This window comes from Molothrus ater, chromosome 3 (assembly GCF_012460135.2).
Source record: "Molothrus ater isolate BHLD 08-10-18 breed brown headed cowbird chromosome 3, BPBGC_Mater_1.1, whole genome shotgun sequence".
Taxonomy (NCBI): domain Eukaryota; kingdom Metazoa; phylum Chordata; class Aves; order Passeriformes; family Icteridae; genus Molothrus; species Molothrus ater.
Genome location: NC_050480.2, coordinates 50,085,810 through 50,192,518, shown reverse-complemented (window position 1 = coordinate 50,192,518; position 106,709 = coordinate 50,085,810). Strand labels below are relative to the sequence as shown.

At 40.2% G+C, this 106,709-nt stretch overlaps 1 protein-coding gene across 2 annotated transcripts; it reads right to left on the bottom strand.

Moving 5' to 3' along the window:
- Positions 1-924: 924 nt before the first annotated feature.
- Positions 925-97,612, bottom strand: ARFGEF3 (ARFGEF family member 3). 2 transcript variants are annotated; one of them, XM_036379416.2, is made up of 35 exons: positions 97,199-97,612; positions 96,071-96,122; positions 83,898-83,979; positions 80,750-80,881; positions 66,339-66,407; positions 61,741-61,863; positions 60,194-60,236; positions 59,140-59,218; positions 57,155-57,259; positions 54,135-54,459; positions 52,687-52,799; positions 51,034-51,944; positions 47,719-47,802; positions 46,386-46,552; positions 44,265-44,430; positions 42,754-42,861; positions 42,293-42,508; positions 41,925-42,035; positions 40,437-40,587; positions 39,633-39,947; positions 37,913-38,046; positions 36,410-36,555; positions 35,524-35,703; positions 34,991-35,135; positions 33,779-33,901; positions 31,537-31,640; positions 29,994-30,138; positions 17,935-18,063; positions 17,228-17,404; positions 16,570-16,684; positions 15,701-15,803; positions 15,028-15,159; positions 12,737-12,867; positions 8,716-9,946; positions 925-8,020 (listed from the first exon to the last, which is right to left on the bottom strand). In XM_036379416.2, exons 1-35 carry the CDS (start codon positions 97,281-97,283, stop codon positions 7,829-7,831), a joined length of 6,624 nt encoding a protein of 2,207 aa, XP_036235309.1. In that variant the 5' UTR covers positions 97,284-97,612; the 3' UTR covers positions 925-7,828. The 2 variants fall into 2 exon arrangements, with proteins under 2 accessions (XP_036235309.1, XP_036235312.1); XM_036379419.2 differs by lacking the exon at positions 47,719-47,802.
- Between the last annotated feature and the right edge of the window lie 9,097 nt (positions 97,613-106,709).

Sequence of the window (106,709 nt, the reverse complement as noted above, 5' to 3'; positions counted from 1 at the left end):
CAGAGACCCCAGTGGGGCCAGGTGGAAAGCTGGCTGCATTTTCCCCTCTTGAGATTATGTGGAAAGCTTGCTTTTGGGCTGTGGGTAGCATCCTTGACCACAGAGAGGTGTATCCTAAGGTTTGCTGTGTGATGCTATGTCTTGTCACTGAAACACTCCTGCTTTCAGGAAGCCCATGGCAGTTCTGTTGAAAGGGACACTGGCAAACCCTTTCTCCTTCAGTACCTAAATTTTGGCTGCATACAGAAGCAGGGGTGACTGCTGTAAAGAAGGTGTTTATTATTTTCATTAAATTAAAGGTTTTTCTTCAACAGGAGCAATCTTTGGTTTGACTAATCAAAAGAGGGATGTAGGTGACAGGGACAACCCTTGCTGAGCTCTCATTTTAGCAGAATGAAACATTGCAGCGTCCATGCACCTGTTTACTGGGAACACCTGAGGAGTGTTATCTAAACTGTCTGTGGTCAGGGAATGCCCAGCTTAAAAACCCAACAAAAGTCTGGATGTGAATGAGAGCTCTGAGCAATCCATCTCTAATGAAATCAGAGCCAACAGTATTCTCCTCATTTAAGAGAGAATACTGAGGACAATACTGAAGAGGGAGAAATGTTTCACCTGTCTAGATGCATCAAAATTCTGCACAGCATCTACTTGCACCTTTAACTATCTCAGTAGCTTCATCCTTCTCCACCCCACAAACTCAGACTTTTGCTAGAAGTGCTGTAGGAGTCATTTGTCAGTGTTTAGATCTCAGTTTCCATCAAAAACACAAAGCAGTTCAGAGTAACTAAATTCCCAAGGTCATGCATGAAAACTGCAGTTCCTGCTAGTACACAACAAGTATTTCAGGTCCTTTCTCTGCTCTGTTCCTTTGCTTCATCAGGAATTGTACAATAACTTCCATTAGAAAAAACCAAAGCATAATTTAGTTTGCATTTGCATCTTTATTCTACAACACAAGCAACATAAATAGTTTATACTTTTTGTTTTAAAATATTTCCATTTCAGAATTCAGTCAGAATAAAATATACACAAAATACAATTTGCAAGCCAGCTGACAGTGACTGCCCAACCACTGGACACCCAAGGACCATACAAAGCTAGCGGCACAACAGGACACGGTGGACATGGGGAAGTGTTCTTCTGAAGAAGAGCAGAAAGGTAGAGGGAGGAAACATGGATGAGACCAAGGAATTGCAGATAGGTATGAACTCAGCAGAAGGTAAACCCAATGTAAGCACTTGTTTGACAAGGTAATTTATAGTCTCTCTAAAGAAGTACTATTGGCTCCTCCTGAATATACAGCTAGAGAGATTAAGTCCTGGGAATCGTGTTTTGTGGTAAAATGCTTCCTCTGGCAGCCATCATCATGGAAATAGAATTTGATTTTTTTTTTAAATTTTCAAACAGAAAATACTTAGATCTTTGGTGAAACGGAGTGTCCACTCCCTTTGGCTTGCTTTCAGTTCTGGTTGAAGGGCCATAGAAGTATGTTTGCAGTCTCACAAAAATGACAAAAGTGGGGGGAGGGGAAAGAGGCAGAGAAGAGGAGGTGGGGGGAACTGAAAGAAGGTCCTTGCTGTTGTCATTGCACACCTTCAATCCCTTGCTCCCATCTGCTATAGCAAACAGCATATGCTACAGGCTCTGTCACCACCGTGCTCTGCCCTTCCTGCTGTTCTCCCTTTGGTATCAAGTCCTGTCTTCCTCTGCAGAGTGGGGGGCGCAGGGGTCACATCCTGATTGTGGAGGAGATATTTGTCCCTTGCTTGAACCTGTGTACCTGTGCCTGTCTGCCAGCTCAGCTCTCTCACTGCAGCGTGCTGCTTGTGGAAGTGTGGCGCTTCACCACAGCCCAGATAGACCAAATGCATGGACAGGAAACAGGGCCCTGATCTCCATGGGAGTCAGACAAAATTTACCAAAGTACATAAACTACCTTTTGAAAAGTGGGATGTTGGGGTAAAAGGATTGAATAGATCCTGTTGCCATGTTTCTTAACCAAAAATGCTTTCCATAAACTCAGCTCCCTGATTCAATGTGGCAGTGTAGACTATGCAAACCTCAACTTGTGATTTTGCCAAAAATTGGAATTTGAGGGATCTGGTTCCACAGGCAAGCTCATTATTGCATTAATCCAGGATCATACAGAATAGCTCCACTAATATCCACAGAATTAGGGCATTTCTTCTTCCCTCTGCTTTTAGTTTTCAGCTTGGAGACCTCTGAGCACTAAGTGAAAAGACTGATGCACACTTAGGCCATGTGTGTTTTCATTTTTTCTTTTTAAAAAGGCAGCACTGCTGGCTTTTTAAATGTTTGGCCAAAACTGTTTGTTTAGTATCATATTAGTGTCACATTAAAGTATGTGTTCTGAGGGGAATTAGTGGAAATGACTTCTTCCTTGCAGTTGTACAACTTCTGGAGTCCCAGGCATGTTGCTGGTGAGGGCTGCTGAGACCCTTTGGTGACATCCCAAAGAAGCTCCGCTCAAATTAGGGAGGCTCAGTGAAGAGGGATCACTAGCTGCCACATGCTTTTATCTACATTGCATAAAATCCAACATTTGTGCTTCTGTGCATGGTAAATTGGTCCTTTACACTAAAAGAAGAGAAACTTCTTTTGGTAAATTGATGGTATCATCTTACTTCTTTAACAACTGTGGACTGATCAGCAACTGAAAAAAACCTATTTAATGTCATATACCTGCACAAAGGTCTTCCCATAAATTACTGTGACTGGAGTAATGAATAAATAGTCTGCTTAGACACCTTAGACATACGTTAGTATAAAGGTGGGGGGGGGGGGAGAAGGAAGCACTTCACTTCTTTTGTAAATTAAAAACAATTTAGCACTGAGAAATGGCATTTATTTCTAGAATGGATTGCTGAAGGTGGCAATAGCCAAACCACATGCACAATTTCTCAACAGGCTTCTATACAGATGAGCTAGGTGAAAAATAAATCACTTTGGCTTGCTGGATCTGTACAAAAGTGAGGGTTCTAGTTTTGCAGTACGGGGTTGTGTAGGACTGTGTGCTGGTTCCTGTAGATTTTTCAAGCAGGAGGTGTATGGAGGACAGCAGCAGAGAGGGTGACACAAAAAACTTTACAGGACTTCCCCTTTCCGAGAACTTGTGAATCCGTGTGTAGGGACTGAAGAATTCAAGGACTGAGTCCTAAGTATTTAAGATCCCTAGCTACTTAACCTCCATAGATTTTGACAGCTTTGGCACTTTGAGTGTGGGCCCAAACCGTGAAGAAAGGTACAAAGTGGAGGCAGAACATGGAGCTGGACTCTACTTTCTAACTTGTTTGCCACTGGGTTTCATGCCAGTGCTGTGCTGGGCTCTGCAGTGTTGATACCAACACTGAGATGCTGCTATATAAAGTACAGGTGAAGACTGCACATGGTACTTAGAGGTGGGGGTTTTATCTTTGGTGAGTGAGGATTTGTCAGTGAATTTTACATAAAGGTTTAAATTTTAAACAAAACTTGAAGCTCAAATTGAAAGGGAAAGCACCTTACAAGTCACAGGTGTAAACTGTGCTTGGCTTTGACACGAGCAAGCCACAGTGCAGATGACATAAATTTTTCATCTGTGATGAGGCAAAAGCTGTGTTGCCTGTGCTGGGAGTTGTACAAGGAAAGTATTGCCCAGATCTGTCTAAATCTTTTTCTAATAATTATTTCTATATAGTAAATTAAGTCAGTTGTTCTCAAATGAGTGTTTATCCCTAGGAAAGTATTACAACTCTATTTTAACATAGTGGTGGTAATTCAATGGCTGCTGAATGCTCAGAAAAGGTACCAGAATAACCATGTTAACCATTGCTGGTGTGACACAAATACATAAAACAGCAGATAAGCATGTTACTAATGTGGATAGCTCTCTGAAAATATGCTGGATACCCAGAATATGGCAGTGATTGGAGCCACAGGTATCTGTACATATACATGTCAATCATCTCATATGACTGCATATGTTCACAGTGCAGAATGAAGTGCAAACATATGCAATGACCTGAGACCGTGTAAGTTGGGGTCAAACCCTGCCCCTGTTCTGTAGGAAAAGGATTGCTCTCCTGATGAGTGCTCTGCTTTTCTCAGCTTTAAATATTTGCACAGTGATGAGCTATTTCATGTGCTTAAAGGTAGTTGATGCTGGGCAGCAGCAACTTTCTCTGTTAGCAATTGCCTACGAGATTTTAAAATGAGATGTCCTTGCCTCTGCTGGCTGCGGTGGCCCTGAGGAGGGCAACGTGAATTAGGCAAAGGCAGCAAAGGTGCAGCTCTGGTACCTGAGAAGGATGTCAAGCTACCACATCTTCTTTTTTAAAGCATTTCAGTTGAGCAAAATTTACTGGGTAATCATTTTTAAAAACAACTGGCCAGTTAAAAAAAAAAAAACAAAACAACCCAAACTCAGCTCCTATAGAAATTTATGTGACCAAAAAAAGTAAGGGCAAGAAAAGAGAAGAATGTGGTCATTTACCAAGGCAAAGAGCAAGCTCAGGCTGTAGTGCAGAGAGAGTGGTTTGCTCAATGTTCAAGTGTTTGGTTCAACAGTAAAGCTGCCAATACTCTGCCACTCATGAGGTTATAGAGCTAACAGCAAGGATTTGAATGGGATACACACATGGATACCAGGACTACTACTGCTACTGACTGAGTGGCTTCCCCACTCACAAGCAGAAAGCAGAAAAGCCACTGTAGCATGGACATGATTGGGGTGTGCAGTGTAGGAATTCCCCTTCTAGAAGCTTAGGACAGGCTGATGCAAGCCCCCCTTTCCTGGGACTGCTCTGGCAGACTTCTCCTTTGGGCTAAAAGCTTGCTTTATGAGGTCTGAAGGCATCATGCTGGCAGTCAAGAGCCATGAAACAGGCCACAAAGGACCTATGAAATGGTGACATCACACATTTATTATTCTACTTCTTTGGGGATTACTGATGTCTACAGCTAAACTAGCAGAAAAAATGCTGAGAATCTGATGAACCAACTAATATTTTTTATTTGTTTATGTCTTGAAGGTGCATCAGAAAGCTTTAACTTCTACATCTCATGGTTGTGGTTACTGAAGTGGCCATGGGCTGCTCCCCTCACCTGGAGCTAGCATTTTATACACACAAGGAAAAGGAAGAGCAGCACATGCTGAACCTTGCTCTCTAAATTGCTCTGTAAATAATTGCTGCATCAAATATTCCTTCTCCCCTCCTTCTAAATTACATTTCTGGAATTATTCAAAGTTACTTATGACCTTTTAGGGAGGGGTCTTAATGAGCAGAGGCACTGAGGGTGACAATGGGCACTTAATGCATAATTTGAAGGACAAAGCTCAAAACAGGCCAACAGCAACACAGCAAATTTACTTGTCCTCATTTTCCAATGTGGTATTTGTAATGTAAATAGTTAAAAGGAAATTACATTTTAGGCCAAGATGGTGGCTAATCAGGTAACACTAGGTTATACTGTGTTCATGAGCTTGAGGGAAGTGGTGGTAATGGTACTGGCACCCCTAAAGTTTTTTTTACTGATTTACAGAAGGATTTTGTATTGCAACCACAATGCAACCATGGTGTTTCCTAGATTCTGGGACCTCTTCTGTAGTCCTGAATGATTTCACTGGTACTGCTATCAATTTTATTTCCCCTACATAATTTAGGAATTTGCTTTAGTTTTAGATCAGTACAGCAAGGACTTGCATCCATTCAATGCATTTTTAATTAAAACCATCAGAGTTGGCTGCTTTGAATATGGTTTATTATTCTGATTTCTGCTGTTGCCTAATTAATGTACTGCTTTAAAAGCAGCTCTGTATAGATGCCAAATAAAAACTTTAACAAAGAATGTAACCAACTTTCACTCTACCTAAAGATGCATAAGAAAGACATGGCAACAGAAATCAAACTGTGCTACTGCTCTCCCAGATACCAAAGCATAATCTAACCTGTCCCTGAGGAAGTATTAAAACTGTTGGGGGAAAATTGACAATTGAAAACGTTGTTAAATTAGTAATTAATAAAGTCAGTTTACGTGGTAGAAAAGAGGTGTTTTTACAGAATTTTAATGTCCTTTAAACAATTTAGCAAAAGGAACTTTTTAAAGCAAGAGAAACAGCGTGACTGGCACTACAGAAAGTAATGGGACAAATACTCCCTGCACAAGACTAGCAGGTGACAAATGGGAAGAAGGCAGCGGAGGGAAAGGCAGGAGGATAGTGTCAGACTCTTTGTAAACAAAGCAGCTTGGGAGATGGCTGTTCAGTGGAGCTTCTTGGCTCCCTCTGTTTTTCCAGGTTTAAGATGCTAAAAGCAGTTCGTTTTGCAAAATCCAGGCCTTACACAAAGAGATGACATTGTAAGGATGCTTTGGAGCAGGGACTGAAGCTGTATATTTAGTTGGCATGCACATTTTAAAAGCCTTGGAGAACAGCATTAAGGGGTCACCCAAAATTAAAATTAACTCATTTTCAACAAGTTATCAACAAATGATAAGAGTATGAGATGATAGGAGTATGAGATGAAATGTCCCAAGGGCTGTGACATAACTTGTGCAGCAAGGTAACCCTTGCTCTGTATAGTGTGAAAAGCATCACATATGCATTTGACAACACAATAGTCAATCCTCCCCCTTCTCTTCCCTCTTACTAATAACAGCAAATTGTAATAGTCCCAATAGGAGTGCTGCATGGAGGGGGGATGTACCTCCATGAGGCTATGTCCTTTTCTATTTACAGCAGCAGACAAGAAATGAGAGAGAAACAGGAAATATACCTCCCTTTCATACCATTTTCCATCTTGCTTCAGCTCCAAGTAGAGTGACCTTTAACCAAGGTGATAAGGGTGTTCCTGGCTACAGCAGCTCGACATAAGCAAACATAAATTTCCAGCAGAATAACAGCTGCAGTGGTGTTTAAACTGGAGCACTTTACTCTGCTTAGTTGAATGCTGGATACTGGCACATGCTGGTATTTGCTGTGGTGTGTCTTCCCCACAGCTTCACAGGAAAGAGCAAAACAAACTTTCCTTTTGCCCTTAGAGGGAATTAGACATGTGGCAAAATGCTCAGCTGTAGGCATAGGTGAAGAGGCAGCCAGTGTGGTGCTGCAAAGAGGGCAGTTTGACAGTGCCATTTCTCTTTGAGCAATACTCCATAAGAGCAATGAAAGGATCAATAGTCTGTGCTTGGTTCACCCATTTTAGACCTGGGATTCTTTAGCTACTCCAAATGTGACTACAAAGGCTCCTCTTGGAGCAAAATAAATTTCCACTTTCTCTAGTGAGCAACACATTTAGTTACTTCAATAATCTTTATCCTTTCTCATGCCAATTTTTGAAGGGAAGATGTTACCCTAAAAAATGTCACCTTCTTACTTGTCCTATAGCCCTCACCTTTTCACTGACTTGGATTTGTTTATTTATTTTCTAAGTTAAATAGCTCTACTGACCTGGTTTGACACCCCCATGACAGTTGCACTCACAGCTAACTTCAAGTGCGGAAGTTCTGCTGCAGTTTCTGGTGGCTCCCACTGCTGCAAATTTGAATTAAAATGAAGGCAATGAAATGCACCTCTTCTGGTAGGAGCCTGATTAACAGACAGGTTCTGGGTTCTGGGGCCATGCCAGATCCTCTAAACAGACTCATGCTTTGCTTCCTTTGCTAGTGTGAGTGAGGGACACACAATCTCAGGTGGACAGACAATATAAATTGACAAGCTCGTTGTTTCTTAATTTCTCACCAACAAATAGGCAATTAATGAACCCCAAGTATTTCTTTGCTGTATACCTTGCATGTCTTCTGCCCTTTGCAATGAGCACAGCTTGGTTTAAATGATGATATCGTAAACTCGGCCCACTCTTCCCAGCCATTCCCGTACTGCCTGGCGGACACGGATGTCTGTCACGTGGCAAGTCAGCTGGCTGATACAGGGAAACACTGCTGGCTGCAGGGCTGTGAAAGTTTGGTCTGGCAGAGCCTGAATCTGGTTGAGAACTGTCAGCACCATGTTGGTCCATGCCTACGAAGAAATTTGATTTAAGAAAACCTCTTTAGAAGACCTTTCTAAAAAGGTGAGCCCAGTGGTTGAGGCAGAAAATAAGGTATCTGGTGGCTGCAGCCTCATGGAGCAGACTGAGTAATGCCAGCATATTCATTTAATGTTCCAAAATCACTTGACTTTGTATTGCAGGTATCATGCTCACCCTTTCCTTTTTTTTGTCCCACAGTGAACAAAACCTGTCAAGTTTGATGCTTTAACTGATTTGTTCACTTGGACATGCTAAAAACAAGCTTTTGTTTAGCAAAAGAAACCATTATTTTTCTCTGGAATTAACAAAAAATCCCATTCTTAAGTACAAAAGCAATGTGTCAAGCAGCATAGCATTTTCAAAAGCCTTCAGAGGGCTACAGCCCATAGCAGTAAGCAATGAGTTTGCTGTAGGTTGTGAGTTCTCAGGATTAAGGGCAGCTTCGGCCCCAGCCACAGAAGCACTCTTGACAGCTGAGTTAGTATATATGCCTGATGACACTTCGCTGAAAACTGACTTTCTTTTAATAGGGCAGAATCAGGTTTTTATTAATTCCAGCTCCTAAAGATTCAGTCCTCGTCATAAGGACTTCATTATATAATACAATATTGAACAAAAATATTATAATAATGTAAATGTTTTTATATATTGCTATTATTATTAGCCTTCTACAAGAATGTCCTACCTGTATCTGGGCCTCTGCATCCCTAATAGATATATTCAGGGAGCTGACTGTGGACCCTGAACGGGGTCTCTTCTCTTGTCTCAGGATCTCTGGACCAGCACTGAATGAATGCCTCATTTGACCTTGATCTAGAAGATGTTGAGGCCGCTGGAGTACAGGTGAGTCTGGTCCTCTTGAACCCAGGAGTTCCCCTTTCTTTTCCACTTTGACCTCTTTGGTGAAGGATGTCATGGCCTGTTGCTGCTTTCTCTTCTTGTATTCTGTCATAAACTTGGAGATGGTTTTGTCAGTGGCTATGGTGTAGATCTTGTTACCAGCACTCTCCCACCATTCTTTTTTCTTGATTTGCTCTTTTTTTTCTGGTTTAGGACTCAGGGGTGGGGGTAGCAGCAATATTTCTCCACTCCCTCCTCGAGGCGTCAAGCTGTCTCCCAGCTGGTCCCTGATTTGACTTCGGTCATCTTCTGATGGTGTGTCCTTTCCAGACAGCCCTCCAGTTGATGGGGTGGAGGTTTCTGAGTGAAAAGATGGCAAAATGAAGAAAGAGTCACCTTTGAACACTGGAGGCTCCTCTACATTGTTCTCCAGGTCCAGATGCATTTGGATGTAGTTGTTGCACAGTTCCATGCAGAGCTTGTGAAGCCTCTTGATCAGCCAGCCCCAGTCTGCATTGCTGACCGGTTGGACGCTCAGAGATGGGATTCGAGCCCTCCACTGCCTCTTCTCCTTCCCTCGTGGGGGACTGACCTGGGCAGTTTCTTCAAAAATGTCTTCATCTTCTGAAGAACACTGCTGTGAGGAGTCTGTGCTTCTGTCATCATCTTCAAAGAGGATCTTTTTCACTTGCTCTGCAGTGATGTTCTCCTGGTTTGTCAGGATTGCACAAACCAAGGCGTGGAAGTAGATGTTGAAGCTCATTGCTGACTGGCGATACAAGTTGGCAGCTCCACCAATGCCAGACACTTTTTTCAACAAACACTTCAGCCCAGGTCTGGTGTCAAACTCTCTGGCTGTTCTATAGGAGTCCAGGAGTAAGTCAAAGATCACAGCCAGGTTTTGCATGGAGATGTACCTGAGAAAACCAGCCAACTTGTTTTCTGGTACTTGTATTGCCATTTTCTCCTCCAAGTTAGAAGGGCCTTTCACAAATTCTTCCAGTAAGATGTCATATAAATTCTGGAGCAGTACTTGGTGGGACAGCAAGCTCACTACTATTGTCCTGAAAGGAATACTTGGTAAACCAAGCATGGAAGGAAAAAAAAAAAATCACAGAATATTAAAATGGTGCATTGTGCTTGTACTAAGAATAAAAGCACACTAAGATATTTCGGCCAGCTATATCTGAGGAATTAATTAACACACAAATTATTCTTCTACCAACATGTCAGATAATCTTTATTTTGCCATGAAAAATTGGGGCCAAAACTAGATTACTACTCAGGTTCCATTTCCGCTAATGCCCAGGAGTACTTCTTAAAAATAAACCATGAAGAGGTATCCAACCAATAAAGAAACATGTACAGAAACATCAGCAGTGCAATGCGGCATGCAAAGAAGCTGAAGTCTGGCTGAAGGCACATTTCACTGCTTGCTCTTAAGACTTCAACTTGAACACTGAGAACCTAGCATGGACATACCTATCCCTAACCCTGTTCCTCACTTACGATACTGGGTGATTCTTAGCTGTGCTCCTGTTAGAAGGATGCTGGGAGTTGTTTTAGCCCTCACTGATGTTTGATTTGCACAGGGGACACAACAATGGTAAATGCCTCTGACCAAAGTTTTCAGGTCTTTCACCAGTAAATAACACTGAGAGGCTTACAGGCAAGCAAGGCTTGGAAAAAAAGACAGGATTGTTGTTTGGTATCTCATGGATTTCAAATTATAAACCTATCTTAAGATCTATTATTAAACCTATCTTAAAGTATTTTAAAAAGGTGTAAGATTACAGGACAATGTTCTAAATGAAGCTGATGCACACAATAATACTTTGATGTGATGGGTCAAGTTTTAATTAGCACAGCTATCAAGTAAGGAAGAGATTTTTCAGTTTGCTTGCAATACTGAAGTTTTAGGTCAATTCAAAGCAAATCTTCATGTAACATGAGAAGTTCAGTTGTAGACCTTTGACATTTTTGTTGCAAAAATTATACTGCTTTCATTAAACAACTTTCAAAAGTGTTTTGGAACACCAAGACAAAAAGCCTTTTTTTTTTGAGAAATCCTATTAAAACCCAATTTTCAGAATACAACATTTTTTAAAAAAGTTCAGGAAAAACTGTTATCCAGTTACATTCCCTGTGTCACTTTGCCTACCATGACACAGCTGATACATCATTAAGATTTAGTTGTCTTATTATTAGTCAGTGATAAAATGTTAATGATTAGCACATACAGTTGAGCTCTTTATGGGGAAGTAGTTTTCTGCTGTAAAAATCATTAGAAGCTCTGACTCAAAAAAGCTCTTAAGAGCATGTATAAAGTTAAATGAGAGCTTGCAGTGATTTCAAGCAACTAATCCTGTTCCAAAAGCAGGGTCAGGAATGAAGGAGATCTGCTTTCCTTGTAATAGCCAAAAAAGCAATTTACAAGGACAGTATAAAGTACTGCTCAAACCCAAAAGAAAAAGAAACTGGTAGAGAACTACATGTGAAAACACAATGGCAAAGCTGGTTAAGGATAGTATTTTCTTACTCTGTCCAAAGTCTCAAACTGAAATATATTATTATTTTTCAGGAAGAAGAAAAGCTCCCTTACCCCAGCTTCCTGTGAAACGATGCAGCATTAAGGAAACAAAACCAAAAGGGAGAAGTGAAACCCTGCTAAGGTTAAAGTAAAACTTTTGGAAAGGCCACATTTACTATCATGCATGATTGCCATATTACTGCACTGCTGTAGCAAATAATATGAAAATAGTGGCACAGTCAACTTGTGAGCTGTGTTTTGGTGATGAGCATTGCTGGGACAACACTTGGCTATGGGCATATACACCTTTAGCAGTTGGCTGGACAAAGCGCAGTGTGAGAGCATTCGGAGTTTGCATTAATTGCAAGCTTTATTTATTTGTTTTAAGACAAGCAAGACCCTTGCTGCCCTTACAAACACAGCCTGTTAGATTGCATGGCCTTAGGTGCTATGAGACGGTGAATATTCCAGTCTTGCTTTGCATTCATGGTAACAAGAAGAATGACCTGCTAGCCTTTGGATAAAGTAGATATTTCCCCCTGTAAAGGAATGGTTTAACCTGTGACCTTTAAGCTTTCTTTGTCTCTGTGCAGGGGCCTGTTCTCTGATGGTGAGGCAACAGAGCACCTGCTCTCAGGGGAAAACTTCTGTACAGCAGTGTAAGAGACATCTTGCATGGTCTTTCTTCCTGTCCCTCCAAAGAAGGACCATCACATTCTGGCTCCTTGTTGCAAGCAGTAGTTTAGATTTGAATGGTATAAAACCATGTTTGGTATCTTGTAAAAGACAATGCCATGCCATTATATGCCTTGCAATACAAACACAAACCCTGAATGCAGAATTCTGATTCTTGGCCCAAATGATGGTACAGCAGTTGTTTAAACAACCACGTGCAAGCAAAAGGAAATATTCTTTTACAGGATCAGACTGTAGTGCAAACAGAGGAATTTTTCAGGTGGTAACACAACAGAAAGACTTCCACAAAAATAATGTGCCAAGCAAAAACAACGCTCCCTAGCTCAGTGTTGACAGCCTTGCAGTTTTGGATGTGGTCTCTTCAGTTTATAATGCCCCAGATCATCCATTACCTTTTTCTACCTTCTTAACCAAGTAATACTGAATTTAAAAGACCCTTAGTGAAGCAGACATTGCATTTGCTAGCTGTCACTAAAACCACAACAGTGTCACAAAACCTAATTTGATCAGTGTATTTGTTTTTGTTGATGAGCCCTATGGGGAGGTATGATTTACCAGGCTCAGTTCACATCTCTTCCTGTTCAGCAATACTTTTATCTTGCTTTAAGTGACACAGTGTCTTCCGTGGAAGATATTTTACCTTCTCTGGTTATGCCCATTTGGTTTCTTATCTGGTGGCAGGTCAATGATGAGCACACATGACTGGGCATGTTCAAACCCTTCCTTGTTGCTCGGGGTTTTTGGGGAGCACTGAGTCTCCAGCATAAAGACCTAGAAAGCAACAAGTTACATAAAACAATCAGTTTAGCACTTGCAGTGGGTCTGGGGTGGGGGAGGGGCTGGGAATAGGATTTCCTGCAGTGTGAAATATCTGTCATTCTGAATTATTTTACCCTGATAAAGAGAATGCAAGGTATCCCCCCAGGCAGACCTTTCCTGGAGTATGCTACTTTGGTAAAACAGCAATGGGCTGCCTCCAGACATCTAGCGGGGTGCAGGGCAAAGGACAGACATATTTTTCTTTGAATTTGTTTAAGGCACAGCACCAAATGCCAAACCAAGCTTTCTGCTGTCTGTATGCTTCTATCTGAAAGCACCACGTACAGTGGAGACAAGGATCTGTTTGCACAGTTAGCCAGCTGCACCTAGAAAGGTTGGTTGTTGGAAGGATTATTTTCAGCCATGAAGATACAACAGACACCTAATATGCAATCCTTTGGGGGTGTGCTGTGATTTAACCACAGACAGCAACTAAATGCCAAGCAGCCATGAACTTACCACACCCCACACCCCATCTCTCTCAAGGATGGGGAGGGGAATCAGGGAAAAAAAAGATAAACCCCATGGGTTGATATAAGAGTGGTTTAACAATTTAAATAAAATACAGTAGAATCAACCACCACCACTACAAAAAGAGCAACCAAAAAAGAAAAAAAGAGGGAAATAAAACTTGTACAGTACAGTACAGTTGCTCATCACCCAATGACTGATGCCCAGCCTGTCCCTGAGCAGCCCCTGCCAGACAACTCTCCTCATTTACATACTGAGCATGACACTCTTTGGTATGGGATATCCCTCTGGCCAGTCTCCAGTCTCCACAGCTGTCCTGGCCATGCTCCCCCTCAGGCTTCTCGTGTCCCTCCTTCCTGGCAGAGGATGGAAAACTGAATGGTCCTTGACCTAGTGCAAGCACTATTCAGCGACAACTAGAACACCAGTGTGTTATCAACATTATTCTCATACTAAATTCAAACCACAGCACTGTACCAACTACTAGGAAGAATATTAACTCCATCCCAACCAAACTCAGTTCAGTGGGAAACAGGGCAACAACTCTCAATTGCTGTGGCTTTGTTTTGTAGCTTCATAGTTGTAGTAAATCCTCACTGCAGAGGACTCAGGGAGTGCCACTGATAGTGTCTACAAGAAAAGTATTAATGTTACATTGCCTGCTTTCTTAAGTTCTGCATCTTTAAAACTTAATTTAAAACACATTTTCTATTCAAACAATGTCTGCCACTACCACATTATTTGTGATCACCAGTCCTGGTCTGTGTGTCTCAGATTCTCAAGCAGCATCAGAGTATGATTTATCAAGTCAGAAATTGACACCAACATCTGCTGGCTGTTTTAATCTATCTGCTTTCCCAGGCTGAAACTGTCATATGGTATTTACAGTTTTATGGTACCCTGCAGGTTATTAGGTTCAGTCTGCTGTATTTCAAAGAACTTGTTTCATATAACCACTTTCACAGAATGAATAACCTTCATTGTAGTCAAAAGAACCCTAAGAAGGTTCCAAGTTTGCTCTGCTGATTCTGATTAGGAGTTAGTGAATAATTTGTTAAATGTCAGCATTATCCTCTAGTTCCCAGTAACCCTTTTTCTTCTTTGCCTATAAATACCTAGGTATTTATAGAGAAAAATGCTTGGATAAGTTAATCAAATCTTGTTTTCCTATTTTCATATCACCATCTCTGTTCTAGTGCAATTTTTGTCCTTTGAATTTATCATTCCTTAACAGAGTATTCATAAATCTATGTGACATTCTTGATGAGGATTCACAGTGACACTACTATTTCCCTTTCTCTATCAGAAACACCTCCACTAATGTATCCTGGCAATTTTTAAAATTACATTACACAGTAGGATCATTGTCAGTCTTCTCTAGATACCCATGCATTTTTTTCCCATCCTAGGCATTTCAAATTCCTGTCTACAGGGTGACAGTTCTTATGTTTTCTGTGGTTTTTTTTCCTAGTTTTTGTTAATTTTTCTGAATCCTACTATTAGACAATTGATGTTAGCCTGGTGATGAGAAAGTCCTTGCCTGTACAGTTGGTGAGGAAGATGGTGTAAAAAACACACCTTCATAAAGAAAACTCCAAGTTTAAAAGGTTTTCTGACTTCCCCTGAAAGATCTGTCAGTACCTGCTGTGCCATGGCTCTGATCCTCCAGTACTCAGCCTCGGCACTTGGTGAGAGGGAGGGGGCTGCCACCTTCACTTCACAGGCATCTCCACTGAAGCTTTCAGTACCACTGTGGAAATAGCCCAACAGGTTCTACAGGGAGACACAACATCAGAATTTCACTGTGCAGTAAACAAATGACTGTTGCCATTTCCAGCCTGTTTGTGTGAAATACAAGATTCAGTGATCTTTGCCATCCCACCAGCTGGTCACCTGCCATCTAGAATTAATAGATCCAATGTAAAGGCAGCTTTTTATGGATGCTGGTCTGCAAAGACTTCACAGGATTTTTTGTTTACAAAACAGACAGTGAATTTAAAATTAGTCTATATGGAGCATGCAGCAGCAAAGCAACATTGTCTTCTACCTAGTTTTGTAAATCCAGAGGAAGAAATTGATCAAAAGGGAAATTTTCACCTATTGAACTCTTCTGATTTCATACTGGCAAGGCAATTTAAAATAAGTCTGAACTGAAAGCTACTAGTGTGGTCTGTATACATTTAGAAAAACTGATTTCAACCTCCACTATTGATCCAACATGTTTAATTGGGAGTTGACAAATTATCAACTTGTCAAAAGTTAGTGCATCCATTGTATGATTACATTTTGACTGATAGCAAAATGGCAGTTTTACCTTTACTGGCTCCAGAGTGGCAGAGAATGCATCCTGCAAGGCACAACATGCAAGCCTCCACATCTCTTCAGTAAAAACAGGCCCTGCTGTCACCAACACATACCTGCAAGGACACAGGAAAATGCTACCACATTCAAGAAGGAACTAGACAATTCTTACTCCTAAAAGGAGAAGGTTGAAAATACCCTTTGGAAGTGTCCAAAGCTAAGCTGGATGGGGCTTTGAGCAACTTGGTCTAGTGGAAAGTTCTCTGCCCATGGCAGGAGAGTTGAAACTAAGTGATCTTTAAGGTCCCTTCCAACCCAAACCATTCTATGAATCTATGAAAACAGAACAAAAGGCTTACTCAGTAGCTAGCTAATGTTATCCAATCTCCTCAGTTGTTATCCTGACCAATTTTTGTAATTACACTATAGTTTTAACTTTTTTTTCTCCTTTGTTTTTCCTCTTTAAGTAGACATCTTGCCACAAGAACCACACACTATGTAACTGTATAAATGCACGGCTTATTTTGATTATGACTGTAATAACTTGAAGACTGATAAAGGTGCTAATTGCCTCTAAAGACCTGTGAATGCCAAGAGAAGACCCTTTTCCTTAAGGATCGATTATTGACTAACTATATATAAGTACTATGCAAATGCTTTTTTTGAGAATCATGCATGTAGTATTGCCTAACATCACAGGTTCTGAAGCACACTGAAAACAGCCAGAAAAGGTTAATGACTGTAAAATCTTTTATTCCCCTAAAAAGACCGAAGAGGTATTGTAGACTTCTTTTGAGATGTTAACCGACTTATCAGCCCACAAGTTCTTCAAAGACATAGACATCTTTTTTGAATGTGCTAAGAGTGAACAGGTTGGGTTACCTGATACAGGAGCAGCCAACTCTGGAAATAATTTCTGTTGGTTCTGCTACACAGGCTACCAGTAACTTGAAAACATCTTTCAACATAGTATTGATCATATTTTCGTAACCAATATCTATAAGGAAAAAAACACAGACTGGTTTTAACATCATTGCCTTTTCATTATAATTAGAGATAAACAGTCTTGCTACACTTACTGCTATTCAGAGAATTTGCAAAACCAAATGCTTTTTATGCAGCTATTGAAAAATGCACTGCATCAAGCTGAAAGAAGAACATCCTTTTTAGGTTAACAATACAAAATGACTGGACTGAAGTGGTACAGGAGAAATTATCTTAGATCCTGTTTCTGATATTCTAGTTCCTTATGATCAAAGTCTTTGTATCTTCTTTTGGAAATATACTAAAGATTATGATTTTTTAATTTTGAAGATAGCCCTGCTCTGAGAAGGAGCCTGGTCTAAATAACTTCCATAAGTATCTTACAATTTTTTCCCCAAAATTCTAAACTCTAAAGAAAAAAAATCCCAGTCAGAATTTTTTAACTCTCCTCCTATTTTATGCCTGAGCAACCAAAAAAGCAATGAAACCACCTCCTCAAGTAGCTATTCAGCAACATGTCACTGATGACAGTAAAAATAACACTACAATGACATACCTGAGTGTATGAAATTCTGAATGTGCTCCACTACAAGTTCACTGGAAAGGCCAATGGCATGCTTGAAATTAGAAGATGCCACATCCCAGTAAGAGTGGTCACCATGGCTGCGATGGAGCCAAAGAGACATCGTGGGAAGAAGAAGATGTACAACTGCATAAATGCCAAATCCTGGTCCTTAAAATAAACACAATAATGGTTGTATGTACTTGCTTACAAAGCCTACATACTCAGTAAATTTGCTAACTTCTTCCAAGCTGAAGCCTGAGGCAATGCTGAAGGAAAGAGGTTCTGAAACTTTTTTGTGGGGTGAGAATGGCAAAATTTGGATGTAGTTATGAGGTACATTAAGCCAACTGTTTACCTGCGGTCTTTCCCAGCAGATCTGCAGGATTATGTAATTTTGTCTTCCATTTGCTAGACATGAAGCAAACATTTTCTGTGGCTAGCACATTGATAGAGTACCACACCTCTTTATTGTGCAATGAATTTAAGCATATGTTCAATATACTCTTACAAGATGCCTTTTGTCAACAGAATGATGGACTAAGTGGAACAACTTATCAGCTCTGAGGAAATCCCTTTCTAGCAGAGAATGCCTCTGTGCAGCTTTAACACAAATAACATACTTTACAGAAATGGCTTAGGAGTCTAAAAGGTTTGGTTAGGACTCCACTAGCTCACATTTTATCAGGCCCTTTCATTACCAGGTGTCTTGGCAACGTCCCTTAGCAATTCAAAGAGCAGATCCAAAGTAGGAGGCTGGTGCTGACGGGGACAGTTGGATATGGCAGTTGTTAATTCTTCCAGTAGAATAATCCAGACATTGATAAGGCCTACAAGTAGAGAAAGATTAAAAACCATGAATAAGATACTGCTTGACACAGGTGAAATTTGCCCTCAGAAATTATGGAAATTAATAAATTAATTAACTTAAAGATCATGGTTCTTGCATGTTTACTGTTGCCAGGTAATGGTTGTGGTCAATAGCCATTTTTGAAATGATGGTTTCCTTTTCCCTCCCTTTTTGTCAAGTTTGTGTTTTGTCCCATCCTTCCACATCAATACACACCTTATTCTGGTCATACTTTACTATTCCTATTAGCTCAGTGTCTTTAACCTTGTGTAAAACATCCCAAAAAAATACATAAATAAAACCTCATCTCATTACCATTGCAAATGCTGCTCAGAATAGATTGTACTTTCTTAGGTTATGCTTGAAAGTAAGATTCCTGAGGAGACTAGCCATAATTTAACTGGCTCTATTTGGTACTCAGGACTGAAGAGTAAAAATGCCTCATGAGGTATGATTAGGCTGCTTCACATGTCATCTTTAGATGTTGAAGAGGTCACAGAGCTGGACAACTGCTAGAAGAGCAGATAGGATACAGGTGAGCTCTCATCTACACTGGCAAGCAGATATCCCCTAAAATATTACAGGATACAACTAATATTCAATAAAATTTTGAAGATGGTTAGGAATTGCTGCCCTTTAATTTTTCACAGATCCCTTAAGTATCAGCTAGTTCCTCATGATAACATGAACAACTAGAAGGATCTTACACATTACACTCTTAAGTCTCCTTAAAAGGCTAAGGGTTTATTAGGCTAAAATGGATTTTACCTTGGTTCACTAATAAGTTCCTGTTCTCTGTCAGTGGTAGCTATGCTGATGTAGTCTGTATCTTAATGATGCTTGCTAGCTAATTATGTTCTAAAATCAATACAAGAAGGAACTTTTTTTAAGATTCACTGAGCTTGCTGACTGCAAGAATCTTCCTGAGAAACAAGGAAAAAACAGCGGAATCATTACTTCGTAACTAGATTGAGGATTTATTTATTCACACCACTTTCAGAGGGCAGTGTTGTGCCCTGTTTTGAGTCAGTTAGCCTTTAATGATCCTTCTGAATAAGGAAACAGCATAAATGACTCAGAGTGAAATATGGACATTTTCCAGTCTGGGAGAACTGAGTATCTCTAAAACACCCTCTTGAAGAGTCCAGCATGAAATCAAGTACAGTATGAAAATACACTGCAAATATGCCAAAGTAGGTTAAAACATTTTGCCTTATCCTGCTACTGACTTTGAGCACTGGAGTGTCAGGTGAAGACTGCCTTGTGTCTTTGTAAAGTCAGTTTGCCTAGCAACATTCTGACACCATTGCCATGTAAATAACAAATCGGGTCACAGTCTCAGGGCATAGCTCTGACAAGAACCAAAAGGTTTATTTGCTGCAGGGTGGTATTTTTATTGACAGCAAGAGACTGACTGGCAGCGTCACTTCAGAACAGTAGGCAGCTGAGGTGAGGAGACCCCAGGTCAAGTTCCAAGTCTGATTCAAAGCAGAGGCTTCAATGACTTGGATCTCCTACATCCCAGGTGAATATCCTAAAATCCCCTGAGAGAGAAAAACCAAACCAAACCCAGCACAGGAAGAAGTAAAAGGCTGTTTTGTGAAAAACTAGTACTTGTGACTTTCTGGTTTCAGAGAGCAACTTTTCTCTCCTTTATCCAGGGTAGCAGGAACAGGACAATCCATGTGGAGGAAGAGTCTAGATAAAGGTGGTACCAAGGGCCAGTCTGGTGAGGCACATGAATGAAATGCCCCGGAGTCAGCCTGCTTTCTGCCAGATTTCAGCTGACTCTTTACAAAGGCAGCCTGGTTGGAACAGCCCAATAGTCCACATATTCAGAAGTGACTGTGAAGCAAGGGGTTAAGTTAGAAATGTAGCTAGTAAGATGAAGGCCATATATTTTGATTAGGGGTTTAACAAGGAGATTAAGAAAAGAGTAATTATTACCAGATGGGGATAACTGAAGCGAAGACAATATATCATGTATTTGACTTAGCTGTATTCTTAGAAATGACAGAGAACATATGAAGTATTGTAAAAGGGTAGGAACAACAAATACACCTGGCTTCTAACAATGATTGGGCCCAGGAGAGGGAGTTTGGACCGTGACCAAGGAGTCACAAAGTCCTGGCAACCAGATAAAGGTGAAGAATTTACCATGAGGAAGACTTCTTACTTCATCTTCTGAAGTCCACTGACCCATTTCAAAGCCCACTGACCCAATTCAAGAAGATGACTGCGCAGCCGTAATGAACATTCAGCTCATTGTAATAGCAAGTGGGGGCAGGTGATGCATATGTATAGGTGTCTGTATGTCTTTATGACTATGTAGAGCTTTTGTAGATATATGGAGAAGCTACAGTTTTGGAAATTCACACACATCTTTGGAGGGCTACCTCCCAGTGTGCCCAGCGTGCTGAATAAACATGTCACTTTTCAACTTGAATTAGTTGAAGAGTCTTCTGTCCGTGCATCATTTTGGCAACTGCGGCAGGACTCTCCCCTGTTTACTGCGAGACCAGGCTGTGGATGCCTCTAGGTGCCACTGGGATATTCCTGGAGCCACTGGGATATTCCTGGAGAGACCTCCGCTCCCTGTCTGCTCATTGTGGGGACAGACAAAACCGCTGGCATTACGGACAAAGGGTATGTTTATAATTGTAGAAATTAGTCTCTAAGTTGTATGTACGCATGGCTGAGGGGGCAGTTGGTAAGTCACAGGGGAGGCCTTGTGTGCATTGAAGGATTTGGTTGCTGGCTCAAGGGTAATTTGCCATGTCAAGGGGACCCACTAGCAGTTCTGGGGGTGAAGTGGGCAAATTCCTTTGTATTGCTGCTATTCTTTTATTTACTGCTATTTTTGACTCTATATCTGTGTGTGCGTTTGATGAAATATGTGGGTTTTGATTCTTATTATTGGAAATCATAGTTGTCACTGTTTTTGAGGGATATTGTGCATTTCTGAGGTAATACTACTATCTTGTGTCAAAAGGTATAGTTGCAATGAGCTGGTAACTGGCTCATTTCTAAGACAACACTGCTATCTTGTGTCAAAAATTATACTTGCAACTAGTTGTTTTTTTTAGTTGGTGTTTTGGTTTTTGTATTTACTGTGATGTACGTTTATTTTTAATAAATTGTTAGAGGTGGCTGGCGAAGCTTGGGCTTGAGGTGCAAGGGCTCGACTGTCCAGAGAGGCACTCTCTAAGTGGCTTGGGCTTGTACCAGACGAGTTCTTGGCTATAGGAGGAGACTGGGCTGTTATAAATCAACAGGATAGAAAGAGAAAGGGTGTTTTTAGAGGGAAGATATTCAAGCTGAACGAACTGTTATTTAGCTTTTGATTGGGAGTTACCCCAGCTGAGGATTATATCAGAAATCTGTGGAGGTAGAGAAGACCAGGAATAACTCCTTGCTTTTTGTGTAATCTGACAATTTCCTATTGGGTACCTGGGTAGGACTAGGCTTGTGTCCTTCTTCATTGCAAGAGGTGGCATAGAAGGTGGTATTGTATATCTTACAGGTGGAGACCTGTGTGCCCAAGATATTTCCTGGAATCAGAATTCCCACAGTACTATTACTGGGAGAGAGCATGTACTGAATTTGAGATAGTGAATTTAGTCTGTGGAAAAGGTCGTCCCGATAATTTAGATATTTTTGAAGAAGATTGGGAACAGTGCAAAATGAGTTGGAAGGACAACCCCAGGTTGTTTAGTTCTGTGGTCAATTCAATGGTTTAGTTCTGATATCTGATACGGGGTTTTGTTTGTGGAATTCCTGACTGTAGTGAGAGCAATATTTTGTGTAAGATTAATTACAGTGTGGAATTTGTGGAGAAGGCTGCTATTATTTCTGCCGAGGGGCAGACAAGGACAATTTATGGGCAAAAGGTCAACTGAGACCTAGGGCTAGAGAAGCCTGTGTAGAGTGCTGGTGTGGTTTTGAGATTTGTGTGCAGTTTTGGTACATTTTCCCCCTGAGAAGGGAAATGGGGAGGTGTGGTGAGTGTGCACAGTGAAGCGTGTATACATGTGGGCTGCACTTCAACCATGGCTAAGAGAATTAAAGGAATCTCTCTCATACAGTGGTTCGGACTTGATCCATGGGAATTTGTTACTCCAGTAAATCATGGAATAGATAGAAGAAACAAATGGGTTTACCTAGAAGGATTATATAAGACTTCTGGTGGCCATTTAGTGTCTTTAGATTGGGAATTTCCTACAGTAGAGAGTTTAGAATTTCATGAAGGGATACATAGAATAGCTTGCCTCTGTGGACGTTTCTCTGGAGCCCCTGGTTCATTTAGAGGTCGGCATTGTGCATAGGTGTTATTGTAATATAATATTTGTGTACGATGATATTACTGATATTCTGCAAGGCAGCAAAGTGAATGTGTCCTGGGCCAGTGGAAACAACACCTTAATTGAGCTGATTTTGAACCAGAGATTTTAAAGTTGGTATGTCCGAAGTCACACTTAGTACCCGAAGATTGGGTTGTGTGGGAAGAAAAATGGGAAAAGACTGTGAGATTTTGTGAAGCAAAGTTTAGGTAGAGAGAGTGAGAAATAAGAAGCTGAGATGTCCTATGAATAGAAATAGAAATTGGAGGAGAGCGAGTTTTGTAGAGGTTGCTTGTCCAAAGGGCTGCCCTTGTGAACTCTGTGTTTGTTTCTGCTGCATTCAGTGTAAAGAGCTGTGGTACAGATAGACATTTAGGTGGAGGAGATCAAGAGAGTCACTTTGTCATTCATGTTATTTTAAGGAGACAAAGGCCACACAGAGATCTATAAAGATTTTATTGGCAACCGGTCGTGAGGGCCACAGAAGTAACAGGTTGTTTGAATCATTGGAGAAGGGGGTTTCAGGTAATTTAGGGAAGTCAGCAGAAGTAATTAGAGCTGAGTGTGCTCAGCCTATTTTTATACCCTGAGACTTTCAAATCTAGGCAAAGAGAGTTGGGATAAAGTGCTGGGAAAAGAAAAATGGGAACTAACCAGAGTAAAGAAATTTCTAAGGCTAGTCCCTTGGGTTGTATTTGGCACACTGGAAAGAATTGGTGGGCTACAGAGGAACTGAAAATAAAAGGAATTTAATTCCATTTTGTAAACAATGGTGGCCACTTTATAGGCCAGAAGGAGTTGTTAGATGGCCACTGGTTGGAACCTTAGACTATGACACTTTATTGCAGCTGATGTGGAACAGAAATGGTAGGAAGTAACATATGCTGATATGTTCTTTACTCTCCAGAATCATCCTGAGCAGCAGAGAGATTGTAGAATTAAACCTCCCTCTAATCTCCTGGTATTGGCCTTTGAGAAGAAATAGAGAAAATAGAGGAAAACCCAAACGATGTTGCAGTACTTGTTCAACAAATCAACGCTGAACCCATCCTCACCAGGAGGCACAAGAACAGGAATTAGCCAATCTGTTTAGGCCTCCCCCTAAAAACTCCCCCAAAAGACAAGAGAGATCAGGAGGGGATGCAGACTCGGAAGGATTGGAGACCCTAGTTCCAACTCCAGTTCCTTCTTCCCCACATAGCCCCATAGCATCTTGGACTAGGAAGCAAGTAAAGGAAGCATTAAAGAAATAAGCTGAGCTGTCTGCTCCTCCATTTATTATTGAATCACATAAACCATCACTAGTGTTATATCCTCCATTACCTATTAGTGACAGTGAAGATGAGGAGCCCTCCCCAAATGGCCTCACAGTATCCTGGACCAGAAAACAAACAAAAGAAATAATACAAGCACCTTTATGGGCGGTAGGACCTGAAGGAAGGAGGATGTTAGTTAAAATCCCATTTTCTACTATTGATTTACAGACATGGGAAAGGCTTGCCAAGAACTACCAGAGTGATCCGATAGGCACGGCTAAATGATTAAAATATATGATGAAACAACACAACCCAGATTGGGCTGACATTCAATTACTGTTAGATGCTTTGACTGAGACAGAGAAGCAGTTAATTTTGAAAACAGCAGGGAATTTAGTAGAGGATGCTTGTAGAACATCACAACTTGGTGTTAAGGAATTTTTTCCCCTCCAGGATCCATGATGGGATCCAAATATACCAGAAGATTTGGCAAAATTGGAACATTATCGGGACCTTGTAATAAAAGGAATGGAGAGGGCGATCTCTAAAACCATAAACTGGCCAGCCCTATATAAAGTGAGACAAGGTCCTTCTGAAAGTCCTTCTGAATTTTTAGATCACTTGCATGAGGCAATACGTCATTATACATCTTTAGATCCTGATTCTCAGGACGGGATGCAACAGTTAGCAAATTTGTTTTTGACTCAGTCCACAGGGGACATTAGGCATGAGCTTCAGAAGATCCAGGGGCCAATGGGGTGAAATTTAGAAAACTTATTAGAAGAGACATGGAGGATTTTTAGCAATGGAGAGGAAGGATACAAACAAGGAATGAGAAAACTAGTAGAAGTAGTGAGAGAAGGAGGAAAAGGGAGACGTGGGCAAGGACCACCAAAACAAGGTCTGCCTCGGCTTGGGAAAGATCAATGTGCAGGAAAATTGGCCACTGGAAAAACCAATGTCCGGAACGGAGAGAAGGAGATGAATAAAGAAGAGGAAACCCCAAAGGGAAGGGGTGGTTGCGCAGGTCAAAGCAGACTGAGGGTGACCGGAGGGTCTCACCCTAGTGGACCCTCTGGTTAAAATCAAGCTAGGGAACAAAGGAAAGAAAATGGAGTTTTTGGTAGACATGGGAGCAACATATTCAATGTTAAATAAAGCTTTAATGCCTATAATAGACAATTGTGTTATGGTAAAGGGGGCAACTGGCCAATCTGAAAAAGCATATTTTTGCAAACCATTAAAATATAAACTTGGAAAGCAAGAGGGAATTCACAGATTTTTGTATATGCCCAACACTCCAAAGGCACTGTTGGGTAGGGATTTGTTGGAGCAGCTAGAAATAAAAATCATATTTAAATATGGGGAGGTTATTTTGGAGGTTAAAGACCAACAGTATGTAGAAATGTTGAGTTTAATGTTACAATTAATGAAACAATTAATAAGACCAGTACTGAAGATGAAGAAAAGTTTAACAAGAAAATAATGGATCAGGTATTTCCTGGGGTATGGGCTTCTAGTGTATCAGGAAGGGCAAGGAACACACCCCCTGTGGAGGACAGGCTTAAAAAAAGGAAAGCTACCTGTGAAGGTAGCTATCATGCATATAAAGGCACACCAGAAAGTGAGCTCTGAGTGTATTTGAGTGAAACTGGAGTGTATCCCATTCAGCTTTAATTCCAGATGGACAAATTTCTCTAGAAGGTGAGCCAAACTATAACAAGGACAAGAGACTTATTGAGACTGAAAATGGGAAATACAAGCAGGAAAGATGGGCAATTACACAAGAAGGGAAAGGAAAACTTGTAGTCCCCTCCTATTTGTTATGGTCACTATTAAAAGAGGAGCATCAGAAAACCCACTGGGAAATAGACACTTTGTATAATTATTTAATAGATAGGACTGTAGCCAGAAATTTACAAGGTACAGCTATTCGAGTGACCAAATAATGTAGTCTTTTGCCTCCAAACTAACCCCAAAAATATTCCCAAATCAAAACTTGGACAAATTGGAAGAAGTTATGGGCCTGGGCAACAGTGGCAAACTGATTTTTCAGAACTTCCCAGGAAAGGGGGTATTGATATTTATTGGTACTGACAGATACCTTTTCAGAATGGCTGGAAGCCTTTAATTCCAGAACTGCCAAGGTGCAAGAGGTAACTAAAGTACTGTTACAAGAGATAACAGTATACCATGCTTTGGAGTCCCAGCCACCATATCTTCAGATAGAGGGCCACACTTCATTTCAAAAATTGTACAGCAAATTAGCTGCCAATTGGGCACAGACTGGGAACTTCATACTCCATATCATCCCCAGTCAAATGGCCAAGTGGAAAAAATGAATAATTTAATCAAGCAACAAATTATAAGGCTATGGGAAGAAGCAAAATTACCTTGGCCCCAGGCTCTTCCGTTAGTATTACTGAGAATCCAGACTAAACCAAGGACAAAAGAAAAATTAAGTCCTTTTTGAGATATTATATGGAAGGCCATAGGGGGTACAAGAGTAAACATCAACCCCAGCAGGGGAAGAAACCCTACACAGCTACACGATGGCCCTAAACAAACAACTCAGAAATTGAGAAGCATTGGCTGGGATTTGGAGCAGGGAATTAGATGGACCAGTACATGACATACAGCCTGGAGACTATGTATATGTCAACTCTTTTGCAGAGCCACAGTGGAAGGACCATTCCAAGTGCTTCTCACCACTTTTAATCAAGGACAAAGAACAGAATGCCTGGATCCACCATACGCAAGTGAAAAACAATCCAGAAGGTGTTTGGAAAGTTACACTGGGTGGTAATGAACTGAAATTAAAGCTTACTTGGGAAAATAAGTACATTGTAAGAAGAAAAGTTAATCTAGTTTGTATTTAAAATGACTTTGTTTCAAAGAATGGCAAGTACAATTTGGAAATTTGTGGCCTTCACGATCGTAGCTATGACCATGACCGAAGTTAATGCAATACCACGTGTGTACAATGCAACTGATATACACACTTGTCAAGGAAAAGCTTATGACTCTTACTCCCGTAAGGCTCTGTCAAAAATGCTGAGAGTCACAAATGCATCTGTTTGGGAAGGGAGAAATGTCTGGGGATGTGAATATGCGTTTGTTCAGGATGGGTTCCACGAATTCTACCAAGAACCAATGGAACTCATCCGGATTAGCCCTGAATGTTGTGACAAATGCTTAAGCAACTGTCCTGAATTCAGACTCAGAATAGAAGGATGTGCAGACAAGAATCACAGAATTGACTATAATATAACTCAAGTCTGTGTTGTTCCTTGGAAGCATAGAATTAGAACAACCAGAACAACCAATTAGCCTCTACCAAGACAGACTGCCCATACTCAGACTACACTCATCCAGACCCTAAAAGAGATAATTTGACCTATAATTACCAAAATTGGACCATATGCTATTAAAAAGACTGGAATCCAAAGGCTACTGCTTAATCCAAAATGGCCCCTGAAGCGGGTAGAAATGCCAATGCAGGTAAATGCTTCTGCCATTAAACTGGAGTGTACCCCATTTCTTAAGACCTCTTTTATGGATGAGACCACTTGGTTACAGAAGTGTATACCATACATGCTCAGACAAAAAAGAGATTTGACTGGATTATTAAGAACAGGACTGGGGGTTTTGAATACAATGGATTCAGAGGTATTAATGAACAAATTAACTGAAGCTGGTAGTGACACAATTAAGTCACAATAGCCTTTACCATCTCCTTTATTAGCTTTAGGTACCACCCAGTGGAAAGTATCCAAGATACTACCAGAACGGGAAAATATAGAAGAATGGGACCATGAATTGATAATCAATATCTTGGGTACAGCTACTGAGAATATTTATTTAGCTCTAAGGTGTGTACAAGCACAATTATGGATGCAATCAGTGGCTGCCTCAGTTATAAAGGAAAGTGGAGAAGGCACCTTTCCTGCTGAGATCTGCAAAATTGTTTGGGATAATTCTTCTGACTTAGAAAGAGAACTTCAGTCTTGGTGGGTTTTGGTCAATTTTACCTATGATCCTGTCACAAGTGTAGTACTGCTTTTGTTTTGACTATACATAATGCATCAGAGGATTTAATATACCCAACAGTTGCTTTAAGTTTGAATCATGAAGGAACTGTACTGTATCCTTCTGAACACAGAACATGGACACAGAAGGTTGAAGGGAAGTGTCAGACTATTAATATAGAGTCATGTGCCATGAGAAGACAATTAGGATTTATACGTGAAGGAAATATGAATAATGATCAAGATACTTGTCTGGATACAGAACAAAGCATTTGTCACTCTGAGGTTCATTCCGTCAACCAGACAACCCTGCTTGTATATGTAAGTCAAGGTGTGCATGCCTCAGAATAGCATGTTCCACTATAGCGGTAGACGAGCTCACCATAAATGAAACACAATTTAATCTGTGCATTTGTAACTTTCCCAAAATTGAAGGATGTAATTTCTCCTATCAGGCACCTGCTGTATCACATCAGTATCTAAAGGCAAATTTGACTACTGTGCAAGAAATATCACCTGTGCCTATAGGAATGAATTTAACTTTAGTCAAACAGTTATCAAAACATGAAGATCTAAAGGAAATTCTTGAAGAAATTAAAATTATGGGAAAGAAGATCTGAATTACAATACATAATGACACAGAGACCATACGGAGGGTCTTTAAAACGTTAGAAGAAGATATGTCTCACCATTAGAGGGATGTACTTTCTGGATGGTCACCAAAACCAATGGGTATACTTAATGCTTTAGTTCACCCAATTATTGTTTTATTGATTTTAGTTACCATAAGTTTGATTTTGTCTGTTGTAATGACTGTTTAGAATTTGAGGATGATACAATGAGTGGCAACCTTAACATCATTATCAAAAATGTACAGTGTTGTTTTAAGAGATTGTTATCTCATGGCTTGGTTAGAGGAAGAAGAATCTGTGTATCAGTAAAAGAATTTACTAACTTTGCAGAGAAACAGCGGAATGAATCAAGGGGTTAAGTTAGAAATGTAGCTAGTAAGACAAAGGCCATATATTTTGATTAGGGGCTTAACAAGGAGATTAAGAAAAGAGTAATTATTACCAGATGGGGATAACTGAATAAAAGACAAAGTATCCTGTATTCGACTTAGCTGTATTCTTAGAAATTACAGGCAATAGATGAAGAATTGTAAAAGGGTAGGAACAACAAATACACCTGGCTTCTAACAATGATTGGGCCCAGGAGAGGGAGTTTGGACCGTGACCAAGGGGTCACAAAGTCCTGGCAACCAGATAAAGGTGAAGAATTTACCATGAGGAAGACTTCTTACTTCATCTTCTGAAGCCCACTGACCCATTTCAAAGCCCACTGACCCAATTCAAGAAGATGACTGCGCAGCCGTAATGAACATTCAGCTCATTGTAATAGCAAGTGGGGGCAGGTGATGCATATGTATAGGTGTCTGTATGTCTTTACGAATATGTAGAGCTTTTGTAGATATATGGAGAAGCTACAGTTTTGGAAATTCACACACATCTTTGGAGGGCTACCTCCCAGTGTGCCCAGCGTGCTGAATAAACATGTCACTTTTCAACTTGAATTAGTTGAAGAGTCTTCTGCCCGTGCATCAGCTGCGAAGGCCTCCTGAGCCCAGAAGCCATAAGGCTGCATTCCTCTACTGCTTGGCCCTGTACGTTCTAGTTCATCCAACACCCGATTAATTCACAACCCACATAAACCATACAAATAATCAGGAGACAAATGCTGCTTGTTTTTTCTGGAGGTCGTAGTGCTTTTTACGGACTTCAGAAATTCACTGTTTATTTCAACAGACCACAGGGCCTAAGTTTGGAAAGATTTAAACAATTATTCTTTATCTTTGTGGACTGTAACTCAATACTGGTTTTTTTTTTCTCTTAAAGGCAGGCCTGCCAATACCAACTGTAAAAGATTTTCACTCCTTTACTTCAGCTGTGGTCTAGAAAGTAGTTTTGTGTTTGCTTTCAGAAATACACAATGGTTGTATTATGAATTTCAGGATAATCAAAATAATTGTTAATCAAAATACTGTTGTTTTGCCCTAAGAGAGGGGTTGTAGTTTGCTTATATATGAACTGTATCTTTTACATAAAGAAGGTGACAGGACCTGAACTTCCAAGCTCTGTGTGCACACATGGGTGTGTGTAGACAACAAGGAAACAATAAACTAAAAAGTTTTCCCTCCTTTTTGCTTTCAGCAGTTGGCAAAATTTGCAGCAACACATAGAAGAAATAATTGATTAGTTCTGAATTTACTACTTTCAATGCACTTACCAGTGTCATCATCAAAGTCAGAAAGGATGCACTCAATCCCATCCTCACTGCTGGCTGACTGTTCCTGCGCTCTTCGGGGCAAGTTAACCAGCCGGCCACTGAGGAAGATGGGTTTCAAGGGCATTTTATAGATTTTGGCTAACAACTTAGAAGGGTGGAGAAGAGGGGAGAGAGAAAAAAATAGGAGGTAAACATCCATGGGAAAGTTTGTAAAAGTAATCACATAAAACACAGGTTTGTAAAATAAAATAAAAAGTATGCAAACACAATTAGAGGCCAAAAGTCTTCCATTCACTGACAAGTAAAAAGTTGTGGGTAAAGAGAGGGAGAGCAGCAATTTAAATAACACATTTCTGAGATGGGAGTGTGTTCTCTTCTCATTTGTGAAGGGCAAAGGTTACAACTCACTGATTGCATCTATGACCTCCAAAGCTCCGTTAGTCATACTACTGCAGGGATAATACCAGCATTTAATCAGGTCTTTCTAAGTAAATAATGTACTTGCAATACACAGACAAGATTTTTTTTAGTCATTCCTGTTCTACTTTTACTGGCAAGTTAAAAGGTATAACAAGATATAAATGGCTGCTTCTTTTAAAGAGGAGAAAATATTTCCCCCTCACTGTGAACTGGAGTTTGTAAGGATGAGGAACAGCAATGTGGTACAGATAGCGTATAGACAGAACATACATTAGATATATACACAGATATTTACTAATTTTTTTAGATGAACAAGATAGCAAGTTGAGTTTGGTATGTCTGCTGTTTATTATTCTGAGTTGACTTATTCTTCCCTTCTTTTCTCAGTCTGCACACTGAATCCACCCATTATCTCTGCATTTAGATATTAAGTGCTTTCAGCAATGATAGTATCCTTTGTTGTGCTTTTGTATTGTATTCAAAAAACATGGCCTAGGTCCAACAAAAAGACCTGCAGGTGCTACAGAAATACAAATAACATTATAAAATCAGATAAAAAATGTCCAGGTAACCCTGGATAATAATATATGCTGTGTGCAAGAAGTTTAGAGAAAACATGCCAACATTCTAATTATTAGATATTTGACCTGAGCTTCAGATATGTCTGCATGGTACAAATAAGCTGCTTCTGCATTTCAGAGAGTGCAACCTCTTGTATTTAAAATAAAAGAATTCTCAACTGGTTTTTTTTTTTTTTTTTTTTTTTTTTTTTTTTTTGTCTTTCATTCACAACACTGTTTATGGTAACTGTTTAAACAAGAATGAATTTAGCTTTGAATTATGTTACTATGATGTTTTTGAACATTCACATTTTCTCACTTGCTCCCTGGGTCTGAGTGTTTTTACTCCTCAGTTTTCCCGGAAGGAGTAATTGCTAACTGTCCTGGACGGTATGATATTCCCTCAGATTACCACTGTCCATTTGGCAGCGCAGGGTATTACCATCAGGGTCACCAAAGACTCTGTAGGGTTCATGCAAATCATCCAATGACTGATGCAAAGCCTGCAGGTTAGAATTATTTCCCAGGCCAGGTTAGTGCCTGTACAAGATTGTTCATCATACCTGAGAACATCTCCTGAGGTAATCAAGCGCGGGAAGGCACAAGTCTGTAGATGCAGATCCTGATCCTGGCACACAGTCACCCATCTCCTTACAATCTACTTCCCCTGGGGACAGGAAAGGCAGCATTGGGAAGGACAGAAGAAAAACAGTAAGTACAGCATTAATTTTCTTTTCTCATTCAGTTACACCCTAACGTTTGAACAGAATCCAGAAAACATCCTTTGTTTGATCTTCTTAGATGACAACCAGGTGACCCCCACACAAACAACACAGTAATACTGGTCATAGTTTGTACACAAATTTTTACATGAAAAAATGCTTTAATAAACATATACCTATTTAATATTTCTTAGTAGAGTCTTTGGGAGTATAATAATCATATATAGTATTATCTGTCTTATTGACTCTATTCCACTGTCTTCCATGAGTGTAGGAATTAATTACTTATATTAAACATTGCTTAATTACTGTAGTGGTTTTTTCTATTCATTTGTACCCCACTGCCCCGGAAAATTCGTCTACCACAAGTTCTTCCTACTAGTTTATTTACTGCTTAAATCCATCATTTTATATTTTGTATACTACACTTCCTTCTGCTGTCTAATGCAGGTATCAAGTCTCACAGTTTCAACTGTATGACAGATATCCTGAGGTTTTAGTGCCACTGTTGCTGGTATTCCTAACTTCAATCAGCAGACTGCTTCTCTCAGGCCAGCTTCACTAACAGAATTCAATAAGCAGAACAGTTCCAAGGCATCCTGCTGCAGAGCTCCTCTCTGGATAACTCCATTCACTCCATCATTTTCCCTGTCTGACAGTCTGCCTGTCCCATCTCAGCTAAAGTTCTGTCCACCTTAGAATACTTGGCTCAAAACCAATTTTCCAGTTTAGCCAAATACTTCTCATTCAGTGCCAAATCTGAAGTGTGACTAAATGCCTATCGATATTAACATTTTCTTACCTTAAAAAGTTATTCCTCTCATAAAGAGCACAAGATAAATATTAAAAATTTTTATTAGATCCTACTTGTTCTCCTTTCTCTATATTTATTTGCTTTTTTATGCTCTTAACTATTCCCTCCATAATGTATTTTAAAGTTTTGTCTACTACTGAGATCAGCCAAGACAGCCAATGAAGTTTGAATCCTTTAGTTTTAAAATAAAATGCACATAGTATGGCATTGTATTTGCTGACGTTTCCCATAGTCCTATTACCTTTAATACAAAAAAAGACCTTGCTTTTTGATATGTGACCACAATGGGGTCAAAATTATCTTATGAATGCAAGAAATGTAAAGAAATACAAGACAGGCTTTTAAGCTCTGCAGAAAAAAAACATGAGTTCTATTGGTACTGGACATGTAAGTTTATTTCTCTTTTGTAGTAATAACTACAATTACAATTACATCACAAGGTGAATTCTTCCCCCATTTAAATCAATGGTGAAATAGGTCAATGAGACAAGAGTAACATTAAAGAGTAGATCTTCTGCAGTTAGGTGCTTCATTTAAATCAAAAGGAGCTGCTCACAGACCTAGATTTTAAGACGTGTTGGTTTATTTCCAACCATCTCTGTGAATTAATTTTCACATTCCCATCTCTGTGAATTAGTATTCATATAGAAACCAAAAGCTCCATTTTATCACTACTTAGAAGTTCTATAATTTACATCCACAAAATACCCCAACAATGTCACAGTTCAGTGAAAAGTGTCAAACTCTAATGATCAAGGCAAGCCATGGATCACCAGCATGGGGGCAGAACGGCCCAGCACCATTTGCCTTTGTTCTGAAGGCTGGTGAAGCATGACAATTACTCTGCAGGGTCACCCTGACATGCTATGCCTGGTCTCTGCTGCCCACAGTGTAAAACATGCCCTGCTCTGTTGCAAACAATCCCTGCTGTCTCTGCACAATGCCAGGCCATTTCTGCAATATTCTAGGTTTGAATGTTTTTTCGTTTTATTATTTACATGAATATAAGCAAATCCTGGTGTAAACTAAGATCAAGTTAAGAAGCAGACACTTTTAATAGTGAGATGCATCTTTGCTTCCATAAAAACTTGAAGAACTGATAGTATTAAAAATGTTACAGAAATAATCCCTTGGTCTTGATTTATTTTATTTTTTTAAAGCATTCTGGACTCAACATCTTCAGTGCCCCTCTCTTTCCTACCGTGCTATGTATTACATAATTGATTTATTCGCTTCTGTGAGGTATCATGACAATAGGAAAATATTTACCCAGTCCTTTGACAAACTTCATAAGGCACATAATATAACTGGTGGCAGCGTTGGCAAAGACCTGGATGTTGTCTGTGTTTAGAAATGCTTCAAAGACATCAAACACTGGAGCCTGGCGTTTCCCTGTGGAGATAACAAGATGAGAACTCTTCCTCACACTCCCTTAAAAATAATTTTCCAACCATTTTTCAACAATTTAACTGAATCTGTAGAATCTTTTCTATTCTGGGCAGAGACAGAAATAATCTTAAAAGTAAAACCTTCTCTTGCTCCTGGGGCAACTCATGTAGCCTTTCACAGGAAGTGACAGAGACTCCCTCCTTTGCCCAGTCTATGACAAATACCAGTTTATGCCTGTTCAAATGGTAGGAGCAGGTTTGAGCTCTTGAACTCAGGAGCTAATACTTCTGTTTGGTGGAAGTTTCTGTTTAGTTTCTGGTTTAGTTTTTGGTAACTGCCAAGATTACATCAATCATGCAGAAAACTATTCAGACTATAGAGTACCAAAATAGCCTTGATTTTCCAAAGCAGATTATCTTCTTCAAAAGCTGTGTACACCAGCATTCAGCCATCAACCGTAACACATCTCAATGACAAAGTTTAGGAGGAAAACCATGTCCCTTACATGTGACTTGTCATGTTTAAACATACCTTCTAATGGGGCAAAAGAAAAAATGGATTTTCCCATATTAACACATTTCCATGCAAGCAAACATCTCCAGGAAGGATGCACATTCTTACAGAAATGTAGTCTGTAATAGCACTAGGAATATGAAAGCCTTGTGATCAAATGCCTGGACAAGCACTTGCCCAGATTATCACATTAAGTTACCCTTAGGTATAAGAGCAATAGATTTCATACAACAGGAAAGACAGTTCACAAGAGACATGCTGCTTGGATACAGTCCTTTTTCCAGTAGGATAGTGACAAATGCTCAGCCAAGCTCAGTACCCTTGCACTACTGTCTTGCTCAGAATTATTCAAGTAGGTTTGACGCCTTTCTTTCTCAGTCAAATAATTTGTTAGAATGTAGAGGACAAAAGGTCAGAACAACACATCTGCTTTCCTTCCTACCCCAACTATTAAGTCAGATACTTTGGTACAGTTCTGGAGTATTGTAGTGCCACTTTCAGTTCAGGCATTTAAATATATTGAGTTAGTGTCCCCCAGGGAATCAAAAGCATATTTGAAACAGTGCAGGAAGTCCTTACCCATAGAGTATTCTCCTACGAGGTACTCTTTGACCTCTGACTTGCTGCTGCTATGCACTGTTTCCAGGGCACTGAACAAGGGTCTCCATCCCGACTGGATCTGGGTAGAACACATTTCCACCAACTCTCCTATAGAGGTGATCACCTGCAGCCAGTGTAGGAGGGGTTAAAAGAAAACAGCCAAAAAGCAGAACTGATATACAAATGGACCTTCAGAAGGAATGTCTTTAAACACATTCCTAGACCTCACTATGATAATCTAGATTAATTTACTCTTTAATTTTTTTTAGATAGTAGAAAATCTTTATTTTATTGCTTTAAAGCCAGGTCTTCTGTCTCTGTGCTCTGCCACAATGCTGAATTGGGTAGGCAGAGCACTCTTAATTCCTAAATTCCTAATTCCTTGAAGATGATTAAGGGGCAGTATTCAAAGGGAATCAGCGAAGCACTCTCAGGTGGACCAAGTGCACTCTGGAAACCATTCTTATGGGCATGGAGACCAGATACAGACACACTGATCAGAGCTAACTTGCCTGGTCTTGGACGTCCTCATCACACAGCTCCAGCTGCATGATGCGCTCAAAGGGGCGGAAAAGTGCCTCGTTGAAGCGAAAGTGAGAAGGCTCGTTCCAGTCCATCAGCACTTCCGTGAGGATGTCATGGATGAAGGAGACAGCCTTCTGAGACACATGTCTCTCCTTGTGACAGGCAGCCTACAGGGAAAGGAAAAGGATTAGACTATGTCCAAGCAAAAAATTTGCTTTTAGTCAGACATTTTCAAGGAAGGTAAGCACTGCATGTTACTGAACCTTCAAAACAGCTTCATCACTGATGTGACCAGGGACCCCACTGTAATGAAAACAGGAGACTACTGCCCTGGAAACAGATGACTGAGACTCTGAGCTGCCTAGAGGTCCACAGTTGTATGAAAATTGGCTGACAAAAACACATAGAGCTAAATAAATTAAATACTAAAACCCACAGAACAGAACTTGTGTGAAATGCTGTCTTTTGTTTGGACTGTGTCAGCCTTTTTCTCTTCCAAAGGTAGCAGCTGAGCTGGCTTTATATAGGAAAAGAAAACCTGCATCCTTTTATAGGAAGAATTGCAAGGATGCAGACCTTGACTGGAATATAGGCAGATGGGGGAGTCAGAGCCCCTTGGGGTTGTATCAGTTTTTTCTCCAGGCACAATTTGCATCATATTGCAGAAGTCCAACACCCTGTCTCAGTCCATTTCAGTAACTTAAGCACATGCTTTGGTGGCAGTATGGCAATATATGACACAGTGTATTCAACACAGAGCAGATTTGACAATGTTGGAGGTTGCTATACATTTTAAGAGCTATCAAGCCTTCTTCATCTTTCTCAGCTTTGTTGCTTCGTGCACACATTCCCATTTTTGTCCCCCATTCCTACCTCTACAAGGTGAGGAGCCACCAGGCTCCAGCAGCGCATGAGGTGGAGCAGCGGGCGGGATTTACTCCTTACAATTCTGAGCATGGCATCACCAAGTCGGAATAAGTGAAGAGCACTTCTCCTGTCCTGTGTGGACTTTACTTCACCTACAAGAAAGTATAAGAATAAATGGAAGCTAAGCATCAGCTGCTCCTCCACTCCTAAATGTCTGAAGAAGAATTAGAAATTACTGATTAAGTGATTGATAATTAATAAGCTTTAGTGGGGGCGAGAAAAAGGAAAATAAACCCCAAACCAATGTAAAACACAGCCTATGCCTGTGTAGATAAAAGAACAGGAGATGGACCCAAGTTTAAAGGTTACTAAACCTACTTTAAGTGATCACTTTTTTTGCAAACGTACAAAAGACAAAGGCTTGGAAAAGTCTTGCAGAAAAGTTAAGCAAGGAGTTAAATAAACTGATATTAAGACCCAAAGTGGTAGTTGTGAAAGGTTTTGGTGACATCTACAGGAAAGATTGTAAACTGCAAATTATTTGGCTTGGGTATTTAATTTTGTATTTCTTATTAAGCAAAGGATACAAAGAACAGAATGTAAGAAAATGCTTTTCTGTTCCCCAGTCACTAATACTTGTTATTTCCTGTTGAAAGGGATTCATCTTCCATTGCTCTTACAACATTTGGAAAGACACTTCATCCTTTCATTTCAAATAACTTTACACTGCTTTTATCTCTAACAAAAGACATAATCAGGGGACATATCACTTTTAAAATAAAAAATAGCACTTAATTCCTCTATCTTAATTTTAATTTCAGTATTAAAACAACAGTTGATTGACCACTACATAACATGAAAAGACGTAATCTATTTATTAAAACTAGAGTAATGAACGTTGAGGTCTCGAGACAAGCAAGACTAAAAAACCCAAAATCTTGAAGTGTCATACCTAGAAAACAACAAGCAGCACTTCAGGGAGAGAGGAAACCAATTAAATTGGAGACTCAGAAAAAAACAGTGTCTACCACAGGACAAAACAAAACCTGTGTTATTTATGTAACTTCTGATTGATGTGAGGTACATGCTCTACTCTGTTGGGGAAAATGAAGCAGGACAAATCCCACTGCTTTAACATTCTTCATTTGTGTGCTCTGTTCTCTATCGCCCATTTCCTGAACACATCTGAGGTTATCCTACTGTCAAGTATGAAACCTAAATCCACTGTCTTAAGTCTAGACTGACCCAAGTTGCCATACTGGTCTGGGTTCAAAAACAGAGCTGTGATTATATACTGGCACACAATTAACACCCCCCAAAGTCCAAGACTCAAATGAATGTCCTGTGATGTGTTTCAAAGCAGATGCGGATGTGGTCTCTGTCCAAATAAAGTGCTCAACTTTTTCTGAAGACAAAAAATTGCTCCCACAATTGTAATAAGAAAGATTAGTCCTGTAAGCAGTACAATTATATATAAAACACTCTGTACAGGATCTTCAGGTTATTTACCTGGCATTGCTAGTGAGTAATCAACTGTATCTGTGACTGAATGGAAAAGCTGGGCCTGAGAAGCCTTCTTGAGCTGGTAAAGGAAGCCTGCCAATGCCGTCAAGTTTAACTTGTCAGCAGCATCTTCAAAAAGCCTGTAGGTAAAGAACAGAATCTAACTGAAAAATTCATGAGATGCAGACTTAAATGTGTATGTAAGAGGAAAACTCCTGTCTGTTTGTGGCTTCTATACACTGGCTTTCATGACACATTGGTAATTGAGGGTTTTTTAATTTATGCAGCGCTGCAGCAAGACTTTGATCTAGAAGCTTTATTAATTGGAGGGTGGAAAGCAGGTTGCTGTGGAATCAACCAGAACCCTTTCAAGATTCACTACAGTGCTAAAACAGAAAGTCACTTCTTCAAGTTACCATAAGCCATTTATGAACCAGTAATCAAAGAACCAGTTGAAACATGCCCAGTCCTCACAACACATATCATCATAGCTTCACTAACTTTAGGGTTACACCAGTTTGCTCCATCTGAAGTTACCAAACCTAACCTGAAAAACAAATTAATTCAAGTCTTAAACCTAAGGTTACCATACCTGAATTGCTAGTTTGGAATATTTTGCTGAATTTGGCTGGGGTATAGTTAATTTTTTTAACAGAGGCAAGTATGGGGCTATGTTTTGGCTAACAGCGACAAATACAAGCAAGAGTTGTTATTTTCAGCTGCAATGGGCTCTTAGGATTTAACAGTTAAAATCTGTACACATGAAACAATAAGTGTGGTTACACTGGAGGGAAGATCCACAGAGATTACAGTGAAATTTCATATGGTGCACCCAGAAATTGACAAAAATATGATTCTCTGTTATTGCTTTTCATGAAAAACTTTTCTACAGTCCTAAGAAACAAGCGATTAAATCCTAACAAACATTTGCATTTAGGTAAAAGGGTAGAAATGAAACCAGCATCATTAAAATGACAGTATTGCTATTCTCTAATCCTCAGACCCAAGCTGTATTGTAAGCTTCCTAAATAAAAGGTATTTTTTTGCCCAGAGTCAAATTTCTACAAGCAGTTTATGCAGTACTTTTGGCTCTGAATTTACACATAACACCTTCCTATGGGCAGAGATCAAGATGAAAAATATCAGTTGGATCAAAAAGGTCAAACCCAGGAATTTTTCAACTGTAACCTGGGCTGCTTAAAATATAGCAGAAATAATATCAGTTGGCAGGCCATGATGAAAGGACATTTCAGACAGCCATTCTGTGACCATACTTGGCTCCCTTGCTCCTCTGGACACACTGGGGAAGCCTGACAAACTGTCCACACAGCTCTGGCAGAAGCAGCTGCTTTCTGACTGACACTGGTCTTGTCAATCAATCCTTCCTGTCAGGACAAGACACCCCTTTACTTTGCTTAACTGATACAACTGTATCAATTTACATGCAAGAAAGAAATCCACCACTCTTGGATGCATTTGATTTGCTTGGCATATTCACTGGTGTGCACAGATACACTCAGCTCAGTACTTGCAGGTACTGCAGAGATGAGAAAACCCCAGGTCTTTTAGAAACTGCTGGTTGTGACAAACACTCAGCTCTCTAGTGAAATTCAACTGAAGCAAGTGGCTGAAACGAACAAAGATCAGGCCCACTGCAGCACAAAAAGGGCCATTTTGGTACTGCTTTGGGAACAAGGATTCTGGCTGCTGACAGCAGTGCTTTTACCTGTCAGCCTGCGTGGAGAGCGTGAGAACAGCTTTGGCAGCACTGGTACCACACAGCAGACTGCCTCCACGGAAGTCAAAAGCTCTGCCCTTACTGCTGTCCTTGATGAGATCCTGGATGGAAACTGGCTGAATGACAGGGTGGCTGCTCAGGGTGGTCTCTTGCTCGGGGGTGAGTGCCTGAGGAGCCTCCCCAGGCTCAGAGTCTGGGTGCTGCCCTCCGGGTGCTTGCTGGGACTGGGTGATGGTAAGGGAGGGCTGGGCAGCACCATCACTGAAGTGGGTGTGCTCCAGTGTGCTGATGTACTCACACACCCTGGGAACACACAGGAGAAACAAAAATTAACAAACACCCCAAAACAACTCCTGCACTAAAACTCCAAATATAACACGCCAAAACAACTCCTCCCTGCAGTAACCACAGGACACTTCCCTCAAACCATAAACAGATGCTTTCTAACTCTCAAATGACACAGAGATAACCTTTCTTCTTACACATAGATAACCTTTCTTCTTTGGCCTCCCATGTGCCTAGATAGCACATAGTTTGGTGGAAGTGCCTAAAAAGCCCATTAAGGTTCCTGGGTCTGCCACAGTCTTCTGGTAACTTTGAAGCTTCCAAGCATTTTGTCCCTGTGTAGTGGTGGAAAACGGCACCATCTTTTCTTTTAGAGATACTGACAGTTAATTCACTTTGACACTGTTTTTACAGAACATCCAGAGATTGCAAAGCCCTTTTTCTCAGTCCCTTACTTTCAGGCAACATGGCCTGAATTCTGGATATTTTGGGAAAGCTGGTGAGTACCTGAATACATGAGGCCAACAGTCCTGATTATGGCTTCCCATCTCCAGACCCACATTAAGGACTGCATCCATACACAAAACATGAGCAGTGTGCAGGCAGACTCCCTGCACTTTCCCCATCTGCTCCAGTTTCTGCTCCACTTTCTGTTTCACTGTAGCATAAAAAAAATAAATAAAATTAGCTTCTTCAGCTTTTAAACAAACACTGGTTTGTATACAGGGTGATGAAATCTATAAAAGAACATGAATTTTAGGCAAAAAAACCCCCAACCAAATCAGAGAAATCCATTTCTTCCTAATAAACCTAAGGTAGCTTTAAAACAAAAATCCTTTTTGACTGAGCCTATATTCGTGAAAAAAAGTATGAAAAAGTGAAAAGCAATGCTAGATTGACACCCTCCACCCCCAAATTCACATCCTGTTGCCCACAGAACAGTTGCAGATTGCCAGTGATATTTCTCTTCAGAGATGGCTGACTGGATATTTATTTTTACCAAAATCTCCTTTGCTATGGAAAAAAAAAATAGCATTTGTGGATTTCATATGTATTTCCATACAAAAAAATTCAAATTCACCAAAAAGCTCTTGCCAAAGTAAAACTAATCTTTATCTGAGCTACAACCATTTGGTTCTATTTATTTTTTCTGAGAACCCCTGAAAAGCTTCATTTTCATGCTGCATTGGAATAGAAACAAGTTTTGAAGCTTTGCAAGCTTTCACAGAACAGATCTGTTTGCCTCTGGCCACTGCTGCTGCCTCCTCTTTGATTCAGCACAGTCTGGCCAACTCACTTCAGCCATGTCCAGCAGAGCAGTCAAAAGCTTGTTTAAGCTCAGGCTTTTTCAGTTTTGTTTTCTCTACCAAGACACCAAATTTAAGTACCAAGCAAGATCTTTTGTGCAACGCTGTCATTTGTAATGGGCTTCTTGCTATTAGAAATTTGACATAAACAGAGAAATTTTGTGTACTTCTTCAAATAGTCACTGGAGAGAACCACTGGGTTTGAAATGGTGGTACAGAGATGCAGAACTTTTTATTCCATTTTAATCTAACATGATTCAGAAACAGTTTTAAATATTTGAGGATGATGACAAAAGATAATCAAGGATATATAAACCACACAGGGAGAGCGATGCAAACTCAGTTTACATTACCACCCAACACACAAAAATCCCTAAATAAGCTGTTTCTCTGATGCTCTCTGGTTGTACTAGCATCACAAGATTTAAAAAGTACACATTGAAAAATGCTGCTGGCTTATGCATTGTTCCACTGATATAAGTTCCATATAGAATGTAATTAGTGGGACATAATGTTAAGAACTTAGGACAGCAGGCATGTACTGAAGACACACATCCTATGTGCCTACAAGCAAGTGGTGTACAGCAGAACAATGGAGGGAAATGCCACTTATGTGTGGCAAAGTGCTTTCCAGTTGCAGCTTCACAGGCAACGTAAGATAAGGTAGGTAATTCAATCATGTAGTTACCTTGAGCTATAGCATCACTGGGTTCTTGGATTTCTTTTTCTTCTTTCTCTTCTTGGACACAGGAGGCCGCAGACATTTGGGCAAGAGCAGATGCACAGTTGGCAGCAACTCCTGTAAAGCAACAACACAATTACTGTATGATCAACATTTCCTCCCCAATCCCATACAACCTCAACAAGAGGTAGGGTCAAGAAAAGTTGGTTGGATATGTTCATGCTGTAGGGCACTCTATGTGTATTGTCACCATCCATGTGTCACCACTATGCAAAACTGGAGGAGGATGCTGCATTTCTTTCTCCTAAATTCCTTCAAGGAAAGTTACCATCCTATTCTATGAATCTGCCATGACATCCCCCATGCAGCCTTACCCAGAGCACAGCTTAGCCGAGCTGCCCTCCTTAGTCCATCCAAGCTCACGCAGATGGAGTCCTTCTCCTTCTGGTTCTGCTCTTTGGCTCCTTCTGCTCCCAAGATGAAGGCCAGCCCCTTGGAGCTGCCTGCCATGCGGCCAGTCAGTGGGGTGGACAAAGTGTCAATCAAGTTCTTCCAACAGCCAATTAAAATGTACCGGGCAAAAGCAATTCCTAAAGTGGAAAAAACATTAATACTATTACTACAAGAAAATGGCACAAGAGAAGCTTTATCATAAGTGGTAAAAAGCCAAGTCACATTTGTCCCCTGCAGGCTGAACTGCCAATTCACATGTACGATGTACTGATATACTTTCTTTTTAAATTGTCATTCTACACTATTTTTCTGCATATGCTTTTGGTACGTAACAACCCACTGCTGGATAACACACTTGTACTTGATATTACAGTCTTAGTACCTGCAACAACAGAATCATCTGTCTTCCGGTTCTGGGAAAGAGGAGATTGAGCTGAAGCAGATGCCATCAATTGGCCACCGATTGCACTGCTGCCCAAGCCGTCGATGTCTGCCAGAACATTAAAAAACATCAGATTACTGTTAGCCACACAGATGGCACGAGGAACACATGTCTTACTGGCTCTGTGTTCAACTAAGTACTAGCATTCCTGACTTCTCAGGTGTGATTTTTTTGTTACTCTTTTTGGCAGCCTTCTAAAGCCTTGGTATAAACATGAGCTGAGGCACCTTAGGCTTTGCCCAGTATAACCAATGTTTTGTTGAATAGGGGAGACATCCCACTCTCATAAGCTGCTCTCCCCCCTCTTCTAGTTACACAATGAACAGAACTTCCAGTAGAGATTTCAAGGTATTACAGTTCAGAACTTACCACACACTTAAATCTCTGCATTTCTTAGTATAATATTTCAAATCTTGCTAAATCCTGTATTTAGATGTTTTCAGACCTCAGTCTTAGTCCTGAAGATGCATTGGGATCCTATTTCCTAAATGTGATTTTTGGTAGATCTCTGTATGCTCAATCTCAACAAAAGAAATAAAACCCTTTCTCCAACACAACTAAAGAGCCATTTCTCACAGAGAGTTTAATGTTAGGGACACCAGGTTGATTTCCTTTCTAACAAGCCCCATCTCCACATCTGGGTATCATTTTTTCCGTGTGTTTTTTCCCTCTTACCAGATTAGTAGTTAAAAGTAACACTGAGCTCAATACAATAAGCAAAAAACTTTCAGAGCAGTGCCCTTTGATCACCACTTACTGGCTCAGCTGAAGCCATTGTTTTCCCTGCATACACTATTTTAATTACAGACACATTAAAGCAGACAGTGCATTTTATATCAATACAGTATCATAGGCATCCTGTTGTCTTTCAACTGATACAATTTGATTTTTTTTCCCCTCAAATGAAGCTAAGGATTGCTTCTAAGCACTTGTGCTCCAGGTTTTCAGCTTCTCTCTAGTGCCATTTGGCATATCCCTGGCATAGCTCAAGACTGAACCAAGGGGAGTCTAATCTGTGGAAGGCTTCCAGGATCAGATGCCACTATTTATATTTGTACTGCACTGCAGGCATACTGAAATGGCTTTGCTGTGACATCAAGAAAACAGCAGCCTTACTGTTTATCATTAACAAGTATCAACTCTACCGGAATTGAAGCTAACAGATTTAAGAGATGTTTTGGTTCAGTGAACAAAACTTCTCTCCCTGTCTCCCAGGGACAGTTTTGATTTTTTTTAAACTTATGCTTCAAAACCACCCTGATGAGCCAAAACAAACACTTAAATACCTGCCACAGCTAGGTCTGGCTCCTTCTCTACTGATAATTCCACAAGACACCACATATTGCATCATGACATGCTGTTCTGTATGCAACACAATAAAGCAGTGTGTCATTGTAGCTTGTTTTAGACACACTTGGAAGTTAGTCTTGCCACGATAATATTGTACTGACCTGTCAACATGCTGATAAGTGGAAGGCTGTGCTCCTCAGGGCTTCCCCAGTATCCAGCTTCCCCTAGCATGTTCCTTTCTAGTACCTGGTGGTACAGTTCTTCAACCCATGCCTGGGAAAATACCATCAACACTCCACTGGACTGGACCTGCTTCATGAATTCCTTCTGCAGAGAACCATAAAAGCCAAATGTAAGACAACAGTGTAAGCCCTACAGCATCAGCCCCCAGATCTACTTCTGAGTAAGGAATTGCAGAAAGAATTAAGTTATGAAAAGAATTAATGGAGGATTGCACTCTTAGAATTGTTAAGATTGGAAAATATCTTTAAGGTCATCAAGTCCAACTGTCAGCACAGCACCATCACCACATTCACCATTAAACCATGTCCTGAAGTGCCATACCCACGTGTTTTTGAATGGTTCCATGGGCAGTCTGCTCTTCTTCCTTACAACCCCTTCCATGAAAAGAAATTTCCTGGCATAACTTGGGATCATTTCCTCTACTCCTGTCACTTGCTACCTGGCAGAAGAGTTCTACCCTCACCTCACTACACCCTCCTTCACGGAGTTGTAGACAATGAGAAAGTCTCCCTGGAGCCTCCTTTCCTCCAGGCTAAACAAAGACAGCTCCCTCAGCCACTCCTCATAAGACTTGGTCTCTAGACCCTAGAACAGCTTTGTTGCTCTTCTCTGGACTCTCTCCAGGACCTCAATGTCCTTCTTGTACTGGGAGTCCAAGACTGAACACAGGATTTGAGGTGCAGCCTCACCAGTAGGACAATCCTTGCCTGGTCTTGCTGGCCACACTATTCCTGATACAGGCCCAGGATGCCATTGGCCTTCTTGGCCACCTGAGCCCACACTGGCTCATGTTCAGTTGGCTCATAAACACTCCCAGGTCTTTTTCCCCCAGGCAGCTTTCCAGCCACTCTGCCCCAGCCTGTAGTGCCACACTGGGTTCTTGTGACCCACGGGCACGATCTGACACTTTACCTCATTGAACCTCATACAAGTGGCCAGGCCCCATCAGCCCAGCCTGTCCGGATCCTTCTGCGTCTGTCTCTGCAGTGGAGAATGACATGAACATGAGCAGCTCTCCCTTCTCCTACTGCAGTTAATGTAAGATACAAATCAGAATGACAATTCTTTCACAGTGACAATGAGACATGCTGATCTCTCGCTACTTCCATGAGGTAGGAGTGGGATCTCAAATCCAATTAGAAGTTGTGGCACCTAACATAGCCTGTCCAACAACTGGGCTTTTCTGCATTGAACAGTCATCATAGATTAACTGGTCTCCAATTATTTGTCAGAATGATCTCTAAGAATACTTTGGTCATGCTCAGGCCTGTTGTGCACACTGAATCCTCTAGAGAATGTCATGAGTCACAGATCTGCACTTGATCTGCTGCAGACCACACCAGAACTAAGGATGATGTTAAACTCCATTTGTTTTTGAGATGATATAGATTATAAATTCCCTTACACTGGAAGTTCAGTAATAATTATATATTTTGACACCTTTTCTTATTTTTTCCATATATCACAATTTTCTTTTGTTTTTCAGAAAACTCTGAAAAAATGTCTCTTGGGCAACTAAGTTAAAAAACATGGATGCATGTTTTCAAAACTATTTTTAAAAAGCCCAAGAAGTGGAGGAATTCCAGGTGTAACAAAAATCATAATTTCACACTACTAAGACCTACTTATTTTTCACTTTAACTTCTCATGTCTTCATCTACAGAAATTCAAATCAAGTATTAGCAAAAAAAAAAAAACAGTTGCAAGATGAAGATATGTTCATGCACATTGTCAAGAGACAGTACTTGCCATACCACATGATGCTAATCTATTCTGAAAATAGCTTAACCATCAAAATGACTGCGACCTTAATGACAATCAGTAAGCAGCATTCCTTCCCACCAAATCACAGAGTAATTCAGATGCACAACACTTATCATGCAAGATTCATAAGCAGCTTGGAGAATGCTTCATTTGCAATTACTATTTCTCCACTTAGCAAGCAGCCTAAAGGCTTTATGTGTGGGCTGGTTTATGTGGAAGGAAGCAAAATAAATTTTCATTTTTTAAAAACAATGATCCCATATTCCCCAACTCACCAGCAACACGGGGGCTTGGGCAGGCTTCTTCCTGTAGTAATCTGAGTTTGCCAATTTTAGGTTGAGCAGCAAAGTGTAATGTGATACCACGTAGAGACTGTCTGCATTCATCAGAGTCTGGAAGTTGAAATTTAGGTTTCCCTCAAATCCTGGTGAGTGCATCATACCTAACAAAAACACCATGTGAGCTCTCATATCTTACACAGATTTTTCCTGGAAAAAAATATCAAAAACTATCCCTAACATTTTGGCAGCAACAGATTGCTAGAATAGTTAATGAATCATCAGTAGAAATTGCTCTACTAAACATACTAGAGTAGGGAATAGAAAAATAAGTAGTTCATCTAGAATGCAAGACAAACTGAACACTCCAGTCACAGTCCAGCAAAACAATGTTTTTGAAATTTGTGCTAAATTTGAAATAAGCAAGGAGCACCAGCATTTATTGGGATGACTGTCATGTATAAAGCAAAGGGCAGGATACGTCTGCAATGCTAACTGGAAAAGTGAAGTGGAAAGGAGCAGACCCAAAGCCTGTGTACTTAAATGAAAATACACTGCACCAAATGGTGCTAATGAGATTAACAGCCCTTTTAACCCCCCAGTAAACCTGTTCTGGCAAAGTCATTTGCTGGATGGGGACTGGAGTGCTCCACACCTTACAAGATCAGTCCGTAATCATCATTCTCTCCATGGCCTAGAGGTATGTGGACAAATATCTAGGGCCAAGCTGGCTGGAACTAGTTACAACTCCAAGCCCTATTTATTTCATACAAGGCCTACTTTCTAAATGGCTGAGCACTTGCACTTCTGTCAGACCCAGAAACCACCAGAAAGGACTCACTAGTCCTGAAAACAATATTTTTATGAAGCCTACAACCATGCTCAATGGCACAATCCCTTCTTCCCATGGATGTCAAATAGCTGACCTACTGGTAGAAAAATATCAATCAAGTATGAGCAACACCTAATTGAATCCCCATGATCCGTAGTCTGAACCATGAAAAAACTAGAAATACCAGATCCACCCACATAACTCACAATATTTCACGGTTTTCACATCAACTGTGAAATCCATTCATATAATGTCAATTAGGGAAGATTAAGAAGTCAGCTTTACCCTAAAGGAATGCTCGAAATGGAACAAAAACCAGCTTCCAAGGTTAGTTACATGATGAAGCAAAGCTGTGTCATTTGTTAACGGCTGCAGTGGTTTACTGTGAATATATTCCTCCCACCATAAAGCTCATACCTCTTCTTAGACAAAATACAACAAACCATTAACAGTAAAAAAAAAATCCACACACAGAAAAGAAGCAAATGTTTTTCTTGCCTCGTGAGGGTTTGAAAGCTCTGTGCTGCTGCCTTCTCGGACTTTCCACTGTCGTCACTTTGGGGGCGTGGATAAGGTGAGTAACTGTTTGAGGGTGGATTTAGAAAGAGAGTAACTGTTCCAGGGTGGGTCTAAAAAATGAGTATCTGTTCAAGGGAACAACCTTTGTGGAAGAAGGGTGATAGGGCTGGCCACAAACCACATCCACACAGGCTGGCATTGCTTGGGGTAGATTTCTCATGGTGAATGTCAACAGAATGTCAGCTTTACGTAGTACCAAAACTGCAACCATGTGCTTGAAAGTACCCTGTGAGTAGTTCTAGTGATTTCTTCATCACTGAAAACAAAGATGCATCTTAACACTCTGTCGGATGGAGGATCATGATACTGATGTAGATATCTCATCTCCCACTGGCTTTTTGTCTTATCTCTCTTAAATATGTACCTCGGGGACTAGAATCTGCTAGAGTAATAAAAACCTCAAGGCAGAGGCATATGTAAAAGTAAAAAAAAACCCAAAAAACCAAAAAAAACCCCAACAACAAAAAATCCCAACCAAACAAAAAAACCCACTTTATTTTGCATCAAAATGTTTAAAAAAATGTGCAACCTCCTATACAAGATAACAATTAAAAAGGAAGGTGTAGAAGTGCACAGAAAAGTCAATACTCTGTTGAAGGCATGTATTTGAGCACTAAAAAGTGTTGGGGAAAAATATGTTCCTTAACTTCCTCTAAAAAATGGGAAAACAACTGCATTTGTGAGATGCTGAGATCACAGAAACAGAAGATAAGATTATACCTACCAGCATAAAAATCTTCTCTCTAAAAAGTATGGAATCAAAACTCTAAATGGGCTAACTTACTCCTAACTTTAGAGTTAACCAACTTAATTGCAAATTTTAATTTCACTACAACTCTGTTTAGCTGACTACACCTTTTTCATTCTTATCTCAGCAGTGCCTTAAATTCCTACCTCCATTCATTGCCTTTCAATCCTATGAAAACATCCTAATTTTGAAATGCTATCTATATAAGGACCTGGCTTGAAAGAAAGAATACTGAATTGTATTATTCTTCCAAAGTATAGGAAAAATCAAGAAATGAAACAAAGCAGTTAAATAAGGTCTCCCAGAAACACAAAAATACTGCTTCTGTGCTGACTGGTCTCAGAACTGCATCTTTTCTCAGCTCAAATCTTAACCAACTCTCAAATTTCTCCATGCATTCTTCAAGAATTATACATGAATAAATGTTGTATATACAATGAATGGGATCAATCCCTCTAGCTTCATCATCTAATCAGTGCCTTGACCAGCTGGTGCTAACGAAGGACTCCTAAAGTAAGGACCTACACATTGTTTAGAGAGGCAGATCAAACTGGTGTCTCAGAAGCTCTCCAGGGGACTTCTCACCCCCTGACATTTGTTTCAAATTTCCTAAGTCTCTCTCTCTAAAGGTTTTCAAACTCATGGCTCTCTCATCTACACAGGAGCACAAGTTCTCACCTCAGGAGGACTGGTGGACATTTGCTTAAGATCTGAGGTACAACTTAAGGGACTGTTTCAGCTGGAATGAGTCTCATTCCAGGTGTCCAACTGAAACAGGAATTACCCAGATCTTATGAAAGCATAAAAGTACAACCCTGCAACAGCCACGACTTCATGAAAACTCCATGATAGCTCTTCCAGGCTGTCTTAATACAGTGACTGGCTACTCCATTCTTCCACGATTCCTTACTGAATGGTGTCTTTTACAAGTACTTCACAAAATCCATCTGGAAATGTGGTGTACATTTTTAAAGCACAGATTTAGCCACACGGGTGGCTTTCTTAGAAAAGTGAATGGTCTCTCTCAACAATCTAAGTCCAAGACTAGGTATCTTTTTTAAGATATACAAACCACAAACAATGGACTTAATGCAAAAATTCAGTTATATTCTTCCATTTTTTTCACTGCATTACTCATACTGAATGCCAAGAAAAGCTATGTTTAGCCTTAAAATCTAGAATTCTCCTAGGTCCACATCTTCTAAAGCTTTAAAAGCACTCTATGAAGACTTTACAGACAAAAGGGAAAAGAAGTGGCATACTCATTCATGCACAAGGAAACAGGTGCACAAAGATTTGAACTAGAGGTCTAGCACTGGTCTTTCATCATAACCTCAAGATTACCCTTTTCCAGGAAAAAAGAAATACTTGTGACAAAAAGGGTGCTCTTGAGCCCCTCAATTAGGAAAGTAGTGCACATTAGTGCCTCTTTCCTTTCTGTGATATAAAATAGCCAATGTTTCTTAATGATCTTCCTGAGTTAAGGTTTATTTGGGTAGCATTTAAACAGGATATTAAGAATATCATCTTATTCACCCAGCTTCATATCTAAATTATGCTGTATGATGATGGGAAGAGTCCCCCCTTCTGACTCTGCATGAGTTTAATGTGTGTGAGAGAGCATAAATGAATGAAGCAATGATTAGGAGATGAGCAATAGGAAAGGTAAATGCAGTAAAGTAAGTTAAATAAACAGACATATGTTTTAGCAAACATTTTCATTTTGGCCACTGTCAGGAAAGCGAAACACTTCTAAAAATATATATTTACACACATTTTAAATATGCTATCAACAGGACAAACTAGCCTTTGCATGACTTTTTTCGTTTGTTTGACAGGTCGAGATCCCAAATGTTCTAATCATTAAAGAACTGAAGATAGGCAGATCTTAATTTTTGTCTTGGTCTGGGCTTTGAGCTTTGCACTTCCTGTCATATTAAACAGCAGCATTATGAAAAACAAAAGAGTGAAGACAAACTCCCCTCTTTCCCTATCCTTTCTAGAGCTTACTGCTGCAGAATTGTTACCACCCTCTTTGTGAGGCTGGCATTACTAATAATAACAGCGCAGTGATGTACTAAGCTACTTATATCTCATTGCAAACAGGCGATGGGACTTCCCACCTTCTCATTCTAAGGTGCAACCCCGACCTCTCTTTAGTGACACCGTGTGCAAAGCTTCTCAACAGAGCTTCACAAACCTGCAAAGAGGTATCTTGCTACAACAAACTCCATTTCTTTATTGATTCAGGACATAATCCAGAGCCTGTTAAGTGTCAATGGATGTACCTCCCTTTGGATCACTGCCTGCATACTCAATTTGCTTTGCCTTAAATGAAGTATGTTCCTGTGGAGGAATGTATGGTGTAAAGGCCAAACCTCCTCATTCTGGGTATGTTCTCTGAAGATGAAATCCTACAAGGGAATCTGTGTACAGTGCAGTCAGAGTGTGTATGTTGGTTAGACAGTAAATATTTGCTTGCAAACCTGAGCAGAATGTTGAAGAGAAGCTCTGCAGTGCTCCATCCACTTCTTCTATGCTGGGAAGAGCTATAAGCCTAGGAAGAAGTGCTTCAAGTGACTGGATGAAGAGCCGTGCACTGTGCTGGTCTGCTTCTTGGCTCTTCAGCAACTTCAGAGAGAGAGCAGCAGTGTGTAAGGACCTGTGACCCGGGCAATCCCGCGGGGTCTGCTCCTCATCAGCCAGGGAACAATTGTCAGAGCCTATGTCTGAGACATCAGACCTGCCCGAATCCTTTTCTGCTGCCATGGAATACTGATCACACGAATCAAACTCAGTCCTAGAAAGGTCCTGGTCATCTACACTGAAGTTACTTTCACTGTATCTGGATCCATAGGACCGGGTCTTGCAATCAACTGATAAAAAGTTAGTTATATCTGGATAGACTATGGTGTGGCTCCTTTGAACAACATCTGGCTGGTCAATGGTTTCTGACTCTGGTTCTCTGTAATGAATTTCTTTGCTTTCATGTCCAGCTGGAGATGGCAGGGAGTTTTTTTGATTTTCTGGATTATCTTCTGGAGTTGTTTGTCCCATATCCCCTTCCAAAGTAGTCTGACCAGTGTCTGTGGTAACGCTAATGCTGATATCAGGACTCTTCTCATTTCCTGATTCCCAGGCAGGGTTTTCTGAGGACAGGATGCGTCTCTGCCACCTGAAGTCAGCATCATTGATCTCCATGGAGTCCCTGCTTGTCTCGGTCCCATCCTTCAATTCTTCCAAGCGCTGGAGCAGCAGCTGGATCTGCTCTTCACTAAGACCCCTCCCTTGGCTCAGCTCATCTAACGCTCCAAGCAGGGCAAAGACGCAGGACACTGAAGCATAGCACGCTTCAATACCGCCTTTGATGCACGCTTCCGTCATCCCATCCATGATACTACAATCAACACAGAGTTTATTTAAGTGATGTATGCAGCAACATGTATGGTGAGCATGTCACTGTCATTCAACACCATCTGTCCATAATCAGGAAAAAAAGAAGTGAACTTATCCTTTAAGACTATTCCTGAGAAAGACAATTAGTGTAAGAACAAACTATTAAGTCTCTCATGCAAACATGGTCATTCTGTAAAGGGAGTGCCAACAAGGGAAAGTTACCATGTACTCATACCACCATGCACAGCATATTCTCTCTTACAGACAAGCACATAACTAAAAAAATCTCAACACCCAGCTGAACTAAATTTAAAGGCCATATGTATCCTGAAAATGATCTTATCTGCAAGATATGATCTTTATAAGAACTGAGAACCCTTCTTGCTCAATGTGACAATGTTTAAATTTTCTATGACCTCCTCTGACTTCATCTTGAAAATATACCTCTAAAGAAACATACATTTATTTTACTGCAAGTTTAAGGACACATACTCAAAAATTTCCAGCTGTAAACCAACATATTTGGGAATTTTGGCAAGCTCAACAAGATAGCTATCTATGTCTTTACAAACAGGCCCAGACTGATGACAAACCAAGCAAGAGCTTTTACACCTTTTCCATTCTCAGAGCTTACTTAACCAGGCAGATACCCCAGCTCATACTAGGTATGCTCCTGAACTGCTTAAGTGCTCTGTGTGCACAGGTTTAAGACAGAAGAGGCTAAAGGAGGAAACAAAGCGTACAGCTTGAGAAGATCCAGATGGGACTTTCTTTTAGAAATAGACCTCTTCTTGGATTCTGACTCAGAAGAGCAGGGCCCTGCCAAATCACAAAGCTGTCGAGGACTGCCAAGTATCTGAAAGGAAAAGAAACGAAAGTAAGAAGAAGATTATCTAAGCATTATTTAAATAAAATAAATAGGTCATAATTCTATCAAGTCCAAGGTAGCACTACTGTAATTTCTCACAGCAAATGAAAATGGCACAGTGATGGTCTACTTATTAAAGCTACCTTTCCTCTTTTTAGACACAAAAAAGCAAGTAAAGGAGAATATTCAGCAAGAATCACATTTAGAATGTTCTCCAGTGCTTTACATTTTTAGCTGATTTTTTCACCTGATACTGCACAGAAGACAATTTTTATGCCAACTTAAGTATTTTTTATTATAGTTTATACCAAAGGAAACCTCTCTCCTCAGCCACCTTGTTACACAATTATGGAGTCATGCAAAGATAGGCAAAGTGATTCCTTCAGACTCAACCTGCTAGGTGGCACCTTGTTAATGCCCACCAGGAAATACAAACAAGCATGTAATAATAGGCCCAAAGAAGCAACAGGTATGTCCTGCACAAAACAACATTAGACTAAGCTTTTCCTAAAACTTCAGTTATCATCTTGCTATTGTTTAAAATTAGAGAAAGACAGTGACAGGATGACTTCCAGTTTAGACAGGAACCAAGTGGGTGGCTGTGTGGTGTTAAGAGAGATTTTTCAGAAATAGAACTGCCTAGGTATGCACAAGCTAGATGAAAAATTCTCTAGGAGATAGCACTGTTCCTACAAATTACATAAATTTCCTTGTTTTCCACAACATGAGAAGAAAGGTACCCATGTAGAATAGAAAAGTCCATAATTTCAGCTAGTGCTGAAACAAGTCTTCCAGTGTTCCACTTCTAGTGCTTTCAGAGATGCTGGGCAAGAGGCCAGAATGGATTGGTCTTGAAATGGCTTCTTAAGCCACTGGCAGCTTTCTTGTATCAATTCAAAAGAGCTCCAAGAAACTGGATTTCAAAAACTGGGCATGTAATCAAAGCATATATTCACCTTCATGCCTGGAAAACAGACTGTGAGGATGTGTCTGGGGAAAGATGCCAAAGAAGTTGCAAACTGGATCGTTATGCTCTATCTCACCCAAAAGAGCAATTGTGACTCAGTGATAGAAACTGCTCCATGCAGCACCACAGCACGAGCACTGACAGAGTGCCACAGTAGCTTGTATTATGGAGACAAATACAGCTATTACAACTGCACCAAACTATCTGTCAGAGTGGTGCTGAAGCACAGAAAGGACAAGTTCAACATCCCTAGGCGGGAAGGTTTGAAATACATTGGTGTGCATATATCAACAAAACTTCCTGTTAAATAAACACTTTGTTTTACATGCCTGGATTTGCACATGTGATTGTCCTACCTCTTTCATAATTTTGATGGCTTCTACTCGATGTTGAGGTGGTGGGTAAAGCAACATCCGATGATACAGAGACTGTAGCACAGGCTTCATGGATTCCACTGACCCCACCAGTCGAACCAGTTCTGCTGCAATATAATATATGGTCCGTGCAACAGGCCCACTAAGGGCAGGGGCTGTGGAAGAACAACCTGAACCCCGGCCATGATCAGAGATCCCTGAGGAAGGTGAATCAGCCTCAAGGCAGATGCTGCTGTGGGCAGAGGTGATAGTTTTATCATGGATTGGATTTCCCAGGATTACTATTAGGGCTGGACACAGTTGCTTCCTGAGAAAGAGAAAAGCAGCAGATGGTAACTGGAAAAAAATACTCTTACTAGAACAGATTGAAAATAGCCCATGGTTAAATGAGATAGACACTCTTGTTTTAATGATCAGTCAAACAGCAGTGGTTAGATAGAAAAACAAATTATGCCAGGCTTTTTTCATCTCTCAATCATCAGCATGCTAGTCCATATGGAAGGATCTCTGTGTGCTGTAGAAACATAGTAGTGATTTTGCAAGTTCATGTTGCTGCACAGTGCTGTCCCTTTCCAGGATAGTATGCCTGGCTCTTTCACCAGCTGCAGCCCATCCCAAAATAGAAATTCTGGACTTCAACTGCTTAGTGTCTCTTTTTCAATTCACCTTGGGAGCTTTAAAAAAACCTGACTAAACAAGAACTAATCAATGTTAACTAGAAGGCTGAATGTTCCATCGCTGAACTGCACATGCATTATTTTAGTAAGCACCCTTAGTTGTGAGCATCTGTTTGGCTGTCTTTTGGGAACACAATGAAAGCCCTGTACAATAACTCACAGTGTGCACTATACTACACATATGCCACTATACAGTAAATACCCATCCTTCCTTCAACTGTCTCACACTCATGTTAAGTGATTCAACACCAGCAGATCACTCCTCTGTGGAACCAAAGCCAGCTCAGCACTTTGCTCCATTAACTGCTATTTCAGCTTTGCACTCACACACTTGACATTTTACTTCAGTCTGCAAGACCTTAATTTAAGAAGTCAAGTGCTGCATGAGAATGAGTCCCAAATCTGGTTTTCACCCATGTCTTAGAGGTTCAAGCAAGTACCTAGAGCAAACACCCAATTTCAAGTAACAATTCATAAAACACATCCTCATAGGTAACTACATTTTATTTTCTCAAGGTTTTATGCAGTCTAGAATTTTCATTGCTCCTCTTAAGAAGATATCTGAAACAGCTCAGCTTCCCAAGTCATGGAAAGAAAACCAGATTTTAATAGGACATCAGATAATTACTTTGAATCTGCTTATTCCATTTATTTCTCCAATCAAGTACATTTCAAAACATAACAATTTACTGCTTAATAAATATGCCTGTCTCAAATTAGGCATAATCACAGGTTGCAACAACAATATATTCCCCACACATCTTAGTCCTGTCAAAGTGTTTCTGTATCAAACTATGGAGAACACTGTCAGCACACAGAGCTAAATTTTCTCTGTCTCCTCCCTTCTTTATCTTCTTTGGGAACTGATTACAAAGTGCCTGTCAGAGTGAAAGCTGTGTGCATGCAGGCAACAGCTCCTTAAAGAATAAGGACAGCTACCAGTTTGCATCAAAACCTCACCAGACAAGTAATGTATTAGTGCATACAAAATGTTCAAAATTATGTTTGCAGTTTAAACTGTTTCGTATCTACCTAGTGTTTTAAGGTTTTCCCCCCCCACTTAAGCAGGTAGCTGAAATATGCATGTTCATTCCTTGGCAGCAGTGCAGGTTAAGAAGTCACACCCCTGATGGCTTGCCCTCATGGTACATAGCTACAGATACAAACACCTGTAGATTTGCAGCATAAACTGGATCACCAAAAGGATGTAAATTGAAAATAAAACAGGAAGTGTTTTCTTTTAACTGAGATAATTTCAGTGACCTTGCTCACAGGATGGCCCCACAGTCTGTCACATGAGCAGAAGAAAAGGGCTGGGTGAAATTCAAAGGCAGAAACTTCTGAAGTGAATCTACCATGAGAGAGAGAGTTCTGCTCTCATGTTAGACCTCCAAGAGGCCTCAGCACTGGGTCCTTGTGCCACACTGCCAAGTGTTACCAGTCTGAACACCTCCCAGTTTGGCAGCCACTGATGTTCCTGGGACAGCAGGGGAGTTATGGACGCCTCTGCATGTTCCATCTTTAGAATTGGGCCCAAGTCAATCACTTCAGTTTCAAAAATTACAGGGTAAAAACACAAAAACCACATTTGTCATTAACAGTCACATATATCATTCCTTAATACAATCACCTGACAAGGTCAAAAGATGGGCACAGACTGCAAGGAACTGCATATTAGTTACATTCTTGCTTTATTAATATGACTCAATTATCCACAGGCCATAAAAACCCCACTATTTCAATCACAAGGAAAGCAGGATTATTTCAGGTGCTTTGATGTGATGGTATCAATTTAGCTGTAGATACAAACACCAAAGATATCAAGCCTTCCTGGTGAAGTGTATTAAAAAGGAGAAATTCTTGATGAAATAGAAAGCAACATTAAGACTATTCGGCCTCAAACTTTATACAACAATGCAGGTCATAATAAGCATTTCTGGTCACCAGCACACGTTTGACATTAATTTTGCTTATATTCCTGTATTATTGTATCAGAACATTAAGAATCTCAACAGTACCCTCCTACAACAAGCAGAGCATCTCTGTGTTCAATGCCACACACAAATCCAAACTATTGCAGAAATAGTTCTGGCTAAATCCATTAGACCTCATTACAGTGATAATTCACTACCAGGATTTAATGTGGTAGCTGAGCAGGCAGTCCTAACCAATTTTATATGAGGCACAGAAAGAACTGATAGTAGGTTAACAGCAAGCTCTGCTCACACCTGGAGACTTTTTACAGGTTTTTTTGCAAGGCTGGGGGGAACAGGTCCTTTCACATTTACAAACTGAGTCTTTGCTTTAGTCTTCAGATGTACTCACCATATTAGATCAGTGAATCCTTTGTGCTGGTGCATGCTGGGGGAGGAGCTGTTCAGCATGGAGAGGATACACTCCAAGTAAAGAAGCTGAAGTTGACGATTGTCACTGGCAAAGAAAAGATGCCATTCACATCATATTAAAACAGACTACTGAATTTTCTAAAATAACCACATTAGTTCACTTGAAAATTATGCCATAATCTACAGCAGTGATTTATTTTGCTTCTTTCTGTCAATTTACAATGGTGTGATCACCTGCATCATCCCACTTATTTTGCACTGATTGCATGCAGTGATCTACTGCATTAAAAAAAAAGGTGAAAAAATAGGAAGAATAAAACCCAAATAACTACTCAAATTCAATCTAAAATCTTGAGAAGGAACCTTAAAGAGAGGAAAAGGAGAAAATAGAACATTTTGGACTATTGGATAGTTTCTTCAGGCAATCTGAAGCATGTTTAGGCTATTCTCTTCTGGTTATTTTTTTTCTTGATGACAGCCACAACGATCAAAAGTTAATATCTCCAAGCAGAAAGTCACACAGTAACATGGCTACCTTTCAGGGCCTTACCAGTAACTCTGTCAGAACCATAAACTCAAAGAAAGCTTCATGAGAAGGAATATTAAAGAACCTGTGGACATCTGGAACTGATACACTTGTAACATGCACCGTGCCTGCCCCTACTCTTAACATCAACTGTGGGATCCAGAAGACAAGCAAGGCTGAGGTCCGCCTTACGGAAGGAGCACTCCATGGCAAGTGTACCCACAATATGGTTTTTGCTCCTAAGAAAACCAGGATTTAATAACTCTCTTTTGGTCAGAGATGAGAGCTGGAGGAATGCACTTTCTAATATATGACTGTAGGTCAAGGAAGCTGTAACGAATGGATTTATCAGAATCGAAATTAAGGAGTGAGAAATATCTGTTTTTCTGTCACTGCCTGAGTTCCTTTTGTTCACATACATGAATTTGTATCCAAGTACAACAATACCTGTTTCACATGCCATAGAGAAAACCCTGAATCCTGAGGCTAAAAGCTGGATTTTTAACTCTGTGGTATGGAGGGTTGAAAACTGCTGGCTTCTTATATATTTTAAAGGTGATAGATTTTTCCTCACAACAGTCCACACCTATCTGGAAAGATACATGCATTCCAGGTACAGATGCCTTCTTTCCCAACAGCTTTTCTTACAATGTGTCTTAATGCAGATGATCATCCCCTTAAGAGTTGACACTTGCATGGGAATGCACGGGGCATCCCTGCACTCTTGATTTTATTTTCCCAGATGCTGACACTGATGAAATAATGCTAAGTAATGCATTCCTCTGTAATCCTGCTGTTATTAGAGAGACTCATGGGAAGAAAGTCTGTAAAAGAACTGCACATAGATGTCTGTGCTATCTTTGCCTCTGGTAGTTTCTGAAAATTGCACAGCATATAAAACACTTCCTGTCCATAACAACCACATTTTAGAAGTTAAGATTATAAATTTTCAAGTAGGTAGAGTGTATGATATTCCTAAATTGGAGGAATTCTTTGACAGCACAAATTACTGCAATTGGATAAAGCCTGTCTAAGAAGGACTGATTTATTAATTCTGAATATAGTATCTGTTAGGTCTCTCCATGGCTCTTGTAATTGTTATTCTCTCTATGATGGTTCTTCCAGCCAGAAAAGAAAACTTCTTAGATTATTAGTATTTTGTATTAGTATTTTGCTGCTGTATGGAAGTTACCTACAGATTAGATTTACTGGAAGCTCTGTAAAGCTGAACAAAGAAGGCTGCACAAAGAAGGCAAATTAGCTCCTCATTTCAAGCAAGGATTAAATTATGCATCATGAACAATACTTTCTCTAGCAAACACCTCATTTAAGCACAGCTTTGCTCCACAATTCCAGAACTTCAACAGCACAATCACATGCATCAGTGAAACTCTCAACCTCCAGGTAATAAATTAAAATTATAAACTTAAATAACTCACTTTATGACAGCCTGGAGCTTCTCACAGAGTACAGTGAGGACAGATACAACATCATCACAAAGAGACTCAGTTGAAGTACCTCCAAAAAGGACAAATATCAGAGGCATTACATATGAACAGCTGGATAACAACATCAATTAACTGCATGGGTTTTCAGAGCTGGTCAGAGCTTCTAAACAAGAAGCAGGGCTACCAAAATTCATAGATAAGATGCAGTAAGAAAAGTGCTAGATAGGAAAGTGATTGCCACAACATGCAAAAGCAGCAGTATGAAACCCGGAGAGAGCACTAATTGCTTACATGCATTTACAGAAGGTTAGCTGAAATCAAATTCAGATAATAAAATAAGTATATAATTAAATAATAAAAAAGACTGGTCCCAGTTTTCTACATGGCAGCCAATTTCTGTATCTCTCCCTGCAGTTTCTCTCTCTTACACATTTTCTGATGTCTGACCAACTTCTGATCTTTTCAAAGAATGCTTGTGCTCTTCTAAGATTTTAGCCTCCATTCACACAAGTTCTACAGAAATCCTGAGTGAAGGTCAAAACCAGAGACTATTTTTCCTACTAGAAGATGTTGAAAGTTAAGCCACAATGGGAATAGAAAAACATTCTCTTGTAAAATAATCACCTGGATAGTAGTCATTATATAAACAATGTCTTTGGCTGAAATAGAGTAACGATTGTTTTCAGATTCCACATTCTACTCTGCAAATCTATTTCATTTGAGGAAGTAAAGGCACTTACTAAAACTTTTTTCAGACCACTGAAAACTCCTTAATTACAGTGTTAGCACCTTGAAGCAATAATTTATTATTATGTTGAGTGCAATGCTGTTACCATGGTCCTAATGAAGACACAACTGTAAATATCAGGAGCTGACAGGGCTATCTCAGTTCTTACCACAGGTAACCAAGAAAGCACCAAACTGTAAGTTACAAAATCCTGAGGGTGCAACTCCCATGACATCAAACAGCACTGTGGTGATAAAAAGAAAGTTAAGAATAAAAAAGCTGGATTGGAAGGAGTCACTAAAAAAGTTTTACAAATACCTTGACTCTTGAATTTCTGCAAGTTGTCAGGGTTTTCAACTATCTGTTGAGGAAAGACAAAGGTGGTGTAATTGGTACAAGGGACAGAGGAACATTATAGAAGCAATACTTTAACAGCAGAACTTTCTTAAATTCAATTCTTTCTTAAGTCCAAATCTTAAATTGTCCTCTATCTGTTTGGGGTTTTTGTTAGGGTTTTTAACTGAACTTTTTGCAAAATATTTTTTAAAATTCCTTAAATCTGTTTTAACAGTCATTTAGACTAAAGGAAATTGCATCTCATTTAGGTGAAAGTTTTGTAAGTCCTTAAGGGATTTCCTACACCTAGAACAACCCAGTAATAATTAGGTATATAAATTGCACTGAAAATAACTGAGAGAAAAGCAAAGTTTAGACTTCACAAACTATTTAGAAACCAAAATCAATTGAGTATTAGAGAATTTAGAACATTGACAGTGTTAATGTTACAATACCAACAAAATTAATGGCAGTCAGGAAATGGAAATGACCTCATACATCACTTGGTTCAGCTGTGGTATAGGAATCTTCCTATCGTGCACAACAGGGTCAAGCCAAATTCTCTCAAGCATCAATAACAAAATGTCAGGAACTAAATACACTTCTCATATGCTTTTATATACTCCTCACCTACGAAAAGAACTAACAAAATTGAATTTGCAGTCCCAAAATGTTTCTGTCTCTTTGTTTGGGATTTTTTGGGAAATGCTTTGGCTAGTAAAATGAACCTACTTAGCACCAACAGAAGACAAGTTTACTTAAACTGAATTATTATTTTTGCAGTTGCTCAGCAGGATAAAAACAATCTAGTCTACTAATCCAAAATAGAAGTGATCATCTTAACCCAAAACAGATGTAAGGAAAACGATCTGTACAACTAGAGTCCTTAAATTTTCCTAATAAATAGAAACTGACTTTTACAAATAATACTTCTTTGACAATATGGTATTATACAAAACAGTACAAACAATGTAAGACGTCAATGTAATTCCACATGTACCCAAAACATCTACAGTTGAAAATGTGCTGTGATGTCATTCAAACAGCTCTCATGGATTTTAATAATGAAATAAATAAAATTATAATTTTTTTTATAACAAAGAAAAAAATTCATAAGTTAAAAACTATCTTCTATTAAAAAAAGTAGAAGAAAAATCTCAATTACACTTTCCTTAGTTGAGAATCTGGTTTTTTACTATGTAAATATTTGTCACACAAAAAGTTTTGGCAGAAGGATTTCAATGCACCTTAGAAAAACAAGAAAACAAAATAAAAGAATGGAAAAAGCTGATGCAGCCTGACATCAGAACAAAGTGTCTTTTATTTAATGCAAAGAAAAAAAAATAAACCAGCCAACACAACTTGACAATGTGAGAGCTCTTAGGCAGGCATAGTCAGAGCCCAAAACACTTTTAAACAGGATTAACTGAGGAAGTGTCAAGTAAAAGCCATAAGGCATTCAGATGAATGAGAACAAAATGGTATGCAGCCATGGACATGGAACCATTTGTTGATGCCAGAAGGCTCACCATGTTTTCTTGCTTTTGTCGTAACTGTAAAGTCAAGTCACTCAACATTTGGCTGAGGGTTGCCCGCACAGCGGTGTTAATGCTCCGCTGGTGACAGCTAGATACATATGTCTCAATGCAAACCTGATGAGGAAACAAGACAGCAGCACAAAGAGATCAACTTCCCCTTACCAGGAACACAGTTTAGGAGGATACCAAGGTCTCTCACATGCAGATAGTCAGCCTTCCTTACTATTTAGCACATTAGAAGTTTTTAGCTGTCTTGGTTGGAAAGCCAAGTAATTCATCAGTCACACAGCTGCAGGAATGGTAGGGCAAAACTGGCAAAGTCTCCTGTCAAATCCAAGTGATTTTGGTATTTATCTCACTTTATACAGAACTCATTGAATGAGGCTTTGATTATTCATGTCTTGATACTTATTGTAACTACCTCGCTGCAAGTCTATGTCTGCAATGTAAATATCCTCCAATTCTTCAAGCTTGTTGCTTCTGATGTAAAGGTATTTGCCACTTATTCTACAACAATCATTATGTACTGTATCGCATGTGAAAACTTTTAAGGTCTTTCTTAACACAGAAAATACAATAGCACTCTACCATAAATAACACAAACAACTGCCTTTTAATAACTGGCAATCCAGCAGAGGGCTCCTCTTCTCAGAGATCCCATGGGAACTAAGGTAGCAATAGAAGAACATTGATGGATCATCCAGTTCCCAACTCCAAGCCCAGCTGCTGACAGTTTTCTGACAATGTGCTGTGCCCAGAGTCATGCTTGACTTTTGCCCCAGGTGATCCTGCACAAGATATTTTGTGGGAGGTGCTGGGTCTCTGTAAGACCTTTGGTAACTGGAGTAGACAGTGTAAGCACATTGCACAGTAACTACTAAGTAGATAAAAATCTTGATGGAGCTGAGCAGGTTTGTGACAGAACTGTACAATACAGTCTTCTCGAAGAAGCAGTTTTGGTTCTTTGTCCTGCACTAAGCTTTATTGTTCACAATGACCACAAGAATCTTCCAAATCCAAAACAAACAACCAAAAAAAAAAAGTAAGTGACTGTTCACACACTTACATATTTTTCAGTTTTAGCAGTTTTATTCTGCCATTGTTTAGATATATAGCAAGTAAGAACTGTAAATATAAATGGAACTAGCTGTGAAAAATTATTTAAAATATTAATTCTTAAAAATATAAATGTGTAGTATAAATTATATGCATAAGGAGTATACAAAACTGCATCTGGTGTACATTTTTGAATGAGAAGGATATTATATGATGTAAAGTCACTTTTATAGTTCCCTAATGAGGATGAGCTTTTAAGAAGGAAAAATTAAAGTGATCTGATTACACGGTCTGATCAGTATTGACATAGGCACACAAACAAGACTCTTGATTGTTTCTAACTCCTATTGAAATGGAACCAAGCTGTCAATAGGTCAGTGATGAAGATGTTCTTGTAAGTTGGCCTGGACCAATTCTGCTCATCATTCAGCTATCCCTTGAACCCCAGTGGGCAAAATAACCCTAAAAGCTTGTTAACAACATACAGCCCTTCACAGAGGCCAAACCATTCCAGTGCTGCTGAGATAATTCTTTTTGAGCTGTAAGCCTCCTTCTAGAGTACCTGAATTAATTATTGAAGTACCATTCTTAGAGGTAGGCTGACTTTCTGCAAAGAGCATGGTTGATATCTCCTCCTTCTCTCCCTCCCCATGCGAGCTAATAAGCAAACAATACTTGAGTTGCAATCTTACAGAAGGCCTGTGTTCTGAATGGCTGGGCAAGGTACCTTTTGAAAAGCCACTGATGAAGAAGCAGCAGTAAAAATGCGAGAGCTCAGGGCTCCAAAGAGGTGTGCAATGGACATTTTGATCATTTCATGCATTCGGGGACTTCCAGCTCTATGGCATGCAAAACACAACTAAGAGCAAAACACAGAAGGGTTAGCTAATGGAACACAACAGAGTCACGCAAAATAAACCTCCAGAAGGCACACTGGAGCAACAAACACACACAAAAAAACCATGAAAGAGCATCAACTACATTTTCCTGCAGGTGTCTAGGCAAGCATGGGAAGGTGCACAGAACAAGATTTAATCCATTTTTCATACTACTAATCTCTTTTCAATATTATTAATACTTAGGGCAGAAATTATAGTAGTCTTCATGTTGGATGCTTTCTGAAGTTGAAGCTGATAAGGTTCAGAATGATTTTGAGTGCCATTGTTTTGTACACATGAATTGCAAACGATCAGACAGTGCAAAATGGCCAGACTGTAGCTTTGTTTGTCAGAGACAGTCCTCAGGGTGTTCCACTAGTAATGAAGGCAGCACCTTTCCAATCCTGGAGTGGTTCTACTTGCTACAGAGTGCAGGCTAGGAAAACTAAGGGACTGATTTGGAAAGAAATGTTAAATAGCATGGGCACTGGAACAGAAAGCTCCTCTTTGCCACCTTTCCCTTAGAGCAAGTCAGAAGGTTAACCAAATGCTGAACTGAGATATTATTTTCTGTTTCCTACTGCTTATATGTTGGCTAATTCAGATACAAAGGCATAGTGATGCCAGCTATTAAAATCTTTGCCTTACCTAAAGCCTGGGGAGGAACTTGTGGAAACATGTATATGCCTGGTAGGATTTGCTATTTAGAGAGACTTAGGCTATTTAGGAAAACCTGAGGCAGTATTTTCTCAAGAAGTGTGGAGAAAATAGCTGTACATCCAAACACTCCAAATAGAGGCAAGCACACTCTGTATTACTGCTTGCTCCAATTCATTGAAGGAAATGAGTTTTGCTTGCTTTGCTGGCACATCTCATCATGCATTAGTCTTGTTCACCATAAAAGAAAAGAACTAGCATTGTCCTAGTTTGTATCAGTACACTAGCAAAGCTTTTTAAAAACCAGATTGGCTGAGAATAAACTGAAATGCAACTACCAAAACCAGCAGAGTTTCACATCAATCTGTGAAAGACAACTGCCAATTTTCAGAATGCTTTTGATGAATAAAAACCCTCTTTACAGAGAGAACAGAAAATATTATTTCTGATTATTTCTACAGTTTATACCACACAGACCATCATTGATTGACCATTTCCCCCTAGTCTCAGGTAGTGGTCTTAAAGACTGAAAGCTGAAGGGCTCAGAGTCATTAAATGCTTTTGCCAGCAAGCACTTTGTTTAATCTCAAGCTCTTTACCTACAGCCAAGAGATGCACTAAGCTGAATTCATCAGCTTTTGCCTTGCATGTTAGGAAGTCTGTGAGATATGTGAGAAAAACTGCAGTAGGGGAAATTATCTGTATTTTTTTCCAGTGTGTGACACTGACATAAAGAGGGTTTAGTAGAAATTAAAAAACTGTGGCTTGCTTTAAGTAGCAATTCAATTCATCCCTGCTGCAGCATCTACAGATGGGGCTTACAAAGACCTCCAAAAATAGACACGCCTTATGGTCTCACCTAGCACAAGAGAAACTAAAATCTAAGCTGTGCTAATCTAGAATGATTACTATCTTTTTCATCTGGTATATGTTATATACATGAACTATTTATGTTGTATCCTTGCCTTTTAAAGCCCTTTTTTCTTCTGCAAAATGGAAGTAATTTTCTTTGGTTTCCTGTTATCCCTACAACTCCTTTCTCAGCTTCTGATAAGATAAAGCAAGGTCAGTTTTATTACTGAACTCAGAACATACTGTAACTTCCAGCTAAAGTAAGCTATTTTCACATGGGATTTTTGTTTTTACAAAAAAACTCCACCCCAAATAACAAAAACTGAGAAGTAACACATCTCTAAGTGTCTACAGACACTTGGGAGTGTGGGACATGTAAGTAACATTTATATTCCTTCATGGACACTAGCTCTGCCCATACCACGTTAACAATGTACTTTTATAATAGATTCTGCACACAGCAGTGTGGTTTGCACAGGAGAATTAAGTGCTCCTGTACATTTTCTCTAAGCTGAACAAACAGCCCATAGCTTGCAACACGCTACTAAAAATATCACTCACCTACAGAGGCTCAGGTAATATGCCTGCAAGTATGTTTTTCTACAACCAAAGCTCCTTTACAATTTAATTCATATTAAAATCTAATGGAATAAAGGGAGTAGAGTGACTAAGAACCCAATGGATCAAGGGGCATTATAACTATTTTACTTGGATGTGTCAGGAAAGAAATACACACAAGGAACAGTGAGGTACTTATGCTAACATGGCACACTATGGCTTATAAACTTCTCTTCAGGAAACTCCATTATTGTTAGAGTTGCAGCCAGTAGGAAATCAGTGCAGTGCTGTTTTATGAAGAACTCAAGAAAATTTTTCTATTGCAAAAGCAAAATAAATATGAGAAGTAGTAAATGTGTAATGCTGTAATAAACAATTATCAGTCAACTTCCAAGACTGCCTTCCCATGCAAGCCCAAACCTGCCCAACTTGCAACTATTTCTTCACACTACACATAAGGTAATACCAGTCATAATGATGGTAGACGTGTTTTAGACTGGTTCAGTTTCAGGCTACACATGGAAGGCACACTCAAGGTAGTAGGGAAAGCTTAAGTGACACAAGCAGTGTTATAACAGAGGCACTTACCTCAGCAATCTTCAACACTGAACTCCCATTCAGCTCAAAGGTGGAGGTATATGTTATACAGAGCAAGACCTTGCATCAAAAGAGAGGAAATGAAAAAAATTAAGTTTCAGCCATTATTGACTCTCCTTCCCACCCTTGTGCTCCTAGCCAAAACTCCTTCCAACTTGGAGAAACAGCATCAGAAGCTTCTTAGCACCGTGTGTTATTGGGATAGAGGAGATCCTCCTGAGAAGCTGCATCTGTTGGCCCCAGAAGCACCACCCAATGGATTACTTATTGCTGTCTCCTACATATGACCACCAAAAGGAAGACAATCCAGTGATCAACTCTGGCCTTGGACCCCTATTCATATTTTAACCACAAGCTTTGCATGATTTACAATCAGTCCTTCCATTCACTTCTATCAATATAACAAAAGAGAAAGGAAAAATACAATGCAAGTTATTACTTAAGTGGCACAGACAGATAAGTATTATGTGAAAAAATCCATTAATTACTGCCTGAGGATTTCCCAGCACAGGATATTTGCACTAAGTGTATTATAGTCACTTGATAATGAGCAGCTAAAAAACATCCATAAGCCCCAGTTCATGAAGGGAGGCTTTTTCTGTCCTGAATTCAGCAGGAAGAATAAGACACTAAAAGACCAATTCAACATCTTGCTTTGAAGAGAAGGGGAGTTAGAATGTGATGTGAACGACCAGGATAAATGGGTGAGTGAGGCAATGCGGCGAGAGATGCTGTGGTGTCTGATGCCTTTTGTGTCTGAAGATTTCTTCCCTCTCTCCTGTCTTCCTTTCCAATCTCCTCTGCCCCACAGAAGACAGAATCTCAGCTACTGTTCTCTCTCCTTCAAAGCATAAAAGCCCTCCAGTACCAGAATTTATGTTTGGCTTGTTCTGAAATAGAATAAGTTTCTTGGGATAAGTGTAGCAGCAAATATCAAATCACATTAACACTAATGTATTGGTCCCTACAGCTTCTCAGCCCTACTCAGAACTGCTGTTCTCTGCTTCACAAGGAAGTTTGGGGCATCAGATAAGTCAACATTAATGGCTGTTAACTAGAAGCAAAGTACAGAAGAGTCTGTCCACAGGTGAGTGTGACATTTTCTTGAAGGAGGACATAAATAAACTGTTTAGCATTTTGGGAGTCATACTGAAAAGTTACTATACACTGAAATGCACTGCACCTTTACAAGTGTTTTTCTTAGCAGAAAATCTGTATTTCACTACAGGATGTCACACCTTACTCTAAGGTTGTTGGGTTTTCTGTTTGCTTGTTTGCATTTTTGTTTTGTAAATAAAATGCCAGTAAGGAGCTTGATCCTCTTCTTACAGACGATGATTTTACTACAAAGAGTGTTCCAAGTAAACCATTGTGTAATGGCAATTTTACAGTTTTCTGTACATGATATCTTGATTTGACTCTCAGTCCTTCATAAATAGAAGCTGGATAATGTGGATGAATACTAGGGGTAGTGACAACCGAAAAGGGCACACTACTCTTATGAATTACAATAGTCCTGCACTAGAAACGCTTTTTTAGATATTTAGCATTTATCTTGGGAGCAAAGTTTCTGAGCCAAATCCCTTCTTCATGGTTTCTCTTTTCTTTGAAATGGACAAAATGGAATTTCTTAGAAGTGTTGTACAGCCCACCTCAATATTACAAGGAGAGATACAAGCTACACAGCACTTGAACTTGCCAGAGAAAGCAATATAATTCTAACTACAAATAATTAAGAATGCTGTACTTTGTATTTCTTGACAGGAAGAAATACAAAGTATTCCTTTGTATTTATTTGTATATACAGGAAGAAAACTCCACAAATTTCTCTGCAATCCATTACATTTACTGGTACATGCACAAGTGCCAGTGAAAAGGAACTGTGGTACCTTTTTTCCTGTCCCCAGAGCAAATTCTATAGAACAACAGAAAGGTAAACAGTAAATTATAAAAACTCTCAATCTCATTTGGCTAATAATAACATAAGTTATAAGGACTGTTATTTCCATCTGCTGCTCAGTCCATATGTGAAAAATTTAAAGCTTTGAAGCCAAACAATTTTGTTTAGCACTAACTAGATTCTTAACTACTGGCCAGCCTCACAGTCAGCTGTGGGGCCTCACTTTCTCAGCTATTAATTACACTGAAATTTTATTGACATTTCTAATAGCTGTGAGAGCTCAGCAGCTGGCTAAAAATATATATTCAGTATACTCAAGGAAAAACTGATTTGTATCCTCCAGACACTGCTGTGTAAAACACAGGTGTAGAACACAGTTTCTAAACACACAGAGACAAGTGTTACTTCCCACTGACAAATCTCTTCTTATCACACTAAGAACCTTGATGGACATCCATGACTAATCCTATTCAGTGGTTTGTGTGTCCTGATTTTCCCTACTTGTAAACCCTTATTTACTTCATGTGATTTTCTGCTCTCTTGTCCCATCTTGGCTTTGTAGTATGTGTTACTATCTAATGTTTGCCACAGATCAAAACCTGGGTGCCAAGACACTACAATTCATGGAAGGACACATAAGTTCAGGCGTTCTTTTAAGCCTTTGCCCTGCAAAATCTCTTTCTTCCCTCCTTTTTTTTTGTGTGTGTTTATATTTTTGTTGTTGTTTTTGTTTTTTTTTTAAATTTCCATCTTTTATAGAGCTGAATTGTGAAAAGTCAGTGCATATATATACACACCCACAAATATATATATATATATTCTTTTCTGTCACAAATCCCAAAAATCTGCATGTAACATGTGAATGATAGAAACATCAGAGATCAAGCTCAGTAAGGAAGTGATGATCAAAACTTTGCTATGAAGCAAAAGAGAATTTCAGCAAAAAGACTGCTAAGTTTTGACTGCTATTCTTTCTAAAAAATAATACTGGGAACCCAGTATATGCTAGAGAAAGGGCATACAACCTGATGCAACCAAATGACAGAAGCACAAGTAATCAGCCAGTATATTCTTGGCTTACTCCACTGCTACCACAAATCATTTGTAAGTTCTGAAACATGTCTCTGACCAATACACAAGACTGCTCTCAGCTATGATTTCCATCAGCACTGCTGCAGGACTCATTTACAGTCATGGCAATGATCCAAACACTTAACTTGCATGTTTTCCCTTTTATGTGGAATAAACAGGAAGACAGCAGGCTTCTCTTTTAAATTACTGGATGAAAAATGGGACTAAAACCAACCAAACAAAACCAAACTTAATAATTCCAATCCACTGAAAACACTGAGTCTCCAAACAGGATACCCCCACAGACTGCTTAACTACTCATGATACTAATTCAAACAATCTGTATTTAAAAAAATTAAAGAAAAGAAAGATAGAGGCTTTCTTGGGCAATAACTTGTTGTTTTTGCAACCACTGGTATGGAAAGCAAAAACAAAACTACAAGGCAGTTCCTAATAACTAGAAAGCAATTCCAGTAAAAAACAAAATTGAAAACCAGCTTTTACTGACTGGTATGGACTCTAAACCACATTTTGTTTCTTTTTTTTTTTTTGAAGAAGGAACTTATATGACTGTAGAGACAGTTTCAAAGTCACACAGCTTCCAGGATTTTTTAACTGGCTTGCATTATCTTGCAAATGCCCAATGAGATCACATTTCCATAAATGGTTTATCCATAATGAAAGTATTTATTTTAATTACTGTTGAAGCTCTAACCATCATGGAACAAGAAATATAATTCCTACACCCTGGAGTCCCAGGATACAGTCCCAAATGTAGTATTAGAGTATGCACATGGTAGTTTCCACAATAAGTAGAAACAAAACCAAAAACTCTGCCTCTGATATGTCAATTGAAAGAAAATGTACAGGAAACAAAATGAAGTGCAATGTAATTAAACTGACATCACAATGTCTATCCATCCTGTGCTATGTGCTCTAGGATTACCCTGCTTGAGCAGAGAGATTGGACCAGATAACCACTGTGGTCCCTTACAATCGTGCCTGTTCTGTGTTTCTGTGTGATTCCACACTTTAATGGTTGGATGGGGATTTGAACAACTTGGTCTAGTGGAAGGTGCCCCTGTCCATGGCAGGAGCATTAGAACTAGGTGAACTTTAGGGTTCCTTTCAACTCAAACCATTCTGTGACCTCTTGAAGAGGAAAAAAGTGGCAATGTTTTTAGATTGTAAGGCTGCCTATCGTTGCTAGCCAAGTTCCTTAAGTGCTTAGTACATATCTGTAGTACAAAGCAATTCTCACATTGAAGAGCTTATTTCATGTGGAGGCACATGAAATAAGCACAGTGTATAGGAAAGCAAGCAGTACCCCCAAGAAAGACAGAAAAAGTTCAAAACTTTACAATTTAAAAAGAAAACAATTTTGCAACCACCTCTAATCCCTTTGTGGGATTTGTAAAAGAAGCCTTTTCTGACTTACTTCATTTGCAGGCTAGTAAACTTGGATGCAATGTGTGTCAGATGATTCTCACATCCTGCCCCTCAGAGGAAAACCCTGATAGGAAGGACAGCCCTTTACCTCATTCAGTAGTTTGACATTTAAAGTCATCCAGTATTTCTGCAAAATAGTTTGGACAGGAGGTGTCTCCCTATTTGTCAGAATAACTGGTAACCTGCTCATGTCGCACTCTTTGGCCTTGAAGGAAAACAAGGGCAAGAGAAACAAAGCACATTAATGAAGTCATTTGCACTAAGTCACCATGTGTCACTGTACCAAACAGCAGATTTTAATTATGGAGAGAGAGGACATAATGCTATGAATTAGTAAACCCATAAATGCTGCTCAGCATTATGAATGCACCAGGGCTTCAAAAAGCATGCAGTAGAAAGGGAAATCTTACACAATCAATCATACCTTTGTCCTAAGAGCAACTTTCTTAGTTCAGTACCCATTATATTACAGTGGTTTATCTGATTTATCTGGAGAATTTGTTTCTGTGTATCTGGTTTGTCTGAAGAACTTGTTTCTATGTGAGAATTCATCTTGTAATTTGCAATTCTTCATTAAACATTTTTTGTTGTTATCTGAGAATAATGTTATCACAGTCAGATAGAAGTACTGTGTTATTAAAAAGGTGGTCAACTCATAAATGAAAGTGACTATAACATGCATGAGAACAAAGGAAAAAGAAAAAAAAATATCCAAGTGTCTCTCCTGTTTAGGATTCCTTCCATACTTCCCACTTCCTCAATACTTGGTTTCAGCTGTCTGGGTGCCACAGTTACACTCAAAGCCTAATTGCAGTCTTTCCTGGAGGGATAGCTTTTTAGAGTCAGGGCTAGTGATGAAAAATTACCAAAAACTCAAAGAGAGGACTATATAAGGACTATATCTGGTACAGGAGAACCTCACACATCATCAGCACTGGCATGCTGAGTGCTCAGAGAAGAAAATGCCCATTTAGTTCACTGGCTTAAAACAGAACTGCTGCTGAACACTGTGGAAGGGGCTAACAGCGGGCCTGTTAGCTAAAGGAGCAAGAAGAAGCTGAGAAGTAGAAGAAACTGATAAAGAGCTCTCTCCAAGGCTGCAACCAAGGAGACCGAGAGAAGAAAGATAGAACTTTGCAGCTGGATGAAGCATTTTTAGAAAGTTAGTTAAGTCACTATAACTTCTCACCAATAGTATTATGTTGATTTATTGTGGCCAATAGTAAAGATAGAAGAAGCATAAACAATTGGAAAGTGTATAAAAATCAGCCATGTTCAATAATAAAGTGTTGCCAACTGAGACTGCTTGTAGTCTCTGCTTTATGTCGTGACTGCCTCGACAGCGACAGAACACTATTTATGGTGGCATGAAACCAAGTGAAACTTCTGCTTATGTAGTGCAGTTGTAGAAAGGAAAGAAATTATTCAAAGTTTGAAAAATACTTAACAGTGCTTGTCAACATTCTGACAGGGGGTTTCATCTTTAGAATTTTAACAATTAAAGGCAGGGAAAAATAAAGAAAAAGGCTGAACAGCAGTACTAGGATGACATTTCCTCCTTTACAGATTACAACCTATTCAGGTATACTGCATTACTTTACAAATTATACTATGCAAATCTGAGTAAAACAAAAGTGAAAAAGGAGAAATACCAAACTGGAAAACACCAACAAATAGTTTAAAGAGTTCTCAAATAAAAATGAAGTTTCATGCACCAATTACTAAAATGATTCAAAAGGATGTCAACACACGGATGTAAGTAGAGCTAGAGCTGTCAAGGAAAAAAGAACTAGTGTCTCCCCTGGGTGGAAAATTCTGACATTTTGTCTTGACAACAAGAGAATTTTTTGGGCAGGGGAGAGGGAAGATAACTCCCTTGCTCTCAGATAATACAAAGCTGTAACAGGGAAGCGTTCTGTATGGCAATGTACTTTACAACAGCTGATTTAAAATTAGTGTTTCAAGTCACTAGATTAATTGGCAAGAAGTTAGCCTCAACACAACCTAGGAAGTGGTGTCCCACAGGTCGCCTGGCCTGCCAGAGGATTTTACCCTATCCCAGACCATATCCTGACCTGCATCCAGGAAAATGCTATTAAAAAGCCAGATAAAGCTGGTTTTGTGGTTGCATCACCAACTGCCATGTCACATACAGTTTCTCTCTTTTTCCTCTCTTACAAGAGACGTGAGGAGCTCCAGGATACAGGACACAAGGAGCTGGCTGGCAGTGTCAGAACAGCTTATTGGGACACAAGTTCTCCTCTCAGCTGCCCCAGGGCCAGATGGTGCTAACAGCTATGGCTGATAAGCAAGAAGGAGTAAACTGGGTGCATCTGTGCACAGCTGTGGCACACCTGCAGTACAGGTACAATTGCGTGCAAAAGCGATGGCAAGTGACCCTTTCATGCCGCTGTTGTGTGGCTGCTTTGGCTGGCAGAACTTGCCACTGTCACCACAAGTAAGCATTAATGTCTGGCAGCTGGCAAAAGACTAAAAGGCCACGTGTCAAAGTTAAAGGTTTCTATATTTGGGGTTCTGATCATATTGCCTTTGCAATTCATTTTCGTAATGGTTAAGTGAACTCCAGGTTCTTGGTATGTGTGTCAGACTAAAAAAAGTCTATAAGAACTTGTACTTCCACACTTGATAGGTGTGAAATTACACTTTACAGAACTAGGGACTTGCTGCTTTTTGGTTGATGCCAATGATTTTGATTATGCCACACCAAATGTGACAGTTCCAATGTGACAGAATGAGCATGTTCTCTATCTGAAAACACCTTCATAATCCCACAACTCTGAGACAGTTAAAATTTTTGCACTAGAATTTCTTCAGAAAGAAACTAAGCCTACTTTTCTATCCTGCAAAACTTTTAAGCTGACCAACACTCTGCTTAGATTTTTGAAATTACACATCTGATGAAACCCATAGAGATTGTTCAGGGATTGAATTCAAGCACAGAATGGTGATGAGGAAAAGCCATGGATCCTGGAAAGAGTTTTCATTATAGAGATACTGTATTCACTACTGACTGGTTTAGGCAGTTATCCTCCAGCATCCATTTGGCCACATTCAGGCCATTACCATTATCATTCTTTTGGATTCCTTAAGGAGAAAGCTCTGCTATTTAATTCAAACCTGGGTTTGGCTACAATGACCAGGCACCTAAGAACCAGGGGAATTCTTTAATCACAGTACTAGGCATTTACTATAGTTCTAATTAACTCAGGAAAGGATGAGCTTATCTTGAAGCCCACAAGGTAGGTCATTCAATCCATTGGAATTAACCTGGTTACTTATAACTAAGCACATGAATAAAATGACTTTCAAAAATAACCAGAAAGAAGTAAAATGAGACAAGCAAACCCAAGAGGGTATGGATTTGTAGTTGGCCTACATTACAAAAATTTAACTTATGAAAAGGCTAAGCACTAAGAACTTTATGTAGCATCTCTCAGCAGGACTGATCTTAAAAAAAAAATCGTATTTGCACGATGCTGTGAAAGTCTTTACAGAATCCCCTCTTAAACAGAGCAGATGCTAACACACCTCCATTTGATTTTACAGTTCAAGACAAAGCAGAACAGTTGTAAATTATATTCGACTAAGCATAACCACATTGTATGTGGAAAAATGTATTTCATAAACATTAATCTTAAAATAATGAGAAGATATGTATCTGTGAGAGCTTATGAGTTATCATCTCATTTATTAATACTCAAGAAAATGGTTTAGAATATAATCATGCACAGAGACTGGGATTGTACAGTTGTGTTGTGTCAATGTTTTTGATCAAACTCTTTGGAGCCATTTTTCAAATACATGAATTGTTCTCTGTCTTGGAGGGCCAAAGACTTGCTCGAGCAGCAACAAAGTTCCTGACAAGTTTTCTGAAATAATTAACTGTAAGTTTTGCTTGGTTGGTCAAGCACAGTCCCCTTTCATTCAATATTTGCACCACATCGGGACTACCTCCCTGAACCTGTAACAACATGGTTGTACAGACCCTAAAACAGGTCAACTATAACTGCTATGAAAACTAAGGCAAAAAAAAAAGGTCACTAAACTTTCTCAGACTCCTTGTAGACTTTCAGTAGTGACCTTCTCAAGTGACTAATTTGACACCGTAACTGGAGCCCTATCAGTCTAATTAGTTACTACAGAATATAAATTAATAAAAACTAGGAAATGAGTCTTAGCACTCAAAGAATCACTTTGCACCTTTAAAGCATTATGGTAGCAATCTTGGAAAGAACAGCTGCTAATACTCAACCTAAAGACAGTTTGTCCTTACACAAACTAAGTTTTACCACAGAACTCTAAGTCAGATTTCAGTTCCAAATATATCCAAAGTGAAAACTGAAATCACAAAGAGAGCTGTCTACTATTATTACTGGAGAGCTCCCAAATGCTGTATTAATGGATCAGTGAAAAGACAAAGAGAAAAGATTGCCTTGACATGGCAGATTTAGCAAGGGTTCATTAAACCTCATTCACAGATAAAACAGACTTCTGTCTGACTCCTCACTGAAAGCCTACAGAAGAAAAATCCTAAAGAATTTGCCCATCTGCAAGAAATACACCTAATCCAGAAACAAATGCAAGTTGGAGTCACTGGGAATAAACTAATCTTTCCTAAATGAAACTGCTGTTCGCCATGTACAATAGGTAAATGATGGGAACTAGAAAAGTCTTCCCTCTAGAGCCACTTTGGAAGATTATTTTTTATTTAACAAGTCTATTAAAAAAACACCACAAGTAATGTTGCTGCAACTCAACCGTGTGAAGTCTTCTGAGATGTAATAAGAAGCAAAGCTTGGAATCTTCACTGACAGAAACAGAGTATATATTCATAACATGCCCAGCATATAACCATTAATTAGAACAGTGAAATAAAGAACAAGTATTTGGAAAAACATCAAACCCAAAAACTGTTTCTTTCACAAGAGGTCATTATTCTTTTTCTTGCTTGAAAATTTCTGTCCTGCAAGCTCTAAATTTCCCAGGAAATGTGGACATAGACTGGACTGAAATGCATTGAATTATGTGACAAGGCTGTCTCTGTGACTGAAGAAAACAAAAGCATGCAGTAGAAAGGGAAATCTTACACAATCAATCATACCTTTGTCCTAAGAGCAACTTTCTTAGTTCAGTACCCATTATATTACAGTGGTTTATCTGATTTATCTGGAGAATTTGTTTCTGTGTATCTAGTTTGTCTGAAGAACTTGTTTCTATGTGAGGATTCATCTTGTAATTTGCAATTCTTCATTAAACATTTTTTGTTGTTATCTGAGAATAATGTTATCACAGTCAGATAGAAGTACTGTGTTATTAAAAAGGTGGTCAACTCATAAATGAAAGTGACTATAACATGCATGAGAATAAAGGAAAAAGAAAAAAAAATATCCAAGTGTCTCTCCTGTTTAGGATTCCTTCCACACTTCCCACTTCCTCAATACTTGGTTTCAGCTGTCTGGGTGCCACAGTTACACTCAAAGCCTAATTGCAGTCTTTCCTGGAGGGATAGCTTTTTAGAGTCAGGGCTAGTGATGAAAAATTACCAAAAACTCAAAGAGAGAAAGTGAAAATCACAGAATTACTGAGGTTTGAAGTGACTGCAATCCAGAGGTTCAGCTATAGATTAGATTCCCAGTTTCCTTTTCCACTGCTGATCTGACAATATTTGATGGTGCTTTTGTCAATACTGCATGTATTTCTCCAAGCAAAGGTCTAACTGCTTGGAGAGGAGGTTTTAAAAATATCTGAAGCCAGAATTTAAAAGCATCGAGCTGGGGAGGGGGAAATCAGGATCCCCTGACTCCACAACTAAACTCAAAAGCAAGTGTTAATCTTCAGTCCAGAACATGTCCCCTTTCTGCTGCAGACTATCTACAGCTTGTTAGTCTAGTGCTTAACGTCAACAAAATGTCCACACCCCTCAATGTGAGAGACACCCTTGCATTTCACTCAATTATAACATGGCACCATGTCACACAACAAAATTTTTCCCACTTCTGAGCCAGCCCCACTGCGTGATCATGTTCATCCAAGGAAAGTGCTAAATTACTGTCCTCCTGATTTTTTCTATGCATCTGCAGCTGTAGAAATAGAGCAGTGAGTCACTTAGGTATCTCACTGATAAAGCATTGCATTTGATTAGCAATCAATATATCTCTTCCTTCCTACATGAATATTCTAAAGAAAATATAAAAGTATATTTAATTATTCAGTTTGAAACTGAAGTTATTGATGTATAACAAAATCATCAGCAAGGTACTGTATGATTGTGTGATTTTTCCTTTCCACTGACACAGCTAGTTGAGAATAGTAAAACACAAACTGGTAACGCACATATTAGAAGGCTTTTCAGTCTTATGGCAACAAAGATGACAAGAGCAGAGGTGAATACTAAAGTGGCCTTGAGTCAGACACACTATTCTCTCTAGTCAGACTTCCTGAATTATCTCAGTATCCATTAATATAAATTAAAGCACCTAAATAACCTCACTTTAGTCCCTAGTGTGAAAATACTAATAAATCTCTACCATAAAATGTATCAGAGATACAGAGAATACACAGAGTGGGTAGTAATTGAGATATTCTAAAGAAATATTTGGCTTAGCAGTTCAACAACATACAAGTCTGAATGCAAAATTTATATACCCAGACAGCTTGCTTTGATATGTGGAAATCAAAGCCAGTTAATACACCTGTGTTTGCTATTCATGCCCATTCATGTGAAAGAGAAACCACAGCCTTTCCCCCTTCCTCACTGAAAAGATCACTGCCTTTTTTGGGCATAAAAGTGCTCCTGGCATAAGAATTACCCAATTATTAGCAATTATAAGGGTGTTCTGCAAGAAAAATAAGCAAGGACTTCAGAGTATCACTTCTATTCTGGCATTCAAGGGAGGAATTTCCCCATATAATGACTACATGAAAAACCTTTCTAAAGAGAAAGGCAAAATCCCCAAGAGGTATTCAGAAGAAGGAGAGTGTCAAGCCAAGCTTATGCAAAGGTAAGAAGTACCTCACCTAGCACAGAGAGGAGAGATAGTGTGGGAGGGGAAAGCTTTAAGTTCATCTTGACAGTTGCAATTGGGCAGTTCAAATCTTCCCTGGCTGCCCAGGACACACTCCTGCACAGTCCCCAGCCCTGGCCTTTAAGTCTGAATACTATCAGAGTGCTGGTTTTTTGATCCTCCAATATGGCAATCAGCAGAGCATTCCATGTCACTCACCCTTAAAAATCAGAAGGATTTGGTACCTAGTCATAAGTTAGTCAATGTCCTTCCATCTTTAAAACAGAGGCCCCAACTTTGCTTTTTTCAGTTCCAGATGAGAGCCAGCTAGCACTTTTCTCCATTTATTTACAGGAACAGTTAGAGCTACTCATACCACTATTCCTGTCTAAGGATGGCCCTTCACAATACTGCACATGCTCCAAAAGTGTGTGAGGCAAGACAACTAACTGCCCTTGCACCTCCTTCCTTTCACTGCCAATTCCAACATGCAGTCATCTGAATGTAAAAAGCATCTTTACAGAGTGCTTTCCTCAGCTAACCAGATCCCTTCACACTTCCATCTGTAATACAGGTGGGTCATAACAAACCATTAATATAAATATCCAAGACTTTTTTTTTTACAGTATGGGAAGTGTAAATTTCTGGCATATTCTTACTGGGAACAGCAGGAGATATTCTGGATAGAATATTGAAAAAAATCCCCAAACGCATTAAAGTGATTTAGGAGCTTACACACCAGCAACTTACAGTGAATTCTGTACTCCTGCATGTCTACTTTCACACTGATTTTGCACGACTAAAAGCTTTTGTGTAATCTTTGATGGTTGCACTCTTAATACCTGTGAGACTGGTGCAACTGTGCAGTGAGTCACAAAGAACCAGGCTGGCACCACGGCTGACACAGTTTCACACAAACCTGCTCACACTCAGGAGTGTCTAATGTCTATCTGCACTAGATAAAGACATATTTTATCTTCTCCAAATGAATAACACAGTCTAATGTAGAATCATAAGCTGTCTTGAGGACACATTTTAGCAGATCCAAGGACATAAACACATTGCTGAGACCAGCTGCTAGAAATCTCCCTCCTTCCTCTCTAAAGGCTTCAGCCATTCATCAGGCCTGGGTTAGCTAATAACATTTTCAAGTGTTGCAATGACATCTGTAACCTTCAGGTTACAATCTGTAGAGATGTCTGCTTGATTTGACTGTTAGGCAAGGCTCAGATCTAATGAGTCTGTATTTTAACTGTCCTGATTACAATATGTTCTGGCCCTCATGTCTCTTGAAATATTTAAATCAAAATAGAATTTTGCTTTGTTCTCAAAATGGGAAGTTGAAGTTGTAGCCTGATTTTTACCAATATACATATTTTGCTAAGGATTTGGACATCAAAATTTCACTCAGTGAAATTAAGACAATGTTCTCTTTTCTCTTTTGCACTTCAACTGGAACTGAACATGGTTTTCTAATTAAAAAAAAAAAGCATACATAAATACAATGTCTTGGCTTGGGTTTTCTGCGGTTTGATGTTTTGAAATTATATTTGCTTCTCACATATCAAGAGAACTTGAGAAGATATTTACTCAGAACTGTAGAAAAATACAGTGTTCACATTCTTCTTAGTGTGGGGGCTTTGCCTTGCAGATGTACATTCAGGGTTTCAAAGAAACTGTGCATGCACATTCTGAATCTGTAACACTCAAGAATGTAAAAAAAGTAACTTGTAAAAAATTATTGCATTCCAAGAGGAGCCTGTTGGTTCAGTACAGCAAGTACTTAACTCTTCCCCTTTCCCTCTGTAGAGACAAAAGGGGCAGGAAGGAGGCGTGCTGGGTTAGGAAGGCAGAGCAGGGTGTCATCAGTTAAGCAGAAGCCTGCTGCCATAAAACAGGTAACAGTCCACACAAATACTGCTCCTTTTTTTTGTTGCTAGGTTCACCTCTCTGCGAGTTCTGACACAGTGTGCGTATTCCACCTCCAGTGTAAAGAGTACAGATGGTAGAGAGCAGTTTCTGAGTGGATAACATACATTTGTTAGACCCATGATGTCACATGGAAGAAACAAAATAACTAATCTATGCTCTTAGAAATAAAGGATGGTCAAGGAATAGACCCAAATATATCAATCAGTACTAGGTATAATGAACATGCATAAAGGAGCACCAAGCCTGTTCCAAAATGGCTTCACCAATGATCAGCTATAGCACAACAAACCCTGCAGCGCAAAGTTTACACCCAAACATCTGAAAACTGTCCACCAGCATCTTGCTTTGTACAAATTATACAGGTATTGCCAATACTGATGTAGAAAAATGACTTTTAAGTCATACAACCAACATGATCACAAGGCAAGGCATTTTGGTATCGCCTCCCTGCCAAAACAGAACCTCCTGGCAGCTCAGTTCCTAACATGCTCACAGGAGAATGCTAGAGTATTCATAGAAATTGAAGTTCTCACAGAGTATACAAAACACTAATTTTCCTTACGCACTGGTCCAGGGACATTTTGATGCCAAAACAGACCATGCATGCTCTGCCATTAGCACTTTGCAAAGAGAAAATACAGCTAACAAATTACACAGCACCTGTGCTCACACAATACAAAATTACAAGTGTGCACAGCCCATCCTACAACAACTAAAGCTCAATAACAAACTTCCAGATCTGCAAGTCCTTTGCCTGTGCTCTCCCATGGAGGAAATTGATTGTGCTGCTGAAGTTTGTTAAAACTGGAACCACCAGTATTCTGAATCTTAATGAAAACTATTTCCTATCTAATCCAGGGAAACACAAAATAGAAATGAAAACAACTGACATCTGCCAGTAGGAAAAGGGAATCAAATACTGTCCTAAAATGAAGATTTTCAAGGCAGCAGCTAATTTATTTGCTAACCCCAGCATTCAGTCACACAGCCTCCGCTGCAAGCACTGATGTGTGTGAAACACTAACCTTCATCACTTCAACCTGCAGGTCTTCATTGAGCGATGGAGTCACTTTGACAGCATTCAGCATCTGATTAAGCAACTGTTTCTCATCTGAGTCTGTTTCCACGGATACAAACCTCTCATCAGACAGCAGCTTCTGCAGAGAGAAAATGGCAATGTACATGTTGAGACAAAACTGCCTCTGCAAAGTACTGCACCTAAACCCACTAGGGCTTGGTACTAGGGTGGTTAGGCTTTCTGTCTAAAATTTTCAAATTAATCCAATAATATAAAATACAAGAAAAACAGCAAAACTGGGAGATCTGTGTCATGTCAGTTGCCATTGCAGTATCCTCTTTGCCCATCCCACATCCCCAGTGACTAGAATAAAGCAGACATCAGTAAGTGATATCACTTCAGCTAATGTCCTTTGCAAAACCTCTCAGTATTTTAGAAGCTGGGAGGGACTGCAACCTTTGCAGCCCCTCAGATCATCAAAACAACAAATTTTTAAAAAACCCACTCAGGCTAGCATGCTGGCTTTGAACTAGTGCTATCAGATCTCCTGCCCAACAGGAGACATTCACCTACTGTCCCAATTACTCCAATAGAGCACAAGTGCTGTGGAAGTGGCAGTTTTGATCCCTGGCAAAATGTGTTTTGTGTCATACAGAAGTTGACCACTAATGAATACAATCAAGTTCTCAGACAAAAAGCACAGTTAACAAGTGACTAACACAAACACACACAGAAACCAACCCAAGCTGACATGATACCAAAATTCCTTGTCCTGACATTGGATTGGTTGAACTGAATTCAATACAGACTGATTGAACCTCAGACTGAGTATTTTAGACTGATCAGATTTACTCTGTCCAATATCTCAGAAACATCTCCCGACATTGTCAATGGCACTATTTCCTTGGAGTTCTAAAAATGCCTCTTCCATACAGTCTATGACCATCGTCATGGGTGTCTCCCATTAGTGGCAGGCATCCTGCAAGAGCTGTATCCAGACAAGTCTTTTTGCAGCTCCTATCTTCCCAGAAGACCCCACAACAGAGCAAAACTAGCTTGTCTTAGATCCCAGGGACACAACCTTGCTCTGTCTTAGTAAAGACTTTGAGCAGCCCACTTCCCTCTCCACATTCTGCATCACTTTTTTACTGATGCTCATCTGCAGCTTCAACATTGCAGCACAGTTCACTGTTTCACTCCTACTTCTTACTTCCTATGCTTGTACTGGTTTTGGCTGGGACAGTGTTAATTTTCTTCACAGGAGCTCAAAGAGTGCTTTGTTTTGGATATGTGACCAAAACAGCACTGATAACACACCCGAGTTTTGCTATTGCTGAGCAGAGCTCACACAGCCTCAAGGCTGCCTGTTTCTCAGACTGGTTCCCCAGCGAGTAGGCTGGGGGTGCAGAGAGTTTGGCAGGGGACACAGCTGGGATGGCTGACCCCAATGTGACCACTGGGATATCCCAAACCATATGACACTGTGCTCAGCAACAACAGCTGGGCAAAGAAAGAGGAAGTGGATGGAACACAGATATTCACAGTTAAGGTATGTGTCTTCCAATATAACAGTTAGCCATGATGAAGCCCTGCTTTGCTAGAGATGGCCAAACACTTGCTGCTCCCTGGGAAGTGGTGAACGAATTCCACATATTCCTTTATTTGCACATGCAGCTTTGCTTCCACTATTAAACTTTGTCTTAGCCCACAATTTTCCTCACTTTTATCCTTTTGATTCTCTCTCCCATACCTCTGAGAGGGAAGGAGTGAGTGGGTAAAGCTGAACTGCCAGCCAGGGTTTTAAACTCAGAATGCTTTAAAGCATTTCCCACATACCAGAATATCAAGTGTTTTAGCTCTGTACAGCCTGATGAGATTTAATTAAATCTGCAATGACAATAATGGGGTTTTCTATATAAAGAAGAATGTTTAGTTCAGGATGGGAGATATGGAGCTGTTGGAGTCAGTGCTAAGATGACAAAGAAACTGGAGCATCTCTCTTATGACGAAAGGCTGAGAGCTGGGACTGTTCAGACTGGAGAGAGAAGGCTCAGGGAGGATCTCACCACCACATATAAATATCTGAAGAGTACAAAAAGGACAGGAACTTTTCAGTGGTGCCCACTGACAAGACAAGAAGCTCTGGGCACAAACTGAAACACAGAAGGTTTCCTCTGAACACCAGGAAAAAATTTACAGCAAGGGTGATCAAACACAGGCTGTCCAGAGAGGTTGTGGTGTCTCCAGCCCTGGAGGAACCTCTTTTCCAGTCTAAACAGTGCCAGCTCTCAGCCCTCCCTCATAAGAGAGATGCTCCAAACCCTTTATTATCTTAACAGCCCTTCCCTTCTACAACCTCCCCGTGCCCAATATGAGGAACTATCTAACCAAGTGTCTGACACCTCATATGCTGGATAAGGTGAGTTTGAATGATCCACTTACATCTTATATTCCCAGAACAATTTCTTTCTGGCCCTCCAAGAGAAAAAATTCTTTTTGGAAAATGGATTTTATACCCCAGCAGTCTGCCAGGCTTTTCCACAACTAGCATCCCCCTAGTGATAAGTATTTACTGACTTGTACTCATTTGTCCAATTAAAAGAACAGTAAACTGCTTTAGTTTTTATACTGTCAAACCCAGGAGAGGTTTTTTTTCTTGCTTGTGCTGCATTGCTGTTCTCTTTTGCAATTTCATAGACTTCCAAATCAGATGCTGTTTCTACTGTTTTCAGTGTACAAAAAACCCAGAAAAGTGTCCACACATAAAGAACACAGCTCCAGATCCTCTATTAACTTCTCCATCTTCCAAGCACTGCTGTCTTCTTTTCTAGAGGAAAGAAGACAGCAAGTCCCAGCTTAATTTCTAAGATGCTTAGCAGTGGCAAACTTTTCTGGGAGTAGCACAGGGCCACAAGGAAGAGTACATCTACATTTCAATGTTAAAATCTAAGACCTCCCACCTATCTGCAAAACATTTTTAGGCTTCTTCAAAATCACCAGCCTTTACTTGCATCCTAACTTCTGAACAGAAATGTGAACATTATTGTTAGGTTCACTCAAGGACAGATGCTTTTTCTGTAGTATTTTTCAAAAGAAAAGCCTAGATTTTCTTGACACCCACTGCCTGCCAACACCCTCCCACTCTAAAGTCATACCTGCATCCCTGCTAGAGCCTGTTGGGCCAGCTTCATGCTCTTTGATTCCAGAGCCAGTTGAAGAGGAAGGAGACACTTCTCCCTAAGGAAAATTTAAAACAAGTGAGAGGGGAAAATGCAATTAAAATTGGTATTCAAGTAACATTCCAGAAGGGCTGTATCAATTTCAGAAAGATCATGTTTGCATACAGCATCCAAAGACAATTTCACAATTCTGTGAAGCACTTTTACCCTCTAAAGAAAGCTGGCATATTTCACACACTTCACACATCTCTAATCCAGAAAGCACCTATAAGTGCTTTTACATTGTGCCTTTGTTATACTCCCTCCTCTTAAAGCGAGGAGAACTCGCTGAGAGTTTGAAATCAGCAGATCAACAGGTGCCAAAACAAGGTACCTGTGCATTAACTGGTGCTCCATCAGCCAGACACAAACAGGAAAAAAAGAAGGAAAAAAGATGATTACAGTGTATAGTACTAACTGAAGGACGCCAAAAACTGATGGTTATTTGGACCTGCATCTCTTCTAGGCAGAACACCACATTTTAGACTTTCTACAGATTTTTGCAACAGCATATAAACATTTTGGGCATTATTAATACAGAATGAATTTATTCTCACATTAAAGTGGATGAACACTGGGAGGAGAGGGGAAAATGAAGAAAGTCATAAGCCACTGGAGTGGATCCAGTTCAGTTTCATGATAATGAAGACAGGTGGGAGCTCCTATGGCTTATGTGTAGCTACCTCGCACATCAGCATGTTGCCTGCCATCTGTCATCACATACTGCAATGAACAGAGAACAATAAGAGCTTTGATAGATGTCCCAAAAAGAAGAGCAAAAAATGACAAACAGGAGGATGGAAATTAGAACAGATTCAATTAGCTGAACTTCCCATCCTTGCTAAAAATGTTTAACTGAAAATCTAATTAAGGTTGCTGCAGACTGTGCTCCCACTGTATTCTTGGAGAAAATGAATTGCCATTGTGTCATTTCCTGTTCTTGTTACACACTCAGTCAATTAAGCCTTTAGCATTTCTATGCTACAGCTATGAAACACCTGCAGAGATATCTTACAATGTTTGATTAGCTTGAGCACCTTCACACTTCAGTTCAACCTCCCATTTAAATGCATCATCTGATAGCATGAGAACATGAAGGACAGGCAGATAATCCTCAGGCAGAACAGGAGAGAAGGATGTAAATTAACACAGTCCCTTCTAATGTCTTAAGAATTCGGTTCAATAAGGCTGCAAAATAGGGAATGCAGATTGGAATTACCTCAATGGATTTGAGTGCAGTGAAGTAACGGAATGAGGTTTGCAGCCCGTTTATAATTCCACTCTGTTTTGAGCAGTCCCTCACCATGGGATTTCATTGCTTACTGCACCGTCTGCAGTTCTGTATGGTTAAGTGACAATTCATGCAGGTTTTGTAGTACTACACATGAAGGACATCTTACATAAGTGAAGTCCTCAGAATAAGCTGATGCACAACAATACACTTCAAAACATGTTTAAGAACATTCTCCATTTACATAATGTACAGAAAGTAGTTTCACACCATAACTCTTGAGCATCCATACTGCTGCGTGCTGGTGTGGACATACATACACACACAGTTTGAGGCACAAATACCAACTTAACCCTGATTGAAACACATCAAGTACAAAACAGAGGGAGAATGAAAGGATGGGAACACCTTTGACTGGGAAGAGAGGAAGCTACCTGCCAGGGCAAGCAAAAAACCTCAGCGACAGAACCAAGTGCATAATCTGGGGCCAGTACCTCCCAGAGCACAGGCTGTCCCTCCTGAGCTGCCTCACTCCATGACTGTCAACTTTGCCAACTGCAGAATGAGTGATGGGAACACACACAGCCTTTATATTCAGCACCCTAGGTTACAATGACCTTTCTAGTTGTCCAAGCTTGCTGTGGCTTGTCAACCAATCAACCTGCCTCTTTACCTGCAGGTCTGGAATAAGGGATGCTTTGGCAGGTCAGTCAAAACAGACTGCCAGAAGGGTCAGAGCAAGACAAATTACTATTGTATGTAGAGAAATCATAAAAATCTTCCCATTCTCATTGTAATGACAAAAAAAGCCTTTAGTGAGAAAAGAATGGGTCATTAATTCACTCTCATGATAAAAACTGTAATGAAGATAGGAAATTGCCTAAACTTAACTCCTTGTTGTTAGTCCCTGGAACACAGTCTCATAGCCCACCTTCCCCTCCTTGACTTAGGGAAAGGGGCATGATAAATGAAGCATTTTTCCCTTCATGCAAATGGTGATAATCCTACTATTTTAAATCCCATTCCTGAAAATTAAAGATTAAAAATAAGACAGCTCTCTGCATTATCTTCCCGCTGAAAATTACATAGGAGAAGCAAAATTCAGAACCTCAAGGCCTTATCAGCATCCAGTTTGCATTCCACAGAATTATTCACAGCCCAGTCAAAGAACAGATAAGAATTTGATTCACCACTGTTGCCATTTTCTGATACACTGTTTATTAGGCAGGATAACAGTCATAGCCAAAGTCTGACATATAGTCAGAGTAACCAACGATTGAAAAGATTTTCTCCATCTTGGCTGCTTAAAAAGAACAGAGTAGCACAGTGTAATATTATTAGCATCACTTATTCAAGAAGAAGAGTTGGCCCATGATGAGAAAATAATTGGTAGAGACGAATTCTCAGAATTCTGCAAGTACCCACAGCTGCTACCCTTATGTAAAACAAACAGAAGCAAACATTGTCCTTGCACAAATAGGAATGATTTAATTTACATAAAACAAATTCTAGTGTTGTATATATGAACACATGTACATATAAAAATAGAAACATAAATCTTTTTTCCTGTACTAGTTTAGAGAACATTGGTAAAAAGATTTCACCAACAAGTTTAGGCATAATGAAAGTATTTAAAACCTGGACTAGGGACATGGAATAAATGCATCATTTTTCAAGTAATAACTCTTCAAGAAGAATGAAGATTTAAGTCGTTGCTCACATTCTAGAGAAATGATTACTGCAGAAATATTATCATCCCACTTACAAAGAGAATTACAGTCAAACTCAGGTTGGAGAGAGGTTTGGAATCCACAGTATATAAATACAAGGCAAGTTCTCCCACCTCCACAATGCAGGAAGTCAAACCAGATGATTACAACAGACCCCTCCAGCACTAAAATTTCTACCTCTATGCAAGTACAAGTTTGTCAGTAGTACTTAGAGAAATAGTAGAGCAATAGGATAAAAGACAAATTCTGAAGCCTTCCAGTTAGAACCTTCCTTTTCAAGAAAAAATAAAACAACAAATTATCTTTATGACACTGTGACACTACAAGATGATCAGGCACCATTAGGCAACTTTGGTGCTACCGTGCTATGTAAGAATGAACAACCACTCAGAGTTGCAGTTTACAGGTCCTGGAAAAAAAAAAACAACAGTTGGGAGACTGTTGCCAAACTATGTAGATATAAATGCTGACTTGCATCCACAGGGCCAGGATTTTAATCCAGTTAGTCACTAACACAGAGACACTTGTGGGCATGTTTCCTGTGTCACGAGATTTGCCTCATATATTTGCACCCATCCGGTGAGCTTCCACCTTTAAAGAAATTGTAATCTCTGGCTGAAGGCCTTTTCATTTTTCCGTCTCACCACTTGCATCTTATTTTTTTAAAAATCTCATTATTTTCCTTCCTACAGAGCACAAAACTCTTTGGTTTTATCCAGTTACAATGGAAAGGCTTCTTCTCTGACTTATGGTTAATGTTCCTTTTCTTTCCATATCCAATTTTCTCACCTCAGCTGCTGACATCAGCTCTCTCTCAGAGTTCCATCCAACTCAGTATTTAATTTTTCCTTCCTCTTTTTTTTTTTCATGTATTCCCTCTTCCCTTCAATCCTTTTGCTTTTCAAACCCAGACACAAAGTCTTCACCCAACAGTTCAATAAGCCTGCCTTTGCAGGGAAATATGAGTTGCTTATCAGAGGATGTATAATGACACAGGGGAAAAAAAAGAACAGAATAATGCCTAAATGTAATTTCACACAGTTTCCTAGCTAGAACTTTAATAATTCTTTTTTCAACCTGGAATTGTGAATGAGATTGCAATTTAAAACTGCTTGGTATTAAAGAAGTGACATAACGGTATTTATAATCTTTTTTATTTACATCCTTTCTAAGATAAATGAATTTGCCACTACAGAAGCAGCATAGCTCTACTCATGGGAAAGGCAAACATGAGCAATTTAATCCTCCAGCCAAGCCAGTGCAGCCAAGACCATAGAATTCATACGATCATAATTAAGTAGCTCAGCACAGTCACTCAGCTGGAGAGCACTTCTGAGGTCATTTGCCTCCTTGCTATACTAGCTAATAACATCTTGATTTTAACAGAAACACAAAGTTCCTAGATAGGAACTTGTTGTCAAGATGAGAACAAAACAGAACCAAAAAAAACCCCTATAAGCATAAGGCGTCCTTTTACTTGAGAGGAGAGGAAGAGAGACAGCAAAAGATTCTACACAATATTAAAGTAAGGTGGACAAGGCCAAAATAATAATCAGATGCTTCCAGTCTCCAAAGCTCTAGTGTAATCTCTCTCTGACACATTCTCACTGCTCTCCCTAGAACATCCACCTCCACAGATATTTGCCCTTTGTGCATAAGGTATCAATAGTCACTTGCAAATTCTGCTCTTAAAAAGCTTGATGACACATCAAACCTCACCAGGTCTTAATCATAATGCAATCTGTGGCCTTTATGTGATTTTGTTGATTATGATTTGGAGTATGAAGATGAGGTGACAAGCTGGACTTGCTCAGCTTACAATTTTGAAAGTTTATCAAACTATTCCATGAAATCTCTCTTCCCGATATTTGGTAACTCTGGAAGGGAAGCTAAAGATTTGTCTAGTGAAAGCATTTTGTTTCAAATTTTAAGCACAAAATGACAAATAAAGTGTTTTATGAGAATTAAGCTTCCATCAAGAGGAGTTTTACAATGCTGGAAAAAGGCAGGCTGAGGGAACAGAAAAAGAGACACAGAGGTATCATCACATGGACATCCTGCAAATTACCTTATTTTCTCCACTGCAGCTGTGAGTTACAGAAACCAGATGAAAAAAAAGGAGAATGAGGTGTATTTCCAGTCATTACTAGTTACATTTTGAAGGTCAACGCTGTAATCTGCAATGCCATTCAACTTTCACAGCAGTTCAGTGCTAAATCTTGACAAGGGACGGTTGCTAAAAATATCCCCATGTTTGCAATGCATTACGTAATTTTATACTCACTGCACTTCAGCATATTCAGTTTCTTAAGCAAACAAACATTGAAGGAAATGAAAGGTAGTGAATTTCCTGCAGCTTTGTTACTTTTCATGGAATGTAAATAAAGGAAATGTGAGAAAAGACTTTCATTATTCCCACTCACCCCTTCATTTTCAAAACAAAGAAAGTCATGACTTGCACAGCATCGAGCAAAGATCAGAGCAGAGCATTTAGCAGGAAAACAGTCCTCTCAGTTTCAGTGCCACCCCTCTTCCTGCACCATTTAGCAGGAAAACAGTCTCCTCAGTTCCAGTGCCACCCCTCTTCCCGCCCCCAACCATATTTCATTCTCTAAGGCAATTATCAAAAGCCTCATGATGTTCTCATTTTCTACTCTTCTGCAAGCACTGAAAGTGATCAAATGTTTAAAACAAACACACATACTGCTATCCTGTTATCATCCTTAGAACCTTAGGTCAATATTTCAGTTGCATTTGTTGTTAGAAGTCTGACAGTTAAAACTATGGCTGCTTTCATCCTCAGCCCCGCCCAGCTGCTCCCCACTCCCATTCTACTGGCTCCCGTGAAGAAAATCAACCTCAGCCCAGCCAAGACTGTGGGGTTTTGTCACAAAATAGAATGAATTTTTGGAAGAGTCTATAAAAGGAACAAAGACCCAAGGGAGTGGTGATTATTATGGTTCACTAATACAAAGAAGATCAGGAAAGGCAGTAAGTTAGTTTCAGAAAGAGCAAGCACTGCTCTTTTAGAAAAATACCACTGAAACTAAAGAAACAAACCTCATTCAAGCTCACAAGTAAGAGTAACAGAAACCATGTGTCTTTTTTCATAACAATGCTAAATTTTGCTCATACATTCAAGAGTCACAACCCCAGCTGACAGGTTTTCAGGGACTCCTGAGGATGATCCCTCACCCTTTCCTCCCCAACACCACTGTCTTTTGGGGTCGCAGACCAGGTGCAAAATTTTGCTGAGATAAAAATACCTGCCCATTGGACAAGAAATAGGGCCACTTACATATTCCAGATTAAACATGCAAATTGATTCAAATACTGTATCAGTGGCACATTGCCTTTCTAAACACTTTTTTTCCCCCATCTACTCCTCAACATTAGAACTGAGAATGCAAAATTTTAAATCAAGACCAATGCATGTACACCATCCAAAACACCAAATGGACTACATAAGTGCTCCCACAAGTCTGGATCCAGGCTGTAAACTGCCAGCATGGGAGATGCAGGTCAGTACTCCACACTGTCACTAGAATCTCTTCTTGGCCAGTTGCCTGCCAGGGAATTCATAATTCACTTGCTGAATGGCAGACAGTGACCATGTAATGGTTGAGCAGCATGAGTCACATCCAGCAGTCACATCCAGGAAGAAAGCACAGGAGCACCTAATGCCAGGTGGTTGTGGCAGCAAGAGCAGGAAACAAATTGTTTTAAAAAAAGAGAAAGAGTAAAATAGAGAGAGATATGCTAAACCATCCCCCCCAAAAAGCCCTCAGAGATAACTATTCCTCCCTCCCCACTCCTTACTTCTGTTCAGGGGATCTGCTATGTATGTATCAGCTTTCCGAGCCACTCTCTCCCAGCAGAAAGAAACTAACAGAAAAAATCAAGAGATGGGAGAAGACATAAACGATGAAATCACAAACATTTCTTCTCAATAGAGAAGGTGAAATGCATTCCAAGACCCGAGATTTTGTAAGTGGATGAATTACCTGCAAAGCTAAGTGGATTGAAAGTCTCTAAAGCATTGTTTGTTTGGTGATGATCACACCACAATTACTGCTTTTATTACTTGTTGAGCACATGTAAGGTAAAATGAGTGAGCTGTGTTGTTTTATTTAGGAGATTATAAACTGCATACTTCTCAAGAACTATGTCAGATGCTAATCTAGAGATACCAAAAAAAAAAAATAATTAGTAGAACTGCCACTTTCATCCCCGAATGTTCTCCTTCCCACATTTCCATGACTATAGAAAAAGTTCACAAACTGCTCTCAAAAGCTAGCACCAACATGATTAACCCTGGGACACAAGCAAGAAGAGACAGAATCAGACATGAACTGGTTATTACACAGGACCCCGCTCCTCATTGACTTCTGACTTTCCAGCTGTAATCTCCAGAAATACTGATCACTTTTAAAAGGACAATGAAAAATGTAAGAGGAATTTTAGTGGGCTGACCCTGACTGGATGCCAGGCTCCCACCAAAGCCACTCCGTCACTCCCCTCCCCAACTGGACAGGGGAGAGAAAATATAATGAAGGGTTCATGGTTTGAAATATGGACAGAGAGAGATCACTCTCCAGATAACTGCCACAGGCAAAACTGACTGAAATTAGAGACACTAATTGAATTTGTTATTACCAAAACAAGAGCAGGGTAATGAGCAGTAAAATAAGCCCTAAACACCTTCTCCCCCAGTCCTCCCTCCTCCCACCCAGAGGCACAGGGAGGCAGGGAATATGGGTTATGGTCAGTTCATCACACGTCGTTCCTGCCACAGCTTAGGGAAAGGAGTCACATCCTGCTTCAATGTGGGTCCTCCACAAGGATGCAAGTCCTACCAGGAAACCTGCTCCTCTGTTCATGAGTCCACAGATACCTGCCAGGAACCTGCTCCAGCACAGGCCTCCCACAGGCTCACAGCCTCCTCTCAGGCATCCACCTGCTCCAGTGTGAGTCTGCTCCATGGGCTGCAGGTGGACCTCTGTGCCCCCATGGACCTCCATGAGCTACAGGGGCATAGGTGCTTCTCCACGGTCTGCACTATGGGTTTCAGAGGTATCTGAGCTCAGGCACCTGGAACACCTCCTCCTTGTCCTTCTTCACTGACCTTGGTGTCTGCAGAGTAGTTCCTCTCACGTATTCTCACCCCACTCTTCTCTGGAAGCAATAACATCTGCAAAACAACTCTTTTCCTTGTTCTTAAATTTGTTATCATAGAGGGGTTGTCACCATTTCTGACTAGCCCAGATTTGGCATGGGGCACTTCTGTCTTGAAGCCAGCTGGCATTGGCTCTGCTGGACATGGGGGAAGCTTCTGGCAGCTTCACACAGAAGCCACTGCTGTAGCCCCTCCTGCTACCAAAACCTGGCCATGCAAACCTAATTTGCATTTCTTCCAAAAAGAAATGCTCCTTCAGAAGTCCCAACCAATCTCTTCTTTCCAGCAAAGTCTGTGCTGATAGCAAGTCACCAAGTTTTACATAGCCTGTAAGGCATGACTTAATGACATAATGCATTCCAAGAAACTCTGGCAAGCCCAAGTTTTTTCAAAGCAGTATGTGACTGGCAACTGCTGTCTAGCCTCTTATTTTATCCTCTGATATGTAGATAATCCTCATGAGCATTAAACTGCTCCAATCAAACTTTTTTTTTCCAAAGCTCATTTTCTTGTGTCTGTTGAGTTACCTTTTATAGCTCATATTTCAGCGTCTAAAATCACAACAAGCCAAGAAGAGAGCCTTGTTCAGTGTATAGTACTGGCCTTAGGGGAGAATTTGCCATGTGAAAATGCTGAAGTGAATATAGCCCAACTGAGTAGCAAACAACTGTTTGCTGGCAGACAACACTAAGGTCTCTAAAGCTATTTTCCATGTGATCAACTCACCAATTAAAACACAAGCACATCAATTTATCTTATCTAATTCATTATTTATAAGTCAGCCACCCAGCCTCCTTAAGCACTTAGTATATATCCAATTTTCACAACACATATTCAGAGACAAATACCATCATACTAGACAGATCACAAGAGGCCAGTTACCAACAGGTTATGTGACTCTCCCTTCTCAAGAATTCATGGAACATCTACAGCAAAGCCTTGAACTGACTTAAGGCCATTTCCATCTTGATCCACTTTAATCTTTGTTATTATCTCCCACCCTTGCCCAATACTCTGATCATAAGTTAAAAGTACTGAAAAATCACATACATATTCCTATCTCAAGGCAGAGCTGACAAGACTTTGTGGGAAACTCTGTGTTTGTTGGAGATTTGTATTTCTTTAGGAAGTGAGACATTTAAATAATGACCCTCACTAGAATCAATATGCAAGGTCATTAATGGGGATTTTGATTCATAAGTCCAATTAACAGCAAAGGAAGTTGAACAGCAAAATAGTCTCATCTAGCTCCCTGAAGATACACCCAACGGACTTCTATGAAACTAATTAAAGAATTACATTCCAATCTGGATGGTCAGTCACTGGGACTCCCTTGCGGCAAAAGGTGCTCCCAAACACAGCAGGCATGTGCTATCTAAACTGCTACCAGATAACTGCTGGAAACAGCTCCTATGCAAATGCTACAGCTGATGTCCCCAGTTAATTGCACAGATATCAGGGAACTGTAACGTGGTCTGCCTCGTGTTCAGTAACACCAGTCCAACATAAGATGAAACCATGTGATAGGTCAGGGACATGACAGAACACAGTCTAACCCAATACTACAGTGGAAATAAGGATGTAGCTAATATAATACATGTCAAAAACCTCTTGAACTCAAATGCTCATAGTCTGAGGAAAAGCAGAGACACCTTGTCTTCCCCATTATCACACTGGGACCACAATTTTACAAAAGACAACTTTACAAAGAACCTCTACTCATCTAGAACTGGGGTCTCAAAAGCAAAGAATGGCTTTTTATTTTATAAGAAAGAAGTGAGTATACAGTTTACATATTCTCATTCTTGTGAGTAGCCTTCATTCTTCAGTTCTAGAGAGAAAAGAACCTAAGTGTGAAGAGTAGATTAAGATTCCAACTGGATGAGCAGCTAGAGGCTGATCTGTGTTACAGCAGCTGATACAACCTGCACCTGCTGTAAGATGAAAGCAGAAAAGAGGCACCGCCAAGACATGTCCATCCTGTATCTTGGCTGTGTTTCTGGTCACAGGCATTGCTCGACTTTCCAGGCTATTCTTTTCCAGCATTAGGAACCAAGCCATCACAGTGCTGCTTTTTAACAAATACCAAGCGAAGAACTTTTATCTAATTTGCACATCATGCAAGCAAACTCCAGCCCAAGCTGTGGCCCAGTGTGCTGATCTGGAGCCTGGCAGTAGCTTGTTATTAGAGAGTGAAGGGTATGTTTAGCAACATCTCCCACACCATCTAAGGCTGCATGGCTGAGCCTTACCAAGGATCCCACAACAAAAGCTTTTGTCCAAATCCTCTTGTGTACCTTTCATTTTCCAAAACATTCAGTAATGAAGTGCATTGCTACTGACAAGTCTAAAATTAAGAGCTTATTGCTACACCTGAAAAGGTATTAACTTTACTTTAAAAAGGGGGATTTACAGTAGAGAAAATACCCCAACTAAACAAATACATCATTAAGAACACTGGAGGAAGAAGAGAAAAAGGCCCCTCTGTAAGGAGATAGTAGGCAAGGGGAAATGGAAGAAATGTGGTTAACAGCTAGCTAACCAATTCATAGGGAATGACAATAGCACCTAAAGGCACAGACCACACACCATATTAGAGGCTGATAAACGGGAAGGTGAAGAGACAAGTTTTCTCCAGCCACAGTGTCAAGTAAACATAATTCTAGTGGACCTACTGAGAATCAGTCATCCAGCTGTTTCCATTCTGTGCTGGAAATGCATTGTGTCTGGCACTGGTCATGTCAGACCTGTGCTACATCCATCCCCCATTTGATTTGAGGCCTCTTGCGGATTGCAGCTGACAGGAATTTAGAGTGGCAAAAGAACTGCTCCTATTCTTTCCCTGTTTGGTGATTGCTCTGGAAGGACTAGTTCTTCAATCCCTACCTTTCCTCGCAAAGCATATATGAAAGAAGCCTCAGGGAATCTTGAGGTGATAAAAATACTCCCAGGAAAGTAATGTTGTAGCAAAACAAATGTCCCCCCCTATAAGCAGCTCACAGAGGATACCTGAGAGGATCACAGGACAAGCCAAACATACAGCAGCATTCCTATATCCTCCTTTATAAGCTCAAACACTTCTGATTAAGGTACTTCTGAATAAGAATGGTACCTTGCATCTGATAGCTTTCAATCAATTTCTTTCATGGATTTGTTGAGGTGGTTTTTGCATGCATGCAGTCTTTCAGCATCCATTACATTCTCTAAGAAGGGAAGCCTAAGCATTTCATATCTCAACTATTAAGCTCTATGAAAGAACATGCTTTTGTTTTAAACAGTGCACTTGCTAGTTTCCTTTGATGACTCTTAATGGTTCTGTCAAAAAGAACAGTGAATAATTTTACCTATTTACCTACTCCATAACAATGACAATTTCCAAAATGAGATTTTAAATAGCTAGACAAATCAGGGCCAAGCCACCTCTCCCATTTTATATGTGTACAAATGGAGGTGGGAAGAAGGAAGAAGGCTCACTCAACATAATCTAGCAGGCTAAAGGAAGAAGTAGGCATAGAAACTGTATTATTTTAGTTCCTAGTCAGTGTCCTAGCTATATGATGATATAACTTTTTAGTTTCTCGAGTATTTCTTTTCAGTAACAAAACCTGATTTAGATTCAAAAGAACACACAGAGCACACTGAGAAGAACTAAGAAGCATCATTGCTTATTACTGAAAGATGGAATTTAGCAGAGAACCTCTTTAGCCCATAAGAGAGCCCTCCTTTCTAACCAATGTCACCACTATACATACTCATGCCCATTTTAACACATTTCCTTACATTTCATCCAGGGCCAAATGCCAAGGACTCATCAGAAAATTATCTACTACTACCAGCCAAGATATGTATATCTAAAAACTACAGAAATCACATAGATGCAGCCCACTCCTCTACCTCACTTTCAATTCAAAATTTTTGCTTCAGTTTTACAAATACTCACAAGCTCTAAAGAACTCAAGTTCAATGTTCTTACCTCAGCTGATATGGTGGTATCTTGATAGTGGCATCGGGAGAATCCAAGGTTTCTGTATAATTAAAGGAAACAACAGGGCTTTTAAAAGAAACTTCTGAGTTCAGCCACAGTTAGCACATCTGGCTACAGCCTCCAAGCCAATGATCCTAAAGTTTACACCTACTCCACTTGACAGAACAACAACCACTGCTGCTGTGAGCTGCCAAAGCTTTGCATAAATCTGACAGGACGTTGCATGCCCAATGAGAAGACATCGAGTACCATTTTCCCTTTCACTTATCAGCACTTCAGCAGCACATCCACTAAAACTGGAACAGTATAGAGGATACTGGCATGGCTGCTGTGCAAGACTAACATGCAATTAATGAAGCAACTCATGCAACATCAAGATGAAGGGCCAGTAATAAGAAAGCAACAGGTCTGATCTACCACAGAATGTAGCTATGCATGGATAAAACACAAAAATTTAAAGCAAATGAAAGTATCCCAGTTATGCTGATTTAAATTAAGGGTCCTGATGATCAATGTTCCAGGTTGGAAATGTCAAAAAACACTTCAAGACACAAAAAATCTCAGAAAATGGGTGGATGCTAAAATGTACCTAAGCTTGTACCCCCCTGAAAGATTAACTCGTTATACTGATCATTATATTGCAAGGATAAAAGAGCTCATGTAATCCAGTAGAACAAAACTTCTAGCTTTTAAAATAGATTCCATAAGCCGGCGTAAAAACTGTACGGCATGGTTTTTACGATGATTTAAAGGAGGGAGGGGGCCTTTAAAGAAAAAGACAGCACCTCCAAAACATACACGGAAACTGACAGCTACTGATACCCGTATATCTGCCTCGCAAGAGCCACGAAGCAGATGCAGGCGGTGGGGAAGGCGAGGGCGGGGATGCTCTCCGGGACCGGCAGCAGGTGCCACGGCCCCTTCCAGCAGGCGCGGAGCTCCCGGGCATTTTGAACGGCCCAGGAGCTCCGTTCTCTTCCCAGCCGCTGGAGGCTAAGCTAAGGAGGCTCTCCTTAGCGCGGAGCAAGTTTGTTGAGGTCTCCCTGCCCCCTGCTTTAGAGACCCGCTCCATCGGCGGCTCCTGCCCCGCTCCGCTCCGCCGCCCGCGCCCCTTACCGATGGCCCAGGTGCAGCTCTCCTTGATGGCCCTGTGCTTGCTCCCCGACGCCTCCTTCTGCAGCTTTCGCAGGATTTCTTCCATCTTGCCTCCCCTGGGATATTCGCCTAGCCGCGGGGGAGGAGGAGAGGCGGCGAGGAAGAGGAGGAGGAGGAGGCAGGAGGAGGGCGGCGCGGGCGGCGGAGCGGTGCCGGGGCTGTCCCCGCCGCAGCAGTGCCTAGGCGGGAGCGGAGCGCGACACCCCGCTGCCGCCCCGCTGCCGCTGATGAATCACGCCGAGCTCCGTGGCGGGGACACGTCAGTTGTTGCCGCTGCGGAGTCCCTCCTCCTCCTCCTCCTCCTCCTCTCCCACCCCGGGCAGGCGCCGCTGGCGCAGCGGGGCTGGGGCGGGCCTGGCCGTGCCCGCGGGCGCGCAGGGACTCCCTCCCGGCGCTGGGGCTGGACGAGGCGCGGAGCGGAGCGGCGGCGGCGCCGCCGGAGCCGGGCCCTGCGGCGGCAGCGGCGGCCCCGCGGGAGGCGGGCGGGCGGGTCGCCATGGCGACCGGCAGGCGGGGGGCGCCGGCAGCCCCGGCCTGCCCGCCCCGGGCGGCGGGAGGCGGGCGCTGGGTGTGCGCTCGGGCCCCGCCGCTCCGGCCGGGGCTGCGGCTGCTGCCGCTTGGCGCAGCCCGGGCCTGCGGGCAGGTTCCGCTGCCCGGCGCTCCGAGCCCGGCGGCGCTGCCGCAGCGCAGCCCCGCTGTCCCGCAGCGCTCTGCGGAGCCGCTCCCGCAGCGGGCCGGACGCAGGGAGCCAGGCCGGCGCACCGGCGTGAGTGCCGGCGCTCGGTATATCCTGCAACCAGTGCGGTCAGATAAGTGGCTAATGAGAGATCTGTGCCTTTCTCCTTAGCTGGCAAGTGCAGAAGGACTTAAGCTACCTGTCTGTGCCTTCACAGGAACGCACACCTTAATGTCCCCAACAAACCAGCCTCCAGGAGAAAGAGCAGCCACTCCACTAGCTCAGATCTTCCTCCTCACACGCGGAACGCTTCCTACCCACCAAACCTCCTACCTTCTTCTGTTTGCTGTTTCCCTGCCTTATCTCTAGTTTATATGCTAGTTGCCCTTTTTGTGACTGCATCGCTTAATTGTTACAACGTCCTCGTCTTCTTGCAGAATATCTCTTAAAAGAGACAAGAAAACAAGCAGACAATGAAAAGAAAAAGACAGCAGATAAGAAAGGCATTCCAGGTAGCAGCTGGCAGTATTAGCAGTTATGTCTCCTACTGCTAATTGGAAGAGTACCAATAGTGAATTACCAGGCAGGATATTGGCACCTGGTGAAATCAGCCATAACATTTCCCATAGGATATTGGGCTTCCAGAGGCTGTCCCTTGTCCAAATACTTAAAAGGGCTCATCCTGTGTTCAGACATATAATGAATGCATAATCCATAGCTGCCTTTTAAAGCCAGAATGTAAAAGTCCTGTCAGAAAAGAAAAGGATTTAGAATAATGCCAGAAAGGTCTAGAGGTGCATAGATTATTGCTGGAGGTGGAAAGGTATAGCCTATTGCTACAATACTAAGAATTAAAAAACCCAACCAACCAAACAAAAAGCCCAACAACAACAACCAACCAATAAACAAATAAAAAATTCCACCCTAACAAAAAACCTCCAACCTTTAACAGAAATACCATTTAGCTTCCACTTTCAGGCCATAAAACAACCTTTCGGAAACTGAAAGTAGTTTGCCAAAGTTTCTTATCTCTGACCATACTCTGCCACCTTCCTTGGAATGAAAAATCTAGTGATTGCTAGTGGCTAGGATTGTCAGGGCACTACGATGCTGTAAGTCAAGGCTCAAGTTGAAGTGATGATAAATTGTTTCCCACCCATTGTGCTTCCTCTTTATTCTGCATTGTGCTTAGTGGAAACAAGCATGAGGGTCAATTTCTGGCTTTTCCAGGCTTTGTTTTTGTTTTTCCTGGGGGGAAAACAACAACAAAAAGAACTATGATGGTGATTTAAGTATTTTTAACCTAGAAATTACGTACTCAGAGTTCATTTGGACTTCTGGAACACTCAAAGATAAATATGTATCTGTAAGTAGTAAATAATTAATTGCATATTTTCAAGGAACCATTGATGAAACTGAATTAATTTTTAATTTCAGATTATTTCTAGCTGTATGCATCATGAATTTACTGGTTAATTTCTCTGTAGTCTCTACAGGAAGGCTACAGCAGAAAATGCAGCTGGCATTTTCATCAGAGCTATGGTGTTTCTCATAGATGCTCGATGTCACCGAACCAAGATTTGTATTCATTTGTGTTTCACTTGCTGTCCAATGTGTTCAAGCAAAATAGACTCTGTATTAAAAAATGCTTTCTCTCAGTAGTAATGTCATCAGCCTGTGAGAAACAAAGGTCATGTTCGGGCTCCTTAGAGCATCTTAAGGCCTGCCAGTAAGATTTTGCAGAAGGAGAAACAAGTAAGCCATGATGACTCTTCCCAAATGCATATGTCAGAACAGCATGAGTCAGCTTGCTGAAACTTTTCACTTGAGGCCCTCCATTTCCAGATGGATAGGAGTCCATCAGTCCTTGGGTCTGTTGTCTGTATACTCACATAAATACACAGTAACCATGTCCTGCTGGAAGTCACTCCATACACAAGCTTTGCTTAGGGAGGAGGTTATATTTAATCATGTGCTCTGGATGCTGTTTCAAGGCAAGCATCCTAAAATGCCACAATATCTGGAAGTTCAGCTACAGAGTAGGGATGATGATGGTGAAGGTTCCTCTCTTTTACCATGAAGAGAAAATTAAGCCTTTTATGGTCATCCTTACAGCTCATAAATCCTCCTTGCTTGTCTGCTGCAAAGCAGCCTTCTGCAGTGGTAGAGGTACCTAGGAGTCAGTGCTCTTGATCCCCTGCACAGCTGAAGCCAGGTCCGACTGGGAGCCATAAAACTGCTATGCAGATCTGGTATCTGCATGATGCAGTGGTCATATATCACTAAGAAGCAGTGGCAGATGTGCAGTGTGCTTTTGTAGCCCTCGCCTGGCAGTGCCTGTGCTACTGATCTTTTGCATTATGTGAATACTGATTATATCCCAGGACACATTCACAGCTCTGAGCACAGCCAAGGAGTGTGTAAGCAAAGCCAAGCTACTCAAGATGCCTGGAGTAATAGAGCTGATTTAGTACAATTCTCTGTCCAGGCTAGTAAGTAGCATTTGCTTGACCTCAAAGGTCTCCATGCTACTATGTCTCTGTGCCTTCTAGAAGCCAAGGAAGGCAATGTGCTCTTATTTTTAATCTTTTCTGATAGCATAAGCCATACTGCCCATGCACACACCTGCCCTGTAATTCTAGTCTTTGGGAACATAAGAAAGAATTAAAAAGTATAGTTGAAAAGTGTGAAACAGGCATGCTAGACAGTGAGATAATCACATATATTTGCTATTAGTCATTATGACTCATGTATTACCTATGCTTTGGCCATTTTAACAATATTCTTGATCTCATTGTATACTCTAGATGCTGGAAAGTGTGGACCAAAGAAATAGGCTGTGTCCCATTCTAGTTCTAGTTCTAGTTCTAGTTCTAGTTCTAGTTCTAGTTCTAGTTCTATAAGAACTTCTTACTAATTTAGTTACAGAATGCTAAGAAATTCCCTCTAATGACAGGAAAACCACTTGGTTCCATGGTTCAAAAATTATTTCTAGCCAGATTTTTCAAAATTACTCTTCCCAGAAGCACTTCTATAACTGGACTGACCAGCAGTCACAAGCTTGGGCTCTGTTATGCTCAGGAAGCTCTGTACACATGACTTCTCCTATGAAGGATAAATTGCTAAAAAATTTGAAGTGAAGGGAACTGTAGCTGGACCATGGGCTCATCATCACATTGTGACACCTGATAGCAGATGGAGGTACCCTTTCTTTTCTCTCCCAGAAGGCATCAAGACCCAGACAAGCAAGACCCTTGTCAGGATTTCAGTTATGGCTGTCTAGACTGTAAGCACACCCCTGACGGTGGGGTGGCATCTGTCGTTGTTTGCCTGATTACACAGCAAGTAACCAGAGGCTAGAGCTGGGGGCTCAGTGAAGTCCTTCCTGAGCTGCTGCTCCTTTCTGCACCCTTCAAAGTATGACCCTTCTGAGCACAGCAAAGCACACTAAGCATCAGCGCTGCTCCATGCAGGATTACAGAGTTAGGGAGAAAAAGCCTCTAGAGCGGTAGCTGTAAATAAAGCCAGCATACATTCAGAACTGTCTTTTCAGTACAGCCTCACAACATTTATTCTGTGAAGAACAGTTGAAGCAAATATAAAATCTTCAGATCCATGCCAGGGAAGAAATATGAGACAAGACTTTGTGACTTCATTGAAGATATATTTTCTGCAAAGAGAGACAAAAAACAAAAATCACCATGACTGTCTTCAATTTACCATAATCTTTTTCATTGCCAAGGCAGTTGAAGAAGGCATCAGGAACACAGAACAGCTTTCTGGGCCACATCAAGGTCATTTTTACCTAGCAGTTTGTATTTGTTACAGAAGTTAGTTGGGCATTCTTAAAGAAAGGGCAGAAAAAGTATAATGCCCTTCCCTATGCTGAACTCTCCCAGTTTCTGTTAAATTGCAGAATAGGCACTTCCTGAGACAGTGGTTTTATCTTCATAAATAATACCTGGTGGATTTTTCTTCTGGGAATGTACCTAATTCCTTTTGAAACTTTTTTATGCTTGTGACCTGCAGAACCACCTTCTGGCAGTAAGTTCCATGGCCAAGTTGTGTGCAAACAAAAGAAAGTTCTTTTTTGACCAGTTTTATCTTCTTTTTCTCAAGTTTTTGAAGGTACCTACCTTTTGTGCTTTGAGAAGCACTTAATAAGAGTCCCCTATTTTCTCCCCATAATTCATGATTCTTTATGCATTGAACATGTTCTTCCTCAGCTGTTTTTATTCCAGTCTACAGTGGACTATTCTATTTAATTTTTCTCCCAAAATGATCTTTGGTCATTCTGATTGCCCTTCTCTGTACTAATTCTAATTCTTCTCTACCCTGAAATACAAGAGTTTGTGAAGATGAGTGAGTACATGGGAAAAGGCAGCATGAAGATTTGTACTGTAAAAGCTCTCTTGCTTCCATCAGACTCCACTGGAAAGGCTTCAAGAGGCAAGAAGATTACAAGTAACCGTGGAGTTAACCTTAATATCACAAGAGTTTCAATTCAGTCAGAAAACTGAACTTTAGACTCCTTCTGTCCTACTTTTCTCCCCTAATCTAGAGGATTCCCCTAGTATTAAGCTGGGGAAGGAAGCTTAAAAATGCAGTCTGTTCAAAAGCTGAATACAAAAAGATTGTATAATCTGGCCATCATATGTTTGGAATATGTAAAATGGACAAACCTAAACTCTCTGAAGCTGTCTCTGGAAAGTGACTGAGCTGGTAACTTGTCATGTAGCTGTATGAAATGTAGGTCACTGAAAATTACAAATCTATTATACATATTTGTGTTCATAACCTGCTTTGAAATCTGTTGTGGCCTCTCCTCGTTATGAGGAAAAAAGGACACTGTCACATCTGCAGCTGTCAGAGGCTTGTGTTACAAAGTCAAGAAAGGTCAGCAAGGTCTGACTAAACCATCTCTACTGGCCAGGAAATGGATTGTGATTTGCGCTGCCTGTTTAGTGTTAAGCATATAAATACATGAGTTGAAGTACTAGAAACACTCCTAGAAAAGCTAGATATTATACAAGTTTTCAACTTACTATGTTCTTTCTGAAATAGATTAACAGATTTTCCCACCACTATTACAAATTTTAAGGTAGGAGCACTCCCTGACAAATCCCCTAATTTGTTAAGTATGGTGCAAAGTAAGGAGAAACACAAAGGGACAGGTAAAGTAGATGTTTAATAGTGTTAATATGTAGAGTCTGTTCTGCCACAGATAGATCAATCTGAAATGAATGCCCTGGTTTCAGGGCAATACTCTCATGTTTACAATGCAATAGTGGCAAAAATAATTCAAAGCCATCTTTTTATGCAGCCGTATAAAACTCAATATAAACACAAGAAAAAATCTCCTTCTTCTCTGCAGCGGCCCGGCGGGAGAAGGATCGTCCTTCTCGGACGTCCCGGCTAGCTGGCCAGCACCGCTAGCAGCACGGGGGGCACTGTCCCACTCCTGGTGTTTGGGACTGCGCCTAAGGCAAATGCCTTGCGTTATAGCAGCAGCGCTGCCTTGTGCAAAGGACGAGGCCGGCTCTGGCTACAACCAACAGTAAATAAAGAGAGCACTCCCCAGCTGGGGTAACGTCCACATTTATTGCAGCCCCAGGGGAAACCAGCAGACGAAGAGAGAGAGAAGGGTGGTTGCAACATCTTATAAAGGGTGAGGGATACAGGGGAGGAGCCAGTCCTTGGGCGAATAGGGGTTCAGAGGGGAGTGGGGTACAAAGGACTGACCTGAGGAAACACCAATGGGAACAACATAAAGGAGGGGCCCCGGCTCCCGAGCCAATCACCCAGTGCTCCAGCTGGAAAATTCTAGAGAAGAAGGTGGGAGCAGAGAGTGACTGGCAGGGACTCTGGGGAGGGATACAAAAAAGATACATTGGGTTACTATGGTAACTGGGGAGGAGTTGGGATAACAGACAGCAACAGGGAGGGGAGGGAGAACCAGGGCAGAACCATTACAGCACAGGGGGGAGCAGAACAGTCCAACTTATGAGAATACAACGCAACACTTCTCCCTGCTGCTCCCAAAGTCTCTGAGATATAGTTTGACTCTGTTAATCGATGGTTCATATTTTTCCAGCTTTAAAGATCAACTTAAAAGATTTAAAACATAAAATATTCTGAATTAAGAGAGATAGTTAACTTCAGATCACAGTTTAGTTCCTATTTATTATACCTTTTCCTCTTCCTATCCACAATAAGTGGGAACTTCTTTCAAGGGAATTAAGTCCCAGTCTCCAAAAGCTCTTTCAAAGTGTATAAGGATATTTTACACCTCATTTGCTCTTGTCCCTGCAGACACTAGTTTTCATCTCAAAGGTATCACAGAATCACAGAATCAATTAGGTTGGAAAAGACTATCAATTACTTCTACTGTCTCTCTCTGCCATCTGACTGGGCACAAGACTGGTGTTCTGACTTTGAAACTTAAATTGCATATTAGCAGTAAAGTTAACCTGTAAGTAGACCTGTGGTATAGTCACACACTTGGAAGCTTTCTTGGAATGTTCTTCAAGAGGCCAGTTTGCTATAAACTGACTGATGAACTCGTATGTTGAGTGATGTCCTTTTATATTTCACTATTAGTATTAATCAACATGAAATCAATGTTCAGATTGTTATTGGCATGTACTTTCTGGAGATATAATCAGAGGGAGTAGAGCATTCAGCTTCCACCTTGCTTGGAGTAGACAGTAATTGCCTCTAAGTCATGATCTGAAAATCCAATGCTAAGTGATATTGAACCACACAAAAGCTCTTATTACAGCAATAGTCACAGGCACCCAGCCTTGTGGACCTGAGGGAGAGCACCACTATCCAAATGCATAATTTTTGAAAACTTTTCTTGCATTAAATGAAAAATCAAGCAGAAATATAGAATATTCGCAACATGTATTTTGAAAAGAGATTTCAAGGAATGGAGTTCTAGAGTTCTGTGTTTAAATTTCAGTAGCTTCCAGATCAAATATACTACTCAGTCTATAAATGAAAAACCTTGGGGGAAAACAGATCTAATAACCACAGGTTCATCTGGTTTCTAGTAGTCAAACTGGACTGCTTGCTATCTTCAATGTACTATGGGGCAGGCAGAAAGAAAAATAAGAGATTGAAATTTTTTGGAGATTATTAAAATGATGGTCCTTTAAAGAACAAAGACTATTTTTAGGGATACAGCACAAATGGATTTTGATGGTTTGATCTTAAATATGCCTACCAGTACTCTTGCTTTCTATACTACTGTAAGTCTCACTGATTTCATTAGTAGATGGTTGGTCCTGAGCAACTCTTTTCCTTCATGTTTTAGTGAAACAATTGCAGCCAGCAGAACTGTGTGATTTTGAGTCTTGCTGATTTGAAAAGAGAGCAGCTTTTCTACCATAGCCCTTTAGTTTGTGATCTCTCACATTTGATCTGTAAGAACTGATAAAAATGAATCACCTTATGTGTGTAAGCTGATCTGCTGAAATTTGTACACATTTGGACAAGTTTTTGACATGCAGCAAAAAGCATAAGCCAGATACATAAGCCAATCTTACATTTTGCTTTAATTCTTCATGGCAACAAACAGGGACATCTTCTCAAATAAAGGTTATCAGATTGTATTAAAATTGGCACAACATTATCTGCTCTCTTGTCTTGAAATGGTGAAACTGATCTGATTGAAATGCAAAGCAATCACCCCTGCTCCCATCCAGATGGAAGATTTCAGCCCCAGTTAGTATTTGATAAAGTGGGTGAGAATGAGATTGTACTGTGGCAGTTGCCAGGTAACCTTGAGGTAGTGCCACCTATAGTGCCAGCCAACTTTATAGATGACATATGTATTACAGATACAATATTGATTTTATGCAGTTACATGTAATTAGTAATGAGAAAAGTGTTCATTTCATTTACTGTGCCTTTTCTGATCTTTGTGGAAGTTGAAAACATTATCTTCTTAAATACCTAAATACCAAAGGGGCTACTTTGAATAATTTCTTCATTTGGGAAAAAACCAATCCAGTTATTTCCCATGCCAAGGGTCAGCTGATCTTTATGGTGCAGAAGAACAGATCATCATTGATCCATTAATGAATAGTTATGTAGTTATCGGAATAAGAGGATTTAGTCATGTTGCTTTAGCCATGATTTATAAGTACAAAGTATATGAAATATAAATATTTTTTTAAAATTAAACTCCCAAATTTAATTTGTTTCCATTCAGCCTTGTGCAAGATATTTTAGCTAATTTACTGTTATTGGCATGGAATGAAGGCACATCTTCCTACCAGCACTACAGGGAAAAGCTTTCCCTTCAGAACCGGAAGCAAAACCTGTAGCTACCATAACCCTTCCCAATACACAAGTTAACATACCTCACATATTCCATGCAGTTGTTGGATGCTTCTGTGTATGTACATACACTCTCTGAGGAGGGCAGCAGCAATTCCTGTACTCTTTTCCTTCCTTTCTTGCTTCTTAAAGGCTCTTCCTGTAAATTGCAGTTAGCCACTGTAGTACTTTGCAAAGCTGTGGGCACACCCCATTGTACCTTACTGCCTGAGATGCCAACAATATAAAAAGTTATTAAGGCCACTCTTTATATAAAGCTCACATAATTTCATATAAATACATTTGAACACTCTAGTGGAGTCAGGTCTGGTTCAAGAAAATTCCAGCTCAGCAGAAAACTTATTGTGTTGTGTGCGAACAGTTTTCCTTGTGATTTGTGTCAGAATTATGAGAAAGAACATCTTCAGTGCAAGCTGCATTGTTGGTGGAGTATATACAGGCAGTTAAATC

Excerpts from the sequence above, each read along its gene's own strand:
- ARFGEF3 (XM_036379416.2), bottom strand. The coding sequence starts at position 97,283 with ATGGAAGAAATCCTGCGAAAGCTGCAGAAGGAGGCGTCGGGGAGCAAG. Across the intron at positions 54,460-57,154 it reads GGATTCACTGATCTAATATG|GAAGCAACTGTGTCCAGCCC; the intron begins GTGAGTACATCT and ends TCTCTTTCTCAG. Across the intron at positions 42,036-42,292 it reads TCGGCTAAGCTGTGCTCTGG|GAGTTGCTGCCAACTGTGCA; the intron begins GTAAGGCTGCAT and ends GTTGCTTTACAG.